General features: G+C 36.6%; 3 protein-coding genes and 1 non-coding gene across 4 annotated transcripts; 2 read left to right on the top strand and 2 right to left on the bottom strand.

The window, feature by feature from the left end:
- Positions 1 to 82,713: 82,713 nt before the first annotated feature.
- Positions 82,714 to 84,714, bottom strand: LOC111901457 (protein NUCLEAR FUSION DEFECTIVE 4). The gene has a single exon (XM_023897308.3). The coding sequence runs from the start codon at positions 84,655 to 84,657 to the stop codon at positions 82,909 to 82,911; it is 1,749 nt and encodes a 582-aa protein (XP_023753076.1). The 5' UTR covers positions 84,658 to 84,714; the 3' UTR covers positions 82,714 to 82,908.
- Positions 84,715 to 101,988: 17,274 nt separating this feature from the next.
- On the top strand, positions 101,989 to 104,136 carry LOC111901489 (dynamin-related protein 4C). Its single transcript, XM_023897359.3, has one exon. The coding sequence runs from the start codon at positions 101,989 to 101,991 to the stop codon at positions 104,047 to 104,049; it is 2,061 nt and encodes a 686-aa protein (XP_023753127.1). The 3' UTR covers positions 104,050 to 104,136.
- An 85-nt stretch (positions 104,137 to 104,221) lies between these two features.
- LOC111901456 (UDP-sugar pyrophosphorylase) lies at positions 104,222 to 107,927 on the bottom strand. The gene is made up of 17 exons (XM_023897307.3): positions 107,688 to 107,927; positions 107,507 to 107,611; positions 107,147 to 107,263; positions 106,875 to 107,015; positions 106,693 to 106,792; positions 106,478 to 106,605; positions 106,315 to 106,386; positions 106,176 to 106,240; positions 105,979 to 106,039; positions 105,784 to 105,901; positions 105,584 to 105,708; positions 105,418 to 105,494; positions 105,237 to 105,342; positions 105,096 to 105,155; positions 104,936 to 105,016; positions 104,617 to 104,856; positions 104,222 to 104,541 (listed from the first exon to the last, which is right to left on the bottom strand). The coding sequence occupies exons 1-17, from the start codon at positions 107,802 to 107,804 to the stop codon at positions 104,371 to 104,373; spliced, it is 1,884 nt and encodes a 627-aa protein (XP_023753075.1). The 5' UTR covers positions 107,805 to 107,927; the 3' UTR covers positions 104,222 to 104,370.
- Positions 107,928 to 117,508: 9,581 nt separating this feature from the next.
- On the top strand, positions 117,509 to 117,615 carry LOC111887182 (small nucleolar RNA R71). The gene has a single exon (XR_002848692.1). It is a non-coding gene; the product is annotated as a small nucleolar RNA R71 (small nucleolar RNA).
- Positions 117,616 to 144,179: the final 26,564 nt, after the last annotated feature.

The following is a 144,179-nucleotide window of genomic DNA, read 5'->3' as shown; positions in this document are numbered from 1 at the left end:
TTTTTATTGTCCAATTCGAAAACCGAAAATCGAATTCAAATTCTCTAGACCAAACCGAAAACCGGATTCTAATTCGGTTTGGTTCGGTTTGAAAACCAAGGAAACCAAATATGAACTTAAAATTTTTTCAAACATAAATTAAAATGTTTTTAACATAGACACCTAAAGTTACGAACAGAAAGATCTAAAGTTTCATACAAAATGATCTAAAGAGGAAATGGGTTAAAATGATTTTTACTTTATAATTAATACTTTTGTTTAATATAATTTGTAAAATATATTTTTTTAATTAATTATTTTATGAAATTCGGTTTTTCAGTTCGGTTTGGTTTGAATTTCATGAGACCGAAACTCGAACCAAAAATCAAATTTACAATTCGGTTTGGTCTCAAACCAAACCAACAACCGAATTTGAATATGGTTCGGTCTGAAATCGATTTCAATCCGATTTCGTGTTCGGCTTTTTTCGGTTCCGAACCAAATAATTCTCACCCCTACCAAAGAATCAGCCCAAGTCTTTTTTAACCAATTCATCAACATCAATTCATTCAATAGTGACTTATATAACTTAAAAGGAACTTGAAATTAGTCCAAATTATCACCCTTTAAGATAATTTTTGACCGAATTCTATCAATAACCCGAACCGCAATATTAAATCAACCAATTTAACCATCCTTGTAGAAGGTTATTCACCCTAGTGATTTTCGACCCACCATAGTTACATCCACATGGTCGGATTGAATAATAAAGTCATTAAAATTATTAGCCGTAACACGACAAAAATTAGATCTATACTTTTCGTTTTCTTTTCTAACTGCACTGAATTCTAAAAAAATGATGTAATTCTCTACTTCTATGCTCATAGATTCCAACAAACATTTATTTTTGGCTTTATTTATCCCTACTCTCTTCCTATATATTAATACCTCTAATAATTAATTTTTAATAATTAAGCTATAATTACATACTTTTTATTACTTTTAATAATTAAATTATGATTACATATAAGACTAATATTTTTTTAACATATAAATAATTTAATATGTATAAATCTTTGTACTATATGAACAATTAATATTTATAAATCTATTTATTAAAATAATAAATATATAAAGATAAATTTTAATATAAAAAGATATAAAAATATTAATATAGACATTTTGTTTTAATTTGGGTAAAATATATAAAAGCTAACAAAATGACTGGGTTAAAATAAATATTTTGGTATATATAGTTAGAGTTTTAGGGTTTAGTATTTTCTCATTCATTATGTAGTCACTGGTCCCTTTTTTTCTCTCAAACTTTTTTTTCTCTGATCCTCCATCCGGTGTGTGTGTGTGTGTGTATAACATCCGGATTTTCAGGTACCATATTTAAATTGTTTATTTTGAGTTATGAGGAGGGACTCGACGAGTTGACGCCTAGATTCGTCGAGTAGGACCGCGATTTGCTGACTGGATTAATGAACGGACTCGAAGAGTCGATGGGTGGGCTCGACGAGTCCGCGCTATGGGTGGATACCCTAAATCCCTGGGCCTGTGCCCTATCTAAGGGACCTTGTAGCCGTCATTTGTGGCTACCAGTCCACACAGAGAAACCCTAGTGAGCTTGAGCATGTGGTGTGAGAAGAAGGGCTATTTTGATCCTTGTTGGTGTGGTTTTTGCAAAGAAGAAGGATATTCTAGCAAAAGAAGGTCAAGGGGGGTTGCTATTTTGTGGTTTCAAGCAAGGAACTCCATCTTTGAGGTATTAAATCGATCCTTCTTCTATTTTGGTGTAGAACCCTTGAATCTAGGGTTTTCTCTACCCTTTATTGGCTTGGATATGATGCTTATGATGTCCCTTTGAGTGCTAAACTCTGGATCTGGACCTTGAGAGGTCCAAAGAGCCCTAAGCCCCTAACCTCCCTGCTTTATACTGTTCCATTAGAGATATGAGCCTAGGTTGCCATTTTAGAAGCTATTTCACCAAAAGGAGTCTTATATGTGTTGCATGGGTGTAAAGCTTGAACCTTTCTGTAGTTATCGAGCTTTGGGAAGTCAGATCTATAGGTTAGAGAAACAGATCTCACCTCAGAAGGTCATTTGGGTGTTGCCACGGAAGGAACTCGCTGAGTCCATAAGGAGACTCGACGAGTCGAGTCAGGTTGCCCCGCGATTCGTGTCCAGTGGTAACCCGTCGAGTGAATGGTTAACTCGACGAGTCGAGTGAGGATTTATGAAGGTTAAGGGCACGCATGGACTCGTCGAGTCACACGAGTGCACTCGACGAGTCTTGTCAAAGTTTGATCATTGACTGCAGTTAACTTTCGTTGACTTTTAGGGTTTGGTCAACACTTGGACTTTTGGACCATTAGAAGGGTAAAATGGTCTTTTAGCCTTCTGAGAGGACATTGGAAGGGACTAGTCTAGCCTAGAGAGTTGTTATTGATTTGAGATGATTGCTTATGTGTCTAGGCGGGATTGGATCATTGTCACGAGGTTCAGGGAATACCGAGCACGTGAGTTACTAGACAGCATACGGGGTGAGTCTTCTCACTATACGTTACCTAGAGTGGTAATTATGTGTGACCGGTAGGTCTTATGTGCTATGAAGAGTATGTGATATATGTTGATTGATGATATGTGATATGTATGTGTTATGTTATGTTATGAGCAGTATATTATGGACCAGAAGGTCATCATGTTATGGACCGGAAGGTCAATAGTGTATGGACCGGAAGGTCAACAATGTATGGACCGGAAGGTCATTACGTGTTGGACCGGAAGGTCTACCAGGGCTGGGACGGAAGTCCCCTGAGACACATGGGCCAGAAGGTCCCATAGAGCTATGGCCTTGAGTGGTGTATCTGTTGTATTTGGTATTTTGGGGAACTCACTAAGCTTTTATGCTTACAATGTTATGTGTTATGTGTTTCGGGTACTAGCGAGGATCGCAGGAAGGCGCCGACATGATCCGTACACACTAGCAGATGATTTTATTCTATTATCTTGGGATATGTTTTTATCATGATGACATTTGTTGAACATGAGATTTGAGAATGTTGAATGAGTTTTATGTTGTTTGAAAAATGAAAATTTGTTTTAAATTTTTACGTCGTTAGAAGTTAGTATCATAGCCTTGGTTTGAGGCATTTGGATGCACCTTCGAGCGTATCTGAACTCAAACTGAGTATTAGAGGAAAATTTTCAGTAAAGAAACAATTTTTCTAAAAGAGTAAAAGATTTTGAGAAAGGCAGAACGGAGCAGTGTGTACGATCAGCCAGCGCCTGAACGGTGATTTCCTAGAATACCCTTACATTATGTGTTATGAGATATTATGTGATATGCTATGCATGCTAGTGTAGGCTAGGTATTCATATCTAGGACTAGAGTGACCATATATATTGTGATGCCTTAGCCTAGGAGATACTTCGAGAGTGACTAAGTAGCGGTAAGGAGCTTACGAGAGGTCTATTAGAAAGTAGCCTATGTATGGTAAGGAGTAGAGTACTTGTGATTTGGGATCCAAGGAGGAGGATTTGGGGTGAATACTGATGCGGTGTGGACGGTAGTATAGGGCCCGTACTACTAAAAACACCGGACCAGTAAGTAGTCCAAGTAAGAATCCTTAGGGTTCTAAGGAGCAAGTAGGGTTGAGTTATCGAGCGTGTGTATGCTCAAGCGAGTCTCTGATATTTTTATGTTATATTTCAGAGACATCATGGTTGGGACACGCCACATACCAGAGACCAGCGGCGTCAGTGACAAGGAGCTTCGTCAGATGATCCACGACGAGGTGGCTACGGCTATCCGCGCAGAGATACCGGAGATGTTTGGGTCTATCAAGAACACTTTGATTGAGACGTTTTATGAGAGATACGCAGCGGTTACTGAGGCTGTGGCTGTTGCTAGACCTCAGGGGGTGACTCAATGTTATTCCGGGAGTTCAGCAACACGAAGCTACCAGAGTTTGATGGGACGCAGGATCTGATTGTTGCGATGAGATGGATTTCTAATATCGAGGGATGCTTTTACAATTGTTCGTGTCTGGAGCATCTGAGGGTTCGGTTTGCACTGAACCAGCTTCGCTTGGGGGCGAAGGACTGGTGGAAGTTCGTGACGGCGAACTTCACTCTTTCAGAGATTTTGGAGGTGACTTGGGAGAGGTTCATCACCATGTTCAGAGACGAGTATGTTCCCCCGGTGGAGAGGGAACGGTTGGCGCAGGAGTTTTTGTCCCTCAAGCAGGGGACGGAGTCTGTAACTGTGATTACACGGATGTTCCATGAGAGGGCGTTGTTTTGCCCTGAGCATGTGTCGTCTGAGCAGGCACGCATGAGTCGGTATTTGAGTATTCTGAGGAGGGACATTCGGGAGTTCATGGCGAACTCGACTTACTGGACATTTGCTGAGCTCCAGGCAAACGCTCGGAAGAGGGAGATTGAGCTGGAGACTCAGGCCAGGGAGGAGGCCGAGTCTCAGGGGAAGGATAGGCGGCCAGTTCAGTCTCAGTCGGCAACCAAGCGGGCTAAGCCCGCCGATGCGAGATCTGGAGGCAAGAAGGGCCACACTTGTGGGAAATGCGGCAAGGGACATAATGGAGTCTGTCCGTCGGGTGCTTGCTACAAATGTGGCAAGGAGGGGCATATATCCAAGGACTGCCCCAAGGGATTTAAGGTTTGCTTTCATTGCAACTAGACGGACCATCAGAAAGGCCGAGTGTCCGCAGCTGTTACAGGGATCAGTGCAGGGATCTGCCCCTGCTACTGCACGAGCTATTGAGGGTCGGCCAGTGAAGGTCGAGGCACCGAAGGCTCGCGGGAGAGCCTTCCAGTTGACAGCGGAGGAGGTCCGCGCAGGGCCGGATGTTGTGGCTGGTACGTATTCCTTCATTTATTTATGCTGAGTTAAGATATTGTGCTTATTTTATGATATGCGTAGGTACTTTTCTTGTGAATTTTGTACCTGCTTTGGTGTTATTTGACTCGGGAGCGGGTCGATCATTTGTGTCGTTAGCATTTAGTCAGCACATCAGTATTCGGCGAGAGGCGTTGACTCGACCTCTACGAGTTTCCATAGCTAACGAGCGAGCGGTGTACGCTACTGATGTGATTCGAGGATGTATACTCGATATCTTCGGCGTTGAGTTTCCGATAGCTCTGGTCATGATTGCGATAGGGGACGTTTGCGTTATAGTGGGCATGGATTGGTTGAGCCGATTTGGGGCAGTTATAGATTGTGAGTGGCAGACAGTGACGATACGATACCTTAGTGGGGGAGTGCTGACTGTGTATGGCGAGGGTACCTGATGTGGTTCAGCATTTTGTTCGACTACCAGAGCAAGACAAAGTTTACGGCAGGGTTGCAGCGGGTTTGTAGCCTATGTGATGGATACACAAGTGGCCGCGGATAGGCCGAGTTCGATTGATGATATTCCGATAGTGCGCAAGTTCCCGGATGTTTTTCCTGAGGAGCTGTCGGGTGTGCCTCCCAAGAGGCAGGTGGAGTTCCAAATCGATTTGGTTCCGGGGGCAGCACCTATCGCCAAGGCGCCTTATCGCCATGCACCGCCAGAGATGCAGGCGTTATCCTCGCAGCTTCAGGAGCTGTTGGGAAAGGGGTTTATTAGACCGAGTAGCTCGCCGTGGGAAGCGCCGATCGTTTTTGCAAGAAAAATGATGGTTCACACCGGATGTGCATTGATTACCAGGAGTTGAAAAAGTTGACGGTCAAGAACCGTTATCCATTACCAAGGATCGATGATCTGTTCGATCAGTTGCAGGGAGCGTCTTGGTTCTCCAAGATAGATTTGAGGTCTGGATATCATTAGATGAGAGTGTCGGATGAAGATATCCAGAAGACGGCATTCATGACTCGTTATGGGCATTACGAGTTCGTGGTGATGCCTTTTGAGCTCACCAATGCACCGGCAACGTTCATTGATCTCATGAACAGGGTGTGCAGGCCGATGTTGGATTGGTCGGTGATCGTGTTCATCAACGATATTCTGGTATATTCGAGATCTAGAGAGCAGCATGTGGAGCATCTGAGAGAGATTCTCGTAGTATTGAGGTCGGAAAAGCTTTTCGCCAAATTCTCCAAGTGTGATTTCTGGTTACGAGAGGTCCAGTTCTTGGGACACCTCGTTAACCAGAATGGGATATTGGTCGATCCGGCCAAGATTGAGGCGGTTATGAGATGGGAGGTATCGAAATCCCCCACCAAGATTGTCGTTCCTCTCACCAGGTTGACCCGGAAAGGCGTGACTTTTAGTTGCGGTTCAAAGTAGCAGTCCTCATTTGAGACGCTTCGCCAGAGATTATGCGAAGCCCCGGTATTAGCCCTCCCAGAAGGGATGGAGGATTTTGTGGTATATTGTGACGCATCGATATTAGGGTTGGGTGCGGTGCTTATGCAGAGAGGGCACGTGATAGCATATGCATCGAGGCAGCTGAAGCCTCACGAGGTGAGGTATCCCACCCATGATTTGGAGTTGGGGGCCGTGGTGTTCGCCCTCAAGATATGGCGTCATTATTTGTATGGGGTTCAGTGTATCATATACACGGACCACAAGAGTTTGAAGTACTTGATGGATCAGACCAACCTGAATATGCGTCAGGGGTGGTGGTTAGATGTGGTAAAGGATTATGAATGCGAGATCCTGTACCGCCCGGGCAAGGCTAACGTTGTAGCCGATGCCCTGAGCCGTAGGGCGGAGAGTGCCCCGATATAAGATATTTGTATGAGGATGACGGTGATGACTCTGATGTTGGATTCCAACCGAGAGGCCCAAGTAGAGGCTGTGAGACCGGACAACCGCAAGAGAGAGAGGGCAATTGGGCAGGTATCAGAGTTTTTTACCGATAGTCGAGGGCTTATGACCTTTCAGGGTCGGATTTGGGTGCCGTTTACGGGCGGGGCACGTACCATCCTGATGGAGGAGGTGCACAGATCGAGGTTCTCGATCCATCCCGGGGCCACTAAGATGTATTTGGACCTGAAAAGAGACTATTGGTGGCCCTGTATGAAGAGGGATGTTGCATGGTTTGTTGAGAGGTGCTTGACCTATCGCAGGGTTTAGGCCAAGCACCAGCGTTCGCATGACAAGTTGCAGCCACTTGAGGTTTCCCAGTGGAAGTGGGAACAAATTTCGATGGATTTCATCACCAAATTGCTGAGGACCGCAAGGGGTGTCGATGCAATTTAGGTGATCGTTGATCGGCTAACGAAGAGTGCCCATTTCCTTGCTATCAGTGAGATTTCTTCTACAGAAAGGCTAGCGGAGATATATGTGAGGGAGGTGGTATCGCGGCATGGAGTACCGATCTCAATTGTGTCAGATCGAGATGTACGTTTCACTTCCAGATCCTGGAAGAAATTCTATGAGGAGTTGGGTACAAGGTTGCATTTCAACACCGCATACCACCCACGGACGGACGGACAGAGTGAGCGAACGATTCAGACGCTCGAGGACATGCTTCGATCATGTGTGTTGGACTTCGGAGGAAGTTGGGACACGTACCTACCATTGGCTGAGTTTTCCTATAACAACATCCACCATTCGAGTATTGGTATGCCTCCCTTCGAGTTGTTTTATGGGAGGAGGTGTTGGACTCCCATCTGCTGGGAAGAGGTAGGGAAGCGAGTGATGGGTAACACTGAGATAGTGCTTCAAAAGACTGAGCAGATACAGCAGGTCAGGCAGAGATTGCTGACAGCTCAGAGTCGCCAGAAGAGTTATGCAGATAGGCGACGATCTGAGCATGAGTTTCAGGTTGGAGACTTCGTTCTCTTGATGGTATCTCCATGGAAATGAGTGATCCGATTCAGGAAGAGGGGCAAGCTGGGGCCCTGGTACATTGGTCCTTTCAGAGTGAACGCGAGGGTGGGCAGGGTAGCGTTTCGTTTAGAGTTACCTGCGGAGTTGAGCCAAATACATGATACCTTCCACGTGTCACAGTTGAGGAAGTGGACAGCCGACAAGTCGGCGGTAGTGCCACTAGAGGATATTCAGGTGGATGCGACCCTGAATTATGTTGAGAAGCCGATCGCGATCCTGGATCGGAAGATCAAGGTTCTGAGGAACAAGGAGGTGCCCCTGGTTCAGGTCCAATGGCAACATCGGAGAGTGTAACGCCCGGGTTTTAGGGCTAAGCATTTTTTTCAATGTAATAGTCTAGGTCAACTCTTGTAACTCTTTTTGAAGTAATAAAGATGAAATATTTGAGTATTATGTGAAATATGTGTGTTTATGTGTTTATTATTTAATTATAAATATATAATTGTGAGATAATCCCGATATCTCTACATAAAGTTGTAGAATATGTCTCAAGGTTTCCGTGCATATACGGAACGCCAAAATCCGAGTTATAACGAAGAAGTTATGACCCGTCGAAGTTTCGCGACAGAACCGGGACGATACAGAGAAGCGTAAATAGTGAATTTACGATAGAGCGATATTTAGCCTTAGCGCTCTAAACGAAAGTTGTAGAATATGTTAAACTAAGAACATCGATAAAAAGAACGTCCAAATCTGACTTCGTATGAGGAAGTTATGATTTTTCTAAGATTTAGCATAGCAGTGCACAGCTCAAAATCTGAATTTTAGATCGGTCGATTTTTAGCCGACGGGATCTAAATGAAAGTTGTAGTACTCGTAAATACCAACGCGTGGATATAAAGAACGTCGATAATAGAGCTCGTATGCGAAAGATATGGACGAAGCTTAGTCCCTACTTTTCGAGCGCGGCGAATTCGATACAGTTTTGTAAATCCGAGATAGAATGAGAATTAGCCAACGGGGTCTAAATGAGAGTTGAAGATCTCATTAATAGGAACTCAACGGTAAAAAGACAGACAAAAACGGAACTCGTATGCGAAAGTTATGGACGAAGCTTAGTCTCTACTTTTCGAGCGCGACGAATTTGATACAGTTTTGTAAATCCGAGATAGAATGAGAATTAGCTAACGAGGTCTAAATGAAAGTTGAAGATCTCATTAATAGGAACTCAACAGTAAAAAGACCGACAAAAACAGAGCTCGTATGCAAAAGTTACGGGCGAAGCTTAGAGAATACTTTACTATAAAACTCCTATAAATAAAAGGGTGAACTCCTCATATTTTCTTCACACCATAAGCCTCTCTTTCTCTCTCTAACTTCTCTCTAGCCTCCCTAAGCCCCTCCCAAGTCTAGGGAACCTCCCTATCATGAGAAGAAAGCCCCGGAGCGCCCGACGGCTCCGAGAAGAAAAACTTTCGGCTCGGAAACGCTGCTCCAGCGAAACCCGATTTTTAATAAAAACCCATTGTAAGTGAGTTACGCCTATAATATATTTAATATAGCTCTTATTTAATTATAGTAACATTATTAGGACCTTAAAATAATTATTTGGGCTATTATTATGAGTTATATTGAGTGTTATTTAACGCTTATATAATAGTAATAATAGCTAGACTATTAATTAGTCGCGATTAACGTTAAAACTAAACTCTAGTGGTATTAATACAAGGTTTTGGTCAAGGAAAAATTGTTTTAAGAAATAACGAAGAGCTGTCCGAGTGCCGAGTCACCACCTTACCAGGTGAGTGCATAGTTACTTTCAGCTTACACATAGATATGAAGTATTTTATATAAATTACGTGTTATGTGTGCATATTATCTGAATACTTGCTATCTATGTTGGATGAACGTTGTTATACATGTTTTCAATGATTTAAACTGTATATGTATTTTATATCTACGAAAATGTTGGGGTAAAACATGGGTAGATGTAATAGGTGATGTGTGATAAAATGATGAGAGGCCTCGATGTTGATGTTGTTGATTTTGTCATCTAGCGGAGTATGGATGACGACCACGAACTCTTCTAGACAGTCCAGTGGAACACTAGCAGGCTCGCAACCTGTAGGTGTTTGTGAACGATGTGTTCACCGGTGTACTCCATCCCCCACATGGTTGCCTTTAGGACAGTTATTGCCGAGGAATCCCCTTAGCAGTAGTGTCCGTCCTGATGATGATCCTTAGGCTAGGTCCCTTATGATAGGTGTTTAGGAACGTAAAGTGAGGATAACGGGAACGGGTAATCCGGTTATTGTTGATTGATAAAATTAATAAACTTATTTATTATGGGTTGAAAACCCTATGTGCTCACCAGGCTCCCAAGCTTGACCCACTCAGTTTCTTGTATTACAGGTAGTGGCGCATGAGCATAGGTGTGATGTTTTGGACGAGGGATTACGGATATAGGCCTGTAGATATGAAATAATGTAGTAAGGCTTATATTGTACTGTTTATGCTTTTGATCTATACGAACATGACATCCCAAGTCTTTTAATGAAATACATTTCTATGGAAATGCTTTTGATAAATCTTTATCATATTTTTGTTTTGGGACAAATTCCGCAACACTTTCATTTAAAATGTAACTCTGATTTTTAAACAAAGCATAAACAAACCAGTCTTTTCTGGCCGTGATTTTCGGGATGTCACAGAGAGGGTCCGAGTTGACTTGGGAGCCAGAGGCAGAGATGCGAGAGCAACATCCAGAGTTGTTTGCAGAGCGAGACTTCGAGGGCGAAGTCTGATTCTAGTGGGGGAGAATTGTAACATCCGGATTTCCAGGTACCATATTTAAATTGTTTATTTTGAGTTATGAAGAGGGACTCGACGAGTTGACGCCTAGACTCGTCGAGTAGAATCGCGATTTGCTGACTGGATTAATGAACGGACTCGACGAGTCTGCACTGTGGGTATAAACCCTAAATCCCTAGGCATGTTCCATATTTAAGGGACCTTATGGCCCTCATTTGCGGCTACCAGTCCAGAGAGAGAAACCCTAGTGAGCTTGAGCGCGTGGTGTGAGAAGAAGGGTTATTTTGATCCTTGTTGGTGTGGTTTTTGCAAAGAAGAAGGAGATTCCAGCAAAAGAAGGTCAAGAGGGTTGCTATTCTGTTGTTTCAAGTAAGGAACTCCATCTTTGAGGTATTAAATCGATCCTTCTTCTGTTTTGCTGTAGAACCCTTGAATCTAGGGTTTTCTCTACCCTTTATTGGCTTGGATATGATGCTTATGATGTCCCTTTGAGTGCTAAACTCTGGATCTGGACCATGAGAGGTCCAAAGAGCCCTAACCTCCTTGCTTTATATTGTTCCATTAGAGATATGAGCCTAGGTTGCCATTTTAGAAGCTATTTCACCAAAAGGAGTCTTATATGTGTTGCATGGGTGTAAAGCTTGAACCTTTACATAGTTATCGAGCTTTGGGAAGTCAGATCTATAAGTTAGAGAAACAGATCTCACCTCAGAAGGTCATTTGGGTGTTGCCATGGAAGGAACTCGCTGAGTCCATAAGGAGACTCGACGAGTCGAGTCGGGTTGCTCCGCGATTCGTGTCTAGTGGTAACCCGTCGAGTGAAGGGTTAACTCGATGATTCGAGTGAGGATTTATGATGGTTAAGGGCACACATGGACCTACCGAGTCACACGAGTGCACTCGACAAGTCTGGTCAAAGTTAGACCGTTGACTGCAGTTAACTTTCGTTGACTTTTAGGGCTTGGTCAACACTTGGACTTTTGGACCATTAGAAGGATAAAAATGATCTTTTAGCCTTCTGAGAGGACATTGGAAGGGACTAGTCTAGCCTGGAGGGTCGTTATTGATTTAAGATGATTGCTTATGTATCTAGGCGGGGCTAGGTCATTGTCACGAGGTTCAGGGAATACCAAGCACGTGAGTTACTAGACAACATACGAGTTGAGTCTTCTCACTATACGTTACCTAGAGTGGTAATTATGTGTGACCGGAAGATCTTATGTGCTATGAAGAGTATGTGATATATTTTGATTGATGATATGTGATATGTATGTGTTATGTTATGTTATGAGCAGTATATTATGGACCGGAAGGTCATCATGTTATGGACTGGAAGGTCAACAGTGTGTGGACCGAAAGGTCATTGCGTGTAGGACCGGAAGGTGTACCAGGGTTGGGATGGAAGTCCCCCGAGACACATGAGCCGGAAGTTCCCATAGAGCTATGGCCTTGAGTGGCATATGTGGTGTATGTGGTATTTTGGGGAACTCACTAAGCTTTTATGCTTACATTGTTATGTATTATGTGTTTCAGGTACTAGCGATGATTACGGGAAGACGCCGACATGATCCGTACACACTGGAAGATGATTTTATTCTATGATCTTGGGATATGTTTTTATCATGATGACATTTGTTGAACATGAGATTTGAGAATGTTGAATGAGTTTTATGTTTTCTGAAAAATGAAAAATTGTTTTAAATTTTTACGTCGTTACAGTGTGGTCGTTCGCCGATGATGCCGGAAAAAGAAGCAACAAACGACGTTGTTGTTGGTCGTGTGCGGCGGTGGAGAAGTCCAACGGGTTATTTACGGTGTTAAACCGACAATAGACACGATGCGATGGTCCGATAGTGAGCAACAACAGACCCGACATTGTTTGTTGGTGGGCGGCGGTCTGACGGTAACCGGATATGGCTCTCTCGGGCTCCGTTGATCCGTCTCTCCCTCTTATTCTGTCTTTTTCTCGATCTATATGGCAGTTGACCGACGGTAGCGTTGCCGACAATGCTTTGTGGCGGCGGATTGTCGTCTGCGTTCATCAGTGGTGGGTGAAGGTTGCCGACTTTTGTTTATTATTTATGTATTCACTGTAATAAGTTAAAACTTATTTTTCATATTGTTCAGATTATTATTGATAATTATTTTGATTATTTATGTTTGAATTAAGGGATCCACGATTTTCAAAATATTGTGTGGACAGAAATATTATTACGTGCATTATATACTTTGAGTGTATTAAAAGTAGCGATTTATATTCATTGGTCAAAATATGAAAAAGATGCAATAAATAAATGATTTTAAATTATCTTACCAGAAAAGTAATAATGAGATGAGTATACTGAATAAATCAAGGTTATGAATAACAATAAGTCAGGGATATATCGGATAATCTAGGTTTTCAATTTTAAATACACTGCTAGACTTTTCATAATATTCGTAAGTAATCATGTTTGGGGTTGTTTTTAAAATAACTTTTCCAAAAAGTTAGAAAATACCAAAAAGTGTTTGGATAGTTCAAAAGATTTTTTGGAAATGACTTTTGGCAAGAAGAAAATAAGGAGCTTCTAAAAGTCACAAAATCATGATTTTTTGTTGTTTACCTTAAAAAGTTAAATCAAAAGTCATTTTGTAATCCAAACACATTTTAAAAACCTTTTTTTTCAAAAAGTCCTTCTAAAGAAAGTCATTTTACAAGGACTTTAGATGTTTAAAAGTAATCCCAAACACTGTCTCAATCTTTTTCCTCCAATTTACTTGAAATGTCTTTTTTAGTCCCCGACCACTTTCTTTTTTTGAGATCTCCATGCCAAGTTTTAGTCTCATTTGTGAGTAACTTTAGCTTTTTTTGAGTAATATTAATATAGCTTTATTCTCCTCTTCAAGCCCAAAGAATCATCCCAAGTCTTTTTTAACAAATTCATCAACATCCATTCTTTCGTTAGTGAATTATATAACTTAAAAGGAACTTGGACTTAGTACAACTTATCACCCTTTAAGATAATTTTCGTTCGAATTCTATCAATAACCCGAACCGTAATATTAAAGAGAACCAATTTAACCATCCTTGTACAAAGGTTATTCACCCTAGTGATTTTCGACCCACCATAGTTACATCCACATAGTCCGATTGAATAATAAAGTCATTAAAATTATTAGCCGTAACACAACAAAAATTAGTCCCATACCTTTCGTTTTCTTTTCTAACTGTATTGAAATCTCAAAAAATGATGTAATTCTCTTCTTCTCTACTCATAAAATCCACCAAACATTTCTTTTTGCCAACCTCATGCGGAGCATATATCCATTTATAAAGAAACACTTTGACTTCGAAGAGGCCCATCCATCCATAATCACCATATTCTCGTTACAAGTAACAATGTTTTCTTTATAAACAATTAAATACAGTCGGGTCCGAAACTGATATATTATCCTAGACATACCCCTTACACTACTAACGACATAATCAAATTGAAAGTCTCCCAACATATATTTCACCTTTACAAAATCGAGTTGTGTCATCCGAATTTCTTGGATACCTAAAAACGTAACTCGATGTTCCATACATAAATACAAATCCATATTTTTTTCTTTGTGCCGTTCATCCCACATATATATTAATAGACTAGGTTATAACCTGTGGAAATCATATTTATCAAAATAAACAAATTTTAATAGTTCAAATTCATAATCATTAATCAATTATTTTGAAACAGTTATTAATTTACATATTTTTATTGTTTGTCTGTAATTTTATAATTGTTGATTCAAATTAATACGGAAAACGCTTTAAAGATATGGTTGACGCTCTTTATGTATATATTAATGAAAAAATAATGATGTTGTATAATAAAATATAATATTGAGTAGACTAAAAAAACAACCACAAATAATCATTTAAATGCAACTGTCATATGAAAAATTAAAATTTAAGTTACTGAAAGAAACATATGTAAAAACATAAAATTTAAGTTACAAATGAAAATTAAAACTAATGTGTGTTGAGCTATTCCCTTTATTTATCTTGGTATCCCGGTTGGAGAATCTATGGTTCGGCTTAAACATGACAATTTATTATCGACCATTTTAAGAAGAGTTTATCTTCTTGGAAGGTCAAGTTGTTGTCCATTGGAGGTCGTCTGACTCTTATAAAATCAGTTCTTGGGAGTTTGGGTATTTATTTTTTCTCTTTGTTCTGTGTTCCTGCCACTGTTTGTGATTCTCTAGAGGCCTTGAGGGCTCGGTTTTTTGGGGTGTTGAAGTAGGTCAAAATCGTATTCATTGGGTTAACTGGATTTGATCTTGAATTCCTATGCTCAATGAGGTTTTTGGTTTGATGGTTTGGATGCTTTTAACGTAGGCCTTCTATATAAATGGAAGTGGCGGTTTTTTGATGACTCGGGAGCTCTTTGGGTTAAAATTGTCAAATTTTGCCATGGGAAAGGTGGTGGTTTCTTGGATGACCCGAGAATAAGCTTTGGAGGGGGGTTTTTGGCAAAAGATTGTCAGATCCATTAATCATCTTCATGAGAGTGGTTGTATCCCTTCTGATTCCATGCATAGAATAGTGGGGGATGGGGCTCAAACGAGGTTCTGGAAGGATGTTTGGTGTTTAGATATCCCTTTTATGTAGTGGTTTGGGAGACTCTTTGCTTTGGCTTCTAATCAAGATGCTCGGGTTAGTGATTATTGGTCTCCGAGGGGTTGGAATTTTCATTGGCGTCGGGGGATTAGAGGAGGGGCTGAATTGACCCAATTTGATGATCTTGTGGAGATTTTAAATCATATCCGTATAAGGGAGGTGCTGGATAAGTGGTCTTGGGAGTTTGATCCATCGGGTATGTTTACTGTTAAATCAACAAGGAATTGAGTTGATGATATGAGACTCCCTTTGGGTAGTACGCCTACTAGGTGGAACCGTTTTGTCCCTATTAAAATTAGTATATCTTTTTTGTGGCGAATTCTTTTGGATCGTATTTCGGTTAGAGTTAAATTGGTGGAAAGGGGGTGACGATAGATTCCTTATTGTGTCTCGTGTGTCATAATTCTCAAGAAAGTGTGAATTATTTGTTTTTGCAGTGTTCGGTTGCTGGTCAGGTTTGGAGTCGGGTTGGGCATTGGCTTGACTTGGTTCTTCATGCCTTTTCTTCTATCCAAGACGTGGTGGATTTGGTGGATTCTAGACCGACGGTTCATATGGAGCCCTCGATTGTAGAGTTGGTGTTCATGGTGGTCATATGGGTGCTTTGGACGTTTCGAAATGCTTTACTTTTTAGTAATGATAAACCTAGAAAATGTATACTTTTTGATTCAATTGCGGATCTTTCTTTTCGCCGGTTTTCTTTTTGGAATTCTAAGCCTAGGGTTATTTAGATGATGTGGTTATAAAATCTAATCCGACCTTAATTTGTATTTTTCTCTAGCTCATTGCTAGATGTTTCGATTATTTTATAATATGATGTTGCTAATCTAAAAAATTAAAAAAAAGTAATAAATAAAAAATTAATGAATAAAAAATGTTATAAAAATAAAATTCTATAAATTATTGATAAATTTCTAAAACTTTTTAAAAAAATGATATTATTATTTAACAAAAAATAAACAAAATTGGATATACCTTTTTAAATAGTGTTTTGGTACAATTTTTTTATTTACTAAAAATAAGTTTAGATTTATAAATGTTGTAGTGACAAATTTTTTTTATCAAAATAAATGTAACAAAAAGAATAAAATTGATTTATTTGTTGACACATAAGGATGGTATCGTGACTTATTTTGTCAAATAATATTAAAACTTTGTATATATTTAGAATTTAAAACAATCTTTTATATTTTTAATAGGTTTTACTTTTTAATTAGTTACGTGGAACAAATTGTTTATATACTTAAATTAAATATTGATTTTTTTGATTATATAATGATAAAATTATTTAATAAAAAATAACAAAAGTAATATATTTAGATTTAACTGTTGACACATAAATAATATATTGATTTTTCATTTTCATAAACCAGTTTCTCAATCATACCCGAATGCAGATTCAGTTACGTCTTCATCTCCTCATCTTCAATAATAACATGGTACACCACCAAACGGAAATTATTCATGGCCTAAAATTTGTATAATATGTCAGGCTTCTAAAAAAAGAATGAGATAAACTCTTGACTTTGACTTTTTAGAAGATAAATGAGTAGTCATGTAATTCTCAAGGTCTTGAATCTTTGACTAAAGAACAAACATATGTTCTTTCAACTTCTGGTTTTGGTGGGAAATGTCATGTCTGGATGCTTCCAGCTCCATCACCTCCAAGGCTTTGATTTATTTTCCATATATGAACAAATAAAAACACCCTTTTGAGTTTCTAGCACCTCACCTTCATACTTTTACATCATAAATTAATAAGTATTATAGTGATGATTTTAAAATTAGTACATTATTTGGGAGTATTATTTAGATTGATCCATGTTTTACATAATTAGTAATATTTGTTAACAACCTACCAACCAAAACCTGATAACATCCTCCTAAACACTTTTGGGAAAAATAATCTTTGAGTTCCACTTCCACATCTATTATAGATATATTAGACCAATCCCTGCACAAACAAATATTCAATTATGAATACGTGAAGTAGATCAAACAAGTGAAATTAAATAAACATGTCAAAAGAAATGAAAGTGCTTTTTAGCATTAATATCGTCAATGTATCTATAGACGATATTAATGCTATTACTGACACTTTTACATCCATTTTATGTTTGTAACCAAACCTTACCTCTTGAACTGCTTAAATTAGGTTAGTAGCCTTTCCTAATAAATATTATGTACACCGGAATGTCACAAACTCATAAACATTCAATGACATTACAATCAGGAAGAGAAAAAAAGATGGAAAAAAAGAGTACCTTTAGTTTTTTCTTTACACAACTACCTTTGAATTGTTGAATATTTCTTCATCTATTTTCCCAATTATACCCTCGCAATAATATTAGAAAAAGGAAAAAGAATGGACACTGTACAAAAACCTATGAACTTACCACAATAATCTTTTTTAAATTAAAAAAGGAAAAAAGTGAAAAAAAAAATTGATAGGATGCTTTTTTTCCACATTAAGGACCAATTAAATAAACTGATAAAAGAAAATTACCATCCTAATTTATATACTTTTCGTTTCTTTATTGAATCCATAAAAATCTAATAACCAAAAACACAAGGAAAAAGTTCATAGTCTGTCGCATTTTTAGAACCTGTCCCATTTTTCCATACTTGACAATTGACATTTAAATTATAAAAGTTTAGGCAATAACAACATCCTTTACATTTAAAGTTTAATAGCAACTTAGGTGACCTTTGTATGCCTCTAAATACCTTCCAGCCTATTAGCAATATGGGAAATCTAGTTTTAGCAATGGTATTTTATGTTGGAAAATACATTTTTGATCTCTATGCAGCTTTTCTAAGGAAGAGATTTATTACAAAAAGAAATTACATTTTTGACATTGCAAACACATGTATCATTCAAAAAATCAATTTTGAACATTAATGTGGAGCATTCTTCCCGATCAAATATATATCCTAATGAAATTATCACTCGATTAGAATCAACTTAAAGACATATACATACATAAGTCAATTAAACGAAATCAAAGCAATTAAAAAAAGACAACACACGAATTCAAATTGCAACATGATTGAATACACATTAAGAAGCACACGTGCATTATATCGAGCATGTGTTGGGCATAATGTAGAAAACATAAATTACACCACTTATTCTTCACACCCAAAAAAACCATTATATACACAAAAAAATAACTTGAATTACATACATGGTGTAGTTGTTGGTGTCGTCCCACTATGATATCAGTGATATCATGATTTCAACTTCAAAATATAGTAATCTGCCAACTGTAATGAAGACTAGAGTATATTCATTAGAGTACGGTGCTTTGTATGATTGTAACAATGAGTCGTGAGTAATTATATAGTAAACAGAAATTAAATTACCTCCTACCTTTTATGCCTACAATTATTCCTACCCACTTAAATTATGACAAATCATCACTCAACGATAACACTTGTCATAATTTTTTTTGATAGGAACATTTGTAGGTATAAAAAATAAAAACGATGTAATTTATCTATAGTAAATTGAAAGATGGTATAAGAAGCATTCTATTAATTAGGAAAGGATATGGGATTAGCATGCAATTTAGGTCTAATAGAATGGAAATTTGATCAATAGCATGATATCACCAAAAGAAACGGCAAGACAAGATATATCTTTTTTAAATTACGAAATTATTAATGGAATGAAAAGATTAATTAAATTTAGTTTTTATTACTATTATTTGACTAATTACAAAATGACAAGTGTAATATTAAATACTAAATCAAATAATCCATAAAATGTCATGTGTTCAAGTGCATAAGAAAGTGATACATGGAATAAACAACTACCCTTTTATTAGAAAAGATAGAGATATCACACTCATTAATCACCATCAAACACTCTCATGCTATTAATATTTTTCTTCAAATCTTTTTTACAATAATTCATATCAAATTTCAAACCTTTACTTAGAACAATATATTCTTGAAGTTCTCAAACAAGAGATATATCGTCCTTTTGTTTATCTTTTCATTTAACAAGAAACATTTTTACCACTAAAGGAAGAGGTAGAATTACATGATTTTTTCCCAATTGGCTTGTTAGTTGTTACTAGAAATAACAAGTCAATTGTTTGTTATAATAAAAACAAAAAAATGTTATCGCCATACAAATCATAGTCAATCATCCCTAATGAATAAAGAACTTTTTGTCACATGTTACATTTTTATTTATTTTTTCATATGTAACTTTGTGGTTAATTTAAATTAATTTTCATTTCATATGTCATTTTATGGTTTTTTTTCATTTTATTAAATTCTAGATAGTATTTAAATGTAATAATAAATGCACGCCAATTTTATTAATAAACCTTCCTTCTAATTTTAAAATTACTAAGTTAAAGATTCATTAATTTTCTTTATTTATTTATCTAAATTATTTGTTTAAATTTAAAAGAGAAAAAAAAAACACACTTTAATTTTTATAATTCAATATTTTCTCACTTTTCATATAAGCTCATACTTCTCAAATGTTTAGAATTTTGTATTTGGTTTTTCTTTTAAAAAACTCATGTAATATATGGTCTCACACCTAGTGTTATAATAAAACCAAAAATATGTTTTTTAGTTAATTATTTAGGTACTTAAGAGCAAATAAATTGTTATTGGTGGTCATGACATTTTTGTTTTTTAAAGACCAAAAACCCATTTCTAGGTATTAAATTTAAGCCAAAGACACCCGGAAATTTAACTTATGGCCTTTATATTACAAACAATTTAACTAAGCTGGAGTAAACCTAATTGATACTCTTAGGCACATGTATGAAAAATGTTATAGATCTCATTAAGGAAATAATCGTATGATGAATCGCAATATCGCCTAACATACACAAATTGATATCACATGCACATAATTCGATTATTTGTTAGGTGTTTTCTATATTGGACAAAACATATAATAGACAAAGAAAGACATGCGTAGAAAGTAATTCAAACCCAAAAGTCAAGTAATATATTGTTCATAATAAAGTAATTGTAGTGCCCGTGGTAAATGACCAAACAAATTAAACACGTCTTGTTATCTTGGAAGAAAAACGAAATATAGTATCAATGTGTTTAATTATTAGATTCTATTCATAATAAAATAATCATAATGAATAAAGTTTTATTTTGGAATTTAAGTTTTGCCATAAAAATCTTCATGTTTCTAGTTTAAAAATTATTACAAAAAATGTTATACATACATGGTGATGATCTAATTTGAAACAATAATTTCATGACGACAAATGCAGAACAAAATGTTTTTAATTCTGATTTAATCGACCGCTTTTATGTCATTATACTATTAAAATTTATGTATCTCTATTATTGTATCTTATATTTTGATTATAATTTAGTTATGATAATTAAAGTATTTGACTAGTTTGTGATCATTGAAATAACGTCATGTTCATAATCATTACTCACGAGTCACGATGGATGTGGGGACATTTCATATATTTCGGATCGGTGGCTTTATTGAAGTGATGAAACATGGACAAAAGGGTATGTTGATTAAAAATAAAACCTTTGGATCATAATTCGATTCTCTTTAAAAGAGGTTGCCACGCTCTTAAGGTTCAACATCATTTCGTTTTTTCTAATTCTTAGAACTCTATTTTGAACGTTAAATAGACTGTTAAAAGTGTTTGGGTGGAAGATTGAGGTTTTGGTGTCATAAGGCCGAGTTTTCATGCTTGGTTAAAAAATGTTTTAAACATTCAAATATGGAGGATGTGTTCTACGAAATCGAACTCGGAGATACAAATTATATATGCGTTCAATAGGGATGATACAAATTATATATGCGTTCAATAGGGATGATCATGAGACGAAATCGATATTGAACTGGTATCGACTCGGGAATATTGAATACCAAATTGGATGGATAGTCGATATCGAGCAAAGAACCTAATTAACATTACTGGTATTGGTACCGGTTTTCGGTACTAGCACCGAGTAACGAATCCCAAATTTTGTGATTTTAGAGTATCGAGTAACGTTTCATGTTAACATAAATAGTGTTGGTTCGGTATAAATTCGAGTAAAAAATTTTAGTACTCTTGCTCACTCCAATCGCTCAATTATTGAATATTGATTTTGTACGTGATGGATTTTAGAAATTGAAGTAGCAGACATTTTTAATTATTTGTTGGATTTAGAATTGGTTGGACTTTGCTCAAAAAGCCAAAATGAGATGGGATATTGAAAAGCGATGAAAATACTTAATAATTTTAAGGGATTATTATTATCAACATAAAATACTTGGCGGTTAATGTCGAACGAAACTTGGTGTATAGAATCAGAAAGTGGTAAAAAAGTAATATTTTTCTTTATTTTGTATCTAAATTTGATGACTCATAAGGGAAGACGGTGTCATGCAAGAATAAGAATGAGGTGCCCGAAGGTGCCTCCAATTTCTGATTTCCACACGGCCGGTGGAGTGATATTCGGGTTAAGCAATCCGTTCAACCATTTAATCTCTATGCATTATTACGTACTTTTTGTTTAAGATTTGTATCAAAATAATTTTGTATATTTTTATATTAGTTTGTGAATTAATTTATATATTTTTAGTATTTTGCAAATTAGTTTTGTATAATTTTTATTAGTTTTTGTTTATTTTAAAATTTAAAATTAAGTAGGTTGAGTGAATTAGAAAAAATCAGTATTGTAAATATCGGCCTAGGCGGCCGCCTAGGTGCTAGGCGGTTTGCAACTGATTATGATTAGGGATGTTTGACGGAAATTTGTCAATATTGGTCAAACTCAGGCTAGGCGGTCATCGGCGGTCCTTGGCTGGAAGATTTTAAAAAATTCAAAATTTCAAAATTTCAAATATTACACCAAAATTTACAAAACTTCAAAATTTTAAATTTTTAAATATTCAAATTTTCAAATATTATACCAAATATTTCAAAATTTCAAATTTAAAGATTTTAAATTTTCAAATACTATTTTTTCTTAGGATACATTAAGTTTTAAAATAGTTTTATTAGTAATTTATGGTCCCCGATTAATCATCCAATTAATCCCCGCCAAAACGATTAATCGCTTGACCCCAGTCGACCGTCGAGATACCGCCGAGCGATTTTTACAACCTTGCTAATTACAATTAGTAATAACTATGTATAGTTGCATTTTAAGAGGGGGGGGGGGGGCAAAAAAAAGGTTTGAAAAATGGGACCGTGAACTCACCTGTGAGTTATGAAAACATTGATGTAGGGTAGAAACTGAAAGTCAGCACTTCATGAGGCGCTCGTGGCATTGGCATGAGAATCGATGCAGAGAGAGAATGAGTGTGAGGTATGAGGAAATGATCTGTCGAAGCTTCCTATTTATAGAAAGTTTTGGAGTGCGCGCCACACTTTTATGCGTGTGCCAATGGGGTTTCCACGTGTCTTCATCTGATCGTGCCATGTCATCCCGTATCTAGGCATATCGACTGTCAGAATGCACGTAGCGCACTCCGTGCGAGCGCACATGATTGTTAAGATTCAAATTTGATATTTCGTAACTCTCACATACAAACTTCATTCTCAACGGTTCTTATATATCCATGTAGGTATCGTCATTATCTACTGTTGGATTACGTGTCTAAGGCGATAACTAAATTGGTATATGCTTGAACTATTAGCAAATTCCTGTTGGGTTGCCCTCAATCCAAGTAATTGAATAAGATGGTTTTTAGAGAGAGTGACTGATTTATTGATTTATTATATGATTATTAAATAGAAATAAATTATTTATTATTATATTATGAGAATAATATATTAAATATAAATAGTATTAATTAATTAAGAATTATTCAGAAGTTAATTAGAATTAATTGGATTAATTAAAACTGCAAGGACCTAAGTTGTAATTGTCCAATAGTTGAACAAAAGGGATTCCAGAACCTTCCACAGGTGGTGGATGGTTTTGAGGAGTATTCTAGGGTTTCTAGAATAATCCTTGAAGATAATATTGATTATTAGGAAACTAGGTAATTACCTGATTTAAGATATTATTATTTTAATCAAGTAAATGTTATCTAGGGTTTTCCTATCAGCTATAAATAGGGCCTTAACCCCTCATAATTTTATCCACTCCTTTTTATAAGAGCATAGACAAAATTATACCTCCCTTATCCTCTCTCTTCAAGTTTCCTAGTTGCCAGGGTTTGGGTGTAAACCATCATAGGCACGAAATTTCTGGTGCTTGTTTCCAAGAGTATTTCAAGAAGGGTTGGTTTGATTGTTTACTACAACAATAAAAAAAGGTATGTAACCCCTAACTTGTTTATGATTTTCGAAAATAGCTAGGGTTTATAGGGTTCTTGTTGTCCAATAGAACGTTACTTCAGTAATGTTATGAAATAGATCTAATAAGATGAATGTACCCATAAGTGTATAAGGATTTATCCACTTTATTGCATGTAAAACCCATTAATGGTATCAGAACGTATGGTTGTCTAACAATTCATAGTGCATTTCTTGAACTTGAACAAAACCCAATTAGAGAATTGACAGAATCGTCATTCTGATGTGGCACCACATCGTGGTCCTCTTCTGCCACGATGTGTGGATCTACTGATTTGCATTTTCCTTCGTTCTTTGATGACGTGGAAATTGATTGCTACGATGTGGTGAACCCACTGTTCAACGGATTTTTTTTGCTTAATTCAAAATAATTAGGACAATTACTATAGTTAATATTATTTTAATTGTTTAAAACCTGGATATTCAACTTGGTAATTTGATATCCTATATCTTGAATTTGTGAATTATCCTTATGATTTAATTAATTTAATTAATTTTTAATTAAAAGATAAAGACTAAAATCATAATTGGTTTATTTAAAATTAAATTAATTTTATATTAATTTCGAAAATTTAAAATTAAACCTAGTATTTTAGAAAAGTTTTAAAGTAAACCTTATACTATATGTATTACTAAAAGTTTAATATATATATATATATATATATATATATATATATATATATATATATATATATGTATAAGAAAAAGTCATACAGATCAATAGCAGACCTCATTCACGAAGTCATACTATAAAGGGAGTATAAGGAAGCAACCTACAAAATGACCGTCATTGGGTGTCTACTCTCACCCACCGTTCCCTTGTATGGTGGAGGGTCGTTAGCCGAACAAAGTTGATAGAACATAATCGCATTAAAAGTATAATGATATAAAAGTATTAAAACTTTCTTTAATAAAATCCCACTTTATATGTCGTTAGTGGAGCGTGTGTGGCTCAGCACACTAATAGGGACTATAAACAGATATGATGGGCATCTTGAAAATTATCATTGTTGATGGAGCGTGTGTGGCTAACCAGCACATCAATGTGAGATGATAAATGACATCAAGGTTGTCAAGCAGGTTTGCATGGTTATTCACATCTCGTTTGTGATCCTCGGCATCCCAGTCGTAAAAGTGAGAGCATAATCCAAGATTAAACATGAAATTGATAAGATTAAATGAATCTCAAAAGATGTAGGAGTTTCATTAGATCAGAATTGTTAAAAGCCTTACCTACCTAAAATAGATTCGAACTTGATTATGGCATCCCTCTTTAAAATTCGAATCCAAAATACGGATCTTAGACTTAATTTAAATTTATGGGTTAATAATTAAGGATTACAATTAACTAACTTGAGGACTCTTTTCTTCTAATTCTAAATGTCTTATGAAGACATAAGTGGTCTTCTTCATTCTTATGGAAATGGTTTTCCTCAATCTTATAGAGACGGTCTTCCAATTTCAAGTCAAGGTGAACCTCACTCTCTTCTTTTTCTTTCAAAAAAAAAACCCTTAATTTACCCTTTAAGCCCCTGCTCCATAATTCTTTTACATACGAAATCCAATAGTTACAAAACAACCCCTCATTCACAACTTATTATCAAATGGAGCCCCTATGTTACCATTCAGTACCTAACACTCTAAAATCTTTTCAAGTGAGGTCCCAAAAGTTCACATTTAGTCCCTGCCTTCATAAATACTTACAAAACCAATCCAACACTTACACTTTTAACCCCTTGCTTATAAACTATGCCATTTGGCTTCCCGAAACCAACAACCCGCTCAATATTATTTGGTTTTGGACTATAATAATACAGAATAATAAAAAAATTGATTCTCGTGGTTCTGGGTTTATCATTTAATTATTCTACTTTAAACGGGATGTTACAATTCAACACCATGAACATTTGTGTGTTTATCATTAGGATTTAATATGAAGCTTATCATTCATCCCAAATTGGTTATAGCAATCATGAAGCATGATATGCCAAGATTTCTCATAGGTAGTATGGAGCTTAGGGAAGCCCACAACACACCTTCTTAATCAAAATCAAAGATCCAATTGAATCAATTGAACCCAAGAAGTTGATTAGCCTTAAGAATGAAGAAATCCCTAATTCCTAGAGGATGTCAATGCTTACACATCCATAAAGGAATTATGATTCATAAGCTAGAGATGATTTTTATCATCATAGAGCCCTTGTTCTAAGTAAAATTAAATGATTCAATGTCAAACCAAAGAAATAAACCAATAATTGCTTATTAAAGTACCAAGCTCACGATCAAAGCATTAAACAAGCATAGGAAATATGAACTAGGATCATAGACATAAGATAAATGATAAATAAGCATAAATCCTTCAAAAACCCACAAACATTCAAAGGTTTTAGCCAAGGTCTACCAAATTAGAAAGTTTAGCCACTCATGGCAATAGAATAACAATCACAAAAGTCTAATTGCATAAAAAAACTACCAATAACTTGGAAAGATAAAAAGAAATGAGTCTTGAGCTTCAAAATGGCCTTCTCATTGTCTCTATTGGTGTAAAATTAAAGTGATGACTGCTAGATCTGATCCGCCATGGTTATGGTGTGCCAAATGACCAAACTGCCCAAACTGGGCAGTTACGCGGGTACCCGCGCGACGGAAATGCCACCCGCACAAGTGTTGTTGTAATGCTATTGGCTCCTCATTCCTCCACTCTACCCTTCCACAACGAAAGATTCATTTGGTCCCCTCCATATCCATGTGATTTAAACCAACCAATCATCATTTAGCTACATAAATGGATACTCCAAGCCCAACCAATCATCATTTAGCTACACAAATGTGATTTAAACCAACCAATCATCATCTAGCTTGTATCTGTCAATCGGAGCGTTAACTCATGCTACCATCTCATTGACACCGAACGAGCCATCAAGAATTTCAAAATCTTTTATAAACATCGATTGAACCGTACAATTTACCTATGTAAGGATCTGACTAAACCTATTAGGTCAACAATCCTTAACATATAGCGAGTCTTTAGTTTTCGAGATTGAAGCAACAAATAAAGAATTAAAACCTTCAAGAAAATGAGATTTGATCCAAAAATCTTTTAACAGAATTGAAACATTATCCGGAATAAGCACCCAATTTGAATTTATAAACCCAAACATAAATTCCTCCGATCCCGAGTCTTGTTATTTTCACAATTCCAAATGTTAATATAATATCTTCTGATGTGAAAACAATATCAAAATAAAAATTGTATTCTAAAGATAAACATTCAAATAACCGATCATCTTGAGAAGGAAGACCCGTAGGATGGAAGAGATTTTTCCCTCCCAACTCATTCAACCAACTATTATGTCACCTCCATATCATTCTCTCTCTCTCTCTCTCTCTCTCCCCCCTCTCTCTCTCTCACACACACACACACATCTATTTCATATTTCCCAACTCAGAAGATATGAAAACTCTATTTTTTGACTAATTAGATAATTATGCTCATTACATAAGGATGATATTATGTATGGTAGATACTCTGCCCAAACTCTTTAGCTAATATAATGCCTATTGTTATAATGAATCACAATGATAGATAAGATCATACCTTGTTGTCATGCTGTCCAGTTGCCAGGAAACGTTGATACCCGAATCGTTATTATAGCCACCCTTTGGATAAGCTTAATACCTAGTGTTACTCTGCCCGATTACTCGACTACGCAAAACACCCTAATTATATATACATATAAGATAAATAATATATATATATATATATATATATATATATATATATATATATATATATATATATATATATATATATATATATATATATAATAAGTAAACACGTACGAATACAACACGACCGAACAGGGGAGACCCCTACAACAAGAGTTAGATGAGACACGATTCATCAACACGCTGAAATATTTTCAGCTAGCTCCCGACCTAAAATCATTAAATCTTAAGTGAGCAGGATATATATGTATAGATCTATATGAGATTGACACTCCGATTTGTGGTTACTAGCTACAACCTGACGACAAGTCAAAGCAGGCATAACTTTTTAAACATATTTACGACGTCCAATGAAGCATCGTGGTTTTCAGGATCAACAATCATAGCTCGATTATAGGAACTCATTGTAACTTTGTTAAACTAAAACTAACTATCTTAGACTACTACTATGAACCAACCTAAGAAAGTAGTGATAGTACATACAAACTCGAGGAAGTTAGATTAGGATAAACAAGATAACTAAAATACCTACACAATGTTTTATAACCATAAACCTATGGACTCACCAACATTATGTTGACCTCTCAAAACCACATGTATTCTCAGGAGAATGAACCCGACTGAAGAAGGAGGTAACCTCGGCGATACAGCCTGGAGTCTATGTGCTTTACTTTTGTACTTTTATTTTGTGACCTACCTGTACCTCGAGCATTTGTGTAACATGTTTTATTTAATGAATAAATAGCAAAATTGTTTAATATATCAGTGTATTACTTAGTATATGTCTTTGGCCTGTAATCCAACATCCTAATGTCGCACAACCTTGCATTTCTACTGCCGGCCAGGGGTGTAACAGATTGGTATCAAAACTTCAGATTATAGCGAACTAGTAATTCCTTAGTAAATATAATTATAATCTAGGACTACACTCTAATTAGGTTTAACCCCTTTAAGCTTAATCAAAAATATTAATATTAACTACCCTACTTCTTGACTACTTATAGGAGAGGTGACTAGTGTGAACTATCGCTTGGGTTGCTGGATTTCAGAACGGCTATATGCTAAAATGATCCTACCTACCGATTCATCTCATTTGGACGATCCTTACATGATAGTCTTGAATTGAAAAACCCTAAGAATTAATAAAAATACACCCAACGAAACAAATATTAAAAGATATAGAGCGAAATAGATAGGCTCATATAAGTATACCTACTATCCACCAACACGAACCTACAAAGTCGCAACTTGGGATTTTAGGTCAAAAACCATATTTAGAGTTGGTATAGTATAGTGGCCATACGAAAACTTATTAGGGATCACTAATAGCCCAACCATGCTCAACATAGAAGAACAATGAGGTTCCATTTTCTAAAACCAATTGGTGATAGAAGGGATTACCCACTGATTTATATGCAAGCATCTACTTTCTCTTTTTAACGATGTGGGATTGGGTTTGCACCCCAACAATCCTCCCCTCAGACCCAAGTTCCGCTCTTGGCCTCCCCTCAACGCCGGTTCATCAGATCTAATCCTTTTTCATACCACTGATACACTCAAGAGACGCTCACCTGACCTGGGCCATCATGAAGACTTTTGATCCAAGGCTTCAAGATCAACTTTGTTGGACCGAGAATTATCAGGGATTGTGCCACCTCTGCCGACCACATCTTTCGGGCTACGGCCGTAGCTCTGATACCACTTATTAGGGATCATTACTAGCCCAACCATGCTCAACATTGAGAAACAATGAGGTTCCATTTTCTAAAATCAATTGGTGATACAAGGGATTACCTACTGCCTTATTACAAACATCTACTTTCTGTTTTTACCGATATGGGATTGGGTTTGCACCCCAACACAACTAGACCTAGAATGTGCAACTAAGTTTTATTATGGTTCGAATGATGCATGACCGAACTTGGATATGGTGGTTAGCAATCTAAATGATTGAGGACTTCTAGATTGGATGCATAGACTAGAATTCTATACTCGGAGACTTCTTTTAGAGACTTCTACATCTGGGCATTTCCGACTCAACGACATTTAAACTTGAGGACTTTCTGCCTTAGGAACCACTATATGTGACTTATGACATAGTAAGGAGACTCGAGAGTTACGGGTACTATCTATTACATACATATAATTGAGTATTATATAGTATTTAATTAACCTTCACATGTCTTATAAAAATCTTTCATGTTTGATGTCTTATGCAGGTTTTCTCGAGAGGATGGCAGTCACGGGATCATACAGTGCATCTTCCTTATCAGAGGAGGAGCATGCGGTACTTGGTGCCTCAGACCCTATCAACACCCCGATGATGGTCATGACTTATGGGGAGGAGCCCAAAGATGATAGTGATAACATTGAGCCTGATTATACTCCAGTTGAGCACCCTTCAGAGCTAGCCCATTCACCAGACTACACACCGGATGGAATTGAGCTTCTCAGTTATGAGTACGAGCCAGATGAGGATGAGGAGGACCCTGCCACCTCGCTGGAGATCTCATCACGCTTCCCCACTCCTTTACATCGATATTTCATTACACACACGAGTACTCAGGTGAAGCGAACCCTTAGGAAGACTATTGTCATTCCCTCTTGGAAGAGAGCGGCGTCTCCACCAGAATCATCACCGCCAACAAAGGAACCATATGGAGACACCACTTGGATGCCTCAGATACGATCTTAGATGCATGAGGAAGATATCGAATCACATTTTAAGTTGGGGGAGTCCTCTACTGCACCTCCCCCTACCCCAAACACTCTAGTTTTGTAGGATATCTCCCTCCTGGTGTCATGTATCGCCCATCACTAATGCACCAGTATCCCTGCAAACCCTAATGCACCATGACCCTTCATATTACTTAGGCTCGTTAAACCTCCATGGACTATCATATTAGTTTAGCCTATCCTAATCAACCATGCATCATTGGCCCACACTATAAGAATCATTGATTTACTTAATCAGTACCCGTATATTTAATCAGTCACTTTGATCACTAAATTAATTCCAAATTAATTCTTGATCCATACTAATTAAATAATATGATTTCTCAATTAATATATTATACTTATAATATATTAATAAATCACAAATAACCTTTCTCTCAAAAATTCATGTTATCAAATTGCACTGGTGAAGGCAACTTAAAAGGACCATGCTACAATCGGGTCAAGTACATACCAGTTATAGTTATGGGCTTAAACACCTAATCCAACAGTCTCCTACTTGGATAAGTCTAATAATTATAGCTACCAATGCATCTTTAAAATGCGATTAGCAATCATAGCTTTCAAAAGTCGTCGTCGAACTCTGACCTAGTCAGTGACACGTCCTTTAGATAAGGGATCATATATTCCTCTGTTCTTCAAGATATCATGCGGAAAAATACATGGAACATAGTCATACTTATTGTCATGTAGTTTGTTTCCTGATTTCCGATTTGTCTGACATAGAACATAATTGAACACATCAGTTTAGTTCTGACCATGCCCGACACATAAGTCAAAACAAAATCATCGAGGGGACCAAGATATCACTTTTAATCCTCTTAGGATAAAAGGAATAGATAAACTTCGACATTATATGCTTGTACTAACTACTCGTTAAATCATGCACAATGATACGTTTTATAACATCAAGTTAGTGATGCCTTTTCATATCATCAATGCACAACCAACTCGTAGTCAACAACTCATGTATCTTGTTTTGAAGACTATATGATATTATCGTCTCAGAATCACTCATGATAAATTCCATGAAGTGATTCAGGTGAGCATGGGTTTACTCCAATACTAAAATCTTATTTCAAGAGCACTCATGAACGTTGTAGCATACTTTTGCTATGTCTAACAACTTAGACAATCTACAAGACAATTGATGACAGTCTAGCCTCATAACCTACTTCCAAAGTATGATCGACTGTGGATAGTTGAATAATATTATTATTCCGGAAGTCAAAACATGCAAAAGTGAAACAATAGTAAATAATTGACACAAGACAGTAACTTTACTTAAAAATAAAGCTCCTTTTATTCAATCATCAAATGTCAAATACAGTTTAGCTATTACAAGTTTCCAAATATTTATCTAATCACTAAAACTAATATCGTCCATTAGCCCAATGCCCCTTGCATGCTGCAGGTGCCTAACCCTACTCAGTCCCTTCGTGAGGGGATCTGCTGGGTTGTCCTCTAACGATATCCTCTTCACCACGAGGTGTCCTTCTTCTACTTGATGCCTTATGAAGTGGTACTTTCTATCGATATGCCTGGATCTACCATGGTCTCTCAGTTCCTTGGTTAAGGCAACCGCCCCTTCATTGTCGCAGAAAATCTCCACTGGCTCCATTATGGATGGCACAACTCCAAGGTCTCTGATGAAGTTTTTCAACCATATCGCCTCTTTTGATGCTTCACTCGTTGCTATGTACTCTGATTCACACGTTGAATTAGCTACAGTCTCCTGCATGGAACTCTTCCATGTTATTGCTCATCCATTTAGGGTAAACACCCAGCCTGACTGAGAGCGCAAATTATTTATGTCGGTCTGAAAACCGGTGTCATAATACCCTGTCACTCTCAAGTCATCACTCCCACCGAGGGTAAGAACCTAGTCCTTAGTCCTCTGCAGGTACTAAAGAATGTTCTTTACTGCAATCCAGTGAGCTTTACCAGGATTCCCTTGATATCTGCTGACCATGCTCAAAGCAAAGGCCACATCAGGGCGAGTACAAGTCAAAGCATACATGATCGAGCCAACTTCAAAAGCATATGGAACTTGAATCATCTCCTCTATCTCAGCCTTTGTACTCGGACTTTGAGTCTTACTCAGTTTGGTATTGCTTTGGATATGTAAGTCACCTTTCTTGGAGTTCTCCATGCTGAAATGCTTCAACACCTTGCCTAAGTAGGTACTTTGACTAAGTCCTATTAGTCTTTTACTCCTGTTTCTCAATATCCTTATCCCTAGAATATAGGCAGCTTCTCCAAGGTCCTTCATAGTGAAACACTTCCCAATCCAGGACTTAATTTCCTACAAGGTTGGAATGTCGTTTCCTATGAGCAGTATGTCATCTACATACAATACCAAAAAGCTAACTATACTCCCATTGTCTTTGACATATACATAGGACTCATCCTCGCTTCTCGAATATCCAAACTCTTTGAATTTCTTATCAAAACAAAGATTCCATCTGCGAGATGCTTGTTTCAGTCCATAGATGGATTTCTCAAGCTTACACACTCTATTAGGGTAGTTTGCATTGACAAAACCCTCTGGCTGACACATGTAAACATCTTTAGCCAACTTTCCATTAAGGAAAGCAGTTTTAACATCCATCTGTCATATTTCATAATCATGAAATGCAGCTATAGCTAACATAACCCTTATAGATTTAATTTTCGCTACTGGTGAGAAGGTCTCTTCATAGTCAACTCCCTGAGTTTGAGTAAAGCCTTTCGCAACCAGTCACGCCTTATATGTGTGTACTTTCCCATCCATGTCATTCTTCTTCTTGAAGATCGATTTGCACCCAACTATCTTATGACCTGGTACATTTTCAACTAAGTTCCAAACTTGATTGTCATACATGGACTAAATCTCGCAGTCGATCGCCTCTTTCCATTTAGCAGACTCGGGGCCTGCCATGGCTTCCTTGTAATTGTTAGGTTCATCCAGATTTATCAATGTACTATCATTGATAAATGTATCACCTTCAGCTATTATATGAAAACCATATAACACAGGTAAAATAGTAACTCTATTGGAACGTCTCAGAGGTACGGACTGGTTAATCGGTTCAACAGGAGTTTCCTCGTTGGGTTGAGCGCTAGTGTTTGAGGTTCTTTCATCGCTTAACTCTTGAAGCTCTTCAAGGTCAATTTTTCGCTCACTTTCCTCTTGGCATATGAGTTCTCTCTCGCGAAAGACTCCTCTCCTCGCAACGAAGACAACATTGTTACTCAGTCTATAGAAGAGATATCCAAAGGATTTTTGTGGGTAGTCGACGAAAATACATTTCTCACTACCAGGTTTGTTAGGTGTGTCAAACCCAACAAATAAAGGGGTACAAATGACTCCAAAAACACTACTACTTTGCACTAAAAATGTAATACAAGGTAAGCAGGGTCGATCCACAGAGACACGGGACAAGTGCTTATACCTTTTTGCGTAAGGTACAAAAATGGTCACAGAATGGGGGGAATTTATAAGCAATGATTTAAACAAAAGAATGAAGCAATAAGTAAATGATTGATTAAATGAAGTAGATTCAAGATTTGTAAGGACTCTAACTCCATGCAAGACAAGTTAGCAATGTGATTCCAACGATGAAATGATGTTTGTTCAATTCTATCTAAATTGGTACTTGGAAATGCTAACAAGCTCTAGCACCTCCGATTCACCACATTGATTAACCAAAATAAGCTCTTTGATTAATCCTAACCTTACCAATCTAATCTAAACAAGCTCTTAGAATTAGGTTGAAAGATTGCATTAAGCTTTATGTAAATGTTCCCAACAACACTCAATACTCCTCATAAGCTCGGGAGCATAAGAATGTGTGAATAAGATTTACACTAAATTCATTCAATAGAAATCAGTTTAGTGCTTGTTACCTAGTCCAATTTACAAAACAATTACGGATTTTGCAATTAGATAACTTGAATGATCTAACCCTAATGCAACTCAACAGAATCAAAGATCACAACACTTGTTCCCTCTCAATAACATCAAGGCGATTCATTATGGTCTTACTCTCGTGAAATTGTATGTGACAAAACATGCTCAATCATCTTTGTTTTACAAAATATGACAATGACCGACTCCAGCTATTTTTTGATTAAAAACAATCTTTTTCTAAAAAATATCTTCTAAAAATTCCCTACACTACTAGAAAATAGACCTTTAATGACGCGCAAACAATGACACTCGTTGATAGAGGACACGCATTGGTGTGTGCCCTAAAAAATGATGTCAATTTTGCAAAATTTGAAGGATAGTGGACACGCATTTGTGCGTGCCCTAAAATTAGTGTAAGAAAAGAAAAAAAAAATGCGGAGGGCGCCTTTCATAAAGTGTGCGTCCTCTAAATGTGTCGCTTTATATTTTTTTTCCTAAACGCGCGTTTTTAAAGGGGGAAAATGAAATCGTCTGAAATTCTAAAATTTTGAAGAACCCCGCTTCTACCCTCTCTCCTCAGTATCTCCCTTTTCATTCACTCCTTCCTTCTCTCTGTAAACCCTAAGCCATCGCCACTGCCACCGCCATTGAGCCTTAAAAACTCAATCCACACTAGAATCCTACAATAGAACCCTAATAATCCTTTTGAATCAACACATCCTTTTGAATCGGCTCGTCTTCCTTTACCTCTATACTCTCTCTCTCTCTCTCTCTCTCTAAGCCCTAAGCTGCCACCACCAACATCGAACCCGATAAGCTTTAAGAGTTTGGAGTGCATCTAGAAACCTAAGCACACACTTCTGCCATCTCAATATACCAGTTCAAGATCGAAACAACAATCCCTCTATCCCCACTCAGATCCCATGCACCGCTGCCCCTAACCTTCTCCTTCAAAACGAAAGAAACGCTCGATGATTCTTCCTCTACCGGTGGTCCCACCTCCGAATCACTCGAGACTGAAATTTTTGAGGACCGACTCTTGCAGGTACGTTTGTGTAATCAGAGTGGCAAAGGGAAGAAAGTTGACCCATGGAAGAGCATTAAGTCTGGGAAGAAATCCGGTGGGAGTTCAGGATCTAGGGAAAACATATACCTCCCACTGGTGCCTTCGAAGGATCCGAATTCAGGTTGAGTTTGGAGTGCGTCTAATGAAATCTGATCATCGGTGATGCAATAACGGTTCTCTCTCACACTCGAACCCTAGATCTCGCTTCCTACCCTCCTTCATCTCTATTCTCTAAGACAAAGGATTCCAATAAGAAGGATGTGGGTTGATTTGCGCTGGAGATGGCGATCCTAGAGATGAGTTGCTTCCTCCTCCAATAAGAAGTATGTGGGAGCGATTCTTAATGTATATTGACGTTATCATCTTCACCTCCCCTCATCTATAACTTCACCGTGGTTCTGCACCTAGCTTTGCCACCGGTTGCTTCTAGCTTTGCACTCATTGGTATGGAACGCCACCTCCTGTTTAGTTTGGAGTGCCTATGTTGAATCACTCTTACTACTCTTATTCCTTTTCTCTTTGCCGCCACCTCCTGCTGTGCATCGTTGCTTCTCCGAATCCTCTACCGCCACCTGTTTCTGGCTTTATTACCTAGAAATTTGAGGTTTACTTTGGTTTAGGTGCGATTCTTGTTCCTTTTCACATCGTATAACTTTATCTTCACTCTAATTCTCATCTTTTGCATTTCGATTTTATTTAGCCTCTCAAAATCGATCTCAAGTTCGATTTTGCATGTATTTTTACTTTAATCAATTCACTTTGACATTTGACTTTAATCTATTTTGACTTTAATCAAGGTCACTTTAGTTTTGGTTTATTTATTTATTAAGCAATTCACTTTCATATTTGGAAATTCAGGGGGTTTGACTCTTTATAGTTTAAAGGAGGCAAGAACCTGTACTAAGGTTCAAATTTAAGGATTTACAGAATTATGAAGGGGAGAAGTCGATTCACAGACTAGGCAGCGAGACCAACATTTGCACTGGTTCTTTTGGTATTGTTCATTGTGCTGATTGGAATGGCTCTGTAAGTAATACACCTTTTTCCTTTTATTATTATATATGTAACGAGGGTATTTTGGTCTTTTCATTTAAAACTTTACAAACTCCACTACTTTCCAGGATGTTGCAGTGACAATTCTTTTACAACAAGATTTTCATCTAGAGAATCTCTATGAAAAAACAAGAAGGAAGGTGAAACGACAGCTGTCTCCTTATCCATTTCCAGGCCTTCATCAAATTATAATAATAGGATGCAATAAGTAATTGGACCTCAAAAAGGTATCAAGACACTGATACCTTAACTTTTAACTGAATGCTTTTATTAGAAGTGAAACAGTATAACTTAATGATAAACTTGTTTGTGATTTCCTACGGTTGGTCCTAGCATGGAATGGAAACCGAAACCAATTTCTCAAAGTCAAAGGTCAATTAAGGTGCCTGTGGTTGTGGTTCCAGTTGAAGCTCATACTCCAACAATAGTTTCTTATGCATCCTCCACTAATCTTGATTCATAGGAGGATGAACTTGAGAAGAAGCTGAAGGAGTCCCACATTTCAGATGATAAACATGTCATTATCCCAAATCACCTTCATGTTCCTGAAGCCGAAAAACTTGGCTTCTGTTTTGGGAGTTTTGATGCCATTTTTGGTTTTAATAAAACCCCCTCAAACTCAAATGGTACTGTGGCTGTGACCATGAGTGAAAAGACGTCTGAAGCATCTGAGGAGGCTGATGAAACTATAGAGGATCAAATGCAATCCAGGTTTCTGTTACTTAGGTTGTATTTCATATTGGAGTAGACAACAGTTTCTGATAAATGTATGTACTTTAGTGGTTCAGAAATGAAAATGTTGATGGAGAGGAGGATCATCTTGAACAACCTACCACATCTTCATCTAATGTACCCAAGAATTTACCAAAAGAAGGTGACATGTCATTGAATGCGGGACCCGAGTGCAGAGAGTCGAAGCAAGAGACTTCTTCTTCTTCTTCTTCTTCTTCTTCTTCTTCTTCTTTTTCTCCTACTTCTTCTTCTTCTTCTTCTTCTTCACTCCCTACTCCAAGTCATCAATACCCAGCTGTTCATACATCACCAAATCCAAACTTCAGTTTTGGGTTCATGCCACCAATGATTGGAAGCCAAGTTACTGTTGGAATAGTGTCTAAGGCTATAACTATATTCGGTTGTGCATGGTCCTTTTGGGTTGCCTTCACCATAGCAACTTGATAGGATGATTTATTAAGAGAGAATAAATATTATTAATATATTATGTGAATAATATAATGAATAATATATTGTTATTTGATTAATATAAGTCATAGAATTAATTAGAATTAATTTGGTGACTTAAAGAGATTAATTAAATAAAGGGGTATAAACTGTCAATTGTTTGATAGTTAAGCTTTAAACTGTAAATCCATTTGGATATACTATGGACGAATTCTAAGAGGATTAGGATAGCTAAAATCGTCCATTAGAGTTATCTAGGAATGGATTTGGATAGCCTTAAGAGAAGATTATCTGATAGGGACTTATCTGTAATCCTTAAGGAATCTACAAGTATAAATAGACCCCATGGCATAGGGAATTCGACACTTCTGAAAAAGCAAGAGAACTCTGGTCGAATTCCTCCCCTCTCCTCTCTCCAAAATCATCCTCCTTGCTTTGGTGTTTGTAAGCCATTAGAGGAGTGACATTTGTGACTCTAGAAGCTCCAAGACCTCAAGATCAACAAGGAACTCAAAGGTATGATTCTAGATCTGTTTTAATGTTCTTGTTTAACCTAATTAGTAAATTAGAAGTCTTGGATTCAAAGCATGTTTATTAGAAAGCCTAGATCCAAGCATTAGGGTTTTGCATGCGTACATAGGAAAGTTCTTATGGCTAAAACCCATCAGTGGTATCAGAGCCTAGCTTGGTTTTCTGTAAATTGTTGCTTGATTAACTGAAACAAACCTGCAAAATTCGAATTTTTGGTTTCTGAGTCATGGACTCGGCGAGTCTCAAAGTGGACTCGGCGAGTAGGCCTGACTCGGCGAGTCCAGGCGTCAGGAATGGCCAGATTCGGGATTTCTTTGTGTTTATCTTATCTTAACTTACCATAAACTAATTAGATCAACATTAATTCGTTTTTCTGATAAATATAACTATTATCTTGATCTAGTTAAAGGTAATTATCAACTAATTAAATATTTAATTTCCTTATATGATAATTAATTAACTATTTTGATTATTTTGGTAATTATCTTAAAAAGAAATCTTGAATAAATCAAATATAGATAATTAGGATATTAATTGTTAATTGGAATTATTTGTTATTTGATCCTCCATGTTTTAAAATGTTTAAAAACCTACCCTCATGTTTTGAAATTTACTTTTGTGATTAAAAGTTTTAATCTAGACAACTTAAATTTCAAACCCTAGATTTTAAAAGTTTTAAAATACAACCCTATACTAATATGATATTACTAGAATAATATATATATGTATAACTAAATGCTAGTCTTACCGTTAGTAGGCCTCATTCACGAAGCCGATCTATAAGGTGGGTATAAGGTTGCGGCCTATAAAATGGCGCTTAATGGGTGTACACTCACACCCACCGCTTGCTTGATTGGTGGAGGGTCGTTAGCCGAACGGGTAGGATAGGGCAACCTCATTCTCTCATTAAAAGTATAATAAGAAATATAAAGTAACTACATATAATTTTAAAATTTCCCAATCCTAGTTACTTTAGGAAAAAGTGAATTGATGCAATCCCATGAAATTACACTTTGCACCTTGCTAAGATGTTAGTGGAGCGTGTGTGGTTTACCGGCACACTAATTGGTTCTAAGCGAAGGTGGCAAAGGGTGATTCATTGTTTATCATAGTTCGATGGAGCGTGTGTGGTTTACCGGCACATCGAATAGGTGATTGTTACAATGAAGGCGCCATGTGAATTTGCATGGTAATTCACACCCGCTTTGTGATCCTCGGCATCCCAGTCACAAACAAGAGGGGCATATCGAGATTTAAACATGCCATTGAATAGTTTCAATGAATCTCATCCGAACCTAGGAATTCTCAAAAACACTTAGGACTAATAGTTTAAGTTTCGTGGTGGAGAATTAGTGAATCGTCATTCACTTACCTTCAATTTATTTGCATATTAGATTACGGCATCCCTTTTCTAGTATGTAAATGTTATTGTTGGATCCTAGCCCTAATTTTCTTATTGGGTGATAATTAGGGATTCTTATTCTAATCTATCTTTGTCCTTTTCTAATTGTAGATGTCGAACGCAAACAACGCTGCTGCTAGTTCTTTCACATTGATGAGCCTTTGCCAAAAGGTCACCTTCGATGGAACGAACTTTAGCGAATGGATAAGATACATTCGCACCATTGCTCGCTATGAGGACAAAGAGTATGTCCTTGATGAGAAGCTCGAGAAAATCAACACCGAAATCGCTACTCCAGCCGAAATCACCGCCTTTGAAACTCATGAGCGAGATGCAACGAAGGTACATTGCATCATGATCGCCACCATGAACTCCGAATTCCAAAAGTCCTACGAGGACATGTACCCGTACGAGATGCACCAAGACTTATTGGAAAGGTACCACCAAAACGCGAGACAAGAGAGGTACGAGATTTTCACTAACATGATTTCCGCGAAGATGGGTCATGGAGAATCTCTTACCGTGCACTTGCAAAAGATGCAAAGGTATGTCGACCGCCTTCGCAAGTTAAATGTTGACTTCGGTGAGGATTTGGCGATCGACATGGTGCTTCACTCTTTGCCTCCGATGTACAATCAATTTAGGATGACCTACCACATGAACAAAGAAGAGGTCACCCTAAGCAAGCTCCAAGGTCTCTTGAGGGTTGCTGAGAGCAACTTCAAGGACAAGTCTGTTGCACCCACTCCCAATCCGCCCGCTGCTCCTGTCTTGGCTATTGCACAAGGGAAGGGAAAGAAGAGGAAAGCTTCATCGAAGAACTATCGCAAGGTGAAAGCCCGAGATGGTGCCTCTTCTAGTGGGACCAAAGTTGATCCCGCCAAGCCCTGCTCTAACCCGAAGGAGGCAGAGTGTCACCACTGCCACAAGATAGGACATTGGAAGAGAAGCTGCCCGGATTACCTGCAAGCAATCAAAGAAGGAAAGATCAAGCCATCTTTCGCAGGTATATATACAATCAAATCTAACGATTCTAATCATGCTATTTCTTGGGTTCTTGATACCGGTTGTGGTTATCACATTTGTTCTAATGTGCAGGGACTAAGAAGAAGTAGGGATGTGGAGCAAGGAAGGATCAATCTAATCATGGGGAACAGAAGATCGTCGCCTGTAACCAAGATTGGAGTGTATTCCTTAGTGCTTAGGAATAGTTTAGTTTTAGATTTGAACAATTGTTGCTATTCGCCAGAAATGACAAGAAACATCATTTCATTTCATGGTTTGTTTAGACAAGGATTTAGATTTTCTTTTAATAATAAGAATGGTTCTATTTTGGCTTATCTAAATGGTGTCTTTTACTTTGAAGCTATACCATGTAATGGAATATATGAAACTGTTATGATTGTTGATAACTTTGGAAATGATGTTTTGAATATTGATTCTTCCACTAGTATGGATAAAGCTTCCTTGTGGCATTGTCGTCTTGGACATGTCAACAAGAAACGCATAGCCCAACTCCAAAAGGATGGAGTATTGGAGTCATTCGACCTTAGGGAAGATGACACATGCGAGTCTTGTTTGCTTGGAAAGATGATTAAGTCGCCCTTCACAAGTACTTGTGAAAGGGGCGAGGGTCTATTGGACCTAATACATACCGATGTATGTGGACCATTTAGATCAACCACGAAGGATGGGAACCGCTTCTATGTGACTTTTACCGATGACTATAGTAGATATGGGTATATCTACTTAATCAAGCAAAAGTCAGACACCTTTGAAAAGTTCAAAGAGTTCAAGAATGAAGTGGAGAATCAATTGGGCAGGAAAATCAAGATGCTTCGATCCGATTGAGGAGGAGAGTACCTAAGTCTTGAATTCCACGATTATCTCAAGGAGTGTGGAATAGTTTCGCAATTGACGCCTCCTAGGACACCGCAGTTGAATGGTGTGGCAGAAAGGCGTAATCGAACCTTATTGGATATGGTTCGCTCTATGATGAGTCGTGCTTCACTACCAATCTCTTTTTGGGGGTATGCCTTAGAGACTGCCGCCCATATCCTTAACCGAGTCCCTACTAAGAAGGTTGCCAAAACACCTCACGAGATGTGGACAGGGAAAGCTCCCTCGTTGGCACATATCAAGGTTTGGGGTTGCGAGGCTTTCGTAAGACGAGATACTCACGACAAGCTTGAACCTCGAAGTGAGCGATGTATTTTCATCGGCTACCCACAGACATCCTTTGGATATCTCTTCTATAGACCGAAGGACAATGTTGTCTTCGTTGCGAGGAGAGGAGTTTTCCGAGAGCGAGAACTCATAAGCCAAGAAGACAGTGGGAGGCAAATCGAACTTGAAGAGATTCAAGAGTCGATGGATGAAGGAACCTCTACCGCTGGCGCTCAACCCAAGGAGGAAACTCCGGTTGAACCAATTGACGAATCCTTACCTCTTAGACGTTCCGATAGAGTTAGAGTTCATCCCCAGTTCTATGGCTTTCATATTACTACCGAAGGGGACACGTATATTAGTGATGGTACACTAGTAAATCTTGATGAACCTAATAGCTACAAGGAAGCCATGGCAGGCCCGGAGTCTGTAAAGTGGAAAGAGGCAATGGATAGCGAGATCCAATCCATGTATGATAACCAAGTTTGGAATTTGGTTGATTACGTGCCCGGACGCAAGACCGTTGGGTGCAAATGGATCTTCAAGAAGAAGACCGACGTGGATGGGAACGTACACACATAAAGCGCGATTGGTCGCGAAGGGCTTTACTCAAACTCCCGGAGTTGACTATGATGAGACCTTCTCACCAGTTGCGAAGATTAAATCTATCAGAGTGATGCTAGCTATTGCCGCATTTCATGATTATGAGATTTGGCAAATGGATGTCAAGACCGCTTTCCTTAATGGGAAGCTGGCTGAGGATGTGTACATGGCTCAGCCAGAGGGGTTTGTGGATCCGAAGCATCCGGATAGAGTGTGTAAGCTTGAGAAGTCCATTTATGGACTTAAGCAAGCATCTCGCAGATGGAATCTTTGTTTCGATAAGAAAGTCAAAGAGTTTGGATTTGTACGAAGCGAAGACGAATCTTGTGTATATGTCAAAGCCAGTGGGAGTATAGTAAGCTTTCTCGCCCTATATGTTGATGACATATTGCTCATAGGAAACGACATCCCGACTCTGCAGGAAGTTAAGTCCTGGCTCGGGAAGTGCTTCGCTATGAAGGACCTCGGAGAAGCTTCTTACATTTTGGGAATAAGGATAATAAGAGAAAGAAGTAAGAGACTAATTGGACTTAGTCAGAATACTTACTTAGAGAAGGTACTAAAACGTTTTAGTATGAAAAACTCAAAGAAGGGAGAATTACCAATACAAAGTAATGCCAAATTGAGTAAGACTCAAAGTCCGAGTACCGAAGCTGAGATAGCAGAAATGAGCCAAGTACCATACGCTTCCGCAGTTGGCTCAATCATGTACGCTATGACTTGTACTCGCCCGGATGTAGCCTTCGCCTTGAGCATGGTTAGTAGATATCAAGGGAATCCTGGCAAAGCACATTGGATTGCGGTGAAGAATATCCTTAAGTACCTTCGGAGGACAAAGGAATGGTTCTTAGTCCTCGGAGGGAGTGATGACTTGAAGGTGCGAGGGTATAGTGACGCCAGTTTTCAAACCGACAGGGACAACTACCGTTCGCAGTCGGGCTGGGTCTTTACCCTAAATGGAGGAGCAGTGACCTGGAAGAGTTCCAAGCAAGAGACCGTAGCTGATTCAACGTGCGAATCAGAGTACATTGCAGCGAGCGAAGCGTCGAAGGAGGCAATATGGCTAAAGAACTTCATCGGTGATCTTGGAGTCGTACCTGCCATAAAGGAGCCCATGGAGATTTTCTGTGATAACGAAGGTGCGGTTGCCTTAACCAAGGAACCGAGGGACCATGGTAGATCAAGACATATCGACAGAAAGTATCACTTCATTAGACATCGTGTAGAAGAAGGACAACTCGTAGTTAAGAGGATATCATCAGAAGATAACCCAGCAGATCCGCTTACGAAGGGACTGAGTAGGGTTAAGCACTTACAGCATGCTAGGAGTATTGGGCTGAAGGATGATATTAGCATAGATTAGATAGTATTAGAAACGTGTAATAGATAAATGTAATTGACATTTGATGATTAAATAAAGGAGTTTTATTTATGAGTAATGTTACTATCTTATGTTAATTGTTTAAGCTATTGTTTCACTTTGCATGTTTTGACTTCCAGAATAATTGAAATTATTAGGAATAATAGAATTATTCAAATGGTCCACAATCGTTCATATGTTGGAAGTAGATATGAAAGAAGATTGTCGTGAATTGGTGTGTAGAATGTCTAAATGATGTTAGACATAGCAAAGGATTGCTGCAACGTTCATGAGTGCTTATGAACTAGTTTTGAGTATTGGAATAAACCCGCGCTTGCTGGAATCACCTTATGGAATAAGATATAAAAGGTGATCGCAAGACGATAATATCATATAGTCTTAAAACCTAGATATATGGTTTATTATTTGTTAATTGATTGTACATTGATAATACGAAAACGCATCAGTAACTTGGTGTTATAAAACGTATTGTTGTGTATAGTTGGTAAATGAATAAGTAAATGCATATAAGTCGAAGTTTATCTGTAACTTTTATCTAAGAAGGTAAAAGTGATATCTCGGCCGCTCGATGATTTGATTTGACTTATGTGCCGGGCCCGGTCAGAACTAAATTGATGTGTTCGATTAAGTTCTATGTCGAATAAATCAGAAATCGAGAAACCTAAATGCTTGACTAACCATTCCATAGGATTGTCAGCATGATATCTAACAGAGGACTGTACGTTCCCTTATCTAAAGGACAAGATTGATTAGATCAGAGTTGACAGCGTCTTTGAGAGCTACGATTGCAAACTGAATTGTACTTGTATAGTTACTAGACTTATCCAAGTGGGAGACTGTTGGAATAGTGTCTAAGGCTGTAACTATATTCGGTTGTGCATGGTCCTTTTGGGTTGCCTTCACCATAGCAACTTGATAGGATGATTTATTAAGAGAGAATAAATATTATTAATATATTATGTGAATAATATAATGAATAATATATTGTTATTTGATTAATATAAGTCATAGAATTAATTAGAATTAATTTGGTGACTTAAAGAGATTAATTAAATAAAGGGGTATAAACTGTCAATTGTTTGATAGTTAAGCTTTAAACTGTAAATCCATTTGGATATACTATGGACGAATTCTAAGAGGATTAGGATAGCTAAAATCGTCCATTAGAGTTATCTAGGAATGGATTTGGATAGCCTTAAGAGAAGATTATCTGATAGGGACTTATCTGTAATCCTTAAGGAATCTACAAGTATGGCATAGGGAATTCGACACTTCTGAAAAAGCAAGAGAACTCTGGTCGAATTCCTCCCCTCTCCTCTCTCCAAAATCATCCTCCTTGCTTTGGTGTTTGTAAGCCATTAGAGGAGTGACATTTGTGACTCTAGAAGCTCCAAGACCTCAAGATCAACAAGGAACTCAAAGGTATGATTCTAGATCTGTTTTAATGTTCTTGTTTAACCTAATTAGTAAATTAGAAGTCTTGGATTCAAAGCATGTTTATTAGAAAGCCTAGATCCAAGCATTAGGGTTTTGCATGCGCACATAGGAAAGTTCTTATGGCTAAAACCCATCAGTTACATCTTTTGAAAACACCAAGTCTCAGGCACGCGATGCTTCTCATGTCCCAAGCTTTGTAGTAAGACCCTACCACCCTTATTTATTTATTTATTTATAATCCATTAATTAATTAATTAAAAAAGAAAATGATTTTTTTGAGAAAATTATTTACAGGTTCAGTAACCGTTTGATCCAGCAAGCTATGGACTGTATGCTTCAGCAGCCCCTGCTGGTTATAACTCTGCTTCGGTTGCTGCCAATTCCATGGAATCTTTTAGGTCATAATTATATTGGATCAGAGCACTTGCTTCCATGTTTGCTTTGTGAAGGTGAAGGTGTAGCAGCTCGTGTTCTTGAGAATTTAGGTGCTGACCCAAATAACATTCGCACACAGGCAAGTGTGTTCGCTTTATTTTTCATGTGCCGGAAATACCCTTGTCTTATGTGCAATGTTTATACTTGTTGAATGGGTGATTAGAATGGTTGGGGAGAGTGCAGAAGATGTGGGTGCTGGAGTTGGTGGTGGGAGCTCTGGAAACCAGATGCCAACTCTAGCTCTGGAAACCAGACGCGTTATGAGCACCACCACCAGCTTTCGATTTCATCAACGGATGCTTCCCGTTCTTCTTCTCCATCCCATTCGCCACCTACCACCGTCACCCCGCCTTCTCTTGTTTCACATTCGACCCCCACCCCCAAACTACATTGTACGATTAGATATTAGGTTTTGAGTTTTTTTTGCTAGATACCTATATTGATAAATGATTTTATATTTGTTATTAATTGGCTTATTTTGTTTTGCCTTTGTTTATTTTATTTTGCCTGTGTTCCATATATTTAGTAGGCTTTGGTTGCATTAGGACTCAACATATATATAAGAAGTATTCTTATCTATTAACCAAGTAATTGATTTAACTTTTACATTATGAAGTGCAAATTATAGTAGGATCATCAATTAACAGTTTTTCTTATCTATTACAAGGTATAACAGAGAATGCAATTTAATCACGACAATGTTAGGCCAGTACAGGTATTCTTGCTTGCCATATGTTGTTTATCCGTAACTCTATGCAGTTAATTTATACCCTTCTTATTTACATGGCAGTTGCAATCTGTGGAAGTGCTCCCTAAAAAGGCTGTTAATATCTTGAAGGAAATTAGGTAGGCCTCAAAGGATAAATTTTTTTCTTTATTTTGACAATTCAAAGTTTTTATTTTTCTTTATGTTTCCTGAACATGGTTTTGATTTTGTGATAAATGGATCTTTCGGGGGTTCTTTCTGGATTAACCAAGGAGTCCAACATTGACAAGTTTCTAGGGGTATTTTTGGAATCCCTCGTGGAGTACAGTCATGATGATGATTCGTGCCTTAAAGTGTTGCTTTCCATGATAAAAGTCGTTCCTGTTAATGTTTTAGTTGGTCGTTTAGTTACAAAACTTCTTTCAACATGCAATTGACAAGTTAATAAATCATATGTATTTCTTGTTAATTTACAGGATTTCTTGAAATACAATGAGTCATCTCTAATGAAGCTGCCATGTAAGATATTTGATCCCATTCCACTTGGTGAAGCTGCTGTTGTTGGGAGGATGAAGGATGCAGATTCAGTAGCAATGCCTGAAGGTTCATCTTTATATGATTTGGTTCAAACGAGAATCACTACCACACATGCTTCTGTTGGAGTGGTGGTTCGCTTGAGGGAAGAGTTGTCTCTTGTAAAAGATAAACCTGCTCATTTTGCAATTGATCAAGTGAGTTGACTTTTTCTCTTTCTCTTTGCAAGTTTCATATTACTGTTATTTCTAACCATATATATATATATATATATATATATATATATATATATATATATATATATATATATATATATAGAGAGAGAGAGAGAGAACAAAGGTTCAATGCTATAATTGACAAAAACTTAAAGTACACTGCTATGAAAGGATAATGCTATATTCCGCAAAACATCATTTATTTGTTACTTTTGTTATGTGTGTGCATGTGTGTTGCTGTTTGTGTATAACAGAAAAAAAACACCTTAACATACACACACGTATTTATAACTCATAAACATTATAAAAAATGACCTTTATAAAAAAGAATTGAAACAGGGATTACCATTGTTGATAGCTTTACGAGTTTTTATGGGTGGTGTTAGATGGAATTCTGATGATATACTCTCTAGTTCATAGGATCAAGAATTGTCATTGTTGATAGCTTTACATGTAATATTTACAATTTGTATGAGGGTATTCTTGTCATTTTGATTGTCATTGTTTAAACACACAACGGAAATTGAAAAGCGAATGAAAATGACAAGTGATTTTGTGTTATGTTTACAGGGTTGATGAAAGCAAATAGCTCTTGAGTTAGAAGTGGAAAAGAAAGCTCAAGCCGAAAGAGATAAGATGCTGAAAATGCAAGTGTTGTATTATTCATTTCAATTGTTAGTATGAAACATAGAGTAGATTAGATGAATGCAAATTTATATATTGTAAGAAAATAGAGTTGTATGACATTAAAGTTTATTCAATGGATTGTATTTTTTTGTATATGGTATTTTATTTCTATTATGACACATTAAACGCAAATTTAATTTAAAAATTAATAAATATATAAATATATATTTTTTTAAATATTTAAATTTACGATACGCAAAAATGTGTGTCATCTTCATTTATGACATGGCCTTTCTTGACAGGGGCTTTCTTGATACGCATTGCGTGTCATTAACAAGCGCGTCATAAGGTTACGACACGCGAATGCGTGTCGTCTTCCTTTATGACAGGGCCTTCCTTGATACGCATTGCGTGTCGTAAACGCGCGTCGTAATTGCGCGTCGTCTATAGATGACGCGCAAAAGCGCGTCGTCTCTCTTTATGACAGTGCCTTCCTTGACGCGCATTTGCGCGTCGTCTGAGCCTTTTTACGACGCGCAATGAGCGTCGTAAAAGGCTGTTTTTCTAGTAGTGCTAATATTTACCCAAATTGGTTACAAATTTCAAACCACTTACACTAGTCAAAGTAATTAACATTCACTCCCAATGTCATATGTTCAAATCCAAGTCCAAAGGAATCTTTTGACAGCCAAGCATTTTTCCTAAACATTATATTCAATTAACTATAAACACAAATATATACAAACTTCCTAATTACATTTTCCAACAAATAAAGCTCATGGCTTTCTTTGAAATCCGTGTAACGGGTTTTCAAACAACACATCCAAATCAAATGACCTTAGTGTGTTAGATTTAAAAAGATCCCTCGGGTTTACTTGCCTGAACCTTAAAGGCCACATATTAGCTTTATTTGTTATTATTAAGTTCATAACGTTCTATGGAACCCGTGTAGCGAACTTTCAACCCAATCAGTCCCAAACAATTTAGCTTTAGGCGATTAGGTGTAATACACCCCTCAGAGTTTACTTGTTCGAGTCCCAAAAATCACATATTAACTTAATAATAATTTTTTATTAATTTATATATATATTTTTTATTTTTATATATATATTTTATTTTTTTTATATCAAATTCATTAACTAAGATAACACATAACACTCTTATTAATTTTTTTTCTAGGCCTATTTCTTTATATTTTTGTCATTGACTTTTCTATTGCGGGACATCTCACGGCCTATTACCGTGAAGGACTTCTGGACATTCTTCGGGGGACTGAAGTTAACATGCAAAGACTCGTAGGTATAGTTGGAAACTATGTCCCCAAACAAAGTATAGAAAAGGGAATGAGTAGAAATGACTTTTTAGAGCAGTGGAAGGCTCGGGACATTGATTTTTTTTGTATTCTTTTTATGAATTTATGAATTTGGTATTTTGAATTCAATTGAGCATCTACTACTCATAAGACCAGTCATGTGTCCCAAAGAATTGACTCATACCTGCAGTTATGCTCCAATGTTGACAATCTTCTCACTTTCTGTTTTGCACAAGTAGCTTCGGGAGGTGTGTTCGTGTGTGATTAGCTTGCTTTTAGATTTTCAATAAAAAGAGCAAGTCTAATCTCAAGGCATACGACGTACTTACCATCTCAATTGTTTTGAGAAGATTCGGTTGCTTGGGATTGGATCAATTTTTTTTAACAAATGAATGCAATGCAAAAATTTAGATGCAAAATGCAAAGAATAATAAAAAAATAGAAAGAAAATATTTTTGGTTTTTTTTGAAAATTTTTCTATGCAGTAAAATGAAAAAGAAAAAGAAAAAGAATGCAATATGTACAAAACTACATGCGACCTACATGCAACAGGATCTATGCATGGATGGATGCCCCTCCCCAAGCTTAAAATAGGCATCATCCTCGATGCTTGGAGAGAGCTAAACCATCTAATTATCAGGGGTGGTGGAGGATGGTAGTTGGGTTGGGAATGGGTCCAAAACAGTCACAAATGCACACCAATTGAATTTTAAGTAAAATATGAACGATTAAAGATATGGAAAGAATTCACCGAATAGTTCTTGGAGCCTCACAATTGTGGTGTGAACCTCCGCTTCATCCTCCCCAAGCTATCCGTGAAGTATTTTTGGAGTCGGGGATTCATTTTCTAGGCATAAAAAAAAAGTTAAATCCATTTGAGACATAAAAAAAAATTAAAATTTACCAAAGACTAAAAATTTTTAAAAGAAAAAAAAAACCCCGGGTTGCCTCCCGGTTTGCCGCCCTTGTTTTAAGTCGTTGGCTCGACTTGGCCCCAGAATGTGCTTTGTTCTAACTAGGTGGGCCTTTCCAACACATCAACCTTCTCGCCACCTCCTTCAATGGAACATTCACCCTTTCTTTGGCTTTCTTTTTGCGTACAAACCAAAAAGGACTTGAACCCTTAATATCGGAGACTGTCCACTTGATCCTTCTTTGGTATTTATTAATTAGGGTTATCAACTCCTTTTTTTTCTTCGATAGTTTATTTGAGTTGATGACAGGTTGAGTGCTATCCTTCTCAACATGTATTATCTTTAAAGGGTTCGGTGGGGTTTTTGCTTCCAAATCTTGTGTCTGCTCCACCAGTGGAAGGAATTTAGCTTTGGTAGTAGGTGGCTTGGGTTTCATATCATCAATACTCATATGCTTCGCATCATCAATAAACTCCAAAATCTCCAGCACCTCATTATTATTCATATCGAACTCCTTTGCAAGCTCTTTGGCTTTGTCCCTATCTAATTTTCGTGACAAAACTAACTCTAGAAATTCACTGTTAGACAAGTTCAAACCCTTTTTAGTTGAGGGCTAGATCAAATTCACAAAATTAACAGATTGAACATGAGAAGGAACCTTTATTGCTTCATGAACATTGAAGTTGATAACTTCGCCATCAAATTCCATACTCAAAGTTCCATTGTAGACATCAATTTTTGTTTTAGAAGTTTTAAGAAAAGGTTTACCCAAAAGTATGGAACTTGAACTTGGAGAGTCATCATCTCCCATATCTAAGACATAAAAATCAGTCGAGAAAACAAATTACTTGTCTTGCACTAACACATCCTCTAGTACACCTTTCGGGTGTACTAATGATCGGCCGACAAGTTTAATGATCACACCGGTTGTGCTCAATGCACCTACACCAATCAATTTAAAAATAGAATATGGTAGGACATTTATGGATGCACCTAGATCGAGCATAGCTCGAGGTACATAAAGATTCCCCAATTTGCATGGCATGGTAAAGACACTGGGATCCTTGCACTTCGGGGGCATCCTCTTTTGTAAAACCGCAGATACATTTTCCCCGACTGTTACAATTTGTTTTCCTTTTAATTTATTTTTAGATACACTAAGATCCTTAAGGAACCTTGCATATCTAGGTACCTGCTTGATGGCCTCGGGGAGTGGAATGTTGATTTGAACATTTGCATGATCTCACTCTCCTCCCGTTCTTTCTTCGTGCTCCTTAATCTTTCAGGAAATGGAGCGGGTGTGGCTTTAGATTCAGTGACGAATGGATTCTTTTCGGTTGTTTAACCTTCCTTCTTCTCTTCTTTGGTTGCATCTTCGACCATTATTTCTTCTTCCTTTTCATCAACCAACACTTTTGGACCATTGTAACTCTTTCCGCTTCTCAATGTGATGGCACACACGTTGTGCCTTGGGTTCATTTCAGTTCGGGCGGGCAACTTTCCTTGAGATTCTAGTTTGCTTACGGAAGTAGCAAGCTGTGAAACTTGTTACTCTAAGTTCTTTATTCTTGCTTTTGTCTCTTGTTGGAAGGTTTGAGTGATGTTGGCCAAAATCTTTACTATGTACTCTAAGGACATACTTGATGAACCCGCTCACTGAGGAGGGTGTTGTGGCTGCCTTGGTTGAAAGTTATGTGGTAGAAAAGGTGGTCTTTGTTGGTATTGATATGGTTGACTTGGTTGATAACTCCCTTGTTGATTTCTGCCCCAACCTTGATTGTTGTTCCATTATTAATCACCCCGTAGCTGCTCATATCCCCTTTGATTTGACCCAGAAAAGCCTCCCATGGCTTTTGCTTCATCATAATCCTCATCCTGAAGTTTAGGGCACATATCAGTTGGATGCCCCACTTGAGTGCAAATACCGCAAGGGCAGGGTGTAGGTTGCACACCTTTGTCTTATGCTAGCATCATTACCACTTTTGTGAGCTCGGACAATTGAGCTTCAATTTGAGGATTTTGGACTTCTTTTACACCTCGGGGTGCATCCGTGTACCATTCTTCATCATGACTTGAATGCTCAGAATCTTCAGCCCTATTTTTTATTAAGTTGCGGGTTTCAGTTGGAGTCTTGTCAGGTAAAGAACCGCCACTTGAGGCATTAAGAGGCCTTCTTTCCATTGGATTCATGCCTTCAATGAAGTATTGGAGGAGCTGGTATTCGGTGATTCCATGCTTGGGACAACGAGAACAAAGTTTCTTGTACCTCTCCCAATATGTGTGACAAGCTTCTCTATTATGTTGCTTGATTCCAATGATTTCCCTCCGTAGGGCTAAAGCTTTCATCTCTGTGAAGTATTTATCCAAAAACAACCTCGCAAGATCTACCCAAGTAGTTACCGTCCCCGGTGGGAGGCCATAAAGCCAGTCTTTAGCTGCATCTTGCACTGCGAAGGGGAATGCCCTAAGCTTGATTTGATCTTCCGTGACATTATGTGGTTTCATCCCAACACACACAACAAGGAATTTTGTCAGAAACTTGTGGGGATCTTCATTTTCCAAGCCTCTAAAGGTAGGGAGTAAGTGGATGAGTCCGTATTTTAGTTCTAAGTTGGTGGCAGCTGGATATGTAATGCAAAGAGGTTGTTATGTAACCTCCTACCTTGCCCATTGGCGAAGAGTTTTCTCGGGTGGTGGATTTGGAGGTGGATACCCTCCATGGTTATCTCCCATCGGGTGAGAAGTGGCTGAAGTTTCTATGGGTTTGGAGTTTGGGGTATTATGAATAGGTGAAGAGGGTGGAGTAGTATTTATGGGTTAGGATGTTTGAGGTGAGAGTGATGGGCTTTCTGTTTCAGACGCTGATACACTTGAGAGGGGTATATCCTCCCAAATGTTGATGATAGGAGGGGTAGAAAATGAATAAGTCCCAACCGGTTGCCTCTTACGAAGCTTGGCTTGCTTCCTTAACCTCTTTGCAGTCTTCTATATCTCCGAGTCAATTGGCAATGGTGTACCTGTACGGAAAGATCTTGGCATAAACAATTAGTAACACTGTGTCACCGACAACGACGCCAATTTGTTAGGTGTGTCAAACCCAACAAATAAAGGGGTACAAATGACTCCAAAAACACTACTACTTTGCACTAAAAATGTAATACAAGGTAAGCAGGGTCGATCCACAGAGACACGGGACAAGTGCTTATACCTTTTTGCGTAAGGTACAAAAATGGTCACAGAATGGGGGAATTTATAAGCAATGATTTAAACAAAAGAATGAAGCAATAAGTAAATGATTGATTAAATGAAGTAGATTCAAGATTTGTAAGGACTCTAACTCCATGCAAGACAAGTTAGCAATGTGATTCCAACGATGAAATGATATTTGTTCAATTCTATCTAAATTGGTACTTGGAAATGCTAACAAGCTCTAGCACCTCCGATTCACCACATTGATTAACCAAAATAAGCTCTTTGATTAATCCTAACCTTACCAATCTAATCTAAACAAGCTCTTAGAATTAGGTTGAAAGATTGCATTAAGCTTTATGTAAATGTTCCCAACAACACTCAATACTCCTCATAAGCTCGGGAGCATAAGAATGTGTGAATAAGATTTACACTAAATTCATTCAATAGAAATCAGTTTAGTGCTTGTTACCTAGTCCAATTTACAAAACAATTACGGATTTTGCAATTAGATAACTTGAATGATCTAACCCTAATGCAACTCAACAGATTCAAAGATCACAACACTTGTTCCCTCTCAATAACATCAAGGCGATTCACGGAACAAATTATGGTCTTACTCTCGTGAAATTGTATGTGACAAAACATGCTCAATCATCTTTGTTTTACAAAATATGACAATGACCGACTCCAGCTATTTGTTGATTAACAACAATCTTTTTCTAAAAAATATCTTCTAAAAATTCCCTAATATTTACCAGATTTGTTACAAAATTCAAACCACTTACACCAGTTAAATTAATTAACATTCAGTCCAAATGTCATAAGTTCAAATCCAATTCCAAAGGAATCTTTTGACAGCCAAGCATTTTTCCTAAACATATTATTCAATTAACGATAAACACAAAGATGTACAAATGGCCAATAAGAATCACAATTAGAATCAAACGTTCGATTGAAACAAATTCAAATTCACTAGATAGAAAATTGAAAGCAAACATCAAGTCATATGATTGAAATCACAACTAGAAGTCAAGACATAAAGTTGGAGAATCTAGGGTTCTAGCCACTCATGACTAGAACAAGACCACAAATCTAGAAAATGAAATTAAATTTCTTACAAAATGAAATCAAATGTTCCCAAGTGTTAATCAACTCCAGAATCCTCCATAAAATCGCTTTCTCTGCTCCCAAAATCGACTCCTCCTTAAAAAAAATTGGTTCCCCCTTTAAGAATGGTGAAAAACTGCTTTAAAACCCACATTTACGTTTACACGGCCCGCGTAAATTAACAAGGTCGTTTACGCGCCCGCGTAAACGCAAAAAATACACTGCATAGAAATCTATGTTTACACGGGCGTGTAAACGCAAGGCTCCCATTCACATGGCCGTGTAAATCTCTGTAAATCCAAAATCTTCATTTCTTTGATATCTTGCTCCTCGGTGCTCCACAAGTCTCGAAATTTTGTCTGCAACTCTTATTTACCTCCTCCAACAATATCTTACCTCCAAAAGTCCCTGAAATATCACAAAAATGTGTGAATGAAATTGCCTCATGAAAAATCCTGAAAAACATACAAAATGCATGAGTTTAAACATAAATGCAATTAACTTTTATGGAATAAAGCTACAAAATGGGTGCATGAAATGCACTTAACAAGGTTCGAGTTTGTCGTGAGTCTTTCGCCTCACGAAAGCCTCGCAACCCCAAACCTTGATGTGATCCAACGAGGGAACCTTCCCTGTCCACATCTCGTGAGGTGTTTTGGCAACCTTCTTAGTAGGGACTAGATTAAGGATATGGGTGGCAGTCTCTAAGCATTACCCCAGAATGAGATAGGTAACGAAGCTCGACTCATCATGGAGCGAACGATGTCCAACAAGGTTCGATTGCACCTCTCAGCGACACCATTCAACTGCGGTGTCCTAGGTGGCGTCAACTATGAAACAAGTCCACATTCCTTAAGATAGTCTAGGAACTCGATACTAAGATACTCACCACCTCGATCGGATCGGAGCATCTTTATCTTTCTACCCAATTGATTCTCCACTTCTTAATTAAACTCTTTAAACTTTTCAATGGTTTCTGACTTATGCTTGATTAAGTAGATATAGCCATATCTGCTGTAATCATCAATAAAAGTCACATTGAAGCAGTTAGTACTTTGTGGCGGTTCTGAAGGTCAACACACATCAGTGTGTATGAGATCCAACAAACTTTCACCCATTTCACAAGTACCTGTGAAGGGTGACTTGGTCATCTTTCCAATCAAACAAGATTCACAAGTGTCATCTGAGTTTAAGTCGAATGACTCCAAGACTCCAGCCTTTTGGAGTTGGCCTATGTGCTTCTTGTTGACATGTCCAAGACGACAATGTCGTACGCATGCCTTATCCATACTATTGGAAGACTCCATGTGTAATACATTATTTCCTAAGTTGTCTACAACCATCACAATTTCATATACACCATTACAAGGCAATGATTTAAAAAAAACACCATTATAAAAAGCATTAATAGCACCGATTTCATTATCAAATGAAAAACTATAACCTTTTTGTACAAACCATGAAAGGAAATAATATTTCTCGCCATATTGGAAGAGTAGCAACAATTATTCAAATCTAATTCTAACCCACTAGTAAGCAATAAAGAATAAACTCCAATTTTGGTGACAGGCGACATTTTCCTATTCCCCATGATCAAGTTCATCTTCCTTTGCTCCACATCCTTACTTCTTCTTAGTCCCTACAAATCAGAACAAATGTGAAAGTGACAACCTGTATCAAGAACCCAAGAACAAGATTGTGATGAGTCATTAGATAGAATAGTATAAATACCTGCATGGGTGGGTTTTACTTTCCTATCCCTGACATCCTACAAATATTTGGGGCAGCTTCGCTTCCAGTGCCCTTTATCATGACAATAGAAACACTCTGCTTCTTTCGGATTGGTAGAGGGATTTGCAGAACCAGCTTTGGTCCCACTGGAAGTGGATCCATCAAGAGACTTTCCCTTGCGGCTCTTGGAGGGAGCCTTCCTCTTCTTCCCTTTCCCATGTCCAATTGCCAAGACAGGGGCAGTTGTAGAAGGAGTAATAACTACAGATTTACCTTTGAGACTACTTTTAGCAATCCTCAAAAGTCCTTGAAGCGTGCTAAGAGTGACCTCCTCCTTGTTCATATGATAGGTCATTCTGAACTGATCATAACAAGAAGGTAAAGAATGTAGGATGATGTCAATGGCCAACTCTTCATCGAAGTTCACATTCCATTTTAGCAAGCGATCCACATATCTCTACATCTTTTGCAAGTGGGTCGTGATGGACTCTCCATCCTTCATTTTGGTTGTGATCATGTGGGCAATGATCTCATACCTCTCCTGCCGAGCACTTTGATGATACATTTCCATCAAATATTGGTGCATTTCAAAGGGCCAGAAGTCCTCATAGGACTTTTGAAGCTCAGTAGTCATGGTAGGAATCATAATGCATGACACCTTTGTCGCATCCCTCTCATGAACCATGCATTGCTCGATTTGTTCAGGAGTAGCAGTTTGTTCATCAATCTCCTTCAGCTCTTTATCGAGAACATATTCTTTGTCCTCATAGAGAAGAGCCATGCGAATGTTTCTAATCTAATCGTTAAAGTTTGACCCATCGAAGATAGTTCTCCTAACCAAATTTTTGAGGGAGAATGAGCTAGAAGGGTCGGAGCCTGAAGCATCGTTTGGGATAGACATCTAAAAAAATAAGAACAAAGTTTATATTAGATGAGAATCCTTAATATAACACCCAAATGAAATATTAAGGCTAGGACCCAACACAATATTTTACAATTCGGAAGAGGGATGCCGTAATCCAATTGCAAAATATTTGAAGGTAGGTAAATGACGATTTACCAATTTGCACCATGAAAACGAAATTGATTATTAAGTTTTAATTGGATTGAAATTCCTAGATTCTTTTTAGATTCATTGAACTTTTCAATGGCATGTTTAAATCTCGATTGTGCCCTTCAAGTTTGTGACTGGGATGTCGAGGATCACAAACAAGGTGTGAATAACCATGAAAATGTGCTTGGTACTCTTAATGTTACAAATAACCTATTCAATGTGCCGGTTAACCACACACGCTCCATTGATCTATGATTAACATCAAGCTACCCTTTGCCATCCTTGTTAGTCCCAGATTAGTGTGTCGGTTAACCACACACGCTCCACTAACGACTTAGCAAGGTGCAAAGTGCAATTTCATGGAATAGAACCATTTTCACATTTTTCCTAAAGTAACTAAGATTGTGAATTTAATAAAAATTTATTTACTTTATAATTATCATTATACTTATAACGAGAATTAATGTCATATCCTACCCGTTCGGCTAACGACCCTCCACCAGTCAAGGAAGTGGTGGGTGAGAGTGGACACCCATTAGACCACCATTTTATAGGTTGTAACCTTATACCCCCCCCCCCCCTTATAGACCGGCTTTGTGAGTGAAGCCTACTAATGGTAAGACTGGCTTGTCTTATACATATATATATATATATATATATATATATATATATATATATATATATATATATATATATATATATATTATTAAAATTATAATATTATAATAGTATAAGGGTTGAATTTTAACTTTTAAAACTCTAGGGGTTGGAATTAAATGTTATATTAGTGAGACTTTACAAATTCCAAAACTTGAGGGCAAGTTTTGAAACTTTTCAAAACTTTTGGTTTCCATAACTTATGAAAACTTATGAGTTTTTAATGTTCGTGAATGAGACTCTTCATATAACTTGATGACAAGTTACAAAACTCACTTCAAGAACAACTTAGATCAATTTTAACTAACAACATTATCATATAATTTCACTATTGATCTAATCTAACTCATAACAAGGCAATTCGTATCAAATAGTACAAATATATATCTCATTATCTTAAAATTTGACAATTGCCCTTTAATTTGATGAGGATCATCATTACCAAATCAGAAAATATGATTTTTATGATTACAAAACAATTTGTGGTAATGATCCTAATCCAATTCTAGCCAAAAACTCGAAATTATGCAAACGGAAGCCTCTACTCGACGAGTACATGAACTGGACTCATCGAGTTGCCCTTTCAGTGAGTGAACTCGTCAAGGCAGGCATTGGACTCAACGAGTTCATCGGTAAGAGGCTAGAAAATCCATTTTTTCAGCTTTAAAAAATATCCAAGCATCAAATATAATAGAAAACAATCCTAGGCTCTAATACCACTGTTGGGTTTTAAGCACTATAACACTCCTATGGTGCACATGCAACCCTAGATGATTTGGATATATGTTTTCTCTAATTATACATACATTTTCAATTTTCCAAAGCATACATCCTAACTAGCATACAATAGAGGATATACAACATAAAACCAAATTAGATGAATACCTCTTTATGTACTTGTAGTTCTTGGCCTTAGAAAGCTTTAGCACCTCAAGTGTGATGCCTCTAATGTGTCACAAACACCAACTGCAAGAGGAGGCTTGAGAGAATAGGCTAGTTAGCTCAAAATCGATTATCACTCTCTTAGAATGAATGGGCAACCAATTTAGCTCTAGGGATTTGGTTTTATAATGTTACAAAGGCTAGGGTTTCATCCATGAAAACCCTAATGCACCATGACCCTTCATATTACTTAGGCTCCATGGGTTAAACCTCAATGGACTATCATATTGGTTTAGCCCATCCTAATCAACCATGGATCATTGGCCCACACTATAAGAATCATTGATTTACTTAGTCAGTCCCCGTATATTTAATCAGTCTCTTTTGATCACTAAATTAATTCCAAATTAATTCTTAATCAATACTAGTTACATAATATGATTTATCAATTAATATAGTATACATATAATATATTAATACATCACAAATAACCTTTCTCTCAAAAATCCATCCTATCAAATTGCATTGATGAAGGCAACCCAAAAGGACCATGATACAATCGGGTCAAGTTCATCCTAGTTATAGTTATGGGCTTAGACACCTAATCCAACATGCTCCTAACGCCACAACCAACTCAAGGGTGGTTGCCTTGCCAGATAATCGAGCCTGTTTTGAGTGTGGGATTACTAAGGACGTCAAGAAGAACTGTCAAAATCTAAGGAATGAGGTAGGAAACGCCCAGGAAAGAGAATTTGTGATTGGCGCAAAGGATGCCATTCAGGACCCCACCATTATTATTTCCTGTTAACGGTTTATACACATCTATATTCTTTGATTCTGGTGTTGAAAGAAGTTTCATTACACCTAAGTTTAGAGAACTTTTAAGCCATAAGTCTAGGAACTTAAATGTGCCTTATATAGTAGAAATGGCCAACGAAGAATATGGTAGTACTCAAGAAATACTAGAAAATTGCCTTTTAACTCTCCATAACCACACATTTCACGTCAACCTCATGCTTATGATCATCGGTAGCTTCGATATCATAATTGGCATGGATTGGTTATCACCACATCGAGCTGAGATCTTATGCTACAAAAGGTAGTATGATTACCCTTACCCAACGAGGAATCCTTAGTAATCTACGAAGATAAGACCAATAAAAGCCTTAGAATCATCTCTTGCATGAAGGCACATAAATATCTTCACAAGAAATATCATGATTTCTTGGACCACATCGTAGACAAGAGAGGCAAGAAGAAGGAAATCAAGTACATACCCCAAGTATGTGATTTTCCCAATTTATTTTCAAAGGGCTTGTCAGGACTACCGCCAATTTGCGAAGTTGAGTTTCAAATTGACCTAGTTCCAAGGGCAGCTACAGTGGAAAATCTCCTTACCGACTAGCCCCTTCAGAAATGCAGGAGTTATCTTGTTAACTTCAAGAGCTTTAGGACATAGGCTTTATAAGACCAAGTTTCTCACCATGCGGAGCCCCGGTTCTATTCGTCAAGAAGAAGGACAAAACCTTCAGAATGTGCATCGATTATCGAGAACTGAATAAGTTGACGATCAAGAACATATATCCACTCCCAAGGATTGATGATCTATTCGATCAACTCCATGGATCCACCTTTTACTTAAAGATTGATTTAATGTCAAGGTACCATCAACTTCGATTATAAGAAGAAGACATCCCGAAGATGCCATTTAGAACTTGTTATGGCTGCTACAAGTTCCTTGTTATTTCTTTTGGCCTAACTACTACCCAAAAAATCTTCATGAATCTAATGAACCGTGTCTGTAAATCCTACCTGGACAAATTCGTGATCGTATTCATCGTTGATATATTGATATACTCACGAACAGAGGAAGAGCATGGCCAAAACCTTCGATTCATTTTGGACTTATTAAGAATGGAGAAATTGTACGCAAAATTCCCGAAGTGAGAATTTTGGATCAGGGAAGTACACTTTCTAGGACACGTGGTCAGTGATAAAGGTATTCACATGGACCCTTCCATGATCAAGGCAATAAGGAATTGTGAATCACCAACAATGCCAACAGAGGTGCATCAATTTCTAGTATTGACAGACTATTACAAGAGATTTATAGAAAATTTCTCAAAGATAGCAAAACCCCTCACGACACTCACACAGAAGGATGCAAAGTTTGAATGGAAAGAACAACAAGAATCTACATTTCAGAAATTGAAACACATGTTGTGTAGTGTGCCAATTCTTTCACTTCCAGAAGGAACCAAAGACTTTGTCATGTATTGAGACACATCACACCAAGGCATGGGATGTGTACTTATGCAAAGAGATAAAGTGACCGCTTATGCTTCGCGCCAACTCAATACTAACGAGAATAATTACACCACCCACAACTTGGAATGGGATATGTAATTTTTTTCCTTAAAGATCTGGCGACACTACTTGTATGGCACGAAGTGTGTCATATACATTGATCACAAAAGTCTTCAACATATCTTCAACCAAAAAGAACTCAGCATGAGACAACAAAGATGGGTTGAACTGCTGAATGACTACGAGTGTGAGATTCGATACCACCCGAGTAAGGCTAACGTAGTTGTCGATGCCGAAAGTAGAAAAGAGCGAGCCAAACCTCGTAGAGTGAAAGCACTCACTCTAACGATTCAATCAAGACTTTCAGCCCAAATTCGGGAAGCACAGTTAGAGGCACTTAGAGAAGAAAATAAGGCAGAGGAAGCTTACGAGGTATGGAGAAACAATTCAAGTTCATGGAAGATGGAACCTTATGTTTCATGGACCGAAGTTTGGTACCAAAATTTGGCGACATCAGGAGCCTAGTACTGGACTAGGCTCATAGGACAAGATACCCAATTCACCCATGATTTGATAAGATGTATCTTGAATTACAGAAAAGGTATTTGTGGCCGAACTTGAAGGCAGAAATCACCACCTACGTGAGAAAATGCTTGACCTGTAGTAAGGTCAAGGAAGAATACCAAAAACCATTGGGTTGACTGCAATAGCCCGAAATACCCAAGTGAAAACGGGAGAAGGTTTCCATGGACTTCATCACAAAAATACCCAATACACCTAGTGGTTAAGACACAATTTGGGTAGTAATCGATCGTCTGACTAAGTCTTCCCATTTCCTACCCATTAAGGAGACGGGCAAAATGGAAAAGTTAGCCAAGACTTATGTCAAGGAAATAATTCGGCTACACGGCGTACCGAAACCAATCATCTCGGACAGAGAACTGTTTTACGTCCTAGTTCTAGCAAATAATGCAACTGACATTGGGAACCCAACTCGATATGAGTACAAGCTATCACCCTCAGACAGATGGCCAAAGTGAAAGGACCATACAAACCTTAGAGGATATGCTCAGAGAAATTGTGATAGACATTAGATATGATTAGGATAATTACCTACCGTTTGTTGAGTTCTCCTATAACAATAGTTATCACACGAGTATAGAGGTTGCAATATTGAAAGCACTTTATGGTAGAAAGTGTCCTTCACCTTTATGTTGGGCATATGTCGGTGATACCCAACTAGAAAAGAAACACGCAGGGGACACTTTGCTAATCGGACCGTAGATTATTCACAAAACGACTAAGAAGATTATGAAAATTAAGGACCGATTGAGAACAGATCATGATCGTCAAAAGAAATACGTTGACTTTCGATGAAAGCCACTTGAATTTCAAGTTGGAGATAGAGTCATGCTCAGAGTATCTCCTTGGAAAGGAGTTATAAGATTTGGCAAGAGGGGCAACCTTATCTTGAAATAAATATGACCTTTTCAGATACTTGACAAAATAGGCCTAGTAGCCTACCGACTCGCTCTGCCCCAAGAGCTCAACAGCGTACACAATGTTTTCCATGTGTCAAACCTTAAGAAATATCTCTCTGAAGACACGCTAGTTGTACCTCTCAACGAAATCCAGATTGACACCAAACTTAACTTTGTTGAGGAGCCAATCGAGATCATGGATCGCGAAGTCGAGGCTTAAACAAATCCACATTCCCATAGTCAAGGTATGATGGAACTCTAAGCAAGGACCGTAGTACACGTAAGAATGCGAAGATCAAATGAGGAGAAAGTATCCCCATGTATTTGAAAACACCCCAACTACATGTTAAATTTCGGGAAAAATTTTCTTTTAACCAGGGGGAGGGGGTAGGGGTGTGACAAACCAGGAAATACGTCATCAACCGCCGTTAGTATTTAACGATAGATGTGAAAAATGTAACAAGGATAACCTTGTAACCATCCATTGTATTTTAATATATTAAAAATTTTCGTCCTTAATTACCTTTAGGCTCAAAAATAAATGCGTGAAAAGTCACATCACTTTGAGAGCATGTTAGCGTATTTAGACTCCTTAAGCCACCACGATTCTAGAAATAAAAATTTTGCAAGAATCCGACTCGGTATGGATGAGATATGACGTTTATAGTAAATAAATATCTATTGTACTTAAATAGTTACAACGACGAAAACTACAAAGAGAATGGTTGACTTTTGAAAAAAGTCACCAACTAGGCAAGCATAGTACTACTTAAAGTATGAATTATGAGGCAAAGAATGCCTACGATGGAAGTCGTATGAGAAAGTTATGAGTTTTATAAAATCATAACGGTAATAAAAACCAGTCGAAAAACGAAAGTCAAACTAGACAAAATGACCAAAAAGAAAGTTGTAGAGAACGACGAGACCTACACAAATATAAAAGAGTCGTTGAGAATGAAGTTCATATGTGAGAGTTATGGAATTTCAAAGTTGAATTTTTACCATCACACGCGATCGCGAGTAGTGCGTCGCACGCATTCTGACCGTCAATCCGCCTGGATACGGGATGACATGGCACTAGAAGATGACGACATGTGGCAGCCTCTTGTGGCTCACGCGTCAAAGCATAGAACACACTCCAAAACTTTATATAAATAGGAAGCTTTTCCAGATTATTACCTCACCCCTCACACTCATTCTCTCTCTGCATCAATTCTTGTGTCGCTACCCCGAGCACCTCTCGAAGTGTTGACTTTCAGTTTCTACCCTGCAGCAACATTTTCATAACTCACAGGTGAGTCATACCCCCATTTTCCAAACCTTTTCGAAGGGGGGGGGTACATGTTAAAATACAACTATACATAGTGATTACTAACTATAGTTAGATAATTATGCTTATAACGTTAAGATGATATTATGCCCGACAGATACTATGCCCAAACTATTTAGCTAATATTATGCCTACTTGTTATACTGAATCACAATGATGGATAACATCAAACCTAGTTAGCACGTTTTCCAGTTGCCAGGAAATGTTGATACTCGAATCATTATTATAGCTACCCTTTGGATAAGCTTACTACCTAGTGTTACTATGCCCAAGTACTCGGCTACGCAGAACACACTAATTATATATACATATTATATAAATAATTTATATAATAAGTAAACACGTACGAATACAACACGAATAAAAACACAACCGACCAGGTGAGGCCCTCATAACAAGAGTTAGACGAGACACAATTTATCAACACGTTGAAATATTTTCAGCTAGCTCCTAGCCTATAATTTCTAAATATTAAGTTAGCAGGAGAGATGTGTATAGATCTATACATGATTGACACTCCCAACGGTGGTTGCTAGCTACCACCTGGCAACAAGTCAAAACAGACATAACTTTCTAAACACATATGCGACGTCCAATGAAGCGTCTTGGTTTTCAGGATCAACAGTCATAACTCGATTATAGTAACTCATTGTAACTTTGTTAAACAAAAACCAACTATCTTAGACTACTACTAGGAACCAACCTAAGAAAGTAGTGATAGTACACAAAAACTCGAGGAAGTGAGTTTAGGATAAACGAGATAGCTAAAATACCCACACAATGTTTTATAAACATAAACTTGTGGACTCACCAACATTATGTTGACCTTTCAAAACCACATGTATTCTCAGGAGAATGAACCCGAATAAAGAAGGAGGTAACCCCAGTGATGAAACCCGGAATCTATGTGCTTTACTTTTGTAATTCGCGTTTGTGACCTACCTGTACCTCGAGCAATTGTGTAACATATTTTATTTAATGAATAAATAACAAGGTTGTTTAATATATCATTAAATTACTCAATGCATGTCTTTGGACTGAAATCCAACATCCAAACGTCGCACAACCTGACGTTTCCGCCGTCGGCCAGGGGTGTGACAAACACATAGTACATATAGTATCCAAGCAAGATATACATATAATATTTCACATGAAGAGAAGCTTTAAATTACATTTCCACTTTAGGGGACATATGTTACATGGTAATGTACTCGACTCAAGTACATGTAAACTAACCTTCAACAAGTTCCCTTAAGTGGAAAATGATTAACGATCATGTATACAAGTGTTTTCAAGTAACGTTACAACCTATAATTAGCCTTAATCATGTAATTTATGATTTCTTAGCTATAATTAAGCTCTTTTACCTTCTAGCTAATTTTAAGATGTTTACAAGGAACGGTTGGAAGCAAGAGACCCACCAACATAGTCATACTACAAAAAGTTATAAATTTTGAGTGGACTGGACAAAACAATCACATGGACCATGTGTTTTAACAATAGAAAACACATGATCGTGTGTTTTCCCATGTAGAACATCAACGAAAAATAATCCCAAAAATGACCAATAACATTTCTAATTTTACTTTAACCCTTCCACTTTAGATTCTAATAATTTTGGATGATTGTACATGGTGTAACACTTTGATTAAACTTATCATGCATAAGTAATGCATTCATTCAAAGAATAATCAATATGTTTGCCAATCAAAGTTTGAAAACACTAAAGATGACCACTAGAGTGAAATTTATTCAATGCTTCATATAGAGGACATTGGGATTCATATCCAAATCATATTCAAGTGTAGGTGGACCAAAGGGTGATCCACCATTATAAGGCTCACACGCCCATCTAAACTTCATATTTTAACCTCTACTATATTGATGAATTTAATTTAATGAATCGGATATGGAACACTAAAACCAATCTCCAAGCACACTAAGTCATTAGATTTTAACCAATAATTCAAGGTAAGTGGATCTAAGTGATGAGCTACCATTTTTAGAAGTTGGAAACTCAATTCAAATATTCAAATGGAGAATGAGACTGCATCAACATATTCACACTACTTGGAAGGGGAAATGACATTGTAGCATATCAAAGTTTTGATAATTGTCTAATTTGGTCACTAAAGTTTCTTTTTTGGTACATTAAACCACTAAACTCCATTTTTCCTTCTAATTACATCATTTTTCAAAAATTTAGACGGTTTCACAGGTTACCTTTGCCTAGTTGTATTTTTTCAGTTTTATAAAAAAAATCAATACATGGTCTTTTTCTTTTCATTATCCCAAATTAAAAAACCTAGATACTAATGCCTCACCACCATGTTTTTTATATTCTCCTCCGACCCTCTGTCAAAGATTTCTCCGGCGAAGTTACAATCTCGCCTTCAACCAACCCCCAACCCCAACCCCAGCTCCACAATATCCCTGTAACTTCCCCCTCCTCGACCACTAACCCTTTCTTGAGAAATAACCTCCACCACCATCATCAAGATTTGCAAAGTATTCAAGGATTTCAAGAACACCCATCAATCATAAGCAGAATAATAATCAAAACACAATTTCAATTAATTAGGGCATATGTAACCTAAAAGGATATATGTCTTCACAAAAAGCAACATACTATGAATGGTTATCCTACAAAACTTTCCTATGAAGAAACTATTCATAAGATAAGAAAACTAACCTTAAAGATTGTTATAGCAAAAAATCTTGAATTCCTCCTTGAAAGACTCTTGGAAGCAAGTGCCACAAATGATACCCAAACCCTAGCAACCAATGAGCTTGAAGAGAAAGAAGATGAGAAGAAGAATTTCGGCCCTAAGCCTCTAAAGAAAAGTCATGAATGAAATTCTTAACCCTTGAGGGTTTATATAGGAGTCTAGGAAGGTATTGGACAATGCAGGTATCTCCAAGATAACTCTAATCCCTTAGCTTCGTCCTTAAGACATCCAAGGCACCCTTAGAGCCCAAGGAAACCCTAGAAGGCTTCTAAATTTCGTTCCCCCCCCCCCCTTATGGGAGGTTCTAGAATTGCTTAATGCTCAACTATTGAACATTGTCACCTTTAGTCCTCCTACTTTTAATTAATCCAATTAATCCCAAAATCAATTCTAATTAATTTCTAATTAACTATTAATTAAATAATACTATTTCTAATCAATACATTATCTTCATAATACATTAAAAATCATTTATTTTGATTTCTAATTAATTTATTAACCATATAATAAACTAACAAATCAATGTTCTTTCTCTAAAAGTCATCCTATTCAATTGCCAAGTTTGAGGGAAACCCAAAAGGATTGTGCTACCATTAAATTAAATTTATACTAATTATAGTTATTATGCTACAGTCACATTTTTCCCTACTTGGAATTAGTGCTTGAAATTGAAATAAAAAATCAACAATCCAGTTTCAAAATAAACCCAAGGATTTAAGACCCCAATCATTTTATCTTCTTTATATTGTCTAAATTGAAAGTGAGAAACAATTTAGGTCTTAAGTCTTCTAAGGTTATGTATAAAAATTATATTTCTTAACAAATGAAGTCCCTTCACTTTTATTTTTATCAAGTGATATAAAACTCAAACAAATCGAATAAGTAGTTGACACATAGTTAGAACTCAACCATTAACTTACACAATTTTTTGAACTTAGCCAAATTTCTTGGAATCAGTAACTCTGATCAACTTCGACCAAATCAATCAAACTTGGGAAGTCGGTCAAATGGTGGAAATCAGCTTAAAAGGATACTAACAGTCAATAATTTCTACATTAATATATTTAATTTCTACTTTATCTTACACTCCAACATTAAAACTAATGTAAAGATAAATGTCATTATATGTTTTCCTCTCTCTCACCTTCAAGATTTTCAAGATTAAATTGTTTATAATTGAATTATTTTAACATTATAACATGCATATTTTTATGGTTATTTTCTTGTTTTGTTATGAAATTAATATTGTTCATATATAAAACTTCCCAAAAGTTAGCTGTTTTACAATTTACCTTAACTAAGGACTCCCCGCATAGTCGTTAAGTGTCTGCAAAAAATATTTTTAGCCTTTTTTATTAATATTTTTGTATATGACAAAGACCATTTATGTCATTCACCCTAAACCCAAAATCATAAATAAGCATAAACTCAAAATCATATCCATATTTCTTAAATGATAAACAATCACAAACAAAAATCATATACTAACAAAAAATATTAGGCAATTCAAACAAAGAAGAAGAGTAAGAAAACAATGCTATTTTTTTTAATTTAAACCATTAACTGTCTAAAGAGAACATCACTCTTACTTTCGATTGATTGTACCAATAGGTGGGGCTGCATAGGCGATGACCCATGACGTCCAAGTTTCTAAAGCTCCATTTTTATATACTTTATTATGTTTGTGTGTGTGTGTGTGTGTGTATATATATATATATATATATATATATATCATGTTTAGCGGTTGAGTGGAAAGATAAAAGAAAATGGAGCCAAAACAAAATCAACAACGAATACTTAAGGACATACGATAGTCTGGAATAATCATCGCATTTAGCCTCTCACCACCATCGATTCAGTGACTTTATAAATCAATTTTGATTTTTTCAATGGTAACAAAAAAAATCGATTCATAATAAATCGATTCTGATTTCTTTACGTAGCCTTTTGATTTTCGATTTCAATTTATGATTTTGTTTTCTGATTTCAATATTTCTTGATACATTGATTCTGATAATCTGATTACACTTATCCTTTAAGAAAGTCGATCTTTTATTCGTGTTAATCTGATTTGAAACATCCTCACGAATTTCATTTTGAATTTCTAATTCGACTTAATATGATTTCTAATTCATGTAAATTCTAAAGAGTCATTATTGTTTCACTTCTTTCATGTTAGTTTTGTAACACCCTATTTTGAATTGATTCCTAGTCTGAGGTTGTGGCCCGAAGACCGGTCATCATAAGGATTAGGGCTTTTGAAAAGGTAAGATCTAGGCCCATTCGGGTGCGGGTGATGTATTAGAAGTGATCCAGGTGTTCCGTTCGTGTTTTGGAGCCTAGGGGTATTTTGGTAAAGTGTCAGTTGGGCTTTTGTGGAAAATGGATTTTTATTTGGAAGGTCTTAAGAAAGGAATGAGTTAATAAAAGTGTAGGGCTTCTCGTTACCTTTCCGTTGATATAAGGTTCATCGGAAACGGACCTAGAATGAGGGAGTTGTGATAGTTTCAAGGCTTTGGCAGTTTTGGCCCCTAGGTGGGAAAAGTTTGTATTTCAGCATGCATGCAAAGGTGACAACCAATGAGTACGCTCAACATAAGCTGGGAACTCCCGGCATAGTGCTGGATAAGTGAAACGCGGGTGAGAGGATGTATGCCCAATGTATATCCAGGATCTCCAAAACCCTAATTTTTAGGGTTGACTCACTATTTAAAGCATCTTAAGTCCAAGGGGGTGTGCCTCTCTTTCATTCACAGAGCCTTAAACCCTAATTTTGAGTGGTAGCTTTATCCAAGAGTGTTGTGAGCTTTGTGGATGCATTTTAGGTGCGTTTTGGTGCATTTCATGAAGTGAAAGCTCAATACAAGGTGGTGGTTTAAAGGTGGGCTTGAAGATCGGGACTTCTTACTACATTTTCAGCTCAAAGAAGGTAAAAAGTTCTGAGCGTGATCACTAGATGTTGTTGTTTATGAATATGTGGGTTTTTGGTACTTTTTTGGCCTCATGAGCAAGATCTAGTGGGTAGACACCACTTCAGGAGCTTTGAGTTGCTACTCTTAGCATTTTAGAGGTTATATGCCCATAAAGTTGCAATCTTTGAGGCTAAACCATTCATGCATGTCCTAGAGGAGTATTATTGGGTTAAGTTGGTCATTAAGACCTTTTAAGCCATGCAAATGCATAAAGGTGCCAACTTTGTGCATTAAGAGCTTCATTTGGTGGTTCTCTGAAGTTTAGACACAAAGCTCTTAACTGAATAAGTCACAAAAGTAGTTTGGAAATTCTGCAAGTACGCCCTGCGTAAGTCGATGTACGCCCCGCGTACAGAGTCAACCATCCCGTAAATGGTCAATACAAGGCGAGGGTACGCCCCGCGTACGCCTCTGTTTTGGATTTCGGAAGTTCGGCTTCGGGTTTGGGCCATCTTTTTGGGCCAAGATTCTTGGACCCTAATGGACTATCTGGTTGGTTGTGCTCTAGGCTAATTGAAGGATTGGATCATAGGATGAGGCCCAATAAGGAGTTTGGGCCCAATTCGGAAAATTGGGCCATTAACGGGCTTGTAAGTGCATGGATTTCGTTGGGTTAGCTATAGACATGTATAATGATTCAGAAAATAATAAATAGGCTTTAGGAAAGGCCCATGTAAGGGTTTGGGCCCAATTTGGAAAATTGGGCTATTAGTGAGCCATTAGTGGGTCTTTATGGATTTTGGAGTTTTAGACTTGATTGGTTTTGGACTTGGTCATTAGCTAAGTATCTTGTGGGCTAGGGTCAAAATGGTCATTTTACCTAAGTATGGATTATGGATCATGGTATAGAACCCAATTGCTAATTGGGTGATATTCTAGTATTGATAGCTCAAGAAGTGGATAGGGCAGCAGCTAAGGAATTCTTTTAGGAAACTTCTGCATTCGAGGTGAGTCTTCTCACCATAGCTATGGGTCTAAGGCACCAAGGTCGGCCCATTTAATGTTATATGGATTGATAGTTGGTTATGTGATATGTCGCTAGGACATTTGCATGGAAGTCCGCAAGGGGTTCCTGTGGCAGTATATTAAGACCATGAGGAGGTTCCTATGGCATTTAGTATAAGTACTGGGAGGGTTTCCACGGCTCTTAGTATGTTTACTCGTTTAGCTCATATGATATTTCCATGATTAGTGTAGACCGTGTGGAGGTTCCCCCGACAATTACCTAAGATCACGTGGGGGTTCCAGTGGCGGCTAGTAAAGACCATGTGGGGGTTTCCCGTGACACTTGGTGTAAGACCTTGGAAGGTTTCTACGACATCCCTATATGTTTATATGCATGGCTTATATGATTGATATGGTTTGTGTAGCTATTATAGCTAATATGAATTATGTGGTTATGTGGATTGTGTGGGGGTAAGCTCTGTGGAACTCATTAAGCTTCGTGCTTACAATTTTGTTTATGGTTTCAGGTATCATTATTTTGGAAAGGAATGGCTCAGCTTGATCACAGCGTACACACCCATGTTTTCTGCAATGAATGATTTTATGATGAACTCTGATAAATGTTTTAATTAGCGATGTTTTGGAATGTTTGGAATCAATGATATCTATGTTCTGGTTATATTAAAAATGAAATTTTACCCTTGATTTTTGGGACGTTAAAAGTTTTATAATAAAAGTTCATTTGTGTGGTTTGTTTCTATGTAGATAACTTGAAACTTTAATATCACAAATTTTAAAATCCTTGTCGTTGGAGCCTAGAAAAAGATAAAAAAAAGTGTTATCTTTGTTGTTGGAAAATGATTGAAAATTATTTAAAATAATAACATATTGCAAAGAAAATACTTTTCTGATAGTGAGAAAATGAAAAAAAAAAAACAAAAAAAAAAACCTAATACTCTAAGGAAAAATTTATACCAATGGCCAATTTAAAAAAAAAAAAAAAACAAAAGTTACCCCACTTTAATATATATTTTACTTTAAGACATTATCAAACCTACATAAAACTCAATTTTTCTACCATTTTGGTGTGGAGTTATCTCAAATCTCACTCAATTTCTCACATAATTTTGATGTATTGGAGCATTAAAACACCAACTTTGATGTTATACTATTTACTAGGTGTGAGACCTGTGTACTATCCAAATTTATTAAAAATAAAAATTTAATATCAATAATTAAACAATAAATATTTTATAAAATAATATTTTTAGATAACATAATGTAATCTTTTGTTACATTTATAAAAGAGATCCAACATTCTTTAGAACATTTATGAGGATTTGACAAGTTGTAAAAAAACCTTCATTTATTATAGATGATTTACATCAAAATGATGCAAAACTTCATGTACCGGTTAGAGTCCTTTTCCATGACCTTTATTCAATTTTAATCATATATTAATTAGTTATTAGTTAAGTATAATTACAAAAGTTAATATAAATTTTATGTTATATATTAAATTGATATTAATTAGTCATATATATAAAACTTAATGTTAATATTTTAAATTTGTGTAACTTTTTTAATTAACAAATATAATTTTAAAAAAATAACATCAATTTCGAGTTAGCAATATATAAATAATTAATTTGGTTATAATTTTGTAATAAATGTATTTTATAAAAATTTCAAATAAAAATGTAAGATAAATTACACCATTCGTCCTTCGTGCATATGTTGAAACGTACATTTAGTCCATATTTTCAAAAATTAACTTGGACCGTCCCTGAATTTGTTTTTTCTTACACTGTTATTCCCTATGGACATGAAATGACTATTTTACCCTTAATAATTTTTATTTTTCATTTTCTTTCATTTATTATCATTTTTAAATTTACAAAAAAAATAATAAAACAAATATCCCCAACCCTCCCCTTCCATTTCCCCATCTCAAGATTTTCCACAGATTACCCAACACCACCTATCATCGCTAGCACCTCTGACACCACCACCTATCACCGTCATGTCCTCCTCCAACTAAATCATAATCTGAAAACCTTGCACCTGGTTTCTTCCTTGATCTGAAACCTTAGGCGAAAATCGATCTGAACATATGTGAAGGAGGAGATCAATCTAAACATATGCCGACAGCTTGTTCCTTGATCTAAACCTTGCACCCGTCTTCTTCATCAATTATCCCTGTATGCTTTCCATTTAATCAGACTTATGGTATGTATGATTTCCTTACATGGTGCATCCAGAAATCCAAATGTAAAAGAGATCCAAAAAATCAAATCTCGGTTAAAATATGATAATCATCGATTGTAAAATTTCCCAAACGTCGATTGTTTTCTAATAAACAATCACAATTATAAAAAAAAGATAAAAAAAAAGAGACCAACATTCCAATTCGACCATATCTGAAAGGCACTTGGTATCAATTCGAACGGATCTAAAACGGGCTTCAACCGATCTACAACCATGTATAACCATGGCGTCGGAGATAGTGTCCGCCTCCACCTCCGATTATAACGTCTTCGCCTCTAATTCAAATAGAGAATAAAGAAAGAGTGTGACAGTTCTTTCTTGCGATGGCTTCCCTCCATCACAAAATCAGATCGAGAGGAGGTAAGCTTGCTCCTATGGTGTATGATTTAGGTTTCGGAATCATAGTAGATTTTGAGGTGCATATTGACTTCATGGGTATCTTGAAGCTTCTAGGAAGCATATGATTTTGCCGACGGATTCTACAATACTGAAAGAAAAGAGAAAGGGGAGATGTAGAGGGTGGGTGAGAGTGGGCCCAATTTCCTTTTTTAAATGATTAATAATGATAAATAATATTAGATTAATTGAAAAAATACACAGGGGCATTATGGTTATTTTAAATATGGTAAGGACTAAACCTACAACAAAATCGTCTTTTAAGGATGAAACATGCAACTTTAAACCAAACGAGGGACTGTTCGAGTTAATTTTTGAAAATAAGGGCTAAACCTGCTTTTCGACAGCTACATGTGAGACGATTCATGGTTAAAAACTAATTAGTTAAGGGTGTGTTTGACAAATTTAAATATATACAAAAAAAGAATATAGTATGGAATATTCTTTTTTTTGTAAAAGATTGTTTAGGGTTGGAGATGATCTAAAAGCCTTATTTTGTTAGGCATTTAATTTAATGACATATTTGTAACACCCATTAGCCACAAAGATGGGCAGTGTAATAAAATTAAACCATATGATGAATGATGAACGGGGGTAACAAAGAAAAAGTTGGATCAAATATTTTTTTAAACAGCAAATCTAATATACTCCTAAATTACACCTTAAATCTAATTATGTTCACGATGGACCTTGAACCCTCAACCTCAATGAGGGAAGACAACACCTGATATCATCTGGGCTAGAAACCCTTTGATAATGCTAGGCTATAAAGACCATTTATGTAATTTTGTCTTTATTTAATGCTTGTCACTCTCAAATGTTGTTGTGGCCTGAATCCGATGCACATGTGCCAAATCATAGCCGTGTGGAATACAAATGAGTTATGAGTAACACCATGTTACCTTTTTAGCTTACATATAATAGCAATGGATTTTGGACTTCTAGAAGTGCCTTATGTGTTAAAAAAGTTAATGAGATTTATATTATTGTTTTAAACAAATGTTATGTTTGATTTGACTAATAAAGGTAATTTCTTTTACTAATAACTAAACACTTTTAATACTTTTAACCCAAAAGAAAACTAAAGCTTATCAATCACAATTAGTCCCACTAATATTTTGTAAAGACTGTTTATGGCTCTAGTTTGTAAATCTTTCGGGAAAAAAGTTGCATATATTTTAGGGCCCTGTATTTTAACAATTTAAATAAAAAGTTTTGCATTTCTTTTAAAGGATGATTAAACAAAACATATTTAGCCATGATTGGTAACAAACTCGCACTAACCTTCAGAATCAGAAAAAAATGATTTTAACAATATATTTTTCAGAAAGAAATTGAAATTCAGAAAGTTCCAAGATCCAAACAGCTATTTTTAATAAAGGGGAAGCTTTGTGGTCGGTTTATTTCTGGCCCCATTTGTTTATATATATATATATATATATATATATATATATATATATATATATATATATATATATATATATATATAGAGAGAGAGAGAGAGAGGGTGACGTTCAATAGAGAATCATAATTAACCAAAGAACCAAAGAACCAACCTTTTTTTCAACTTTGTTTATATATATATATATATATATATATATATATATATATATATATATATATATATATATATATATATATATATATATATATATATATATATATATATATATATATATATATATAGAGGGTGACGTTCAATAGAGAATCATAATTAACCAAAGAACCAAAGAACCAACATTTTTTTCAACTTTTATAACTTATTTTTTATCAAAAAAAAAAAAAAAAAAAAAACTAAAAATACAGAAATTCATAACTTTTTATCCTTTTTCCAGATATAAAATTCGATTTTTTTAACGTCAAATTCACAATGTGAATCTTTGAAGATTCACAACGTGAATCAGAAAAATATTTTTCACATTCACAATGTTAATATATGAATTTATATATTTTTAGATTTTTTTCGATAAAGAATAAGCTCTAGAAATTAAAAAAAAAAAAGATTTGATTTTTTGAAAAACCAATGATTATGGTATATATATATATATATATATATATATATATATATATATATATATATATAGGGTGAGGTTCAATAGAGAACCATAATTAACTAATGAACCAATCTTTTTTCAACTTTTAGAACTTATTTTTTATCAAAAAAAAACTAAAAATACAGAAATTCATAACTTTTTATCCTTTTTCCAATGATATAAAATTCGATTTTTTTTACCTCAAATTCACAATGTGAGTCTTCGAAAATTCACAACGTGAATCCAGATTCACACGCTGAATCTGAAAAATATATTTCACATTCACAATGTTAATATATGAATTTATATATTTTTAGATTATTTTTTCAATAAAGAATAAGCTCTAGAAATTAAAGAAAAAAAAAATGGTTCCTTGAAGAACCCATAATTATGGTTCTTTATTGAACTTTTCCCTATATATATATATATATATATATATATATATATATATATATATATATATATATATATAGGGAAAAGTTCAATAAAGAATCATTTGAGACCATTCTAATTTTGTGAGACCGTGAGATCAAATCTAAAAATAATTTTAAAATGCAAAATAAATGGAAAAATCCAAAAAAAAAAAATTTTAAATATTATTTTCGGAACTTAAATTAAATAAAAAAAATTTTAAAAAAATCCCATTTTTTTTTGAAAAATACATGAAATATTCTAAATAGAATATTACACTGACATATTCTAAAAAATAATTTTAAAATGCAACATAAATAGAAAAATCTAAAAATTCTTTTTTTAAATATTATTTTCGGAACTTGAATTAACTAAAAAAATAAAAAAAATTCCATTTTTTTTTAAAAATACGTGAAATATTCTAAATAGAATATTACACTGTACATATTCTAAAAATAATTTTAAAATGCAAAACAAATGGAAAAATAAAAAAAATTTAAATATTATTTTCGGAACTTGAATTAACTAAAAAAATTTAAAAAAATAAAAAAAAATAAAAAAATGCGTCTCACGGTCTTACAAAATTAGGCCGTCTCACATGAACCTAACCCTATATATATATATATATATATATATATATATATATATATATATATATATATATATATATATATATATATATATATATATATATATATATATATATATATAATTTGATTTGTACTATTTTTTTTAAATAGAACATTTAATCAATCAACCAATATTTAAAATAGGGTGTAAGTAGTATCCGTGTAAATCAGACGAAGGGGGTGTAGTCATCTATATCCACCATCAATTATTGTACAAGAATACACACCCGTGAATTCACAAAAATTAATTCACTTATATATATATATATATATATATATATATATATATATATATATATATATATATATATATATATATATATATATATATATATATATATACTTATCCGAAGATTACGCCCAATGTACTCCAAAATTACGTCCAACGTAATCCCAGACCCAACAGCCTATAAATAGAAACCGAGATTAGCCGATTCTTTTGTCATTTTCTTCCCTTCTCTCTAGTTTTTGCCTCGATTTGCGTGCCAATTATATCCCGAAGCCCCGGTATCATTCCCGAGCCCCGAAGCAAGTTCCGAAGTCCCGAAGATCCCGAGAAGTGAGATTCCCGAGCCGAAGCCCTGCCCGCGAGGAACCCGGTTTTTGTGAAAATCTTCCAGATCTACCAAAAAATACTACTTCTACAAGTCGTAGTGCTGTCAAATCATCTTCTAATCAAGTGAGTGTGTGGTCACTTTCTTCTAACACATAAATATTAAGTATTTGCTATGAAATACGTGCTATGTGTATAATATATTGTTGTTTATTTGAGATGATTGTGGAATGGATGAATTATATAAGTTTTAATGAGTTAAACTATATATGTATTTTGTATCTAAAAATATGTTGGGTAGAACATGAGTAAATGAGGTTGTTGGTAGGTGATAAAAGGTGGGTTGGACCATGAGATAAAAGGATAAAGAGATAAACTTGTTTTAGATCCGAGAGTATGGATCAGAGCAGGAGGTTTGTTTTAGATCCAAGGGTATGGATCAGATCAAGAGGTTAGTTTTATATCCGGGAATATGGATTAGGTAATGAGGCAATTTTAGAACTGCGTATTCATTCGATAACGTATCATGTGTATAGTCCCTTTTAGGAACGTGATATTAAATACGAGTATTGATTTTAATATGAAATATACATATGTATGTGAAGTATTGGTCATTGTCCGAAATATGTGTTAGATATATTTGATAATATACAACGTGCGAATCAGATATGGTTCAATATGTGTTAAGATGTGTATATATGATACTATTACTTAAAACCTTGTGTTAAGTATACACTAGTTAGCGTTTCCTAAATGGAGATAATATCAAAAATTGATTATAAACATTGTAGGTTAGCCTAGTGATGGGTTAAGACTTAAATGGGATGTTTAGTTCAATTAAGATTGGAATTTGGGTAGTCTCTTATTAAGAGTACATGTGGGGTGAGATTGATGATCGGTGGAGTACGTCCTACGTACAGAAGTACATTTTATGTACGAAGTATTTTTTTTCAAAGCTCTGTGTCTTGGGTGCTGCTTGTGCCAGGGTACTATTACGTTCTCGGGTACGAGTCTTTCGCATACCAGAGTACTATAATGTGCCAGAAGTACTATCTTGTACAAAGCCTTTTTGACAATTTTCTGTGTCGATTACGGGAGCGTACGGGAGTACTCTAGTAGTATTTCCCCATACTTTTATTTTGAGAGAGCTTTGGAGTCAACGTTTCTTTTATGAGGTGATTGACCGAGCTTCATATGTTAGCGTTTTCTTTCACGGAGTAATTAAGGGAACTTCGTAGACTGCCTAATAAAGTGTGTCAGTAATAGACCACTGCTAGGTATGTCTGGTGTTATAATGCTGGATAGGGTGCGTCTGGGGGTGAAATACCTCATGTATTTAGACCACAACCTAGGCATTAGTCAGCATTTCCGATGCCGGATAGGGTGAGTCTAGGGGTTCAGACCATAGCCTAGGCATTATTCAGCGTTTCCATTGCCAGATAGGGGCGTCTGGGGGCTACATACCTCACGATATTCAGACCACAGCCTAGGCATTGATAACTACCCCTGACTTAACTGTCTTGTGGTTCTTTCTTTTACGAAAGAAGGTTCGTGGTGAAACTTATTCCATTCCCCTCATTTGATGTCTTTATTGATCCTCGTTTGCTGCCAGGGAATTTCCAAAGCAGCTTCGTCAGTTTGTGGTTCATATCGATTCCTTAGGCTAGATCTCGTGAGATCATTGTATAGGGTCAGTATGTGGGGATCGACGGGATAGGATATATTGTTTTAGAAATACAATTTATATGTGTTTATAACATTAGTGGTTTAGCAGGATCGAGATATACTTTATTATCACGTTGTTTGAACTAAGAGCTTTCACTCTCTGTGTTCCTTAGGTGATTGGGTTCACCAGGGATATTCGAACTAAGTGTTCGTTAGATATTTGAACTTAGTGTTCATCAGGAATATTTGAACCAAGTGTTCATTAAGTGTTTGTGAACTAGGTGTTCATTGGGTAATATTGGAACTAAGTGTTCATTAGGTGTTCTTGAACTAGGTGTTCATTAATTATTGTGAATTGCGTGTTCACTAGAGGTAATCTAAGAACCTTCGCAGCACTAGACTTTGTGCCAGTTCCTTAGGGCAATTCTTAGGAATGAATGGGAGAAGGGTAATCGGTTCTTAGGATAAATCTTTAAGAAATAAATGGAGATAATGGGGGTGGGTAATTGGATTGATTGTTTGATAATTAAATATAATAATTATATTATTGTGGGTTGAAAACCCTATATGCTCACCAGGCTCCCAAGCCTGACCCACTCAGTTTTCTTTGCATTACAGGTAATGGCACAAGAGTATAAGTTGGTGGACTTGACGATAGATTTTGGATTATAGACCAGTAGTTATGAATAACTGTTCTAAGGTCTATTTTGTTCTGTTTATGCTTTTGGTCTGTATTGAACATGACATCCCGAGTTTTTGTTATATAATGAAAATACATTTCTTTAAAGAAATGCTTTGATAATTTTTATCATATTTTGTTTTGGGAACAAATTCCGCAACTGTTTTCTTTAAAAGATTACTCTAATTTTATAAAACAAAGCATAAACAAATCGGTCTTTTCTGGCCGTGAAAATGAGGATGTCACAGTGATTCCATTCCAATAGAATTAGAATTCAAGATTGAATTACCGTATGTATTCTGTTGGAATTAACTCATAAGTTTTACTTCACCTGCTCATTATGTAAAACAAAATTCAAATATTTAATTACCTCACCTCACATTATTCATACTGTAGTATAGATTCTACAAACAAATCCATTATCATATTACCATTTATCAATTAAGCTTGCAAAAGTTAGAGAAGAAGCCTGTTACCAAAAAGAACTATAAGCATCACATATATGCACATAAGGGTAGTAAAATATCAATATTAATTTATGATTGTGTCTGTCTATGGAGTTTTGAAGGCGTAATATCTTCTAAATCAAAACTTTCGATCTGAAGATAAAAATAATAGTCTATCGAAGAAAAATTAAGAAACCTACACCAATCATAAAGCACGAGATACAGTGTCATTTCTGACATTACGATTACAATTTTCTGAATAATTGATAATTAACATACCTGATGACTTGAATGACGAAAACGGTGGTATGAAGTAGGCTAGCCGACCGTGGAGAGGAAGGAGGAAGAAGTTTGGTCGAGGTCGATGTCAAATAAGGACGTGTAGGGTTTTAAATTATTAAATTAATCTGCCTAAATTAAAGGGAGTGGTTATTTAATTACCAAAATTAATAGTTTGAGATTACAATTATCCCTTATCCATGTTTTTAAAATAATTGGTCCATATTAATCCTTACATCCATACAATAATTATCAATCCACATATGAACCTACCTCTCTCTCTCTCTCTCTCTCTATATATATATATATATATATATATATATATATATATATATATATATATATATATATATATATATATATATATAGGGATTAGTTAATATGTGGCTATTATGTACCTAATATTAGGTATAGAACCATAAAAAACTACATATTTTAACAAAATGCAATCAAATCTCTCTACCATCTTACGTGTACCCTCTATAAGACTATATGATAGACTTTGTACACATTTTTATGGAGTTTTAAATATTTGATTTTACACCACAATCCATGTATAAGATCACATTATCAACTACCTATAAGTCTTGATATCCAAATTTAATATAGAAAACTATAGTGAAAGATTAAAATTGTTCATTAAAAAACCAATAAACTTTTTCCCATAACACCTCAAAAAGAATCATGCAAGTATATATATATGGTAGGTGTCAAAGAAAGTTATGAAGCCTACTAGAGGTCTAATATAAACAACACATTCGAAATACATAAATGTTCGAGATAAATTATAAAATCAAAAATAATATGAGCTCAAAAGCAATCAGAAGAAGCTAACAATCAAAAATATTGTGTTCTTTTAATCAAAATAAGTCAATTTTGATGGTTCTATACCTAATATTACATACATGACAGCCACATATTCACTTTTCCCATATATATATATATATATATATATATATATATATATATATATATATATATATATATATATATATAGAGAGAGAGAGAGAGAGAGAGAGAAAGAGAAGTAGGTTCAAATGTTTCTCACATCTATTGTGTGATAGAATGCCCCAATAAGAATTTAGTAAACATTAAATGTATATTAATTGATATTCATACTTATAATTCTTTTTTATGGAAACTAATTAAATTTGTCATTAATAGTTTGAGATTACAATTATCCCTTATCCATGTTTTTAAAATAATTGGTCCATATTAATCCTTACATCTATACAATAATTATCAATCAACACATGAACCTACCTACCTTTCTCTCTCTCTCTCTCTCTGTATATATATATATATATATATATATATATATATATATAGGGCTTAGTTAATATGTGGTTGTTATGTACCTAATATTAGGTATAGAACCATAAAAAACTACATATTTTAACAAAATGCAATCAAATCCCTATACCATCTTACTTGTATCCTTTATAAGACTAGATGATAGACTTTGTACATATTTTTATGGAGTTTTAAATATTTGATTTTACACCACAATCCATGTATAAGATTACATTATCAACTACATATAAGTCTTCATATCCAAATTTAATATAGAAAACTATAGTGAAAGATTAAAACTGTTCATTAAAAAACCAATAAACTTTTTCCCATAACACGTCAAAAAGAATCATGCAAGTATATATATGGTAGGTGTCAAAGAAAGTTATGAAGCCTACTAGATGTCTAATATAAACAACACATTCAAAATACATAGATGTTCGAGATAAATTATAAAATCAAAAATAATATGAGCTCAAAATAATATGAGCTCACATCTATTGTGTGCTAGAATGCACCAATAAGAATTTAGTAAACATTAAATGTATATTAATTGATATCCGTACTTATAATTTTTTTTATGGAAACTAATTAGATTTGTCATTAATGTCAATAATAATATTCTTTCAGAATGAATTCATATTTATAATAATAAAAGTGTATTCTAGCAGAACGAGAGTAAATTCTACTAGAATACACCCTCATTCTTCATATTTCATACAACTTTATTGTATTTTAAGTGAATGAGTCCTGAAAGAATGTTATTGCTGACATAAAAACCTAGATACTAATTTATTCTGAAAGAATGTTATTGCTGACATTAATAACGAATTTAATTAGCTTACATAAAGAGAAAATTATAATTATGGATAATTTTTAATATACATACAATTACAGAAATCATTTAATATCTATCTTTATTTAATTAAATAATAATTAAATTTTACTAAATTCATATTTTACATTCTAGCACTCAATAAATGTACGAAACAATAGCCCTATATATATATATATATATATATATATATATATATATATATATATATATATATATATATATATATATATATATATATATATATATATATATATATATATATATATATATATATATAAAATGATATGATGCATAAATGATGTATATTGTATGCTTTATAAAGTGCGAAAATACACCTTTTTAGCCTAACTCATAATGTGAAAAATGAGGATATATTATATTTGTACAATCATAACAAACTCGTTTATAATGACTATAATCATTAATTAATATTTTTTTTTTGAGAAACTGATACTTTGTTTAGTTAACTTGGATCATTATTGTAACGATTTCAAAGAGAATTTGTTTATTTGTTTGTTTAATTACATGCAAAGCGAATGCTTGTCATAGGTCATTTTGTGATACATAAATTAGTGTTAAAATGTTGTGTTATAAGTATCATTTTATTTATATACAATGTCATATTGGAACAAAGACTATTACATTCACATGCAGGGATACAGGAACATATAAAAATTGGCTTACTAAATACATATTTTTAATGCTAACTAGGTTCAAATCTAGGTAATAAAATTTGTAATAATGATATTATTATATAACGACTCTTTAAAAAAATCAAACATGGCACACGTATATAAAATGTTATAATAAATATATAAAATAATACCCATTAACTATATTCCAAGAATTTGAATAAATTCTTGAAAATCTCCGAAAAAGTGCTGTAAAAAGAATTAAAAGATAAAACAGCAAATGTGCAAAGGACAAAAAAAGTGATATTTGGGAATGCATCAGGTACAACCGTCCACAGCGTCAGCATATAAGTCAAAAAGTACTATTTAACTATTTATTTGCAAAAGGTCATAAATATCCCTAGGATCACGGATAAGCTTTACCCTGTTTTTAGGACTATTTAGTATTTATTTATTTATTTATTTCTAAATAACATCACTTTTCGGCTCCTTTTCTTTTTTCAAACTTATTTACGATAGATTAAATAAAAAATAGGTGAATATTTGTTTGTTGTGGCAGAATAAGTTTATATATAATTAAAACTTAATAAGTAAATACTGAAAATAATTTTGTTATTGATATTATGTATAAAATAATAATTTTTTTAGGTTAATTATAAAAGAGTAACGATTTAACAAAAAAAAAAGTAGAGATATTAGAATACTTAAATCAAGACTAAAAAATATCAAGAAGGATTAGATAATTATAACATATAACTACCTCTAAAAAGACTAATCTTGTTTTCACTATAAATAAATATTACACCTTGTTCATGAAAAAGACACATATCACATGAAATTAATGTGTAAAAGAAAATGGATATATTTTTCACTTTATAATTACCATATAGCATTCATAGTTACAAACTCAAAAGATGATTTGATTACAAACACATTTCGGAATGTTCTTAAAGTGCTTATGTGGCAATGATCTGAGCTTCGTCTCTGAACTTCTTGTAAATATCTCCATTGTAGAACTTTCGAGTTCTTATCACCAAAATCAACGAAGATAAACCACCAAAGCAACAAACGCAAGCCAATATGATAAAAGACGACCTGTAACAATGGTTGCCCATGCAAACCAACTCTTTAACTGCTGACCTATCTAACCCTTTCTTCGCAAGCCCCTTCAATGCTTCTCGATCATACAATGGCCCTGTAACCCTAACATTCAAGATGTAAGATCCCAATGGGCTTCCCAATTGCCCGCAATTGAACAATGTCGAGTAGTATTTCAATCCGAAAAGCTCTGAAATGATGGCGAAGATTAAGGGCAGTTGTGCCCCAAATGAGAATCCGATGATGATGGAAGCGACGTAGACAGATCCCGGAATCGGAAAAGCAATCAGGAGGAGGCCGGCGCAGGAGAGGAAGAGTACAAGTGTGAACATTAGTGGTCTTGGGAATTTGTACTTCACCAGAAGGATTTCCGATACGAATCCGGCGAAGATCCGGCCGAAGTAATTCCAGATACTTAAAAGGGAAACGAATGATTTTATCGTCTTTGTAGGGTAACCTAAAGATTCGCCGATTTGACCTAAATTGTCTACTGCGGTTAAGCTTGTTCCAAGCCCACAAAAAGTTGCAACAAACAGAATTAACATGTCTGTGCTTAAAAGTGCTTGAAGAATACTGTAATCCTCTCCTCTTTCAGGCTTATTCAAGAACACATTAGCAAAACAAGATGTTTTCGCTTTTGGTTTTGGATTTGGATTATCCAGTTCCAATGATGTGGGATTTGTGGATTGATGTTCATGATTCTGATTCATATTCTCGATTTTAACCTCGGGAACGATAACTGGTTGGTGTTTGTTTCTCACCCAGAGGTTCAATTCCTCTTTAATGGCCATAAAAAGGGGGACAAAGAGTACGAAAATTACCACAGAAGCACTACCAGCGTAAGCCCTTCGTGAAAACGTCACAATATTCTGAGCAATCGTCATCCCCATTATGAACAATGCTAGAAAAATCGAGACGCATAAGAAACGGTAGAAGATTCGGAGCTCATTCGGTTGTCTCACCAGGGTCATCGCTCGGATCGTGTACACAAACACCACAGAAATCGCCGCCGGGAGCCAGGCAATCAGCAGGATTAACGATTTCGAATCGTTTCCATAAATAGCCAAGTAGATTTGAGTCATGATGGCTCCACTTAATCCTGTGAAACCTTTCAACAATCCCAGAACAACTCCCCTGCTTTCCGGAAAATTACAGACGGTTGTCACCAACGCTCCGGTGTTCGCAAAGTTCTGTGAATTCGCTCCGATGCAAATGTATAAACACATCTGCCAGACTTTAGGTTTCGCGATTCTGTTGGTGACAGCCAACCATATCATGAAGTAACCGCCAAAATTCAACGCAGATCCGAGTAATAGCACGAACCATGTCGGAGTGACCTCCGCAATTAGGCCGGAGAGAACACCGACGTTGGCACCAAGGTCTTTGAAGAAGCCTAGGAGGTTGAGGGTGGTTTGATCGTAACCAAGGGAGGATTTGATGTCTTTGGAGTAGACGCCGAAGAGGTACGTCGCTCCGGCTCCGGTCATGACTAAGAAAGAAGCGAAAAGTGAGAACCAGCGGCCACGGATTACATGGACGGCAAACGGCAGACTTGTGGCGCTGCCGGCGACGGAACCGGAGGTGGTGGTTGAAGGCGCTTCCCCCATGTTTTAGGAATATTTTGGGATGAAAGGCGGAAAGTGTGAGTGAGTAGCGAAGAGTGGGAGTTACAGAGATATATATATAGAAAGGATTTTTGTTTTAAGATTTACATGGCCTCGGTTGTAGGGTTGTTTGGATCATCTATTTAATATATTTTATTTTATTTTTGGAAAGTATTATAAACATAAATATACAGTATATAATTTTGTGTAACTGTTTTTATAATTTACAGTCTAATTATATACATTAGTTCGTAATTACGATAAATTAACTAATACAGTATAATAATTAGATTGAAAAATGATTACGAAAAAAATAATTCAATGTAGAGTGTAGAGACCAATTTTCCTAAACTAACGTGATAAACTATTAAAATAATAAAATTGAGTTCACAATCTATATTTTCGTTTAAAATATTTTAAATATATCTTGGTCCTATAAAAATCTAGACGTCCAACTTATAAAGTTTTTACGATTGCCAAATTGCGTTTTATCCAGCTTATAAAGTTCTTACAAAATTAAGATAAGTAAGTAACAATTATTATTTTTGTTTGTTTTACTGACGTCATGACTTTTTTTATATATGTATTAAGATTAAGATATTATATTTATGAAATCTATTTTGCTGAGTTATTCGATAACTTTAGTCTTTTCGCCGATAAATTTGCTGAGTTTTGCAAAATTATCCATTATGTGATATGAATATTACATTTCTAAATATCAAATTTATAGAATAGACGCATGCACCAACAACCATATTTTATAACCCAATATTATAAAATAAATCTTTTTCAGGGATAACATAAATAACTACCAACTTCATTATAATTTTCGAACTCTATTATTATAATCCCTTATTTAAGGCAGTATGATTATAATAAGATATCCACTTTAGAAATCTTGTTAGAAACTCATTTCGTAGTTCTATGTAGATGTTTTCTCATACGAAAAACATGCTCAAAATTCTAGAAATAATAATTGGAGACTATTTTATTCAAACCATCTATATAATATGTATTAGGTGTGAGACTAGTATATTATACGGGTTAATTTAAAAAATGATTAAACTTAAAGTATAAAAATAAAATATTTTTTAATATACAACTTTAAAATAAAAAAAAAAGAAACGAATTTATTACAATTTAATATCATATATATGATATTTAATACTTTACATATATAAGTATATGACTTTAACTAAAAATGAAAAAAAAAACAAAAATTAACAAGTGGATAATATTTATTTCAAAACTACCACAAAATGACACGTGTCAAATCTCATGAGAGAATGACAAGTGGCAAAAAAAACCTTTATTTATTAAGGAAGATTTTAGACAACACTAGTTCATAGTTACAAGCAGTAGTTTTTATTTTTTGTAGAAATGTTGGACAATGGTAGCTAATAGTTTAAAGACCAAAAGTTATTTGAAGTATCTTTTGGTTTATGAGTTTTATGTTTAAAATAAAATCTGAAAACTTGTAGAACATGGATTTTTTTTTTCAAATTTTTTCTTAAAAGCTAAAAGTAAAAAAATCGAAAAAAAAATTCAATTTGTTGCTGTGTTAATAGTGATCTCTAGTTCAGAGAACGTCAAAGCTAGCCATAAACAGGTTCGAAAGGTGATTGTCCAAGGCCCACATCCGGATCTTAGATGTTTCAATAATGTAGTTGTTTTTGAGAAATGGTTGAGTTATGTGTTGTTCCTTATATACATTCTCTTTGTCATGTAATTAAGGTTTGTTGTGATTTGAACAGTATTGAAAAAAAGGCATTTTGTACATGATTATGTGAAATAAATGGGTTTTACAATCTCATGTCCTCATAATGAATTCCTTGATATTGAGAGGCGTCATATTTTATATGAACAAATGGAGGTGGAACCTGATTTTCTTTATTTGGTTGCTAGTGTGCTTCAATACCTACTTATGCAAGCCTAGGAAATATTCAAAGAGTCAAAGGGATGAATTCAGTAATTCTCAAGAGGGGTCTAGACATAAACCGGATCAATGATCTTTCCCTGATAGGAAACTGATATGCGTTATCTTTTAATTTTGATTGTTTTTTGAGCAAAGTCTATGAATGAGGCAGAAAGGATTTCGAGTACGTGGAACCAAACTAAAATTTTGTTGTTTAAAGAAGGTACATAAAATCATAAACAAAGCCATTAAGGGGAATGATAAATTTCTATGTTTAAACCACATGATAATTAATTGGCTTAGAGATGGCAACGGGGGCGGGGAACACAGGGGACCCCAATCCCCATCCCCATCCCCGAATCCTCATTCCAATCCTCATCCTCATCCCCATTCCCATCGGGGAATATAAATAAACCCCCCTCCCCACCCCCAGTCAAAACGGGTGCGGGTTTCGGGTTCCCCATTGGATATGGGGATTTTTTCCATCCCTAAATTGGCTGTTTTTTTCCCACTATAACATAGTGCTCGAAATAAAATCATATCTCGATAATTATGATCACTTTCACATATATATGAAAGTCAACGTTTTCATGTTGCATCACCCACAAATTTGTTATCACTATATTCCGCTATTTTTTTTTCGGCGAGAAATATGTTAATGCGAAAAGATATCCATGATTAGGAGCTAAAAACACAGGCATGTAAGAAACTAAACTAAAACAATTTCTTGTTTGCTAGGGAGAAACGAAACGCATGTAAGAAACTAAACTAAAACAATTTCTTGTTTGCTAGGGAGAAACGAAACAGGAAAAGAAATTATTGACTTGCACACAAAGTTTTATGAGAACGGCAATACTTTAAATTTAAAGTTAAAATTATCACATCTATATATACTAATTGGATTAGAGACCTGCTCAACGAGATAAAACTAAACCAAAATATAGTAACTTTCCTATATTGCCCTTGACTATAAAGTTTGTTTTTCAAACCGATTAACCCAACAATCACACCGTTAATCGGTTTGATACTTTGATTATACCACTCGTTCAAAACACTGTCGGTTCCTCTTCTATTAGACCTGCTTCTTCCTTTTTCCATTTAGGACACTCGTTTTTATAGTGACAAAGCTCATCACATTTGTAATATCTAACGTGACTTTTTATCCCGGACACGTTCATTATCATCTCGACTTCTCCCGGACTCCCGACCTTTTCCCCGGCCACGTCCAAAGTCATCCCGATTTGAACGTTCATTGTCACAATGCTTACAAACATGTGATTTTTCCTCACTAGCCAACAATAACCCACCTTGAGTGTCCTCCACTTTCTCAGTTCCTCTTATACGCTCCTCATATGCCTTCAATCTTCCAACCGCTTCATCGAATAACATTGAATCCAACTCGAAACATTGCTCTATTGAAGCTACGATTTGAAGAAAAGACTTAGGCATTGAATCTAGTAACCTTTTTACTAAATGACCTTCTTCAAGCTCATATCCAAGACTATTTGCTTTTAAAGCTAAACCGGATAATTTTATCACAAAATCATCGACCGTTTCACCCTCCTTCATGCGCAAACTTTCAAGCTCTCTCTTTAACGTTGCAAGTCGAGCCGTTCTCACCCGATCCACTCCCAAATATCGTGTTTTCAGCCCATCCCACACTTTCTTTGGTTCGGTGTAACTCGCCATTTGCAACACCATGTCTTCGGGTATAGCTTGAAACAAAAGGCAAGAGCTTGTTTTGACTTCTTTTGATCTGATGCTTCACCTAACGCCTTTGGTTCAACCGTCTCCCATATGTCGTATGCATCCATAATCGACTTGACTTTGACCGCCCACACCGGATAATTCATTGGAGTCAAAATCGGAACTTGATACGTCATCGAACCTCCTTCTTTAACCAACGACATCCTTTTCTCCTTAACCCCGACTTATTTAATCAAGCTTGTTCCGAGAGCACTCTTCCACCGGACAACAAGACAATGTCACGACCACCTTTACCGTCTTCCGTCACCCACAAAACGAACTAAATCAAAGCAACCTGCTTTGACGTCTTCCCATCCGTTTGTTCCGCGTCTCCGATTAGTCTCTCACAAGCCCGAGAAACGGGGTTAATTGTAATTAACCTCGAATCACACTCCCTTCAATGAAACTGCTCTGATACCAAGTGTAAGAAACTAAACTAAAATAATTTCTTATGTGCTAGGGAGAAACGAAGAACAAAACAGGAAAAGAAATTATTGACTTGCACACAAAGTTTTATGAGAACGACAATACTTTAAATTTAAAGTTAAAACTATTACATCTATATATACTAATTGGATTGGAAACCTACTCAAACTCTAATACCTACATACGAGATAAAACTAAACCAAAATATAGTAACTTTCCTATATTGCCCTTGACTATAAAATTTGTTTTTCAAACCGATTAACCCAACAAGGCAAAGTTACAAGATATAAAATACAAGATAAATGAGCAAAAGACGAAATACTCCAATCGACCCATCTTCTGACATCATTCTTACTTCTATAATTACACCATACATATAAAAACCAAATAACAATATCAGCTATGCTGTCTGTGTGTTTGGGGGAGAGAGAGAGAGAGAGAGAGAGAGAGAGAGAGAGAGAACTTGTTGAATACGATTGCTAGTCGGGTTGTGGAGTTATACTTGCATTAATTGTTATTAGAATTACCCAAGTGGTAGATTGTTGGCTTAGGTGTCTGTAACATCGTAAATTTTCAAACAAATTTTTCATTTTTAATTTCATAAAACACATGTCATTTTAAATAAACACCATTTAATAGTCAACAAAGTTTTCAAAACATTATCAAAATCCAGGATCCCCATTCGTGACTCTTTTCTCTGGTGTGTACAATCGAGCCGCCACCTTCCCACGGTCTTGATAAGAACCTGAAACACATAACATATAACACGGTAAGCACGAAGCTTAGTGAGTTTCCCAAAATACCACGTACAACACATACGCCACTCGAGGCTACAGTATGACCCTCCGGTCGATGTGTCTCAGCGGGACCCTCCGGTCCCGTAGCTCGTTGGACCCTCTGGTCCGGTCATAGCTCATCGGACCCTTCGGTTCGGTCTGTATCGTTGGACCCATCGGTCCGGTCTATATCGTTGGACCCTCCGGTCCGGTCTATACAACATATGGCATACATACAACAAAATGCACATAATCTCATACATACACATAGCATACAAGACCCTTTCGGTCTACACATAAATACCACTCTAGGTAGTGTATAGTGAGAAGACTCACCTCGAATGATGAACGGCTCCTACGAATGTCATCGATGCGCACCAGCCTCTACCTCTGAGCCATATCTACAATGATCTCAAATTAGGATCTAAGTCCCAACCCTCATTCTCTAGGTCTAAAGGTAGTCCACTAACTAGTCCATAAATAACCCCAAAACCCATTGGGCCCACCAAGGCCCAATAATAAATGGACTCTATCGAGGCCCAACTCTCAAGTCCAAGAGGCAAGCCCAACTCAAGGGCCCAAGGCACATATACATATTCCTCTGGTCCAAATCTCTAGCACAACAAGCCGAAACTTCAGGCCCAACACTTAAGGCCCAATATAAGACTTAGTGAAACATCCCAAAAATACAGTCTGAAAATTTTGTTTTAAAATAGTAATAAAACCATGTTCATCAATCGTCATATAAGAATCATAAAGAATGTATCTCAAAATATCTTAACAATTGTCAAATATATCAGAGTATAAACATCCCAGGCTGAACAAATGGTGTGTGCACTGCAATCTTCCCGAGCTCCTCTTTTAAAAACTGAGTACCTGAAACCAAAACTGAAAACCGTAAGCACGAAGCTTAGTGAGCTCCCCCAAACTACCACATACCATACAATAACATATAAAGCATCTACCGGGCCTTGCCCACTGCATCGGACCGAAGTCCGGAACTGACTGCATCGGACCGAAGTCCGGAACTAACTGCATCGGACCGAAGTCCGGAAACTGCATCGGACCGGAGTCCGGAACTAACCAGGGCCTTGCCCTCTGCATCGGACCGAAGTCCGGAACTAACTGCATCGGACCGAAGTCCGGAACTGGCTGAACATAACATAGCATAAACATATCAACTAGCATGAATACATATACTGCATACTGCATCGGAACAGAGTCCGGAACACATAACATAAAACATGCTTGAATCACAAAGACACCAAGCACTCTAACTACTGCATCGGACCGAGGTCCAGAACTAACTGAACATAGCGTAACGTAATCATAGCATATAATATAAACACATATACTGGATACTGCATCGGACCATAGTCCGGAACACATAACTCATACCATGTATGTATCACAAAGACACCAAGCATACTGAACTACTGCATCGGACTGAAGTCCGGAACTACTGCTAACTAAACGGGCCGGCATTGTGGCCGTAGACCCGTTCCTACTGGAAGGAAACTCACCTCACACTGCTGAAGTCCCGTAGGCACAATCCCACACTGCTGAAGTCCCGCAGACTCCACCCCAGCTGCTGGTTGACAGTTTCCCGAACTGTCAACACCAAATAACACCCAATTAATAATTGGGTTCTAACACATAACTATAAATACATGCTTTGGATAATTACTATATTACCCCTAGCTTGGCTTACCTAAGCCCAAGGCCCAATCCATAGGCCCAAAGTCAACTAGGGATCAAAGCCCAACATATGGCCCAATTTTCCAAATTGGGCCCAAACCTCTACATGGACTTCCCTTAAGGCCCAAATGTCCAGTCTAGTCCAACATGTCCCATTCTAAGGGCCCAATATCATACAATCCTCTCGGCCCCAACTATGGCCCATCTATGGCCCAATTTTCCAAATTGGGCCCAATCCTTCATATGGGCCTTACCCTAAAGTCCAACTAAGTACTCTAGTCCATTTGATTATTCTCGGATGGCCCAACACAAAGCCCAAGTGAAATTAGGGGTTCACATCAAATGATAACTAGGGTTAAGTGTTTCTCACTTAACCCATTAAGGGCTTAATCCACTAAGGACTTAATCCATTAAGTCCATTATTGCTTAGGTTAATTTCTGCCAATGATTATTTAATATTTCACTTATTAAATAATTCTCGTGTGTGTGTCCCCATAACTTCTCAAATTTAGGGTTTTCTCACTTAACCCATTAAGGACTTAATCAATTAATTCATTTACTCTATTAGATAAATAGCATGGAATAATTTGGGCTTAATTCACAATCCAATCCCAATGGCCCATAAGTGGGCCCAATAAGTCTAAGGCCCAATTACTCACAATTAGGGTTTTCTAAATCCTAATTAGGGTTTTCACTCAAACATGGCCCAATAAGCCCAAAACTAATCTCTAGGCCCATTAGGGTTTGCTAGCGGGGCACCACCCACTACCACCTCGGGTAGTGGTGGTCGATGGCGGCTCACGGCGGCGGCCACCACCTTACGGTGGTGGTTACTATTATTTTATTATTCATGCTAATTACAATTACAAGGTTTTTATCCAAAAATAAACACACACACACACTAACACACTCTAACTAACACACACACACAGCCACACCATGGTGGCCGGTGGTGGCTCGTGGTGGCGGTGGCTCTTCTGTGAACTCCGGCTACCCCAAACACCTAACAAACATACAACTAATAAAATACAACCACACACACCTACATCGAAATAAACCCACAAATACAAGCTTTTAATTTGTAAGGTTCACCCCAGCCACCAGCTTGGTGGCTCACGGCGGCAACGACATCACCGGAAGGCGGCAGCAGCAGCGGCCACCATGGCAGGAGGCCATCGTGGTTCTTCTCTTCGAATACCGGCCAGCAACAACCTCACAGCACCTCTCGATTCAACACGACAGGTGATAATCCACGTAGGCTCGACTGTCCTTTCGGGGTGGCGATCATTACCGGAGCAGAAACAACCCCATGGCAGCGAAAGGAACGAAAAGAGAAGAGAAGAACGGTGGCAATGGTGCTGGAACAAGAAAACGACACCCGAGGGTCACCCGATAGCAACAACAATTTTAGCTTCGTGTTCACAGTAAGAACGAAAGGGAAAGGAGGTGAGTGACGGTTGGGTCTTACCGGCCGTTCTCGTTCATTCACGCCCAACAGATGACAAACGCTGCTCCAAAGACCGATCCTCAGCGATTATGCGTGATGTTCATGACGTCTCCGACAGTGCTGTTATGGCGCTCATCGGTGGTGTAGCAGCGGCGGACGATGGCTACTCAACCGATCGGAACATTGGACTAGGGGGGCGACTTCATACATGGCGGCTGGAGGAGGGGTGATAAGGTGGGGATGACGGCTAGTGCTACCAGATAGGGTTAGGGTTTAGTAACGCATATATATACCCGTCCAAAATAAGCATTTCCTCATAATTACATTTCTGGTCCCTCCCCATGAAATCCTTTCAAATGAAATCCAAAACTTACACTTTAAACCCTGAATATTAGAATCCATTACAACTTAGGTACGGAATTTACCAAACAGCCCCTAGGCCTCTAAAATCTCTTCAATGAAGTCCCAATAATTTCCATTTAGTCCCTGCCTTCATAAACACTTACAAAACTAATCTGTAATTTACACTTTTAACCCTCAACATCTAAAATTCTTCGCAAATCAGTCTGGGACTTATATTTATTAAGTTATTGAAATAAACGGGGCGTTACAACTCTCCCCCACTTAAATTAGATTTCGTCCTTGAAATCATTCCTTTCACTTCAAACCACTCTAGTAACCTGGTCACCATCCTGGGCACACCCTAGCCTTTCTAGGGTAACTGTGACCAACCCTCGCGACAAGATCACATCTATTCCGACTGATATCTGTTGCCTTGAGATGGTCTGATTCCCTGACAGACCACTCATACCAAATTATTATCGATGAAACCAGCCTGCTTATCTCTCAACTGACTACTCAACTTCTGCTAGCTTGAAAATTTCCACTACAAAACAGGTTCACAAACCCAATTATCCCTGTAGATCACTTATACTTGGCCAATGCTCAGCTATTTCCGTTGTGAGTGACTCGTCACTTCCTAATAAACCAGTTATCCTGTCTGTACTTGCAAATCAGGGCACAATTACTAACATTGCCCAAGAGCTGTAACTGCCTGAAACACCGAGCTGTCTGAACACGGAACTACCTGAACATTGAATTGCCCGAAACACTGAATTGTCTGAACACTGTATGCTGTCACATGGCTGCTTCCTGACATCTATCGAGACCTACCTGGTCTCAATTTTCCGGCAATCATCTGAAATACCGGGTTCCAACCTGGCTGAGGAGCCAAAAGACTCCCCACTTAGCCGCCTCGCACGACTTCTGGACGAAATTCTTCTATGGATCTAGCTGCTACTACTTATCCTGACACTGTGGCCCTAACGGCCTTCTGCTCTAACTGACTCGTTCCATGCGTCGAATCCTGACGTCACCAAACCCAAAGCTAAACGCGGTTGCTACATCACCAATTGTAGCCTTATGTCATAAATGACCTTAAGCAGTCCACTGCTTCATTGCTCTCATCTCTGTAGTGGCGCTTATACAATCTTATCACTGGCTTAACCAGGTCTAATCCGTTTCGGAAATTCCGAAATCCAATCCATGGATTTCCATATCCTTACTGCTATACCTGAAATGGTGAGTACTACTGATCTTTCTGCGTTCTAACAACGCACTCACGCTATCTACCAACCTAGTGAAGGCTGCGGCTACACCCACAGACTCACATCACTCTAGTACTATCTGCTAATCTTATGAATGCTACGGCTACACCCGCAGATTTACAACACTCTACTACTATCTGACTACTAGTGAATGCTACGGATACACCCGCAGGCTTACAACACTCTGATGCTATCTGACTACTAGTGAATGCTACGGCTACACCCGCAGGCTTACAACACTCTGATGCTATCTGACTACTAGTGAATGCTACGGCTACACCCACAGGCTTACAACACTCTGATACTGGATCAAACACACGCTTGCCCCGCGTACTCTAAATTCCACCCAGCGTACTCTAAATTCCGCCCAGCATACTCTAAATTATGCTCAGCGCACTCGGCTAAGTCTGAAACCACAAAACTTCTGAAGACCATAACTTCTTCGTTATAAGTCTGTTTCCGACGATCCTTATATCCACGGAAAGCTAACGAGAAGCCCTACACTTATATCAACTTTATTCCTCCTGAATCCCACTCGAACTCAGATCCAAAATTCATGAAAAGCCCAGCGCCTTAACATTACATTTGGGCTCTAAAGCACAAACCGAACTCTTTTATCACACAACCTACCTCACCCACATCCCAAAAGGGCATAACCTTTCTCTTTCAATGCCTCAAAACCTTCTCATACTCGGATTAAGGCCCACGGGCCTTAAATCACAAAATAATCCAAAACAGGGTGTTACAGTGTCTAAGCCCATAACTATAATTGGTATGTACTTGACCCGAGAGTAGCATGGTCTATTAGGGTTGCCTTCACCAGAGCAATTTGATAGGATAGACTTTTAAGAAGAGGTTATTTGTGATTTATTAATACAAGTTCTAATATATTAATATGAAATCATATGATTTACTTCGTATTGATCAAGAATTAATTTGGTGTAACACCCATAAATTTTTACGCCAAATTTAAACTTTTCAAGCATAAATAAAACCAGATAGTAACAGTTTACAAAACATTTTTATCAATATCCATCAGAGTGTCCCAAAACAAGATCATAAGCATGAGGAGCGGTACGGTCACGCCTTTGCCTTGCCATGAACTCCTCCTGAAGTACCTGAAACAATAAACTGCAGACTGTAATCCCGAGGGCTTAGTGAATTACCCCCAAAATACCAATACTACGCTGAAATACCAAGTATGTAACCACAAACCAACAACATGCATACTGGGCCATTGGCCTGACTGGACCGCCCTCCAGGGCCTACATCCTACTAAATCAACACCGAGCCTTCGGCATGACTGGACCGCCATGTGGGCCTACAGTCTCCCCGGACAACTCATAGGGTATGTTGGCCTTCAGCACAAAGTAGGACCGCCTCAACCCAAATCAACAAGCAAATAACCATGTGTGCATACCAACATTTATTGGCATATACAAAACATCAAACATATCTATCTCACTGATTACCACACATAGCAATCTCTCATAACTAGAGCACTGACCTAGCAAGTCACTAACTTAGCAATCCCTACGGATCATAAGAACATAACGTTTAGTCTATCCTGATTATGATCTAACGGATCATATCTACATGTATCATATCATAACGATAACAACTAAAGGGCCGGCCTTGGTGCCTTAGACCCTATCGATATAGTGAGGATAACTCACCTGGCAGATGTTGACTCGAAAAGTGAACTCCAACTCTCGAATCACTTGACACAGGCTCCACCACTTATTATCATAGTACAACATACTCATAGTCCTTAACCTTTTAAGGTACTCCATAACCCACTAGTCAAAGTCAAAGTCCTCGGTCAAGGTCAACAATCCATATTGACCTCAACTCACCGAGTTCCTTGAAGCACATTCCAACTCGCCGAGTCATCGGGGTGACTCGTCGAGTTCCTTCGATTCTCAATCAAACTTTAAGGCCACCCGTCGAGTTTCCTCTTTTCAACTCGACGGATACACATGTATACAAATCCTGGAGAAAACTCATCCGACTCGCCGAGTTGTTCTTCAACTCGTCAAGTCTTATGGCAATCTTCATCGGACTCGTCGAGTTTTTCTTCCAACTCGTCGAGTTCACAGCCATCTTCATGTGACTCGGCGAGTCAACCTTGCGACTCGCTGAGTCCATTCAGTCCTTTTTCCATACAGACTTGTTTTTAGCCATGCAGCGGCTCCAAATCATAGATCCAAGCTTCTAGGGCATGCTTATCACATAAAGTAGCAAAATTTACGTGCATGCATGACTATAAAGGCTCAAAATGCCTATTTTAAGTTCTTAATGGATCTTCATGCTCAAGAGGGACCTCAATCATGACCAAAACTATAACTTTATGCTTCTAGAATCCAAGGAGGGTCTAGATCTGAAGTTACAACCTCAGATCTAGCCCATAGCCCATCTTACCAACTTAATATTCCACAAAAACCCTAAAACTCAACCAATAGAAGAGATCTACAAGGAAAATGGCGATTTGGGTACCTCTAGAAGATGATAACTAAGATAAGTGTTGATTCCCACACTCCATTTGCTCCAATCTCCTTCTCCTCCAAGCCTTCTCCCTCCAAAAATCCTCTTTTCAAGCTTCAAACACACAATGGGCACACACACACGTATTAGGGTTCTCAACGACTCTCTAGAATTGTAAAGAGGACCAAGGGAGGCTAAGGTTCCTTTAAATAGGGTGCAAAACCCCGGGATTTAGGGTTTCATCTGCCAGCTCCTACTCGCCGAGTCCCAATATGAACTCGTCGAGTAGGTCACTTAACTCGCGATCCCACCCCGCTGCTACTCGACGAGTAGGGCAACCAACTCGTCGAGTAGGGCCTAACCCAAGAAATCTTATTTAAAACAATACCTGAGAATCGGGGCGTTACATTTGGAATTAATTCAGTGATCAAAAGAGACTAATTAGATTAATGGGGGCTAATTGTGTAAATTAGTTATATATATATATATATATATATATATATATATATATATATATATATATATATATATATATATATATAGTTTGGGGTTATGATACATGATGGACTAAGTTTATAATAGAATCCATAACTTGAGTTAGTCCATATGGATCATGGATCATGGATAATAAGCTCAAGGGTATGGATTAGGGTTTAACCATGACTCTTAGAATCCTATTATATATATATATATATATATATATATATATATATATGTTACCCTATAGCTAAAATCGGACACTATATATGTTATAAGAGTTCGTTTGAGCCGATTTTATGCAAGGATATTCTCTCTCAAAAGTCCTCATTTGTTCATGGTGTTTGTGAACCATTTGAGGCATCACACTTGAGGTGCTAAGTTCTTAAAGACCGAAACTACAAGCTACAACAAGAGGTAATTCTATAACTCATTTTAATGTTGTTTATGTCAATTGTATGGTAGTTGTAGGCTTAATGCTTTGGAAACAATATTGCATGTATAATTAGAGAAAACATAGATCTAAATCATTAAGGGTTGTATGTGCACCATAGGATGTTGTAGTATACAAAACCCAATAGGGAATAAGGTTATCGTGGGCATGGATTGGTTGAGCCCTAATGGGGCAGTGATCGACTGTGAGCAACAATTAGTTCGGGTTCGGACCCCAAGTGGGGGAGATTTAGTGATTCATGGTGAGAGACTATAGCGTGGGCCAATTTTGTGTTCTGTAGCGAGGGCCAGACGCTATCTTCATTAGGTTGGTCGGGTTTTGTCGCCTATGCCATGGATACTCGAGATAAGGGTAAGGCGACCATGGATGATGTGCCGATTCTGCTGGATTACCCGGATGTATTCCTGGAGGATTTGCCCAGGGTACCTACATAGAGGCAGGTGGAGTTTAAGATTGATCTGGTTCTAGGTGCGGCTCCAATAGTCAAAGCACCTTATCGGTTGGCTCCTCCCGAGATGCAGGAGTTGTCTATACAACTGCAGGAGCTATTAGACAAGCGATTTATTAGACCGAGCAGTTCGCCTTGGGGAGCATCGATTCTATTTGTAAAGAAGAATGATAAGTTTCATCGTATGTGTATCGACTACCGAAAGTTGAATAAGGTAACAGTGAAGAACCGTTATTCCCTCCCAAGGATTGATGATCATTTCGACCAGCTTCAGGGCGCATCTTGGTTCTCCAATATTGATTTGCGATCGGGATACCATCAGATGCGGGTCAGGGATGAGGATGTGTAGAAGACAACTTTACAGAATCGATATGGTCATTAAGAGTTCGTGGTGATGCCTTTTGGGCTCACCAATACTTTAGTCGCATTCATGGATCTCATGAACCGCACGTGAATACCGATGTTGGTTCGGTCTGTGATAGTATTTATTGACGATATTTTGGTTTATTCCCAAACTCAGTAGCAACATGAGGAGCACTTGAGGGAAGTGTTGGAGACTTTGAGTAGGGAGAGACTTTTCGCAAAGTTCTCCAAGTGCGAGTTCTGGTTGCGCGAGGTGCAATTTCTAGGACACCTAGTCAACCAAAAGGGTAATTTGGTCGATCTGGCCAAGGTCGAGGTCGTGATGCAGTGGGAGGTTCCGAGGTCTCCATCTGAGATTCGTAGTTTTCTTGGTCTGGCTAGCTATTATCAAAGATTCATCTAGGATTTCTCCAAGATCGTTGTTCCATTGACCCGACTTACCAAGAATTCGGTGACATTTCGTTGGGGGCCTGAGTAACAGGCAGCTTTTGAGACTTTTAGACAGCGGTTGTGTGAGGCACCGATTTTGACCCTGCCAGAGGGTGTTGATGACTTCGTGGTTTTTTGTGATGCTTCGATCTCCGAATTGGGGGCAATTTTGATGTAACGGGGTCGTGTGGTTACTTACACTTCGAGGCAGTTGAAGCCTCATGAGGCGAATTATCCGACACATGATTTAGATTTGGGGGGCATGATTTCACCCTCAAGATTTGGCGGTATTACCTCTATGAGGTTCGTTGTACTATTTACACGGATCACAAGAACTTGAGGTATCTAATGGATTAGCCGAATCTGAACATGAGGCAACGTCGATGGTTAGATGTGGTGAAAGATTATGATTGAGAGATCCTTTATCACCCGGGGAAGGCCAATGTGGTGGCCGATGCTCTCATCTGCAAGACGGTCGGGGCTCCGATCAGAGATAAATTTTTTTAGGATGATCGTGATTACTCTACTGTTGGAGCGGACTCGTGAGGCTCAAGTAGAGACTATGAATGAAGAGCACCGGAAGAGTGAGCGCATTGTGGTTCAACTGACTTCCTTCGATTATGATAGTCGCGGATTATTGAGTCTGTATCGGCAGTTTTGGGTTTTGTATTAGGGCGGTGTACGCCAGGTTCTGATGGAGGAGGCCTACAAGTCGAGGTTCTCCATTCACCCCAAGGCGATGAAGATGTATAGAGATATTCGTCCTGATTATTGGTAGCCCTGCATGAAGCGAGATGTGGCATAGTATGTCAAGCGGTGTCTGACTTACAAGAAAGTCAAGGCTGAGCATTAACATCCTCATGGCAAGATGCAGTCGTTGGAGATTCCCATATGGAAATGGGAAAACATCACTATGGATTTTATCACGAAGCTTCCTAAGTCTGTGCACGAAGTGGATTCGATTTGGGTCATCGTGGATCGATTAACCAAGAACGTGCACCTCATTCGGATTCATGAGAGTATTTCTGCAGAGAAGTTGGCCGAGATTTATATCAGGGAGGTGGTGGCACGTCATGGGGTGTCGGTATCAGTGGTTTCGGACAGGGATGTTCACTTTACTTCCAGGTTTTGGAAGCGGTTTCATGACGAGTTGGGCACTCGTCTCCATTTTAGTATAGCATTTCATCCACAGACCGATGGTTAGAGTGAGCGAACTATTCAGACCCTTGAGGGCATGTTGCATGCATGCGTATTGGATTTTGGCAGGAGTTGGGATACGTATCTTCCGTTAGAGGAAATTTCGTATAACAACAATTATCATGCTAGCATTGATCTGCCTCCTTTTGAGATGCTCTACTGGAGGAAGTGCATGACCCCGATTTGTTGGGGGTGAGGTCGGTCAACGAGTGATGAGGAGTACTGAGGTGGTACTCAAGACCACTGAGTTAATTCAGCTATTTCGGAGCAGGCTCTAGACAGCTCATAATCGACAGAAGAGTTATGTTGACAGGCGCTGGTCGGAATTGGAATTTCAGGTGGGAGATATGGTTCTCCTGAAGGTTTCACCTTGGAAAAGCGTCATCCGATTCAGGAAGCAAGGCAAGTTGGGCCCCGTGTATATTGGTCCCTTCAGTGTTTTGGCTTGGGTGGGTCGGGTTGCGTATCGTCTAGACCTTCCATCCGAGCTTAGTCGAATTCATATCACATTTCATGTCTCTTAGCTGCAGAAATGTTTAGTGGATGATTCCGCAGTTGTAGAGCTGGTGAAGGTGTAATAGTTGCACCGTAAGGGGTCGAAGTGGACTTGGGAGCCCGAGGATGAGATAAGAGAGCATTATCCATGGTTGAGGTGTTTGCATACCTCACACTGGTTTGAATATCCTTTTCCATGGTTGTCATTAGCCAATCCTTGACTATGGCATCAACTCACATCCATGCCATGTACATGGGAAATGTAGCTTCTCGTTTCTTGATTGATCGATCGATCGATCAATCAATCCTACCTTGTTATTTGAAAATAGAAAATTCATTATCTCCGGTTTCCATTCATTGAAGTTGTTGTCATTCAACACATCGTGTACCTCATGCGGATGGATGTAGTAGGGCAAGTTAGCATCAATGGTGTCTTCATTCTTCTTGCTTGCGTCTCCCTTTTCTCATGTCATGATCGTCGGTGGCCTGGTACTTGATACCGTATATAATTTGATAGCAGAAAAGTGATTTGTATTATTGATTGAAAAAACTCAATACGTACAATGCAAGTCTACTGAACCTTTTATACAAGATTTTGAATTGACAATTATCTAAAAACAAACTGATAAATATGATATAAGGATAATGACAGATAAACAACTTTATCTCAATAGAACAATCTCGGTTCTTTTATAGTTTTATATATAGCACCAAATTGCGGGTGCTTTAGATATTGGGGTCATTTGAAATAAATATTTAACTTGAAACTAATTATTTTGTGAGTACTTTATTTTGTGAATTGTATTCGGTGATAATAACTATTATAATTTATAACTTCTAACATTTTAATAGATGTGTTATCTCTTTTCTCCGGTCGGAGTAAAAATCCTATTTTGGGTTCATATTTTTTGATAACCCTCTTGTTAAATTTTTGGTTTATGTTTTTTAGACAACGTCCAATCATTTTTCATCTCTCACGTTCTGTTTTATCATCTAATGGTTTAATTTTTTCGTTATGCTACTATATACATACATACATATACATATACGAGCGATTATTATTATATTATTGGGCATAAATGCTCTTGATGATCTTCACCAAAAGGCGCTGCATGAACTCTCTATTCACGTATATATATATATATAACTGAAACTGCCCTTCCATTCGATATATTAACGATCATATTAAATGAACCATTATAAAGAATTCAATGGTAGTATTAATAGTACTTTACTAGTAGGAAGGGGAAGCGCTTAGTCGTCTCATCCACCCGCGGTTGCGATTTTTTACCTATAAATATGTAATCTACATTCATTTTTTCTTTAAATCAGTCATCTCTCTCTCTCTTCTCAGTTTCTTTCTCTAATTAACATGGCTCTAACAGCCACCAAGAGCAGTGCATCTAAAAGTTCGTCCAAGAGAAGGAACTACAGCTCATCTGACAGTGATGATGACTACTCTTCCGTGGTTGATGAAGGAGCGTCTGGTACTCTTGACCTTCATCATACAGTACCACTTGTATCCAAATATGATGATCGAATCCGACCCTTGCTTAACTGCGTTGATAACCTCCGTCATCTTAAGGTGATGCAAGAAGGGATCCAACTCCCGACCATCGTTGTTGTTGGTGACCAGTCGTCTGGGAAATCCAGTGTGCTTGAGTCACTTGCTCGAATCAGCCTCCCTCGTGCACAAGGCATTTGCACCAGAGTCCCATTGATCATGAGGCTACAGCATCATGCAGACCCTCGCCCTCAGCTCCATTTGGAGTACAACAATAAAAGTGTTGTTACTGATGAAACTCGAATCGAAGAGGATATTATAGCAGCGACGGATGAGATTGCTGGAAATGGGAAAGGCATATCACATACTCCGCTCACACTGATCGTGAAAAAGAGAGGTGTCCCTGATCTTACCATGGTTGATTTGCCCGGAATAACCAGAGTTCCTGTTCACGGTCAACCCGAAGACATCTACGAACAGATATCTGCCATTATCACGGAGTACATAACTCCCGAGGAGAGCATCATTTTGAATGTGCTCTCTGTCTCCGTTGACTTTTCCACTTGTGAATCCATAAGGATGTCTCAACGTGTGGACGTAACCGGACAAAGGACGCTTGCTGTTGTTACCAAAGCAGATAAAAACCCCGAAGGTCTTTTAGAAAAGGTTACATCTAATGATGTAAACGTTGGCCTCGGGTATATCTGTGTCAGGAATAGAGTGGGTAAGGAGAGTTATGAGGAAGCTAGGATCAAGGAAGCGAAGCTGTTTGAGACACATCCTCTACTGTCGTTGGTTGATAAGTCCATGGTCGGGGTCCCTGTTTTGGCTGAAAAGTTGGTCGAGATTCAATCGACAATCATATCAAAGTGTCTTCCGGATATCGTCACAAAGATCAACGAGAAACTTACTGGCTATGTCGATCAATTGAACAAGTTACCTCGGAAGATGACCTCTGTTGCAGAAGCCATGACGGCGTTCATGAGAATCATCGGTTCTGTTAAAGAATCGTTGAGAAAGATTCTGATTAGAGGCGAGTTTGAGGAGTACCCGGATGTTAAATCCATGCATGGAACTGCTCGTTTATCAGAAATGTTGAATGAGTATTTCGTCAAACTTCAAGCCACTGCTGACAATGAAGGAAATGGGTTTTTCTTGATGGAAGAAATCAGAGTTCTGGAAGAAGCGAAAGGGATTGGACTACCCAACTTTCTTCCTCGAGCAGCTTTTCTCACCATACTCAACAGAAGGGTAAATGGAATTTCTCGTATGCCTGTTGAATTCGTCGGGAACTTGTGGCATTATATTGAAGATGTTTTGATCAGTGTTTTGTTGCGTCATTCCGAGAATTACCCTCCACTACAATCTTCAATGAGAAGATCTGCACATAATTTGATGGCAAAGATTAAGGCGGCTTCTGTTAACAGAGTGATTGAGATGGTAGAGATGGAGAAGATGACAGATTATACTTGTAATCCAGAGTATACGCTAATTTGGCAGAAGCTGATGAGTCATGAACAAGCTTTCGTGGAAGCCATTATTGATCATTCAAAGTCAGGGAAGATTAACATCGAGGGGTTGAGCTATGAGGTGGAGCATCTGAGAAAGTATGGTGTTGATGTGGTGAAACAAGCATTTGATATGAAGATGAGGATGATTGCTTATTGGAAGATCGTGTTGAGAAGAATGGTGGATTGTATGGCTCTTCATATGCTTTTTAGCATTCAGAATCTTATTAACAGGGACATGGAGGTTGAGATACTGGAGGAGTTAATGGCGCCACATGGTGGTGGTATTGAGCGGATGTTGGAGGAGGCACCGATGGTGGCAGGAAAACGGGACAAGTTGAACAGAAGTATAAAGTTGCTGAGGGACTCTAAAGAAGTTGTGGCAAACGTGATTGATCAAATCGCTGCATATGGTGATTAGGTGTGCCCCTGTTTTTCTCTCGTTTTGCAGTTGTTGGCTTTTGTTTTTATGCTTATCATCTTTTTAAGATTGTTTTTTGATATTTAATGCTTACTGCGTTTGTTAGTTTTAAGCGTAGTGATATCACATTTTATCCACAAATGCTTAAAATATAATTAGCTTGCCATGGAAATGTACCAAATAACAAATTATAACTCAAGAATCAAATTCTACATCATCAATACATGTGTTGCAGTTGCAACTCGAAACCAAATAGAGCTCCAATTGGGCTAAAACCCAAAATAAAACAAACATACAACACGATATCACAAATCATAAAATTCATGGCTTCAGGCAAAAATTCCCACTTTCACCATAGAATTCTTCCAACTGCTCCTTTTTGTTTATCTTAAAACCTCTAATCCTCACTTCCTCAGGCAATTCAACACAATCTTTATCAACACTCTCAATCGTCCACCCATTGTTACACACAGAGCCTCCTCCCACTTTGACCTAAAATTTCACACATTTAACCATTAATATATTATTATGCCTAATGACTTCAAACTTTTTCAATTAAAAGTTTACCTCAGCTTCATCAACAGAATCAACAATAAGAGCTCCATCCAACTTAAGATCCTCAATAACAACATTGTGACCCTTTATAACCAATGTAGATTTTTGAGAAACAGAATTGTTTCCTTTCACTTTGCTTTTAACATCAGAAAATGTAACAGCCCACTTTGGTTTCCACACAACACGTGACCACACTTCCACTTCTTGACCATTAAAGACTTGTGTAACTGGATCATCCACCTTCACACCTGCCTATATATATAAACACATAAGAAACTTAAATAAGATGATATATCAAGATTATAGGAACTGCTTTAAAAATTTTGCTAACCTTTCTTAAAATCATGCTGTTTGCTCGATAAATTGCTGTTTCTCCAGAAGTAGCACTGTGATATGGATTTCCTTTAGGTACCTTTAATTTAGTGATTTCTAAATTAGTTACTTATATCAAATCAAGTGAGAATTAAAATATATATTTTTTAATTTAGTACCTTTGCAGCATCTTCAGGATTGTTCTTTACAGGTGCATAAGCAAGCCATATTTCTGTCACCTAAAAAGTGATTAAAATTTTGGAAAAAAAATCTTAAGTTGTTTAAAGATATCTTAAACTGGAAGAAGAAGTTTTACTTACTGTGAATCCAACCCTAGCAGATGGAGGCAATGTTTTAGGATAATCTTGCATCATACATTCCAATCTTGTGGAGGATTTGAATTCAGTTTTAGTTGAATCTTTGTATCTTCAATGCAAAATATACAAATTAGTTTTTGAGACAAAAATTATTAGGAGATTTAAAAATAAGAGAGAAAATTACTTGGGGTTAATAAACTCCTTTATGGCGCCACCAGTTTTTGAGAGCTCATCAATGTAAGGGCCAAGTTCAAGAATCAACTGCAATGAAACATAATTATTTAAAAAACAAGACTTTATGATTATAAGAAAAAAAAAAGTCAAAATCAGATGAGAATCTAGAATCATACTTGGTTTATGTTTCCAGGGTATGGAGAAAAGCCAGTTTCACAATTGACATCACCATCAGGATGACCTGTCGCTCTAAGGAGAGGATCAAGCTGATTGTATTCCACATTAATCACCATTTCCCTACCTAATATCATATTATTTAGACAACAATGAATAATAAATATAAAAAAAAATGTAGTCACTAATCAACACAATTTACCATCTGTATGAGTAAGCTTTGTAATGCCTCCAATGGCTTCTTTGGCCTTTCGAGGAACAGCAAGAGAATTAACATGGTATTCTTTAGTGACACTAACTCCTAATGCTGCAGGAATCGCCTAAAAAATGGGAACAAATAAAATTTTATTTAAACTTTTTTCCCACATGAAGTAATTATGCTACGATTTTGAAGAACCTTAAAAAGAAGTCCATTTGTATCTTGAAAAAATAAGACCCATCTCAAACCAGCATCTTTCCTGCAAAAAAAAAAAAAAAGTAACAGTGGCTTCATAACTTGGATCAAGAGGGCTAAAATGGGCACTTATAATTTAAGCTATAATTGCAAAATGAAAAGATTATATAGGACACAGATAAAGTAATAAATCTACACACCATTCTTTAAGAAGACCACTGGAATAAAGAAGAGCATGAACATCACCATGGCCATGAGGTTTTGTCTAATAAGAAAACAACAGATTATGATATTATGAAAAGCCAAAGGGATCAACTTGTATAACTTTTAAAATCTCACCTGTATTTTGTATTTATTGTTTGGATCTAAAGCAAGCCTAGCATCATTATCAGCCAAGCAAGCAACCTTTTCCTGTAATATGATTAAGGTGAACTATCAACATTCAACACCATGTTGACTGCTGTAGATTGTAATGAGTGTCAATGGTGGAAAAAAGATTTACCTGTTTTAAAAGTTTAACTTGTGTAGGTTTCATTCCAAAATAAGAATTTGATTCTAAGAGTTGTAATGTATGCCCATGTGTATCATCTGATGTCATTATCACAAGAGGTACGTCTCTTTGACATTCACCTACAATTCAGAATTAATGATGACATGAAGCAATCAGAAAATAATGAACTAGTTGTTGGATGATACAAAAAGTGAAAAAAGAAGAACCTTGAGCATGCTTGTAGCTAGCTTTTGATAAGGATAATATGGACTCGATGTAATGTTGTAAGAAACAAGTTCCTGTAGTTGTTTCCATAGGAAGTGCTACCTGTAAGATGATGTGATATTAGCATTGAGTCAAATAAACAAATGTTTTGATATTAGCATTGATAAAATGATGTGAAAAAAACCTTTATTCCTTTGTATCCAAGACGTTCCCCAAGCCCTCCTGCAACAAGAACAAATGCAGCATTCTGTATCTGCTTCACACCACTCTCCTCATATTGGATAAAGTTATCATCACCACAAGTGAGGACTTCGCCTGATGGAACCTTCAAAAATAGAGACCTTTTTTATACTGAATGATCATAATGAGATAAACTTAACAATGCAGATAATCAAGAAAACAAAAGGCTAAGAAGCAGTGGTTGATACCAAAAGATGGGGTGTAGTAGTAACTTACAGAAGGTGTGAAGCCATCAAATGGGTTCCTTCCAGCCTTTGAATCTGCCAGAAGTTCTCTGGCAGTCTTGATATATGATGCCAAACCTCCAGGGTAGCTTGAATTAAGCAGATCTACCTAAAAGAACTAAGCAAATGTCATTCTAGGATACAAACAGCAACGAAAATTGTTGCAATCCTATGCATAAGCATCAAAAAGCTAGGATCTGATATACTTTTGATATAATATTTCCAATTTAGGGTAATGAAGATGCGATTACACGATACCAAGGTCAATGGAGATGGGCCATCAAAAGGATAACATATAGAAACGACCTAAATTAATTGCCTGATTCAAAACCCTAGCAGCAAGTAAAATTACCTGAGCAAGCAGAGCCTTTTTATCATCATCATCAACACCAGGATCGGGCCAATTCTCAAACAAATGAACCTGACCCGTCTCCAACAACATCTTTCCGAGCTCTATCTGCACATACCTCAAAAAGGTAAGATCAATCCAGTGCAACTTCATTTTATACAGACACACATACACATACACATACCTGTTCGGGAGACAGAATCGAGAGGTTTTTTTGGAGATTAGGAGATGAAGATGTGGAGAGTTCATTGAGTTGAACGGTGGCGAGTTTCTGAATGGCGGAATCGACCGCTGAAGCCATGAATTAGGAAATTGTGAGAACGCTCTCAACTGTGATCCAGAAACAGAGCTTGGTAATTGCAAACAAAAAATGGTGAAAGTGAAGAAGATGAATACAACGATGAAGTAGAGAAATAGCAGACGGAATTTTTTTGGAGTATATATTCGTATCGATCTGCGGGTCGGGTTGGGTCACATTTTTCTCGATTTAGGTAGCGTTTGGGTTAGTTTTTACCACAAAAGGGTTTTTTAAGAAAAGTATTTAGGGGTTTAAGGCCGGTGGGAAAAGCAATTTAAAGGGTGATTAGCAAAGTTTATTTAAAAAAAAAAAATTATGGAAGTATTCGGTGAAATAAAGAGTTTTTAATAATCACTTATCACTTTTTGACTTATTAGAAGTTACCAACAATTATAAGTTGTTTTTTACCTAAATATTTTTTTTACCTAAACATTTTTTTTACTTATATCGGTAATAAGTCAAAAAGCTTCTTTTTTAAGCTTTGCCAAACAACCCTACTAAAAAGCTAAGTTTTAAAAAATGATTTAAAAAAAAAAGTGAAAAGTTATGATTCTCTAGCTTTTAAAAAGCCTTATATTTTATATATGTAAAAAGTTTTAAAAAATTGTTTCAAAAGTTATTTTTAAATACTAAAGCTCAAAAAGTCATTTCAAAAACTATTTTTAAATATCCAAACATTTTTTTAGCTTATTAACTTTTCAAAAAAACTAATAAGGTAATAAACTATTTTGAGAAGCAATCTTAAACACCTACTTACTTCTTTTATAATTATTTCCTTAAGAGTTTAAAATTTTTATTTATGTGTCACCTTGAAACATCCTGTTTCGAGAATTTTATTAGTTCGGGATTCTGGAAAATAAATTGATCAAGTAAAAGCCTTGGGCTTCAAGGGAATAGGGTTTAAACCCTATTGGATGTAGATGATATTAGTTAGGTGATCCAATCTCTTGGTTTATGTTTTGGAGTCAAAGGGTAAAATGGGAAAAGTTATGTTTTTGACTTCTTTCATGAATTAATGATTTTAATTTGGTATGTTTAAAGTTAAAAGTAATTATATATGATTGTGAGGCTCTTCAATACCAATCTGTACATATAAAGAATGTCGAAAATGTAGTTGAAACGAAGAAGTTATGGATGTTTGAAGTTGAAGTGGAAATTAGGGATTTTTGGATTACAAAGGGCGTAACGGGGATTTAATGAATTACGCAGGTGATGTGTGTAAATTCAACTAGTTTTATCCCTACTTTTTATTAATAATTTGAGCACACAAAGGCAGTGAACCTGTCTTTAAGTGGTATAGATTGATAAGTAAGGTATCGAACTCAGGGAACGGAAATTAAACTAATAGCTAATTTTAACTAAAACAAATAATAAAAGTAAATTGTTTTTTCTCTAGTTTTGCAAGACTAGAAACTTAAACAAATTAAATTTAACTAATTAACTAAAGCAACAACTATTCACCAAATTTGATAAAGATGTTTCTATTTAGGTTCAACCAATTCACTCCTATGGTTATTTAAGTTAAGATAGACTAATTGCTATTGGTTACCAATGATAATAGTTAGGTTCATGTTCATTACTCCTAACCCTTAGACAATTAACTAATTTAAGCGTTGATCAAGTGTTTAAACTAATTAATTCCCTAGATTAATTATTTGGGTTAAATAAGATTTGTAATGGTCAATTAAGTTATTAATTCAATTAACCTCTTGTTGGTGGTTTCTCAACAAGCTCACACATTAATCTTCCTATTTTCTTATTAATCTTAGTTTCATAATCATTACTTCCAAGCATACGTTTTAGCATTCACATAGACATATGAGGTTAACAATTAAGTGATGTTCATGCAACCTAATTGCCTTCCAATTAACAGAAAATAGTAGTGATTAACACATAAGGTTCTTTAACAAACTTAATTTAACAAATCACCAATAGACAATTAAACAAGATTCAATAATTAAACCATAGGAGTTCTTTGGTATTCCCCAAACAGAAACAAAAACGAGTTTAGCTCATAGTTGCAGTAGAAACAAACAAAGAAACAAAGTTTAAGAAAGCAAACATGTTTAATTCCTAAGTCTAAGTGGTAGAGTTAACCTAATTGCTTGAATTCTTCCAACTCTTGAAGCTTAGGGTTCTTCAATGCCTTCTGAATCTTTTTGTCGCAGGTAATTCTCCCAAAATTCGCCAGGGGTTCTATCCCAAGTGATCAGGATTCGTCTTATAAAGATATCTCAAAACAGAGGGTACTCGGCGAGTAGCAGAATAAACTCGCCGAGTAGGTGTATAGTTATCCGTCTTGGATCAGGAATCGTAGCTATCTTCTGGAACAATCGCGTGTACTCGCCGAGTAATGCCGAACTACTCGCCGAGTAGGTCATTCTTGGCACCCTTTAATCTTCTCTTGCTTTCCTTTTCTCCTTTTTACATCCAAGCATATCTTTTGGGCTGAAAACACAATTCAAAGCATTTTAAGTACCTTTTGTCCAAATTATTCTCATAATTAACCAAAAATAACTAAGAATATATGTTAAATAATTAACTAATTATGCACATATCAAAATACCCCACACTTGACTTTTGCTTGCCCCCAAGCAAAACTATGTTTTAAACACATTAAAATCACATTAATAATTCCAATCATTCCCAACCATTATGCCAAGACCGCAACGCATGCATTTGTGTCTAATTCCTAAAAACCCCCCATACTCCAAATACTCACAATCCTCATAAACATTCGCCCACTCACCCCGAACTATGCTCATTTTATGCAACCCTCCCAATCCATCCTCAGAAAATCTCTTTACCCTCAAGGTATTTTTAATTGAGCAACCCAAGCATACATATTCTAAAATTACAACTTTTGATACCACATTGGAGCTCTTTGGAATTCTTCACTTTTTTTTGACATTAGATCTTTAATTTCTTCGAATTCACCACCTTGTTGTTTGATTTTTTGGTATCTTCAATTTTTCTGGATTTCTTCGAATTTCCGATCTTCATATTTGACATTTGACTTTGATGCTCCAAAAATTCTTCAAACTTTTTCTTGTAATTCTCTCTTTTTTTTTTTTTACATGTATTCCTCATTTTTTTTTTTCACTCAAATCCCTACATGCTTAAGCAGGAGCGCTCAATCTCAACCTTTATTGGCTAATGATAAAAATCTTCCTGGATACATTTCAGGTTTAGGCTGCAAAACATATTGCATCCCTCAGGCTGAGCAAGGTCGTGTTTTTGTCTCATGATTTCACTGGAATAAGGAAGCCACAAATGCACTAGAACGTGTATAGGCTCAACTAAACATTTGGGTTCTCATGCAATTATTAACACAACTTTAATATGGAATCCTAATTTTTACCAAAATTTTCTAATTTAAGCCCTAAGCATTAAAAATTAAGATTCTAAGTGTTCTAAGATGTGACTAACCCCCTACCCCACACTTAATTTTTGCAATGCCCTCATTGCATATTATAACAACTAAAAATGCAAATAGAGAGAAAGTTGGAACAAACTCCCCTGGGGTAGCAGTCGCTAGGTTGACACTCTCGTCTTCAACTCCATCTTCTAGTGACTTTAACCATGGGAACAGCTCATCCATGGCTTGGGTGTCATACGTCTCGTGTGGTTGATAGCTCGAAAACTCCAAGGAAAATTGGTTGTTGCACAAGTCGCAGTAGTAGTGCACAAAGAATGTATGAATGGCACATGAACAATAACCAGAACAAAGAAAAATTCCTCCTGCAGCAGGCTACTCGGCGAGTATGCGAGTAAACTCGGCGAGTAGGATGTATCGGACAAGCAGATCGCACAGAAGCAGATGTACTCGCCGAGTAGTATTAGTGCACTCGGCGAGTAGAGCATATAATTCCAGAAATTGTCTAATTGCTGGCTTTCTTTACTCTAGTGTTGTTATGCAAATATAAATGCACTCTCCAAGAACTCTCTAAACAGCAGCACTCTAATAAATTCTCGATTAGTACGGACTCGATCCTAGGAACAAAACTCTATAAGCACTCCTAAAGGCCCTCATTCCTTGCTTGACCATTCCTAAATAGCATGCATCCTAGCTTCAACACCTGAAAAGAAAACTAAAAGTAATACTAAAATTCAAACCACTTAACCAAGGTTACATGTCCACAATTGTCTTTAAAACAAACATCATAATCAAACAAAATAAAATCTTCATTCCTCCTCATCCATCCCGGCTCCTCCAGCTCCACTTCCACCTTCTCCACTCCTTCGTTGCATCCGTTCGTCCCAATTCATTATGTACGGATAACTGGGTCCCGGCCGCGGGGCAATGTGCATTTGTTGGAAGAGATAGTCGAAAGATTGATTGGTGTAATTAACCCCTCGCCCTATATCATCCAAGTATCGTCGATACTCCACTTGGTTCCACCCTTCGTTATCCTCCACCGGAATCACCGGTGGGTCTTCACGTACCCGCTCGTTTCTCGGCCTAACCCGCCTTCCCGGCTCCTCGGGGACCGCCGGCTCATCTTCATTTGGAATAGTAAAGGAATCACCAAATTTCTCCACTATCCGAGCCCTCCTATAAAGTGCAGTGTTGAACGGAGGAGGGTGGATAACCGTTAGCATTTGGGCTTGCGGTAATTCCAAAATCCCAAATGATCGCGCGAGCCTCGTGATGAACATACCCCCATTGATCTTTGAGTTGATTTTTTCCTTAACTGCTCCCTCCGCAAGAAATTTAGCAATGCAATATGGGAGATCGCAGAAAACATCGGGGGTAATGATACTCCACATATAAAAAAGATCAAGGGTGGGGACCTTATCCCCATCCTTTCGCATGTTGATTGTACTCGCGACGAACCGGTGAATAAGTCTATGGATTGGCGAACGAATATGACCTTCCTGAGCAGTAGAAGGTATATAGACTCGGTTAGCAATTGTACTCCACCATGTTGATGCCACCACCCCCTCGGGAAGTTCTTTGTAGGTATTTTCCAAGAAGGCTTCAAAGTAGTCCGTCATCGTCATATCTTGATCGTAGATGCCCAACCGCCAAGAGAGCTCAACCATGCTGCATTGTCGCATCTCCCCTCCCAAAGAAAACGAGATCGTGTTTGGATTGTAATATTCACTCCCACCTCGGAATGAAATAGTAGCAAAGAATTCCCAGCACAACTCCGCATATACTGGCTCTTGTATTTTAAATAATTGCAGCCAACCATCACAAGTGATGTTGGCATAACCCAAGTTACAATCTTTTACCAAATACGGAGTAAGTTCCTCTTCCAAGCCGACATTACCCATCCATCCCCAATCCACTGCAGTGGGCAAGTGAATTTCTTTCTGTCGCAGCGCTTCCAACCTGTTTAGGGCTCGAGTTTTGGAGGATTTAGAGGTAATTTGTTGAAAGGATAACCATGGCATATCACCATGGCCTCCTCCTCTTGATGATTGTCCTCTCCTTGCCATGCTCCCTGTAAAAACATAACAAAAACACAACAACAAACAACACCCCATAAATAAAACAGAAAATTTTTCATCTTTGCGAGACCTACTCGCCGAGTACGCGAGCATACTCGCCGAGTAGTATGAACACTCGGACAGATTCGAAATCGAAGCTGTGTATTCTGCGAATTAGTCCAATTTATCCATAGGGGTTTGTCGTAATTGTGTTTCTAACCACATGTGTTGAAGAAATTACACCAAATATCCCCTAATTCATGAGTAAATCAAAGCCCTAGAAATTGTGAAAAACTCCCCAAATCCGAAAATATACCAAATGTGGGGAAATAGGTGACAAAGACTGGACCTTTCATGAAATTAAAGAGTAAAAATGTTACCTTGGTGCTTGAATTAAGAGAAATTGGGAGAAAATTGACTAGATCTTGAGGAACTTCTTGGGAGGTGGCTGAGAGAACTGCTCGACGAGTATGGGGGTGAAGTGTTGAACAAAAGCAGTTTTTTTACAGATTTTATTTTACTGGGTTTAAACCGCATACTCGCCGAGTATAATGGATATACTCGCCGAGTAAGGACGCGTGTTGTGAAGTTTTAGCTGTATACGAGCATCTACTCGCCGAGTGTAGCCGATATACTCGCCGAGTATATGTCTCAGATTGAAAAAAATTTACGTTTTTGCCAATTTTACTATGTGATTTCCTTTATTTTAGCCTTTCCACCCCACACTTTTAGTAGAGCTTGTCCTCAAGCACTTAGAGAAGTAGAATGAATGAAGAGAAATGAAAAAAATAATACGAAAAATAAAGAAAGGGAAAGAAAATGCAAACGTGAAACTCGGGTTGCCTCCCGAGAAGCGCTTCTTTTGATGGAGTCATTAGCTGGACTCCGCCCCTTCTATGTTTTTGCAATTCCGCACAGCAGGAGCTCCTCCATTCCTTCATTGCGGGGGACTCCTTCTTCATATTTCTTCACTCGATGGCCATTGACTTTAAATGGCGTGCCATCTCTTGAGATCAATTCAATAGCCCCATGAGGAAACACCGTCTTAACCACAAATGGACCATCCCACCTTGATTTGAGTTTGCCCGAGAAAAGTTTTAGACGGGAATTGAAGAGTAGTACTTTTTGGCCTTCATGGATGTCTTTGCTTTTGATTCTTTGGTCATGCCATCTCTTGGTCTTTTCTTTATAGAGCCATGAACTAGAATAGGCCTCATTCCGGAGTTCTTCAAGGGCATTCATTTGCATTAAACGGTTGGTCTTCAATTCTTCCATGTCAAAGTTGCATCTTTTTAGCGCCCAATATGCCTTGTGCTCGATTTCAACCGGTAAATGGCATTGCTTTCCATAAACTAACCTATATGGTGTAGTACCAATAGGTGTTTTGAAAGCGGTACGAAACACCCATAGCGCGTCATCCAATTTATCCGACCATTCCTTGCGATTGCTTCCCACCGACTTCTCCAAGATACGCTTCAAAGCTCGATTGGTAACTTCCGTTTGCCCACTCGTTTGCGGGTGGTATGATGTGGAGAACTTATGGGTCACCCCATATTTCTTGAGCACCTTGTCCAATTGATCATTGGCAAAGTGTGTGCCACGGTCACTAATTAGGGCCTTTGGAACACCAAACCGGGAGAAAAGTCTCTTCAAGAACCATACCACTACCCGTCCGTCATTTGTAGGTAAAGCCTGCGCCTCCGCCCATTTTGACACATAATCCACCGCCACGAGAATGTACTTGTTTCCTTTGGATGCGGGGAATGGCCCCATGAAGTCTATGCCCCACACGTCGAACACCTCGCACACTTGAATGCTATGTTGTGGCATTTCATTACGGGAGGAAATGTTTCCCACCCTTTGACAAGCATCACATTCTTTGACATATTGGGCTGCATCTTTGAAGATTGTTGGCCAATAAAACCCAATGTCAAAGATCTTCTTCGCGGTATAGTGTGCGCCATGATGTCCTCCCGTGGGTCCGCTATGGCATTGCTCTAGTATTTTTCGACTCTCCTTTCCGAACACACATCTTCTTATAATCCCGTCCGCGCAACTTCGGAAGAGGTATGGATCGTCCCAAAAGTAATATTTGATCTCCGAAAAGAATTTCTTCTTTTGCTGACTACTATACTCCTTCGAGACGTAATTCGTAGCTAAGTAGTTAGCTATATCCGCGAACCATGGTTCCTCTCCCACGGACACCATAATGTATTCATCCGGGAAGTCATCTCCATCTTTATCTTCTTGCAATGCCGGGTTCTCGAGCCTAGATAAATGATCGGCAGCTACGTTCTCCATTCCCTTCTTATCTCGTATCTCTATATCGAATTCTTGAAGAAGCAGTTTTGAGCTCCAATTTAGTGTTCATAGTGGCGTACTCGCCGAGTGCAGGTATGGTACTCGGCGAGTTCATGGCGGCATTCGCGACTGCTGACTTTTCTTCAGGTGTACTCGGCGAGTAGATCGGGTCTACTCGGCGAGTAGGGCTTTCAGCTTGGTTTTTGAGTTCTTTATACTCTGCTTCCTCCAACAGTTTTTCAATCTCTAGTAAATCTTTCTCTGGATCAAATACTTCTTCAAAAGCTGCAACCTTGCTGGAATCTTCAGGTATGTCTCCTTCCAATAACTCGTCAAGCATGTCGATTGAGAACGCCGTGTCGTCACTACTCCTTGAGTACTTCATGGCTTGGTCTACCCCGAATGTTACTGAATCATCCCCAACTCGCAATGTGAGCTTTGAGTCTCTCATGTCTACGATGGCGCTAGCGGTGTTGAGGAAGGGTCTTCCAAGGATGATTGGTACTTACGGATCCGCCTCCATGTCAAGAATGATGAAGTCAGCCGGGAAGACAAATTTGTCTACTTTCACTAATAGATCTTCACATATGCCTCTTGGGAAAGTAACCGTCTTGTTTGCTAAATGAATTGCCATCCGAATTGGCTTTGGCTCTGGAAGGTCCAGCTTTTTGAAGAACGAGTATGGCATAAGGTTTACACTCGCTCCCGAATCAGCTAAAGCATGAATTGCTGCTAAGTTGCCAAATTGGCAAGGTAAAGTTAAGCTCCCCGGATCACCCTTCTTCTTTGGTAGTTTGTTTAGCATGGCTGCGGAGCAATTCTCATTCAATACTACTTTCTGCACCTCTTCCATCTTTCTTCTATTAGTGAGGAGTTCCTTAAGGAACTTTGCGTACTTGGGCATTTGCATGACGGCTTCGATGAAAGGAATGTTTATTTGAAGAGTTTTAATATGATCAAGGAATTTCTGATACTCCTCTTCCTGCTTCTCCTTCTTGGCTCGGGCTGGGTACGGCATTGGAGGTTGGTAAGGTTTGACGGGTGGCTGATCATGCGGTTTTTCAGATGTACTCGCCGAGTACATCGGTCCTACTCGGCGAGTAGATCTCTCAGATTGTGAATGTTGGTTCTCAGCTTGTGCTTCCGTTTCTTCCTTCTGTGAGTCCTTATTCTCTTCAGTGCGAATGGGGGCCAGGGGAGTAATAACCTTCCCACTTCTTGTGGTAATAATGTTCACTTGCGCGCCTCGTGGGTTGTTCTCAGTTTTGCTAGGAAGTTCACCCGGTGACCTTTGGTTTAATTGTTGAGCGAGTTGCCCAAGCTGAGTTTCTATATTATGGATGGATGCTTGCTGATTCCTGAGCATTGTTCTTGTTTCTTGGATAGCAGCATCGTGGTCACTGTGTCTTTTCTCGGAAGCAGCCACAAATTTAGTTAGCATCTCTTCCAAGCTTGGCTTCTTCTCTTGCACCGGCTCCTCTTTTTGGTAGAATCCTCTCCCTTTTTGCCTATACTTCTCCTCCTTGGCCTTCTTGTACTCTTCATAAGGCAACCACTCCTTCTTCTGTCTTCGCCAGTCTTCATCATATCGGTCACCGCTCGAATAGCATGCTTGTGCCTTTTTGTTGCCGTGCTCATCCAAATCACAATCTCTAGTGAGGTGAGGTCCATTGCAATTCTCGCAACCCACCCGTATGGCATGGATCGTTTGATCCATTTTATCCATTCTTCTATCCATGGTTTTTAACATGGCCATGACCGCGGATAAATCTTCAGTAGCAGCATATGCGGCTCCCCTCGTGACATCATTCCTTGGGTTGTGGTATTCTCTAGAGTGTTTAGAGAATTCTTCAATTAATTCTTTGATTACCGGGGGTGGCTTCTTCGTAAGTGGGCCCTGTGAGTCTAGCAGCTGCCTGGTCGTAACATTGACTCCATCATAAAAGATGGACACTTCTTGTTGGCTGTTTAGATCATGGTGTGGGCAATTTCGTAGTAAACTTTTGTACCTCTCCCATGCTTCATATAAAGATTCTCCAGCTTGTTGTTCAAAGTTTGCAATGGCCTTCTTGAGTTTGGCTATTTTGGATGGTGGGCAAAAGTGATCTATAAATTCTTCCTTCATTTTGGCCCAAGTAGTGACTGACCCGGGAGGAAGTGATTTGAGCCAGTCTTTAGCAACACCCTTGAAGGTTACCGGAAGCATCCGAAGTAGTTGAGTTTCGCGGGTTACATTTGGAATGTTGAAATAGTCAGCAACATCATTTACTTCATCCAAATGTTTGTAGGCATCTTCATGATCTTTCCCATAGAAAGGTATTTCCTTAAGCGCAGCTAGGATATGACCTTTTAGTTCGAAGGTTGCAGTTGCGGAAATTGCGGGTTGCACAAGTCCCGGGCCATGGTCGTCGCGCATCCTCTTCTTCCATTCCCCCATGGGAATTTCATCAATGTTAGCCATAGTGAATGCTAACTCTTCCTCCGATCCGGTTTCTTGTTTGTACGTTGCCTCCTCTTCTTCCTCGGTCTCGTATCCAATATCTTCTTGGATTGGCTCCTCAATTGTCAAGGAAGCGCTAGAAGCTCCTGATTTACTGCTCTTCTTTTTCCCAAAAACAGTCTTCAAGTTGGACAATGGTGATTTCTTTGGTGTGCTTGAACTCTCCACGTCCTTCCCTTTGTTTCTTTTCAATTCGGATTCGGGGTCTTCAAACGGGGGTACCAGTGGCGTGTTTGCTCCTCTGGTCATGAAAGTCCTGAAATTAATCAAATAAAAGCGTAAAAAGAACAAAAAAAAAAAATTGCAAACAACTAAAAGGAAAAATCTAAATGAGTTGTTACTCGCCGAGTAGTCGCGAGTGCACTCGGCGAGTAGCAGTGATTTTTCAAATAAAGTTTCTAAGTTTTAAATCTAACTAAAACAGATACTAAAACCTAATTGTTATTTACTAAACTGCAATAAATGAACTTTATGCAAGTAAACTCACACAAAGGATCGAAAAAAATTAGGAATTAGCTTAATTATTTAGAACCGTTCCCCGGCAACGGCGCCAAAAACTTGATGTGTGTAAATTCAACTAGTTTTATCCCTACTTTTTATTAATAATTTGAGCACACAAAGGCAGTGAACCTGTCTTTAAGTGGTATAGATTGATAAGTAAGGTATCGAACTCAGGGAACGGAAATTAAACTAATAGCTAATTTTAACTAAAACAAATAATAAAAGTAAATGGTTTTTTCTCTAGTTTTGCAAGACTAGAAACTTAAACAAATTAAATTTAACTAATTAACTAAAGCAACAACTATTCACCAAATTTGATAAAGATGTTTCTATTTAGGTTCAACCAATTCACTCCTATGGTTATTTAAGTTAAGATAGACTAATTGCTATTGGTTACCAATGATAATAGTTAGGTTCATGTTTATTACTCCTAACCCTTAGACAATTAACTAATTTAAGCGTTGATCAAGTGTTTAAACTAATTAATTCCCTAGATTAATTATTTGGGTTAAATAAGATTTGTAATGGTCAATTAAGTTATTAATTCAATTAACCTCTTGTTGGTGGTTTCTCAACAAGCTCACACATTAATCTTCCTATTTTCTTATTAATCTTAGTTTCATAATCATTACTTCCAAGCATACGTTTTAGCATTCACATAGACATATGAGGTTAACAATTAAGTGATGTTCATGCAACCTAATTGCCTTCCAATTAACAGAAAATAGTAGTGATTAACACATAAGGTTCTTTAACAAACTTAATTTAACAAATCACCAATAGACAATTAAACAAGATTCAATAATTAAACCATAGGAGTTCTTTGGTATTCCCCAAACAGAAACAAAAACGAGTTTAGCTCATAGTTGCAGTAGAAACAAACAAAGAAACAAAGTTTAAGAAAGCAAACATGTTTAATTCCTAAGTCTAAGTGGTAGAGTTAACCTAATTGCTTGAATTCTTCCAACTCTTGAAGCTTAGGGTTCTTCAATGCCTTCTGAATCTTTTTGTCGCAGGTAATTCTCCCAAAATTCGCCAGGGGTTCTATCCCAAGTGATCAGGATTCGTCTTATAAAGATATCTCAAAACAGAGGGTACTCGGCGAGTAGCAGAATAAACTCGCCGAGTAGGTGTATAGTTATCCGTCTTGGATCAGGAATCGTAGCTATCTTCTGGAACAATCGCGTGTACTCGCCGAGTAATGCCGAACTACTCGCCGAGTAGGTCATTCTTGGCACCCTTTAATCTTCTCTTGCTTTCCTTTTCTCCTTTTTACATCCAAGCATATCTTTTGGGCTGAAAACACAATTCAAAGCATTTTAAGTACCTTTTGTCCAAATTATTCTCATAATTAACCAAAAATAACTAAGAATATATGTTAAATAATTAACTAATTATGCACATATCAGCAGGGCATAATTTATGTTATACATGATGTAATCTGGGCATATCAAAACCCTAAATCTTCGGTATTGAGCCTTATTTTAGGGCTCTAACTTATGGGAAACCCTCTCATTACCAGCCTCCGTCACCTAAGATCATCCTTTGAGAAACCCTAGCCTCATCTCACTTGTTTTTTTAGCATTGGCATAATTTATGAGCTTATTTCTCCATTGAAATGTTGAATCTTGAAGAGTAAGGTAGTGGCAAAGTTTATAAAAGAAGAGTTCAAGTATAGATCTAGCAAAATTACATCATTCCTAGTCCATTGTGAGTAAAAAGCTTCTAACTTGTTCATTGGTTTTATAGATCTAGTTATTTGTCAAATTTGCCACTTTTCGGTCATTTTAGTGCATAAAGTTTAGATCTTGAAAGTTTGTGGCCAAGTTATGCATAAAGTTGGAAACTTTATCCATCTAAACATCATATTGATTCAGATATGAAGGTTAGTGACTTGTACTTAATGGATTAAGCTGAGAAAGATGAATTTTTGGTCCCTTTGAAACTTAAAGACTAGATATTGGTTGTTTGGACCATCCTAATGGATAAAGTTGGAAGTTTTATCCATTATAGAGCTAGTAGGAATAAGATCTGAGCTTTGAGTGAAAGGTCTTAATGTATTAAGTGCTTAAAATGAAGTTTTGGATCTGGAGGCGTACGCATGGCGTACTTAAGGTTATGCAACGCGTAGTTTGGGTGGACCCCTTATTATGGAATAAGGCTTTACGTCATGCATAGAGTTGGAGTACGCAGTGCATAGGCAACAGATATTGACCTTGACTTTTTGACCCGTTGACTTTTGGTCAACTATGAGGGGTTGAGGACTTAGAAGGGCAAAATGGTATGTTGCCCAAATGAGGATTTATCTTGGTATTTTGAATTGCTAAGTTGGAGTATTTACCTTAATTACTAATTAGGGTTTGGTTTGTGGATATGTTAGTGGGAGAGACTTCAGCACCGACAACTCGTGTGTGATATCTATTCGTTTATCCATCAATGTGAGTCTTCTCACTGTACTTGTGGGTCGAAGGCACCAATGTCGGCCTACTGGATTGTGTTATGTAGGATGCTAGTTGTCTTTGTGACTCTTGCATGTATGATTGAGTTTAAATATACCCCAAGGATGGGGTCCCAGATCCGGGCTCATAGTTGTATGTTTGGGTTGAAAAAAACCTCAGGGATGGGCCCACTATTGCATGTTTGGGTTGAAAGAAACGCGAGGGTTGGGCCCATGATTGCATGGTGGGTTGGAATATACCCCAAGGTTAGGCTCACTGATTGGTATGGTATATGGTACTTTGAGAAACTCACTATACTTTGTGCTTACGATCTGTGTTTAAAATGTTTCAGGTACTTCTGGTTTCAAAGGGAGGGTTAGGCTTGATTGCACTACATCCCTTGGAGATTTATTCTGCACTGAATGTTTACAAATTACTTTGATGTTTTGTGAATGTTCTGAATTTGATTGTCTTTTGGAACAATAAAGGAATAGTTTTAACTTATTTAAAAATTAAAAAAAATATCAAAATTTTTAGGATGTTACACAACTATTAATAAAGATCAAGGCGGATTTGTTGTATTACAATTAAATATTTATACGAAGTGAAATTTTTTTAGATAAAAACAAATCATTCATTGAATTTAAGTAGTTGCATACCCTTCAAATTCCATTTTTTCTATATCATAAAATAATAATAAAAAAAAAAGCAAAATTTACAAGTTGCCACCATTTTTTGTGTTGGAAGTCGTTCAACATAACAAAAGTATTTAAAAAATCAAATCTTTATAGTTCAGAAAAACTGTAGAAAATCAAATCCAGAAATTCAAAATCTATCATAATCACATCCAACTATCACAAAAGTTTATAATGCTTTAATCCAAAAAAAAAAATCCACACAATTTATTCCTTATTGTTATTAAAGGACTTTAACAAAAAAATTTATAAAACCCATAGAATGTTACCTGAAAACCCTAACATTTGAACTTTGTCTTCGCCTCTTTGGTCACCACTCAAGAGTAACAACGATCGCTATTCAGCCGGACCCCGTCTCACTCTATAGCCTTGAGTGCTCTTCCTACTAAGTTCGTCCATTCCCGTCATGTTATTTGCAAGTCTCTCCTTTTCTCCCAGACTCTCACTCTCAAAATCCATATTTATTTCTCTCTCACACAAACTCACTCATGACCGCCTATATCTCAATTTGACTTTGGTTCAAGAGTCTTATGCCTTTGTAATCTTAATTTGACTTTGTCTTCACCTCTCGGTATGCATAATGACATTTAATAATCCTATGCATGGTGATAACTAAGCAATTATAAAGAAACCGTGAACCTTAGGTGGAGACTTAACATTTCAACTAATACGTATTACGCATATAATTACATAATCATAAATAATAAAAGCATGAAGGATATTAATACAATACATACTAGCAACAACATATGGCAGAACTCGGGTCTCCTCGGCCGACAATTGATATGCTCGGCTCCTCACCACTAGAGCCTCCACTTTGACCTCACGGTCATCAGTAATCCTCAGCGTAGCTGGAGCAGGTGCTCTCACTGCTCCTAGGATTATTTAACCTTTGCAGCATTTAACTTAATGTATTCATTATATAGTTAACTTACATCAATATAAGTCCTACAAAGCACAAAGCAACCAACATTCGAGTAGTACAACTCTATAGGCCACAAAGCATCAAAAGGCATCCTTCCTAATAGGCATCTCTCCTAATAATCATTCTAGCATGCAACCCTGAACATATCATTATGTTAACTTCTAGCATGTAAAACATTCCATAATACATATAATATATCAACATGTATAGGTATTCTGGGAACCACTTACTTGAGTTCGGCTGATTGCATGCATCACACACCTTTTTTTTTTTATAAAAATCCTTTTTAAAAAAATTATTTTCTTTCAAAAAATATTATCAATTCCCAATTTGAGTTCAGACACACCTAATAGTGTGTCTGAATCCCTCAAACCATGGCTTTGATATCAAATTGTAACATCCCAAAAATACCAAATAAAATTTTCATTTTTCAAACCATCAAATCCATACAAGCATTTTTCCCAAAATCAATTAGAGTAAAATATATCTTTTGAGCATCAGAGTAAAACAGTAACAATCAGTGCGGTAAAGTCATCATGGGATTGTAACATCCAAAATATTGAAGATAAATTGTTGGGAATAACCCTATTTCTAGGTCAACTCGATGAGTTGGAGGGACCAACTCAACGTGTTGAAGTTGGAAGAATCGCGAGAATTAAATGAACCAACTCGATGAGTTGAGGAGCCTCAACTCGGCGAGTTAGCAGCTGGGAAGGAAACCTAATTTTTAGGTTCTTTCACCCTTTTTAATGGCCTTAAGTCCTTTTCTGGCCTCCTTATCGGCCTCCATTGTTATCAAAACCCTAAAACGAGTTTTAGCCTCCATTGTCAAGTTTTTGAACCTTAGAAGGAAGTATTGGTGTCCATTTTGTGCATTGTGAAGGAATTAAGAAGATCTTGAAGTTTTTAGCTTGGAGAAGGAAGTATTGGATCCAGAATCACTCCATTTCTTGCAGTCACTTTAAGGTATCAAGTTCATACCTTGATTTGTAGATGATTAGATCTCCTAATTTTGGGTTTTGTTGTGTTTTGGCCTCTTTTTGGGGATGATGATGGAGTAAAGTCATTTAAGGGGTTGTTCTTTCAGATCTGAGCTGGTTTTGGTACCTTTGACCTTAAGGTGCAAACATTATGAGGATTTTGGTGTCATGCATGCATAAGTCAATTATTAAGTCCATTCTAAGCTTAAGAGCTTTATTGAGACATGAATGAATGTAAAGTTGGCAATTTTACATGGTTTTCCAGCTCAAGGAAGTCATATCTATGTGTTTGGGGTCATGTCCTTACGGATTAAGTGCTTGATGTATTAAGATGTGGGTTTCTGGCGAACTCGACGAGTTTATGGATAAACTCGGCGAGTTGGCTCGGTTTTCCTTGACATTTTTAGATTGCTAGAGGAACTCGGCGAGTTTGTTGGTCAACTCGGTGAGTTGACTTGGTTTTTCCCAATCTGTGTAATTGATGGGAAAACTCGACGAGTTAAAGGACAACTCGGCGAGTTGGGTCAACTTGGACTGTTGACTTTGACTTTCGATTTATGTCTTTGAAAAAGTTTGTCCCAAGTGGTACTTGAGGAAATCTGAATTTTAATAAGGAAAATTATGGGCTTAGAATAAGGCCCATATGGGGTTGGGCCCAATTTAGAAAATTGGGCCATTAGTGGGCCTTTGTGGATCTTTGGTTTTGGGCCTCAGTTTTGGTCCATGTTAGGTCAGGGGTAAAATGGTCATTTTACCCTAAGTAAGGATTATGGATTATAGCATCGAACCCAATTGCTAATTGGATGTGTTGTTGGTATTGATAGCTCGGGAAGCCGACAAGGCAACAACTAGGGATTTCTTTCGGGGAGCTTATGCATTCGAGGTGAATTTTCCTCACTGTACTTTTGGGTCGAAGGCACCAAGTTCGCCCCATTGGATTAGATATTGTGACATCCCCAATTTTCACGGCCAGAAAAGACTGATTTGTTTATGCTTTATTTTTAAAATCAGAGTAATCTTTTAAAGAAAACTGTTTCGGAATTTGTTCCCAGAAAATATGATAAATACTTTATCCAAGCATCTCCGAAGAGATGTATTTTATTCGTTTTAAAACATTTGGGATGTCCTGGTCAATACAGACACATAAGCATAAACCGAACTTACATTCACCTACACTAATGATATACATCTCTTTAATCTCTCAGTGTAATGTTTCTTTGTATCGATACCTGTGATACAAAAATATTGAGTGGGTTAGGTTTGGAAAACCTGATGAGTACATAGGGATTTCAATCCCAGAATGTTGTAACATATATATAATTTAGAATTCACACAATATAAAAATTTCTCTCTATATATATAACCAACTCTTACCCCACCCTATCAATCCTCTCAACGAGACTATCCATAACCTTGGACCTTAAATTTTAACTCTTACTCCCAGATCTAATCCATATTCTCGAGTCCATGATTGTGTCCATTCCATACTCCCGGATAAGGGACAATTGGTCTATGTCTAAATCCATACTCCCGGACTAGTGACATATTCTATGTCCTGTCCATACTCCCGGACTAAGGACAAATGACTATGTCTTAATCCATACTCCAGGATTAATGACAACTGACTAAGTCTTAATCCATACTCCCGGATTAATGACAATCAACTAAGTCCAATCGATACTCGCGGACTAGGGATGAATGACTATGTCTAATCCATGCTTCCGGATCAATGACATATTTTAAAATTCTATTCTCCGTATATATCTCACTCGTACTCATAAAGAGATACTACCCCATAACCATTATAACAAACCTTAGGTTTACTCTTTAACCTAACTTATCATAAACAATCAGGTATATTCTTTAACACATAATTCAGACATCATCAAATAACTCACACAAAACATATATTTAATACATTCAAACAATACTTGTATTAAAATCATGTTCATGAAAGGGACTATGCACTCACTTGTTAAGACGATTGTCGGACAGCACTACGGCTCTTCAAGTAGAAGTTCTTCTATGAAACCAGGATATCTTCATACACCAGGCTTCTCGTGGGTAGAGCTTCGGGTTGAAACTCTTTTCTCCTCGGGATCTTCGGGGCTTTGGGACCTGCTTCGGTTGTCGGGATGATATCGGGGCTTTAGGGGTATTTCTCGCAAAGTAGAAGAAAGAAAAAGGGGTGAAGAAGTGGAAATTAGCAATAAAACCCGGAGGTCTCACTTTCTATTTATATGGCCTGAACCCCCGATTTATGTTGCGCGTAACTTCAAAGTATGTGGGGCGTACTCCTTCGTCGACATGTATGTTGGGCGTACTGAGTGGATTTAACCATTGAAACTTGAAAGCTTTCCAGTTCTTGAGTTCAATAGGGATGAAATAAAAACATATGTTGGTCGTATACTGTACTCGGAGAAATGAATTGCGATATTTCTTTTTCAATATTTGGAAAACACTTGAGAAATTTTCTCACTACAACAAAATAATCATGGAGTAAGAGAGAGAGAGAGAGAGAGAGAGAGAGAGAGAGAGAGAAAGAGAGAGAGAGAGAGAGAGAGAGAGAGAGAAGTAGAGGGAAAAGAAAAAGGTAGGATTTTTTCTTAAATCGTGTACACAATCGTTATGCTTCGCTGTAACCTAATACATAAATTTTATTTGTTGTTGATGTTTAAAGTTTATTCATAAGCTTTTGGTTTTGGTGAGAGAGGGTTTGGAATTGGAGCTTTGGGGAAGATGAAGCAAATGGAGTGAGGTGGGGTGCCATGTTCTATTGTTTTATGGGGGGAGAGAGAGAGAGAGAGAGAGAGAGAGAGAGAGAGAGAGAGAGAGAGAGAGAGAGAGAGAGAGAGAGATTTCAAATTTAATAAAATATTAATTTAAATAGAAAAAAACATAAAAAAATATCATAGGGTATTAGTCATTTCAATTTACTCGGAGACCGGAATCACAACTAAAGTTGCTTAAAAGAACTACAAATCCAAAAAAAAAATGAGGTTTGGATAAAAATCCAAAAAAAATGCACACCTTAGAGACCATTTTTTTGTAGTTTTGTCATAATTAATTTCTAGGATTTATATTTTTACTGTTTTTGAAGTAGCAAACTGGAGGTTGCATGCACAGATTGGAACATTTCTATGAATAAGTTATTAGTACTTCATGAATTGTATTATACAATCCTAAAAAAAAAAACTTGATTCGTAGAAATGTTCAAATCTTTGCATGCGATCTCCAATTTTCTACTTCAAAAGAAGTAAAAGATCTCAATCATACGAATTAGTTACTTTTACGATACAACCCAATGAAACACTAAGGAACCAATGTTTCTGATGGCACTATCCAAATGCGTTTTCTGTAAAGTTCAAACTTTTATATGTTCCATCTTGTTGCAAGAGTTATTGAACCATTTCATTGATGAGTTGTACAAACAAACTCAACGTCACAAATGTTTTGATTATACCATTCATCCAAATAAGTTTTAAAAAAGTTCATATTCGATATTCATCGGTGCATAAAAGAGGAAGAGAGGGAGAGGGGGGAGGGGGGAGTATATACAAAAAAATTCCATAAAATTTCACCTAGATGCCTAAATGATAACATATTTTAACTTAAATGGTCAATTATGTCATTAATTTTAAATGTTTCTTATAAATGTGCTATAGTCAGTTATAAGGGCAAATTGAACAAAAATCGAGATTTCAAGATCTAACCAACATTGTTAGATCTTTAGTGGCTAAATCGAGCAAAAATTAAAACTTCACGGTTATTTAAGTCAAAACTTATTTTAATACAAGGCACAATCGAAAGCAAATAAGCTTACGAGGCTTTCATATAGCATGATATTGACTATTTTACGAGAACTTATATAATATTCAGAATTAATGTTCTAATAAGTGATTAATGTTATAAATAGATAATATACAACTTTTTCCTTCATAAAACAAAATATATAAGAAAACAAGCAATTTGAATTTTGTGTATCATTGTTATCATAATATATGAAAAAAAAAAATAAACAAATAGTTCATTATCTGTTTATGATACTTTTTAAATCAGTGATGTTTTGTAAAAAAAACAAATGATATATTATCTCTTTGTATATTAAACCTGTGTAAAATAATCATAATATAGGATTAGTGGAATTTGATAGCTTCACATGGCAAATGAATTTAAAAAAAAATGCACGAATGAAATTTGATAGTTTTTTTTTTCGTTTTTTATTCTTTTCCTCACAATTAATCGGAATGGTCCATATTTTTTTTCTTTAGGATTAGTGGAAAGGTTAAGAAAGGCTAAAAAACATAGGTCCATATCTACACAAAAAAGATGATGCATAGATCTTTTTAGGTCTACGGTTTTCTAAAAAACAAACAATTTGCAGGACCAAACGAATACGTAGAGCTGACAATGGATTGACCTGGGTTGGGTTCGGGATCAACTCATTTATTAATTGAGTTGAATATTTCAACTCAATCCAATCTTTCAGATAAATGAGTTGTCACCGGGTTGACCGTTTATGTAATTTTCAACCTAACCTATTAAATAAATGGGTTAAACATGTGTTAACTCATTTAAAATAAAAAAATAAATAAAATAACTAAATATTACATCAATTAAATTACTTCCAAATTTAAATAAACTTTTAAAGTATAATAAAAACACAATCCTAATTTATAAATACATAGAAATTGTTCAAATAATATTAAATATATGTAATTTCAAAGTCATTTTGAAAAGTGACTAGTGTTTTTGGTGCAAAGAAAAAATATAAAATTTAGGATTGCACTTTTTAAAAAATAGATAACAATACAATATTGTAATTAGAAATTAATAATTAGATTAATACATGGTAATATTTAAATAAATATTAAATTAAATATATATTAAATTTAAATGGATTGGTGGGTTGAAAACGGATAGATAATTTTTACACAACTCAACCTATTTAATTAAATGGGTTAGACGGGTTGACCCATTTAAGCTAAATGGGTTGAAAATCATTTTTGGTTTGGTTGACGTGTTTGGGATGATTTTCGCCAACTCTACGTATACGTGTTGTCTGTGCGACGCAAACATAAGAGATCTAGAAGAGCTTTTGCAAAAAAAAAAAACAAAAAAAAAACACTAGTTGCCTATCACGGATCTATCATTTTGATAACCTCTTATGTAATTTTATAGATTTGAAAAGTTATAATCATTTTTGTCAAAAATTTCTATCTAAATAAAAACTATTAATTTCAGCTCCAAATAAAATATACAACTCCAAAAGTTCAAACTACTAGCTACTATTTATTTTTGCCAACGTACCGTAGGTAGAACGTAGAAAGCATAAGTTGGTGAACGTGGTGTCATAAAAAGATACGAACCATTGCCAATTGATATCTTCAATATTCTTTATTTATTATGCACCAATAACAACAAATGCATGCATCCTGGTGTCTGATTAAATTGGACTAATTAGTGTTAATTAACTATGAGATCTACCATCTATAAGTAGTCGAACTTAGAAAAACATGTTCACAATTCAGTAGAGGATACATTGAGTAATCTATTAAAAATTTAACAAAGAGGGTCTTACTAACATGCAAACACAAAGATATATATCACATGGACTCGATCTCAAATCCAAAAATGCACTCGTGATCTTTAATCATACTAATAAATCAAACATTTTAAATAAGTTTAATTCAAATGATATTTAATTATGTTATTAAAAAGGAAGACAATAAAGCTTTATTCTACTCTTATCAATGTAAAGTTTTCAACCCCCTTTTATTTAATCTTTAATCATACTTCGATCAACTTTAGTCTCCATTAATGGTCCTACATGTGTTCTTTTAGTACTTCTTTGTGTCCAAATACTAAATAATAGGGTGCATCTTGACTTGTCAATTCATTTTCCAGTATAAAAACGTGTTAATGGTATAAAATACAATCCATTCACTATAGTCTCATATACTTGGTCTCAACTTATCACTGACTCTACTGTAAACAATGTATGGCAAAAGTATATTTATAACATATGAAAAGTACCTAAAAAATGGTTAATCGTATACCAATAATGATGTTTTGATAAACTCATATAGTAAATCCATCAATTAACACTAATATTTGTTTATTAAAAACATTTATCTTTTTATGCCTTGAATAATATATAGACGAAAGATCCCTATTTTTCTTGATTTCCCATTAGTACATTCTATTTTTTTGTTCTAAATAAGATAATATTATAGTATTTTCTGACAACAAGATTGCTTTTTAAATCTAATCGATAAGAATAAACAAGATTTGTAGATTATTATATGAACAAAAATCCATATAGATTGGTTGAGGAAGTGTAGACTTTGTCATAAGATTACTCAACCCAAATTTTTTCCATAGAAAAAGACTATGGTAGTTCAAAAGGGGACTATTCTTATTCGTTTGGCTAAGATCAAGGGAAAGTTTGGTTCACATCATCACCTCTTTATTTGACTAATTTTCTTAAATTTTTATATAGCTGTGCATTTAATCAATATAGAAGATATATATAAAAATGCTCTTTTTCAAAGTTATACTACATTAGTCAATCAAAATAAGACAAACTTTTAGTATTTTAGTCAATAGAAAAGATCCCTCTTAAAGAAATTTATAGATAGTACGTAGACGGAATTTGACTAGCATGTTAATTGGTTTGGTTTCATTTTAGGGATATTGATTAGGTGGATCATACGTGGACCGAAACATCCATGTTAACCAGCCCAAAATTAGGTTTAATCGGCAAAATCAGATGTCGGTGCCGGTTCTAAAATTTATCGGATGTCGGTGCCGATCATTCTAAAATTTGTGGAGTTAAAGTGCAGAAAAAGATTGATGACCAAAGAGCACAGTAATAGCATATTTTGTTGTATATTATTGGGTGTCTGGGATTGTTTTTCTATCTATAAAAGTATTTTTGGCAAAATACTTGTTGATTTATGATTTTTTAGAGTTTATAAAAAAATGTTTGGATTAGTTTTTATAGTTGTAAAAATATTTAACTAGTTTTTATATGTAACATGACCAAAACAAAATTACTTATTGACTTATGACTTTTTCAAAAAAATCAAGTTTTTTTAAGTTTTTGAAACATCTATTTTCTCTTTGTCATAAAGTCATTTCAAAATGACATTTGAAAAAGCCAAACATATTTTTAATTTATTGGTTTTTTTAAAAAAACCAATAAGTTAATAAATCAATTTAAAAGGTAATCTAAAACACCCACAATCTATCTTCATTTTTTAATAAATGAATATGTTTATTCTCTTATTAACAAATGTCATACTATTAGAACTGCTCATTAATATTATATATCACCTATGACGTCACTTGTCAACCTATTAATTATCAATTTAAATTTTAAATTTTAAATTTTCCACTCTAATTACATTAAATTAATAATTGATTTTCCATTTTAAATTTTAAATTTTAAATTTTAAAATTTTTCACTCTAATTATATTAAACTAATAACATTAGATTAAAAAATAAAATAAAATTAATACAGATTATAATGTGATATAACTTCACGTATTTATTTAAATCAACGATTATAATTTTATATAACTAAAAAAATATCTCTTAAGTAATAATTTATTTAAAATAATTGATTAATAATTTTGATTTTTTAATGTTAAAATTTAATTAAATTTATAACCATAGTTCTCACGAGTTATAAACTAGTTGAACATATAAATTAATATGGTAGTCAAACAACGAATGATGGATAATATGTGGGCCTAAAACATCCACGTCAACCAGCACAATTTAGGTTTCATCGTGAAATCGGATGTTAATGCTAGTCATTTTAAAGTTTGTGGAGTTAAAAAGCTAAAAAAAGAAGAAGATTAATGACCAAATAACATTATATATATATATATATATATATATATATATATATATATATATTCGACATAACTAAAACTAAAATTAACAAAACTAAACTAAAACATTACAAAATAAAAGAATGAGATTTGAAATGATTCTTGAACACTTAGAATATTGTATTCAAGATGATATGTTTTTCTCTTTATATTTAACGGATATTTATACAACATACCATCCTATTCATACATCATCAAAATAGTAATTCAATAGGTAAAGGAAATTATTCATGTGGTGAAAATTGTTCATCCACATGCATTGTCTAACTCAATAATTTGATGTATTTTTTATAACACTCCTTATTGGATGATAATTTTTTTAATATGAGTTCAACCTTGAAGTACTGCCTCATTAAAAACCTTGCTAAAAAAAACCTAGTGAGAAAAAACTTTAACGAATGGAAAAAAGTTGCAGTATATAGTTGACTCCCCTTCATTTAGACATATGTTACGTTACTTTTTATGAACATGTCATATTCCAATGCTCTGTACATGTTTTATGAAGATTGCAGTAGGAAGTGCTTTCGTGAAGAGGTCTGCTACATTGTTGCTAGATTGAACATATTCTATCTCAACCATTTGATCTTTTATAAGCTCTTGAATGTACTCAAAAATATTTGGAGGTATATGTTTTGTCCTATCGCTCTTGATTAATTATTCTTTAATTTGAGTGACATATGCTGAGTTATCTTCATAAATTCTTTAATTTGAGTGACACATGCTGAGTTATCTTCATAAATTAAAGTTAGACCTTTATCTTTATCTGGTCCACATTAAGACATAATAAGTTGTCTTATCGATATTAACCATGTGCATTCTCTACTAGCTTCATTTAGTGCAATTACTTCAGCATGATTTAAGGATGTAGCGACAGGTGTTTGCTTTTGAGAGAGCCAGGAAATTGCGGCGCCTCCGTTCATGAATACGTATCCACTTTGAGATCTAGCTTTATAAAGATCAGATAAATAACCTTCAATTGTATAATCAATCAAACCTTGTTTTGAATCATTACGATAAAATAACCCTAAATCAGTAGTTCCTCGAAGATATTGCAAAATATGGTTAATCCTATTCCGATGTCTTTTTTTGGGGGATGAACTGAACCTTGTTAGCAAGTTCACAGTGAAAAAAATGTCGAGTCTAGTACAATTGGTAAGATACATAAGAGCCCCAATTGCATTTAGATATGATACTTCTGGACCAAGAACTTCTTCATTTTCTTCATAAGGACGAAATGGATCTTTGTAAATATTTAATGATCTAACAACCATTGGGGTGGTTAAAGGATTGGCATTAGCCATATTGAAACGTTTCAAGACTCTTTCTGTATAATTTGATTGATGCACAAGTATTTTGTTAGGCATATGCTCAATCTGCAAACCATGACAATATTTGTTTTTTCCAAGATCTTTCATTTCAAATTCTTTCTTTACAAGTCCAATCACTTCATGGATTTCTTTATTCGTTCCAATGATGTTTAGATCATCAACATAGACCTCAAGAATCACATACCCAAATGTTGTTTTCTTAATAAATACGCATGGACAAATAATGTTACTTTTATAACCTTTACTTGTCAAATAATCGCTTAAACGAGTGTACCACATGCGTCCAAATTGCTTTAACCCATACAAAGATCTTTGCAATTTTATAGAGTACATTTCTTTGGGTTTTGCACTTAATGCTTTAGGCATTTTAAATCCTTTAGGGATTTTCATATAGATATCACTATCAAGTGATCCATACAAGTAAGTTGTAACAACATCCATAAGACATATCTCTAATTTTTCAGAGACCGCCAAGTTGATTAAATATCTAAAAGTGGTTGCATCCATTACCAGTGAATTAGTTTCCTTATAATCAATTTCAGGTCTTTGAGAGAAACCTTGAGCCACAATTCTAGCCTTGTATCTTACAATTTTTTCTTTCTCATTTATTTTTCATATGAAGATCCATCTATACCCTAATGGTTTCACAACTCCAGGTGTACGGATAATGGCCCCCAAAACCTTTCTCTTGTTAAGAGAATTTAATTCAACTTGCATATCCTCCTTCCATTTAGCCCAATCATTTCTTCTTTGACATTCAAGGACATTATGGTTTGGGATCATCATTCATAATATCACATGAAAGTGAATAAGAAAATATTAAACTTATATCATCAATTTCATTTTTGGTCACAAATTCTATATGTTTGACCATAATTTAGTGCAACATCTTCCTTTCTTGGGGGAATTTTTATATTTTTTGTTTTTCCAGGAACACTTTCCTCATGATCTAGTGCATTTTCTACTCTTCTTTTTCGTAGGTTCTTATCCTTAGAACCAAATGGTCTTCCACGCTTCAAGTGTGTTTTAGACTCTTTAGTGACTTTATCATCAGATCGTCCATATGGAATTTCAATTTGAGTTGGAACATTGACAACTTGTATATATGATTTAGTCACCCTTTTCGTGTTAGTAAATGCATCAGGCAATTGATTTGCCATTTCTTGGAAATGCATTATCTTTTGAACTTCCATTTCACATTGCTTTGTACGAGGATCAAAATATGATAAAGAAGGCTCATGCCACGAAACATCATTTTCTATAATCTTCTTTTCTCCCCCTAATGATGGGAAATTTGCCTCATCAAAATGGCAATCAGCTAGGCGTGCTGTAAAAACATCACCTGTTAAAGGTTCAAGATATCTTATAATAGAGAATGACTCGTAACCAACATATATTCCCAATCTTCTTTGAGGACCCATTTTTGTCTGTTGTGGTGGTGTGATGTGAACATATACTGTACACCAAAAAATTCTCAAATGGGATATATTTGGCTCTTGACCAAAAGCAAGTTATAGGGAATAATATACATGATATGAACTTGGTCTCATATGTATCAATGATCCAGGATGTAAGATTGCATGGCCCCAAATATAAACATGAAGTTAGGTTCTCATTATCAATGGTCTAGCTATTAGCTGGAGATGTTTAATCAGTGATTCAGCTAAACCATTTTGTGTGTGTACATGAGCAACTGGATGCTCAACAACAATTCCTATAGACATATAATAGTCATTAAATGCTTGTGAAGTAAATTCACCAGCATTATCAAGTCTCACTCTTTTGATAGTATAATCAGGGAAATGTGCCCTTAATTTAATAATTTGAGCAAGAAACTTTGCAAATGCCACATTATGAGTTGATAATAGGCAAACATGAGATCAGTTGCTGGATGCATCTATTCGGACCATAAAGTATCTAAGTGGTCGAGTTGGTGGATGAATTGGTCCACATATATCACCTTGAATTCTTTCTAGAAATCTAGGTGACTCCTTTCAACATTCACTAGAGAATGTTTTATACTCCCTCCGTCCCAAATTGATAGTCCACTTTTGACTTTTGAAGTCTTTTTTCTTCAACTTTGACCTTAAATATTTTTATTTGTGTTATATATTATTTAATAAAACTTATAACAATGAAAAAACATTTAAAATACAATTCATTCATATATTTTGCATCAAGTATTATCTATCAAAAAAATATTTAAGGTCAAAATTGAAGAAAAAAGACTTCAAAAGTCAAAAGTGGACTATCAATTTGGGACGGAGGTAGTAATTAACTTTTCAAGAAAACAAGATGTACATGGTCTTATGCTACTTGATTGAGGGAACTTCTGGTCCTTCAATGGGTGCCCATGCGTATTCTTAATTATCCTTCGCATCATTGTTAGTCATAGGTGGCCCAACCTATCATGCCATAAACTGAATTTCCCAGGATCACAATGTTTTCCTTGACTACCATATTTCATTCAATCATATGTAAATATGTATAATGCAAACCAGAATCAAGTGTTGGTAGTTTTTCAAGAACATGGTTTTTTTCTATAATATACATATATTTCTTATTTTCAATGGTCACAGTTTTTGTGTCATATCCTTTGAAATATATGTCATTGAAACTTAGTAAGTTTCTATTAGACTTTGGATAAAATACAACATTTTCTATACAAAATGTTGAACTATTTGGTAATATAAATTGGGCATTCTTAGTTCCCTATATCAAGTCTGCAGCCTGATATTGTATGTATGACTGTTTTTGTTGGTACTAATTTTGAAAAATATTTCTTTGATTTCATAATAGTATGCGTACTACCACTATCTATTATACAAAGATCTCCAATGAAACACCCATAAAAATCAAGCCAATTTAAAACTTTTTCAAACATACAAAAGCCATTAGCTATTACAAAATGTTTTCAAAACAGTTTCATATCAGAGTATCCCAGAAACCATAAGTCCAAAACGCGAGGATGTGTACTGTCACGCCTTCGCCTTGCCGAGACATCAGAAGCACCTGAAACAATAAACTAAAACTGGAAGCTCGAAGCTTAGTGAGTTCCCCCAATATACTGATACATATCACATAGCACATATACAATGATAATGGTAACAACAATAACATTGAATGGGTCCACAACTACACATATTGGATTACCCTTGAGCCCATAATATGAGTCTGGTATGCCCACCTCAGCCCTCATCACATATCTGGTTTGCTCTCGAGCCCACATCACAAGTCTGGATTGCCCTCAGTCCACAGCTAATGTCTGGCTTGCTCCTTCAGTCATTGAACTGAAATATAATAAGTAGCCCTGGGTACGAGTCTGGCATGCTCTACCCGACCCTCAGATCGTATCTGGAATGCATGAGTCCTCAGTATGAGTCAGGTATGCCTACCATGGCCCTCAGCTCATATCTGGCATATTCAGGGTTTATTGGCCACCGCACAGAGCAGTACAACCTCAACCCTACCACATAATATAACATGTTGACTGAAGTACAATTGATTAGCCCTCAGTACCAATTTGGCATGCCCTGCCCCACCCTCAGTTCGTATCTAGAATGCATATGAGTCCTCAATATGAGTCTGGTATGCCTTCCCTGGCCCTCAGCTCATATCTGGTATACTCTAGGCTTTGTTGGCCACCGCACGGAGCAGCACAACCTCAACCCAACCACACAACATAACATGTCTACATATAACATATAAGTGCACATACAAATAATCAGACAGCATCACAGGTAGTCCTACAGATCTACCAAACTATCATATCAACTGGCATACATCACTAACTCATACTCAACATATTAATAACTACTAGGATATTAAATCCAATGTGTCGGCATTGGTGCCTTAGATCCCTTAGTATAGTGAGGACAACTCACCTCACACCGCTGAAGTCCTGCGGGCAAAACCCTAGCTGCTGGATGACAGATTCCCGAACTGTCAACATCCAAACAACACCCAATTAATAATTGGGTTCCAATACATAACCATAAGCAAGGTTCTAAAAGGCGTGAGGCGTGGCGTGGCGGCAAGGCCAAGCCTCAAGCTTAACGAGTTATGGCGAGCCATGGCGTTTTTCAAGGCGTGATGAAGGCGGTGATTTTGTATTCATTTATAATTATATTACCGCATAAATATAAATTTATATCAAATATACCTAGTTTTTAGAAGTGTTATATCAACAACTAATAACAAAAAGTTAATAAAAAACACAATAGTTGTATGTCCGATTAGAAAAGGTATAAAATGAGCAAAAAAAACGTGTCTCAAACGAAAAAACATGCGCCATAACACGCCATAACGAGCCATGGCATGCCATATCACGCATTGCCATGCGCCACGCCTAACAACAACGTTATGAAGCTTTTCGTAACGGCGACCCCGCGCCTCACGCCATGGCGCGCCTTGGCGCGCCTTTTAGAACACTGACCATAAGCCCATGCTTGGGGTAAAAAGATACTTTATCCCCAACCTAGCTTGATTCAAGCCCAAGGCCCAACTCACACTCCAAACGCCCAAAAGTCAACCAATTGACCAAACCCCAGCATATGGCCCAATTTTCCAAATTGGGCCCAAACCTCATCATGGTCTCATCTTTAAGGCCCAACTATTTTTCCTAGTCCCAACACTTGGCATTCGGATGGTCCAATATCTCAACATCATCAAGGCCTAATTATGGCCCATCTATGGCCCAATTTTCCAAATTAGGCCCAAGTCCCTCACATGGGCCTTACCCTAAAGCCCATCCAAATATTTTAGTCCATTTACTTGTTCTTGGATAGCCCATCAATAGCCCAAACACCAAATCCCAATAGAAAGGCCCAACTCAAGGCCCAAACGAAATTAGAGTTTTCACATAAAATGACGATTAGGGTTAAGTGTTTCTTACTTAACTCATTAAGGACTTAATCCATTAAGTCCATCAATCCACTAGGCCAAACATACAACGTGATCGGGCTTAATTCAATTCAATTTGATGTCCAAAATGCGAGTCCCGATAGTTCCAAAACTAGCTGTGAGACCCACTATTTCTCTAATACCTTTACAATATTATTACTCCAAAACATGCTACATGTATATTCATAAACAATATTTTACATTGATAGTTTAATTACAAAAGATTAGATACAAACCAACTATTAAGATTTTTACAAAGTTTTATATATATATATTACATAACTTCCTAGGAAATTATACACTAAATACAAAATCTATTATATTATCTATTCTACATCTTCTACCAATACATGACTATACTAGATGCTTATCCCCTGCAATAGTTTAAACATTGAGAGGGATAAGCAGGTGACGCTTAGTGAGTTCAATAACATTTACAATATAACGTTATGCCATATACATATCAATCTGATAGAAGCAAATAGGGATAAGTAACAACAAAGGCATATGTGAATCATGTGACAATCTTTCCATATCAACAAATGATTTGATTCATAGATTTACAATCAATGAGATACAACAATTTCAACTTGATATACATCAATAAGACTTCAGCCCATGTGGCATAGAAAATATACGATTTTTGAATTATCATTTGGCTAGTAGGCTTTCAGCCCTATCTAGCCTTCTGCCAAAGCCAAAGTGAATGCTTAATCATACACTTCATGGTCAAAGGCTACATACTAGTACCCATGTGATGCTTAGTCAGTCACTTCGTGGTCAAAGGTATAACTCATTATCATAATAACATAGGAAAGCACATTACACTTATAACACATAACATACAATTGTCCCTATATTGAACACACCGTGAAATAACCGATTGATGAAATGGTAATTTGGGCAGCACTCCGCTTCTAAAAATGACTTTCTTTGAGAAACCGGGGATTTTAGTTGAAAACCAGGCGTTGCGCGAGCAGAGTTTCGACTGATAAAATTATTTTCTCGGGAACTTCGGGGCTTCGGGACTTGCTTCAGGTGTCGGGGATGCTTCCTAGGCTTCGGGGAGGTTTAGATAGGCTAAAAATAGAATATAGAGTGAAAGAGAATCCAAATTTGTAAAACAAATCCGGAGACCTCGCACCCCTTTTATAGGTGGCCGAAGCCTCGGAGTACGTTGGGCGTACGAGGCGTGACATGTGCTTGATTGCCGGGTCTCGGACATGCCATCTATGAGAGATATGTGGCTTTACGCGAAGGAAGGGTCGACGTGGCTGGATCCGGATCACTTACGTGCGAGGTACGCTGGGCGTACGACTTCAGACCAACCTCGAAATTTGTGCCAAAAACTTTAAAAATTCGTATCTTTTGCGTATGATCTCAGTTTTTGACGTTTTTTATATCCACACGTAGGTTAAATTATGGTCTACAACTTTCGTTTTGACTCCATTGGCTAATTTTGACTTTATTTTTAATATTATGTTTTTAACAGGCCGAAACAGGAAAAGTCCGTTAAAAATTCATAACTTCTTCATCCAACGTCTGTTTTCGTCTATCTTTTTACCGTTGAATTACTATTGACGAGATCTTCATTCTCATTTAGGTTGTGTCTCCTAAAAATTACCCGATCTTTATTTCAAGTTTTTAGTTGTATACTGTTATACTAAAACTTCGAAAAATTATAGCTTCCTCATATGAAGTTAGATTTGGACGTTCTTTTTATGAAAATTCTCGGTTTAACGAATACTATGACTTTTATTTAGATTACTAAAACTAAAAATTAGTTTATCATAAACTCACTTTTGATGTCATACGGCGTCGTGTCGGTTCTGTCGCGAAAGTTTAATAAGTTATAATTTATTCGTTATAACTCGGATTTCGATGAGGTTTTCGCCTAAATGTTTCTAACGAGAAAATCTACAATTTTCAATAACATCATTTTTAATTATTTCTAACTTTATATTTTCGTTAATTTCGATAGTTGACTTTTGATCGAAATCTCATAAGACTTCCAATACTTCCCGAATGACTATAAACATAGTTTTACTTCAATCTCATAAAATTGTCTTGTTAGAACTCAATGCTCAAACTCATATATTATATAATAATATTTACTTTTAAACAAAACTCGATAATTATACATGGTTAATAACATATATGTTACAAATACCTCCTCCTTTTGAGGATTTCGTCCCTGAAATTACAACGATTTAAACAAATGGGGATATTTCACTCTTATCTTATTCTTATTTTCCCAAGTATAATGGACCTGGATGATGTTTCCACTTGAAAAACACCAACTCCACTTCTTTATTACGCAATTTAGTTGTTCTTTCGTTTATGATCTCTTCAGGCTCTTCTACATATCTTAATTTATTTTCCAGTTTCACCTCGGATAACAGGACGATTTCATCATATATGCTTAAACATTTACGCATATAACTCACATGAAATACATCATAAATAACTGGTAAATCTTTAGGCAATTCCAAGCAGTATGCTTGTTTACCAATTCTCTGGATGATTTTGAAAGGACCAACAAATCTAGGACTTAGTTTTCCTTTCTTCCCAAATTGCATAATGTCTTTCCATGGGAATACTTACAACATTACGAAATCACCCACCTGGAATTCTATAGGTCGTCTTCTCTTTTTCGTATAGGATTTCTGTCGATCCTGAGCCGCTTTCATTCTTTCTCGTACAATTTGAATCTTGTCAATGGTGTCTTGAATCATTTCAAGGCCTCCAAGGATTTTCTGTCCTACATCATGCCAACATAATGGAGTACGACATTTACAACCATATAATACTTTATATGGTGGCATTTTGATTGAATTGTGGTAAGTGTTATTATATGAAAATTTGACAAGAGGTACGTACTTATCTCAGTTACCACCAAACTCCAAGACGCATGCACGAAGCATATCTTATACTGTTTGGATTGTTCTCTCCGTCTGACCGTCTGTCTGGGGATGATAAGTTGTACTGAGAGCAACACGAGATCCCAATTCACGTTGCATACTTGCCCAAAAATGAGAGGTGAAGCGAGTATCACGATCGGAAATAATCTTTAGTGGCACACCATGTCTTGCAACAATTTCATCCAACTACACTTGTACGTATTTATTGGAGCCGTTTCACGCATGGTGAGAAAATGTGCACTCTTAGTTAGTCGGTCGACAATTACCCAAATGCTATCATTCCGTCTCGCAATCTTTGGCAATTTGGTAATAAAATCCATGGACAGCTCCTCCCATTTCCACATAGGATTAAGACTTTCTGGACTCCCGTATGGCTTTTGGTGTTCCGCTTTGACTTGTAAGCATACTAAACATTCCTGCATGTATCTTCCAATGTCTCTCTTTAGTCCAGGCCACCAATAATCAGCTCGTACATCATAATACATTTTACTTGTACCAGGATGTATTGATAGCTTAGACTTATGAACTTCATCTAAAATCTTCTGTCTTAATCCACCAATCTTTGGAATCCATAGCCGATTCTTAAATGCTTTCAGTCCACGTGGATCATCAAGTACAATATCAGCATAATGCACCATCCCGTATTTCTTCACATTTTCTCCCTTTAAGGCCTCTACTTGCCATTTTTTTAGTTCATCAAAAATAATGAGCTTTATGGTAGTGTGGGAAATAACATAACACACACTATTATGATAAACCTTCCTGCTAAGTGCATCGGCAACTACATTGGCCTTTCCAAGATGATACAAGATTTCACAGTCATAGTCTTTGATCAGCTCCATGGCTCGCTGTTGTCTCATATTCAAAATTTGCTGACTGAATATATACTTGAGATTTTTGTGGTCAGTAAACAATTGGCATTTTGTACCAAAAGGATAATGCCTCCAAAGTTTTAGGGCAAATACTACTGCAACAAGTTTGAGGTCATGGGTGGGATAATTCTTTTCATACTCTTTCAGTTGTCTTGAGGCATAAACTATTACTTTACCATGCTGCATCAACACACAACCTAGTCCCAATCTTAAAGCGTCGTTATACACGGAAAAATCATTATCACCTTTTGAGAGTGATAAGTTTGGAGCATGAGTCAAAATATCTTTTAGAGTTGAGAAAGATTTTTCTTGGGCTTCACCCCATTCGAACTTTACTTCCTTTCGTGTAAGACTCGTGAGAGGTATAGATATACGCAAAAAATCTTTAATGAATCTTCGGTAATATCCCGTAAGACCCAAGAAACTGGGAATTTCGGAAGCATTACGGGGCACTTCCCATTTCTGAATGGCTTCAATTTTGGTAGGATCTACTGATATACTGTCACCAGAAATCACATGGCCTAGAAATTGAATTTGGCAAAGATAGAATTCACAATTGGAGAATTTATCATATAGTTTCTCCTTTCGAAGAAGTTCTAATACATCACAAATATGAATGACATGATTAACTTCAGACTTGGAATAGATTAGAATATCATCAAAGAATATGATGACAAATTTATCAAGCATTAGACGACACAACCGATTCATCATATCCATGAGTACAACAGGAGCATTTTTCAAACCGAATGGCATGACAAGGAATTCATATTCCCCATATCGAGTATAAAAATAGTCTTTGGTACATCCTGCTCGTGTACTTTCAAGTGATGATTGCCAGATCTCAAATCAATCTTCGAGAAATAGCTAACATCCTGTAATTGATCAAACAAATCGTCAATGCGAGGTAGTGGGTACTTGTTCTTGATAGTTATCAATTTAGCTCACGGTAATCAATACACATTCGCATCGAATCGTCCTTCTTCTTGACAAACAATATCGGAGTACCCCAAGGAGAGGTACTCGGTCAAATAAAACCTTTGTCAAGTAATTCCTGCAGCTGGATCATCATTTCCTTCATCTCAGCTAGCGCAAGACGATAAGGATTCTTTGCAACTGGAGCAACACCATGTACAAGATCAATTCGGAATTCTACTTGCCTATCCAGAGGTAGTCCAATAAAATCATCGGGGAAAACATCAGGGAAATCATTAACAACGGGAAAATCATTTACAATTTTCTTCCCTTCTTTTGAGATATCAACTTTATATGCCAGATAGATAGAACACCCTTTTGATATAAATTTACATGCTTTGAGGAAAGAGATTATTTTTAAGATTCTTTGTTCACCGTAGACATAAATAAGATTCTCCCCTTTAATGGGAATGCGTACTATCTTTTCATAGCACAAGAGTTCTGCATGGTTCTTTGACAACTAATCAATGCCGAGAATAATATCAAAGTTGGGCAAGGAGATAGGAATCAGGTTAGCAAGAAAATTATAGCCTTCAATTTCTATCACATAATCCTTCTAGACTTTATCGACAAATAATGATATACTTCCCGCAATATCTACATGAAATGGTTGTGCGAGTGCATAGCAAGCAATTTGAAAGGAATGTGCAAATTCATGAGACACAAAAGAATCCGAGGCACTAAAATCAAGTAAGATATGAGCAGGTCTAGAGTTGACGAGAAATGTATCGGTCATAACATTCGGGTCTTCATGTGCCTCCTCCGTGGTAATCTGAAATGCACGGCCTTTAGCTTTTGGCACCTCCTCCTTTTTAGTCGGAGTACTATTTGGTTATTAAACAGGAGCTTGACTTTTCGCCAGTTGTTGAACAGAAGCTTGACTTCCCGCCATTTGGCTAGTAAGAGTAGGGCAGAAACGCTTCCTTTGGCCAGAAACACCACAATCAAAGCATGTTACATTCTTGATCGAGCAAACGGACTTCATGTGGCCTACTTCTCCACATCCATAATAGACCACTAATCCTTTTTCTAACCTGCATTTGCCCGAATGATTCTTTCCACAATTTCGACACGATAGTGATCGGAGAGAAAAAGATTATGATCTACCGCGGCCACGAGGGGTATTATGAGATTGCACTTGTTTACCAAGATCAATTCGAATAGATTAAGCTGGTGGAGTAGAGGAAACATGAATAGTTTGATCAATATGTGGATGATTCGAAATAGAAAGAGTGGTACCACGTATTTCTAAGTCATGCTCACACTTTCGAGCATACTTTACAGCTTTATCAAACGACCGAACATCCCGATTAACCACGAAATCTCAGATTTCATACTGTAGTCCTTCCATTAATAACTGGATTTTATCGTCTTCATTTGCAATATACTTTGCAGCAAACCGTGCTTTTTGATTGAATCGAGTTTCATAATCATTCACAGTCATTCTTCCTTGTTTAAGCTCGAGGAATTCTTTCTCCAGTCTTCTCCTCATGTCTAGAGGACAATACTTTCCTAGCAAACGATTTTTGAGCATTTCCCAAGATAAATTATCCTGGTCATACCCGTTGAGAGATTCAAATGTTGCTTCCCACCAGACCAAGGCTTCTCCGATGAGCATTACAGAAGCATAATTAGCCTTGTCTTCATTAACCACATGAGAGATACGAAATACTTTTTCTGTGTTCTGGATCCATGTAAGAAC

This window comes from Lactuca sativa, chromosome 2 (assembly GCF_002870075.4).
Source record: "Lactuca sativa cultivar Salinas chromosome 2, Lsat_Salinas_v11, whole genome shotgun sequence".
Taxonomy (NCBI): Eukaryota; Viridiplantae; Streptophyta; class Magnoliopsida; order Asterales; family Asteraceae; genus Lactuca; species Lactuca sativa.
This window is presented reverse-complemented; position numbering and strand designations above follow the sequence as displayed.

Coding starts and splice junctions, on each gene's coding strand:
- LOC111901457 (XM_023897308.3), bottom strand. CDS start 84,657: ATGGGGGAAGCGCCTTCAACCACCACCTCCGGTTCCGTCGCCGGCAGC.
- LOC111901489 (XM_023897359.3), top strand. CDS start 101,989: ATGGCTCTAACAGCCACCAAGAGCAGTGCATCTAAAAGTTCGTCCAAG.
- LOC111901456 (XM_023897307.3), bottom strand. CDS start 107,804: ATGGCTTCAGCGGTCGATTCCGCCATTCAGAAACTCGCCACCGTTCAA. Junction 106,793..106,874: donor TTGGATACAAAGGAATAAAG/GTTTTTTTCACA, acceptor ATCATCTTACAG/GTAGCACTTCCTATGGAAAC. Junction 104,542..104,616: donor ATTCTGTTGATGAAGCTGAG/GTAAACTTTTAA, acceptor GTGAAATTTTAG/GTCAAAGTGGGAGGAGGCTC.